General features: G+C 42.4%; 4 protein-coding genes and 1 long non-coding RNA gene across 5 annotated transcripts; 4 read left to right on the plus strand and 1 right to left on the minus strand.

The window, feature by feature from the left end:
- Positions 1-4299: 4299 nt before the first annotated feature.
- On the plus strand, positions 4300-9682 carry LOC309686894 (carboxymethylenebutenolidase homolog; the record flags this gene model as incomplete). The annotated part of the gene is made up of 5 exons (XM_082499689.1): positions 4300-4514; positions 5311-5418; positions 6521-6663; positions 8141-8232; positions 9257-9682. 5 exons carry the CDS (start codon positions 4300-4302, stop codon positions 9434-9436), a joined length of 738 nt encoding a protein of 245 aa, XP_082355815.1. The 3' UTR covers positions 9437-9682.
- A 4872-nt stretch (positions 9683-14554) lies between these two features.
- Positions 14555-17243, plus strand: LOC309669255. Its single transcript, XR_014268894.1, has 3 exons — positions 14555-14630; positions 15258-15356; positions 17208-17243. It is a non-coding gene; the product is annotated as an uncharacterized lncRNA (long non-coding RNA).
- A 10359-nt stretch (positions 17244-27602) lies between these two features.
- Positions 27603-37921, plus strand: LOC309686492 (serine/threonine-protein kinase SBK2-like; the record flags this gene model as incomplete). The annotated part of the gene is given in 6 exon segments (XM_082499200.1): positions 27603-27650; positions 27652-27734; positions 27736-27751; positions 35391-35598; positions 36354-36556; positions 36816-37921. Coding segments are annotated over 6 exon segments (1128 nt in total). The 3' UTR covers positions 37386-37921.
- Positions 37922-58436: 20515 nt separating this feature from the next.
- Positions 58437-66553, minus strand: CCT5 (chaperonin containing TCP1 subunit 5). The gene is made up of 11 exons (XM_082479435.1): positions 66395-66553; positions 65470-65530; positions 65213-65377; positions 64510-64708; positions 63538-63730; positions 62444-62593; positions 62003-62122; positions 61417-61602; positions 60282-60419; positions 59706-59886; positions 58437-58723 (listed from the first exon to the last, which is right to left on the minus strand). The coding sequence occupies exons 1-11, from the start codon at positions 66497-66499 to the stop codon at positions 58596-58598; spliced, it is 1626 nt and encodes a 541-aa protein (XP_082335561.1). The 5' UTR covers positions 66500-66553; the 3' UTR covers positions 58437-58595.
- Positions 66554-67328: 775 nt separating this feature from the next.
- Positions 67329-76426, plus strand: ATPSCKMT (ATP synthase c subunit lysine N-methyltransferase). The gene is made up of 4 exons (XM_082499701.1): positions 67329-67705; positions 69953-70090; positions 71191-71241; positions 75740-76426. Exons 1-4 carry the CDS (start codon positions 67334-67336, stop codon positions 75935-75937), a joined length of 759 nt encoding a protein of 252 aa, XP_082355827.1. The 5' UTR covers positions 67329-67333; the 3' UTR covers positions 75938-76426.
- The last annotated feature ends 53053 nt before the right edge of the window (positions 76427-129479 follow it).

The raw sequence follows: 129479 nt of genomic DNA on the forward strand, positions 1-129479 counted from the left end.
AAAAATCTACGTCTTGCATCAGCTCAAGATTGCGTCAGTGGCCAGCAGGGGCTTTGTAGGGAATTTCCTCTCTCCGCATCCTGCCAGCCAGCTGTTCAGGGAGTTCCTGAGCTGGATGTTGCCACTGGAGCAGTGTGTCGTATGGCCGCTGATGGACCTACACCCCGTGGATTTGCCAGTTCCTTTTTGAACCTGCTTGTAATGCTCACCTCGAGTGCACCCTATGACAGCGACTTCCACGGTTTAATTACGCCTCATGGTGAGAAAGGCTGGTTGTGTTTGTTAGTTTGAAACCAGCTGCCTAGTATCTTCACTGGGTGCTGGTACTTCTAAAGTTATAGGAAAAAGGAAAAAATGTGTGTCCCTTTTCACCTTCTCCGTGCTACTGATAAAGACTGCTATATGATGTGATGAGAATAAAATGTAATTTGGGAAAGTTTTAATTTTACTAATGACAGTATCTCAAATTAAACTGATAGACTATCGGAGAAATACACATTATGGTGTGCCATCTGAAAACAGTCAACAGTATGTATTAACCATCTCTCAATGGGATTTTAATTTCTTTTGCTTTTTCCCATCCATGTTTTCTTCCTTTACATACTGCTAATGGCCCTCCATTTTTCCCATGGCGGGGTTGTCAGAGCATTCTGGCCTGCGACTGCTGATTAACTGTTGATTTTCATATGATGCCACCTATATGTAATGTATTAATCCAGCTGTTACCTGGGTGATACAGGTCATTAACACATTTTTCCAGGAGAAGAAGGTAGAGGTCTGGAAGTTTATTGTACCTTAATTACCCCAGTGTAAAACCCAGATGACTCCACATTAATGGAGTTCCATTAGCATTAGAAGGGTAGCTAATGTGCAAGAGGACGATCAGGTCATGCATTTAGAGAACAGCAGTCATTCATAAATACTGAAATGGCATGAGTGCTGTGACAATAACACCATGACTAAGCAAAAAGAAAAAACCAAACCGAGATGCAGCATTTGTTTGAAGTGAAAGGGCAGCTACGAGTTTCTACAAGTACAGCCAAATCTTCGTGATAAAACTGTTGGTCACTGGGTAAGAGCTGGAAATGTGAGATCCGAAATAGCTATGTGTCCACCGTACAAAGTGCGACCACCTGCACGTACAGAGATCATGAATGTGTTGAATTAAGTTTTGACTTCTAAGTAAAAAAACTGCATGGATTGCCTAGCAAGGAACATGGAAACAACAGGAAATCAAATTATAAGATATTTAATTTCTAAAGTTTAATGTTAATATTAAGGTAAGTGGGAATAGCCTTATGTATAAAGAAGAATTTCTGGAGCCACATTACAGTAACTGAGGGAGTGGGAGTGTGGTTAAGCAGCTCCGGTGGAGAGAAGGTTCTGCAGGCGTTGCTGTCATTTCTCTTTTCTAGGAATGATTTGAGTTGCCAACTTTTCTTGCAGTTATTTCACTCCTGTTCTTTGAAGTTGCTATGGAGTAGCTAAGCTCCCCATGTGCTATAATTTGTTGTTTGTAGTATACAAGTGTGAAAAGCCAAAAAAACCAAACCAAAACAAGAGGGTTGGGTTTTGAACCTTATGACTTCACTCTGGAATCCTTTGGTAGGTTTTCTTTCGTTTGACTTAATTTTAGGAACTGTAAATAAATAACATTTACAAAGTTATATAGAATATGGGAAAACAGCTTATATATGAGGACTAAATTGTAAGGCTGGTTGCTTTCCCACGGCAAAAACATGGTAGACTGACACGTACATTTAGTGCTACTTTTTAGATGTGCCTCTGAGGAAACAGTGAATTTCAGATTGCTTATATCCCTAGATAAAGTTCCTTAAAGAATAATCCAAATAATCCAATAGAAAGAAGATCAGGACAATGGGAGGGATACAAGGATCAGGCAGTCACTTTAATTCTAAAGGAAAAAAAAAGTATACAGTGTCCTGTGATAGCATAAAAATGTATCAGCATTTTAAACACTTATAATGATATGTACAGCCATCTACAAAACTGTTACCTTTTTACACGTTACTTATTTTCACTCTGAAAGAGGAAATATTTTTCCTACGCTATATAAGCTTTGCTGTACATAGAGCTTCGAAACGATGTCTCTACTTCACTGCCTCACCCTGCTGATGACTTTAGATATGTCTTTTACCAATGGATGAATAGTCTAAGGAAATAATAATGCCGATGTACTGTTTAAAAGTGATACAACCCCCACCTTTAAAAACAAACACCCTTAAAAAAAAAAAACCCACGTTTTGCCTAAATGAATTGCTCTGCTAAGTCAACATGTTTCCCAAGCTGAAAGGAAAAGACCTCCAATGCTTAATACCATTTTGTGTGATTTAAGAAGGTTTGGTGCTCCGCTGTAGCAGGAAGCAGGACTCCTCGCGGTAGCACACCCTGCTGACACAAGCAATAAAAAAACCAGAGGCTTTAAAAAGAGGCTTTTGAAATTTTGTGACTCTGCGATACGCAAAGATAAAGGCAGCTACTTATGTAACTCTTATTTGAAGAAACCTGATCCCTGCACTCACTCACCCCTCTCGTTTTATGAGTTAGCACTTTCTTTTGGGATCACGTTCGGTGGTAACCGTCCACGCTGAGCTCTTGTGACTTGCCTCTGCGGTCTTGCTGTGCTACGGGTATGTCTGAGTTTTGATGTTTTTTTTGTGTGTTTGTTTGTTTTCTTTTTTTAAACTTCTACGGCTTTTCCTGGGAGACTTATTTTAAATTAGAAGTCCTATATGTGAGAGTAGATATGGGGAAAAAAACACCTATGGGTGGGTGTGGCTTATTTAAAAAAAAAAAAAAAAAAAGCAGAGGATTAGTATAAATGTGTGCCCAGAGTTAACACAGCTTTCAATTAAGATACAGCATGTCTTGAATTGACCTGTGAAAATGAAATCTCCCAAGATCTGCAACCATAGCGCTGCTAATACTGCTTGGGATATTCTCAGTTTTAAAGTCTGCAAATCCAGAACACCTCAGTCCCTGGTAATCTGTGCAAATCTCCTGGCTGTAGGGCTGGTTGATTGTTTTGGTTTTTTTTTGTTTTGTTTTGCTTTTTTTTCCTAAGGCTGTCCCTTTAGTGCCACAACTATGTAACTCACACTAATTCAGGGACTGTTCAGTAATCTGCTTTTTCCCATTTCTCTCTGTGAGTATATTTGGCACAGCCAAGTTTGAACATCCTTGTTTCTGTACTAGCAAAATTTTCCCAGTACACACAATTTATCTGTAGAGAATTTAGCTTTATCTAAATTCTCTCCACGTTCTTTAACAATTTGGAGGTAGTCTGTGCATATTCAAATATGTTCTTCGAGTCATTTTGCAGCAATACGCAGTCAGTTCACCCAGCTGGTTAACCTAAGGTCAGTGGCATAAAATCATTAACTTGAGAGCAAGGAGCTACATAAATCTGTGTTACATTTAGTTGGCATTTTTTGACCTTTGTGCATTAATTGGTAATTTTCATTTAAGCAATAGTTTGTAAAAAATTAACCATGCCCTACTGTTACCTTGTTCATAAAACATTTGGCTCAACTTAAGGATTTTTTCCTTATGTTCAGTTTTCTTTTTTCCTGTCTCGGTGTTTGAATGCATTCCTTATTTAATATTAGATAACTACAATTTTCTGCTCTGCCTTTCACTAGTGTATTTTTATTGGCACCTTCATTAAGTATCCTTCTTCAAAAGTCTGCAGTATCTGATGCTAAAGCTGGTTTAGAAAAATAATTTCTTGACACTGAAAAGGTCAGCTATGAAATATTTTAAGTCTTTGGAGAAAAATATCACATTTAATCTAAGTATAATTTTATCTTTCTACACAGTAGCTGTTTCCTTTTTTTTTCCCCTTCAAAATCCTAAGTCCTGTATTAAGCCTTCACAGTCTATACTAAAGTTAGTTATGCATTGCTAACAAGGATGTACACACAAAGAAAAGTGAAAGAATGGGCTTCATCACTATTTAAATAATTTGTGATGGGTGCCTGGCTGGTTGGACTTTATTTTTACTATATTACTGTAGGGCACAGAAGCCCTAGTTATGTACCAGGTCCACGCTGAAGAGTTTGTAACATATGTAACTCTAAAAAGATTATTATTTATAAAAAAACAACCCAATGGGTTTATTGGGTTGCATTTTAGATCTGACAGTAATCAGTATGTTCACAATGCTGCTGTGATGATTCAAAAATTCAATAATCTAAGATACCGTTGTATTTTGATCTTTTTCAGTGTGGTATGCTGGCATGTTCACAACTGAATATTTTTTGTTCTTTAGTGTCGCACATGGCTAACGAATCGAGGCCCTGCCCATGTGATATTGGAGACAGGTTTGACTATGGAGGCCGTGGGCAGGAAGTACAAGTTGAGCACATCAAAGCGTACATTTGCAAACCACCTGCCAGCACAGACAAAGCTGTGATCGTGATTCATGATATATTTGGATGGCAACTCCCAAACACCAGATACATGGCTGATATGCTTGCAGCTAATGGATACATGTAAGAAATACTACTGTTTTCAAAGTGTCCTTTTAATAAGAAAGGTTGTTGAACCAACTATTTCCTTTTTTTTTTTTTTATATAAGCCATACAAACAAATAATTTCATAGCCTTCACTTATATGTTTCTCTAAAGAGTTTTCTGTTTGTTAAAACTCTGTAAGAGTCTAACATGTCGAGTAGTCCTACCGTAATGAGACAGTAGGCAAGGACAGAAGAAGAGAGAGGAAATAGAGACAAATCTCGTTCTGCATCTGTCATCATCCGTGAGCCCGAAGCAGCCTACTTCCCCCCTCCCGACGCAGCTTCTGTGCAACTTTGCTGTTATGGTAAAAATTCCAGAGAAGCTGAAAGTCATTCCGTGAAGGTAAAGTGTAGCAGCTTGTGCCAAAGAAAGAAACAAGTTCTCAAATATATGAAAAGCATATTGGGTCCCATCTTTCCTGTGTTATGGGGTTAGCGTTACTTCTACCCCAAATGTACGTACCATGGAAATTGTAGGGCTTTTCTTTTTTTTTTTTAATTTGGTAGGAAACCAGTAAGGATTTTCAATTGCAGTTAAAAATTTATGAAATTAATTAATGAATTTTAACAGGACAAAATTTGTCTGAAAGTTATGCTAAGTGTCCTTATTAGACATAAAAAAATAATGAGGGTTGCCTGTATGGTGCTTTGATGTAGATTAAATTCTGTGCACGTTCAACAAAATGAATTTGTTGTAAAGTACACATGAACTTCCTTTTAATCTTTTCTCAATATTATTTCATGGGCATAAAATGTTTTCATTTTTCTTGCAGAGCCATCTGCCCAGATTTTTTTGTTGGACAAGAAGCTTGGAAACCTTCTAATGACTGGGCGTCCTTCAATGACTGGCTGAAAACCCGAAATGCCGGCAAAATAGACAAGTACAACCCTTGTTCCTTGTCCGACGAGTGGACATCCTTCTTTTATAGGAATTTTTGCCTCAGTGAAGATGCAGGATTAGATCCTAAATCATTAATTGGTCAAATACAGCTGGATGTCCACTAACAGAAATTTCATGCAGCTTGTAGGTCAAACTTATAGTTATGTGAGGGGTGCTTTTTGAAGAACTGTAGAACTTTGATCAAGAATAAAAGCGCCCACTGTTTACCTGTGCAGAGAGTAGAAATGAGATGAATGACTCAAAAAAAAAGAATGGGCGAAGGCTAGAAAATGCAGCTTCCTCCTTCTGCTGCAGTTTGATTCAGTTCCTGCAGGCAGGCACAACTTCCATGATTTCAGATAGGGTGCAGATGTAGTCACCAAACACTTTTTAACTCGGGAACATTGGTCCTGGTCCCCATCAGATCCCAGCTAGTTCAAAGCATACTACTTTCCCATCCTTCTGCCGATCTTTTTCTCATTTTTATCTGACAGGTAGCTTGATTGCATAATGTTACTGCTGATTTTGAAGCAACAATTTCAAATTTGCTTCCACAATTTAATAAAATATTTGCCTCCCCAATGAGAGATAGTTTACCTATCTTCATCTTTGTGATAATGGGATGCTCTTGACTGTGTCTCTTAACCTTTTGTTGTGTTAGCCTATGAGACAACTATTGCCATTTGTGAAGTTAATTGGGCTGCTTAGTCACCTTAGGTTCTAGTAACAGTGATCTAGAAAGACTGATTTTCTCCTTTCTTTCTCTCCCCTGAAGTTTCTCTTGTATTTTAGAAATGAATAATAGTAAACTAGTGTTGTGGGCTGAGCCCAGCCAACAGCCAAGCACCTATACCGCTGCTCACTCATTCCCCCCAAGAGGGACAGAGGAGAGAATAGAAGGAACAAAAGCCAGAAAATTCATGGGTTGAGATAAAGACAGTTTGATAAGCGAAGGAAAGAGAAAAAACAGGAGTGATGCAAAGACATTCACTCACCATGTTCCACAAGCAGACTGATAGCCAGCCAGTCTGTGAGCGGCAGCCACCTCGGAGGCCAGGGGAACAGAGCTAGAGTCTTAATTCACTTTCATTTACATGTCTCAGAGAAGTTGATGTCATCCTGAAGTTTCTAAGCGAGCAATGTGGTGCAAAGAAGATTGGTGTCATTGGGTTTTGCTGGGGTGGAGCAGCAGTGCAACATCTGATGCTGAAAAATCCTCATTTAAAGACAGGGGTGTCCCTCTACGGTAAGTCTCAAAATACCTATTACATTCTGAATAGACATGACTGGTGCAGGAACTTATTTTGTAGGAGTATTACTGTAACAAAATTCAGTGTGACATCTTATGGAAGAAGATGATTTTATTATACAAAATCTTTAAGCAATTTGATTTTGCACACTCGCATTTTTGCAGTTAAACATAACCAGCAAGATCTGTGCACTCATGTGGCACGGCCGGGATCACTTCTCGACATAGCGTACAAGGGGCACCAAATGCTGAGGCCTCACTATGGCTCAGGTTCCTCTCGTCTGGCGATGACAAAATGGTTTCTGGGCGCATCTTTTATATCTTTGAGGAGTCAGCAGTTACTGTGAGGTGGATCTTCGCCACAGTATCTTGCTTACCTCAGTCTGCGTAAGTCTTAGGACGGGTTGCTGCCCACTGTCTGGTTTTCATTGTTTGGAAAACCTGTTTGACTCACACGTCTGTGCTCTGTTCCCCTGTTGGGCTAACAGGGAAAGACATGGCAGTAGTGATACGCTGCAACCCTTTTGCTGTCCTTCTGTTAGAGTGCAGGGTCTTCTGCCAATGAGTCATCTGGGCTGGGGGCTGCACAGGCTGCAGACCTTCAGGTCGTGACGTGAACGCATTATTCCTCAGTGTTACTCCTGACAGTGGCCCCTTGTTACTAATATGAACCATTTTTTAACTCTCTGTTTTAACCCTTGCGCTCTCGCACTTCCGTTCTTAATGCATTTATGCTGCCTTTAATATTTTTGTTATAAGCCTCTGTACTTCCATATAACCCAGAGCAATTTATATTCATTTTAGGTGAAAGGAAGTTGAAGGTATTTTTCCAGAAAGTTTATGGGGATTATTTTGCTGCACTGATTTGCTGATCAGCGGAGTCAATTCAACAATGCTACTTGCTATTTTTTTGTTTTTCTGTTGTAAAAATTTCAATAATGAAAAGAGTGGCCAAGGTGGTAACTAGTTAGCTTTGCTATGACCAGAATTCAAAGATACTTGAACAGTGAAAATTACAGTATCGATTTATTATGAATTTATGTCAGTATAAATATGTGTACACTGAAATCCTAACCACATACCTGGAATGGTGAATATTTATAATTGTCTTAGAAATGGCCATGCCAAGCTAGAGGCCAGGAACTCTGAAGTGTTAATCTTTCACAGGACCTGACAGTGTCTCTGATAGTGGTCAGATGCAGATGCTCAAAGAAAACCACAAGAATGGGGCTAACGTAACAATTCTTCCCTGACTTTTTCAGACAGAGCTGATCTTTCTGTCTTCAATGCCATCCCAAATCACAGCAAGTTCTCAAAACAAAAGGGACTTTTGAGCAAAGCGTGTTTAATTCCATTACAAGCTGATCAGCTCTAGCTGATCAGAATGTCTTTTATTTTGGTGGTGTGGCTTTGGTAGCGATTTAACCACTTTAAGTAGCATGACTCATTGTATGTGGCTCTTCTTCTTCCCTAGGAGTGATCAGGTTCTTTGAGGACAGGTCCAACTTGCTTCATCCCACCTTCTTCATTTTTGCTGAAAAGGATGACCACATCCCATTGGAGCAGGTGAGTTTCCCATCAGAGATATTTGTCTTTTTAATGCTTTTCATGCTTGATTTGTAATTTGATATTTAATTAAAAGAAAGTAGAAAACTAATTTCCACTTTTCTTCTTCTTTCACTAACTCTTACAGTAGTTCAACACAAACTTAGGTTGTTTATACCCAAATCAAAAAGTTTTACAGTGACACTAAAAACTGTGTTCTGTTTTTGTTGCAAAGTATAGCTCATTTATATATGAGAGTTCCTAGGAGGAAAAGGACAAGAATCCAAAGGAAGACTTCTGTCAAGTTTAAGATAGGAGACCCTCTTTAATCATACTGATGTTGCATAAGCAGAAAATCCCCAGCTGTACCGGTGGAACCACTAGTTACAGGAAAATTAAAAAATCCTGTGACTATCCTTTTCCTTCCCCCACTGTCCTGCAGAGCTTCTCCTTTCTGGTACTCTGTCAACAGCCTTCCTGAGGAGCATGGGTGGAGAATGACTGGAGAAAGATGATTATCTACTAAGGGGATCAAAGAGGAAGAGATGCTTTCATTGAGTGGTGTTGGCTTTAATTTTCCTGACAAAAGTGTCAGTAGCTTTGAACTGCCGATTTTCTATCTGTGCATCTCCTTCCTCAATTTCAAGTTAATTCAAAATCTTGTTGTACCCCCCCCGCCTTATTTTTCTTTTGTGAGGTCTATCAGCAGTAACTTGTACAGTGATCACTACATGCTAACCTTCTCATGACATTGAGCAATAGGTGTTTTTACCTCTACAGGTATTATTACAGTAACCCATATTCTTGTTTTGCAGTTTTATACAGTCACATGCTGTTATTTTACTGGAGAAAAAAAGCCTAGCTAAATAAAGAAAATGTAGTAACAGAAAGGCCTTTGGGTCCAAAATTAGTTGAAGAGAAAATAAAGGCAAGGACACACCGTGTCTGTCTCCCAGAAAAGTGAAAAAACAGGACAATTTGAGGACTGTTAATACATAACATGTTAACTCCATACTCAACCAACATGGGACGTTCTGTGTTACAGGTCACCCTACTGGAGCAGAAGCTTAAACAAAACTGTAAAGTTGATTATGAAGTTAAAATTTACCCTGGACAGACGCATGGGTTTGTACATCGCAAAAGAGAAGATATCAATCCTCAAGATAAACCTTTTATTGAGGAAGGAAGAAGGGATATGATCAACTGGCTGAATAAATATCTTTAGCATAAATAAATGCCCATAAGATAAATCAATTGTTGTAGGAAATCAGAAAACAATACAGTCTATATTGATTAAAATGTTCTTAAACCCATGAAAATATTTTTTAAAACTCTTTTGCAATGACACTACTTATTTGCACTTATTTTCTAAGTAGTTGTTTAGAGATGGCTTTTCAAATGCTGAAAGGTATAAATGTAAAAAAGATTTTTAAATTTGATCTTGTGTATCTTAAAATTATTAGAATCTCATGTCAGATATTTTCTAGAATCTCAAAGTTTCACTTTTTTATATTAATGTAATATAATAAAAAATCATTGAAACTCTGCCCATGCTTGAGAAATGCTCTCCTAAAAGCCATGCTTAGACTTATTGAGCTGTGGGATTTTCAGCTCTGAGATTTTCAGCTTTGAGGTAATCATAGTTCTGGTTTGGAAGGCTGGGACGTTTTCTTGGAAACAGAATATCCTATTCAGAATTCATAAAAACAGAGCTAGAAAGAGGGAAGGGGAAGGACTATGGGAAGGAATGTATGCAGACTGAGAGGGGGCTGCAAAAAGTTGGGAACTATAACTGAAGTGAGGAGACTAGAGGAACACGCAGGAGCAGAGAAGAAGGACCTGAACAAGTCGGAAGAGGGTAGGACACAAAAAGACTGTGAAGTGCAGGAAAACTCAGAAGAGAAAGAACAAAGCAGGAACAGGAGACTACCATCAGACATACACAGAGCATAGGAAGAAAATACTAGTGAAGACTTCCAATCCCTCTTCTTCCATTTCCAGACTGCCTCACACAATCGCCTTCCCTCTGCCCTCCCACAGCTGGTGGCACACGCCAGGCCAGCCCAAAGTGGTCTGTGATGGAGCTGCAGCTGCATGCGTGTCTTTGAACTCCCTAATGCCTCTGCTTCGGAGTCTCCCACCAAGTGGGTCCCACCTCAGGTCCCACACCCTCAGCAGCTCTTCAGCCATCCCTCCATCTCGAGCCTCTTCTTCATGCCACTCCTTCACCTTCCTCCTGCAAGGCACCACGTATCTCCCATGAGAAAATTGTTCTCCCTGCACCACACTGGGTTGATATTAAAGAAACTCTCCTGTCTTTCAAAAAGATTTCATGTGGACCTCTGAGATAAAAGTGAAAAAGTTTCCCTTGCTCCTTGGCTTACGCCCTTGGTCAGCAATTACTGCTGTTCTCGGGTTTGGGCACTGAACATCGTGTTTCCACCTCCTTGCTGTTTAATTTCAGGAGAGATGAGCCTGTTCCTGATGGGTCTAGCCAGCACAGGGAAAACCTCTTCAGGTCTGCAAGGCGTTGTTGCCATGAGTCATGCTGGTGAAAACAGTCTCTCCACATCGGGTGTGAGAAGTTCCATGATGCCCTCCCTGATCCTACCCTTGGGCTGGATCTGCGGGGCTTCCCGGTGACATACAGATGGAGGGAAGGACTGAATGATGACTTCTGAGCTTCCTGCCAGTCCTGACATGGCTCTGGACTCAACATCTTGAGGAGAAACAGTTTCTCATGGGAGAATTGCAGACACCTCTGTTCAGTGACACGTGTGCCTGTGCAGCTCTGGGGTAACGGGAGGAGAGCAACGCACAAACCCTCCTGGAAGAAGGCAACGTGGGTATGTGCTTCAGATAAAGAGTCTGTAAAGTGTGAATTCAATTCCCAGCTATGGATTCATGCCCAGTTTATCAGGGTTGCTATAAGAACAGACAGAGATGATGAAATCGAGCTCCCTACAACTATTGTCTCACATGAATTTTAAATAAAAGAGTCTTGGTTTCTCGGAAGGTAATATCTTGGCTGGCAAACCATTCCAGTTTGTTTTTTTATGTGAATGAACAGATGTCTCGGGCAATCGGGCTAAGCTTTGCCAAATTGCTCCTGAGACAGGGGAAGACTGTGAAACCGAGGAGTATTTTTTCAAAATTCATTGTCCTTGGAGAATTCAGAGTGGTTTGCTACAGGACAGGTATTGCATTTCATTGTGTTGTTTGTTTTTTTTTTTTTTTTTTTTTTGTAAAAGAACGGCATCTAAGATGGAAAACTCAGATTTTCACCAGTGTTAACATTTACTTTACTAGAAACCACACAAACATTCTCAAAACTCGCGTTTGAGAATATCCATTGTGTCTGGAGAGCACTGACATATCGGTGTATGGGTTAGACATTACAAACTTAGGTTTGTAATGTTCGGTTCTACCAAACTTAGCAGCCTTGATATAAGGTAAATTAGCTGCAGAAAAAACACCAGGGTAGGCACAGTAGCCATGTAAGGCCTGATCAGGGGACCTCATGCAGGTGCTTTTGTTCCCCTGGGCGTTGTGCTTTCTTGTCATTTCCTTTCTGGTAACTTTAGAGCTCTTTGATAAGTTCCAAACAAATTTGACAGAACAGTGAAGTCCTCAGTGCTATTTCATTCTTCTGCATTTCTGGAAAATCTGGACGGCACAGAGGAGATGGACTCGCTGCACTGAGCAAAACAGTGTGTGTGGTGTGGATTCATCGGTTCTTTGTATTATTGAGGCCGCTGGCTGGTCAGTCAGCACACAGACAGCCTGAACCGCTTGCGTAGGGGTTGTCGAAGGATACAGAAGGGATGTGGATTAAGGAAATGTCAGGGGCAACTGAGATGCAGGGGAGCAGGAGAGCAGAGGGAATGGGCTGAGGGTAACCCTGGGCATGTGGGGGACTGAGACCCTATTGGGGACGATCACACAGTATGTGGACAAAATGGAAGGGAGAACCTAGAAGAGCCCTAATCTCACCTTTTGTAGGCTGAGTGGGATTTTGATCACTGAGAAACTGCTACACTGAGGAAGGCTTATGGCCTGCACATAAGGAAACCTTGATGGCTAAGTGAAGAAAATTGTATGGACTAAAGTGAAAGAGGTCTCCCAGAGGAAAACCTCAGGGACTGGAGATAGATCGGACAGCAGAACATGGTGAAGATTGGAGTCCTGAAGAACAAGAGCACTTATCCTGTCCACCGCTGTATATGAACCACTGGATCCTCTGCCTTCTTGGAAGCTGAATTCCAGGTTCTGATTTCTGCTCTCTGGCACAAGTATTTTGGTAGCATCTGATACCATTAATTGGTTTAATAATATACAGATTTAACTTCTAGTTCTTCATTTGCTTACTTTTTTACACACTGAGTGGGAGCTTTTTTATGGGTTTCCAGTTTAATCTTTATTTTTAATCAACAAGATGACTCTTCAACTCTGCTTCATTTTCTGCATTCCTCTCTTGTCAAGTTAGCGTTTATTGTTTATTTGATGGTGTTGGGTTTTTTTTACTATGATGTCTAAAATGGATTGTCACTATTTTATCTTAATCATTTTTTCTCAGCTGTTTTGACTCCTAAACTCCAAACAGGAATGGGCTTTCAGTGTACAGGCCATAGTCAGCAAGGACAAAGAAAGCACTGCCCCACCACCCACCCATGCACATGTGCGTGCATACACAGCAGCGTCAATATTCCCATAACATAATGTGCATTCAGTCAGTATAAAAAATACCTAATACCTTCTAGCCTGCAGGCACGATGGCATCTGTGCTTTATGGCAGGTTATAAAAGGCGGTGCACTTGCTTTAGAAATGTGTCCCTCTGCACAGCGCCAGCTGTACTAGTGTGAGGAGCAGTTCTCCTTCCTCAGCTGCAATCTCTGGCTCTGAGGAACTCTGCTGCTAGGACTTGGAGGGGTTTTTTGTCTTTGCCTTCTTCAGAGCAGACCCTAGGGAAGAAGCTGAATGATTGCTGTGTTGGATTAGTGAGGCTTCAGGGCCAGAGGACTGACTAGAAGTTGAACTTGATGGAACTTGGGGAACTTGGGGAAGATGTGGTAGAGGTGACTACACCCATAGATTCAGCTCCAGCCTACCTGAGGGCCCTGCTGTAATTAATTTTGGCCACGTCCACAGGGATGCCAAGCTTGTTATTTAGATCTGTAGTTGCCTACCTAGCATAGGTTTTAATCAAACTGGACATTTTTCCTTTAACTAATGACACTTCAATGTGTTTCACCACAGGCAATGAGTGGTAGCTTAGCCTCTAGAAAGGTGTAGTGAGGGCACCATTTTTCAGCTAGGTAGTTTTGTCACAGGGACACAAAACAGTCTAGCTTCATTTCATTTAAGGTAAAAAAAAAATAAAGGTAGACCCACAAAGAGTCCTTTGCTGCAGGGCTCCCGTGGGAAGAGTGATAGGAGTTTGGTGCCTGCCTCCTCTTTATGCCTTCAGAAACCTCCCTCAGCACATTTTAGTTATTTGCCTGTTTCTCATCTTTGGCACTGAAGTATATCAAAGTCCAGCAAACAACAGAATGCTGAATTTCAGAAAGTGGGGAGTGGAATGGGCTAATAAAGCTCCAAAACAAAGTTCCCCTTTCAGACCGTGGAGCAGATGGTGGCACCTGTGGCAATACATTTCCTTCCCTTCCCGCCACTGCTATATTAAGAGCTGGTGAGGAAATTTTGCATCTGGGCTGGTAGTTTGCCATGAACTTCAGCAAAGCTATGATAATGTTATTTGCTAAGGGGATTGCAAATTACTCCAACCGCACTATTAAACTGTTCTTTAGTTTTCCTTCCAGGTGTTGAACTTACAGATTGTTTAAGATTTCTTTAAGGTTCTTTCTTTTTTTTCCAGAATCCTTAGACAATTAACAAAGTTGCCGAGATGCCTCGGAGGGGTGGCTAACCACAAGTGAAAACCTCACGTCTTTCAGTAAAGACAAAATATTATTGCTTCCTCTGACTCCTTTGAGCAAAAAGCGGAAGGTAATTTTTAGGCACTGGTGTTTGCAAGGGGAAAGAAATGCAGGGAGAAGGGGTGGTTTGCATGTTGCTGTATATCTTTTCAAACACTGTACTTCGTAGTGCTCTGTGACGTTGCTTTAGAGAGCAGTGAGCTGTGAAAAGTCCCCTTCTGAGGGGGACTGTCACTGCGAGTGGCTGTGGGCAGCAGGGCCGGTTAGCAGTGCAAGGTAAGGGGATCCCATCAGATGGTTTGAATAGAATGAGCGCTTGTTATTGCCCCAGGTTTTCCCTGTTTTGCTCACCCAGCTGGTTTAACTCTGACCTCACTCAGATTTTTTTTTCTTTCTGAGAGACACGGAGATAACCTGGGGCAGGCTCACTCGTGTCCGTTATCCACTACAGGGGAAATCAACTTCTGGCTCCACAGGGCAAGGTAAAGCAGAGCTCACCTCCTGCTCAGGTGTATTCCTGATGTATACAGGATATATTTTCAGATGTGATAACCAGAGATACGTTCTCTCTTTATAGTGGGATATAATAAACAGTGGAAGAGAAATTAAATAAATAAAACGGTGGAACCCATTTTGCTAACGCCACTATAAAAACACATCATTAAAATCTCTCGAAGCCAGAAAAATGGAAGTAACAATGCCCTGCAGCAATGTTATTTCTTGCTGCTCATTTCCAGCCCCCGCTCTGCTGATGTCGCTTTGCTAGGGAACAGCAAGGCAGGGAGCAACGCTGTTGTGTTTGGCTTTGTCACGGCTGCTGCAAGCAGCCATCGACTTGTTCCACTCGCAGCCTGAGCCAGGCTGGAGCTGCGTAGCCCCGCCAGCAGGGCGCTTCGCTTAAACAATCTCAGCAGCTTTTGTCAGTTTGAAATCATTATTCACAGCCAAAGGGCTTCCAGGTGGGACTGGACTTGTACTGCAGTGGCTGGCAACGTGGCTGGAGTGCACATAATCCTGTTTTTTTTTCCTCTGCAAAATACTGCTGAGGTCCAGCCCTAATTATCTGTCTTTGTAGCACCTCACTCTTGCACTTTTCTCTCTTTTTGCAGGCTAAATATCTGCGAGCAGCTACCTATGGCAGGTGGTTACAGGCGGAGCAGCAGAGACCACAGAATAGGAAGAGATGGCACAGCTTTAGGGTGTTTCTGGTAGGGCAGGGAAGAAGGAGGCAGAAGGGGTGAAACTGGAACAGGCAAAGAGTGAAGAGTTCCCAGGTGGGAGGAAGAGGGAAAAGACGGTTGCCTGTGAAAGGAAAAGGTGTGAGAGTCAGGCGCTGAAGGGGGCAGAGAGTGCTGCTGGGTGCTGAAAATGAGAGAGTTGTGGGAAGATTAGAGGATTGAAGGACCTCAGAGAGAAGGAAAAGAAACACTGTAAACAAAAGGAAAAGAGACCTGGGGCTGACCCTTGAAGGCCACCTTCACTAGTCCACATATATCTTACCCATGCAGACTGGTTTACCTTGCCAAGGATCTGCTGAGTAAGTCATGTCTGTCCATGAGGACAGAGGGGTGAAAAAACAAATAGGCAAGTGAAAGGTGTAGGAGGCAGATGGTAAGGCAGGATAGCCAGAAGTGGGGTGTCCGGATGGGGAAAAATACTAGCAATGATGGTACTTCCTGAAAGTCACAGATATCTGTTATGGTTTGAGAAACCTGTAACAATTTGTTGTTGTTTAGACAATCATTCTATCACCTGATGACCCCTCCCCACCAGGGAAAGGGAATTGGGATAAAACAAGGAAACCTAGGGGTTGAAATATAAACAGATTTAATAGAGTAACACAAGATAATTAACATTAATAACACTAAAGAACCAATATTGATCCCAATACCAATACAGAATATGTAAAGATTATAAGCCAATTCTATCAGTAGGAAGCTGTGCACTCCCAGCAGGGGACAGCAAACGTAGGACACTGTGAGTGCTGCGGCTTCGGGAGGAAGGGAAAGTCTCAGGGGTCTGGCATTGGGGCAAGAAGTTCTCAGGAAGCAGTCATCAAGGGAGAGAGAGAACTTTGCAGCAAACTTCTTAATTTATGTTGAATGTGATGTTCATGGTATGAAATGAGGCTGTTTGCCACCTTGGGTCAAGTGCCCGGGTCTTGCTTCTTCTCATCCCTGCACCTGGCAAGCTCGAAGTCGCTGAGACCTTGAAACCCACATACCATATCTGGCTATAAAGTAAATATTTTCACAAATTCAGACACTAGAGTCTTCTAAAAGTGCAGTCTTCCCAAGTATTAGAAGAGAAATTAGTCCTGTGTCACTCAAACCAGGACAGTATCCCATGCCTCTCCTCCATCTCCCTGACTTAATCAGCTCTGGCTGAGCACTAGATATCATTAGCAGAGGTACATCAGTTGGAGAGGGGCAAAAAGCCAGTGGTACTAAGTGGAGGTAGAGCCCCTCTGTGGAGAGAGCTAAAGGTAGATCTGCTTCAGAGGAGAGGCAGCACCGGAGAGGCAAGGCAGGGGACATTTCTATTTCCAGGTGCCCTAGAGATTTGAGGAGACTCCTTGCTACCACTAAGCTGTTCTCCATCACACTGCAGGCAACGGCACTGTAAGAGACAAACAGCCTTGTGTTGCTTCGTGGCTGTTGCTGGGTGATTTGTAGATCTTATGCCAAAGTGCAAAGTTAAATTCCTAGGGACTGCTGAACCCAGCAATAATGGCAGGAGGTAGACAGTGAAGTTGGTGGGATGATGGAAGTTAATCCTCAGTAAAACAAAAGCAACTTGGGGAAAAATGGACATCTGGGATTTTTCTGAGCTCCCACCCACCCCCTTCTCTTGCTGAGCCCTAATTTCACTGCCTCCCCAAATGTACTTGTTCTGCTGGGCTGATGCCAAGTGGTACATGCAAAGGGGGTTGAAGGGGAACATGTCAGGATGTCTTGCCAGAAAGACAAGGAGCTAGAAAGCAATTCAAAGGAAAAGGAAATAAACCAAGAATTAATAAAGTGGAACAAGTTTTAAATATTAATTCCTTCTTCTTGCAGGCAAAATGGGAAATGGTGGGTCTGAAGGAAGGAAAAGAGCTGGAAGAGAAGGAAAAGAAAGATGTCTGCACTGTATCATGCTAAAACAGTTGGAGGGAGGCGGGGAGGTGTCAGGAAAGACCTCTGCAGGCTGATGAGGTGGAGAGGGGACCATCCCAAGTCTTGTTGTTTTCCAGCTGGCTCACTGCGAATTGCTGGTGTTTGCTATTCCCATGATATCTCTAATAGCATCTGTCTGATGTACTAAGGACAAGATGCTCCATTCACCACTCAAGAGAAGGATTAGGAATCAAATTGCCATTCCAGCTTGTCACTCACCAAGGAATTAAAATCTTCTTTGAATGTGGAATTTACTGACCCCACGGGAGAGCCTAAGACTAAGGAAATGATGCTTTAAACATGAGATCACTGAAATAAAATAATGCATTAGCTGGAGAGCTTTCAGCTTTCCAAGCTGTGGCTGAGTGCCACTGGGCAACGTTACACAGAGGCACCTAATTCTTGCTCCAGCCAGATCATCACAAATACCCTAGCTGTTTCCTCCTCTGAAGGAATAGCAGAGGAATAGTGCAGGGACCCCAAGAGATGGATAGTTTTTAAAGAGTTTGCGTGGCCTACAGGGAAGAGGTTTTGATCTGTGTCTTTCCTAAGGGAGGAAAATATCTGCTTGATGTCATGTTTTTATCACTGACAGCTGGCCGTGTTCACAAGTCTGGGTCAGTGGCTGTGGAGAAAAGCACTTTGAATTTCATCTGAGCAAAAGACTGATGCTCATAGCGACGACTTAAGTGAACCTATATAGATGTGCCCACACGAGAAGACCATCTTCCTGTAGTGCAAGCCCATGATCTCTGCTAGTTTACCTGTGCTGCGAGGATTTCAGCAGACGTGAGCTGGTACTGAACTAAACGTGCTCAATGGTAAAGAGCAGCAATGTCACTGCTCCAGGAAACTAGATGGTTGGGCAATGACACACAGTCACTTTGGGTACTCTGAGTTCCTCCAGGCATTACTGGCATTTGTGTTTTTAGAAAGCCTGTGGACAATCCCCCCCCCCCCCCCATTTTTTTTAAAAATTACTTTAGAAGTTTCCAGGAAATAAAATATTTTAAAAATTGAACTGTGGATTCAAGTTCTTACTATTTTGTGTGTTGGTTGTGGTTTTTTTTTTGTTTATTTGGTTGTGCTTTTTTTTTTTTAATTATTCTAAGTCTAGTTTCTGTTCATACTACACATAATTCTGTTGGAATAACTCTGAACTTATCTCCTCTGGCATATAAGTGCAATTTGAGCCAAAATGTGCTGCAAATTGAAGCAATTCAGTTGTAGTTGGTGGAGTTACTATGGACTGATGGAGGTACAAAAGACTGAGATGAGACTCAAGGCCGAAACCTCTTTTTCTGTTCCCTGTTTTGCATGGGTTGGATAATACATTTTGGTTTAGCATCTTGGTATGTCCACTCGTATTGGCCAAGCCTACTCAGGATTTTTCCAAACCTGTTCAGTACATCCTTTCACAGCTTTCTGTGTGCACTGCCGTATGTCATAATAATAATATGTTACTGCCTCACATGACATCTCTGGTGTTTAGACCTCTAACTATGAGCACAGTTTTGGGGTCCAGCCAGGAACAAGAAGATCATGAATTTGAGAAGTGCTGAGCACTATTTGCTGTCTTCACCTCTAGTGTGGACTGTGACTTGCTGGCAGCTTTGATGCTTAGGCTTGGGCTGTCCAACTCAAAGACTCAAAACTACAGACTTCTCTGAAAAGATACTCTTAATATCTGAGTTTTCTGGTAAGGAAAAAACATTGCAGAAGAACCTTCCATTGCATGATAACACGAACAAGATGACAACCTGAATGTTTCAGGACACAATAGATGGACATGCTTATGCTGGACATATCCTTTCTGCCTGGTTCTGTGATTAGAAACTGAGAATTAGAAGAGAAAAGCCTCTCCACAAAGTGTGGTAATGTTTTACTATGTATGTGAGGTTGCTGAGAACTGGTGGAGCCAGCAGTTATGACAGGATATAAAAGGGAGGTAGATCAGGGCTCATCTGGAGGATCAGTTCCTTTCATCTCTGGAACAATCCCTGCTAATATCTCAGCACCAGCAGCTCTCTCTGACTCTCTGGTGGGGGAGGACTCTGAACGTCTCACAAGCGAAGCCTCTGTTTTCAGGTGGTCACAGAGGCTGATGAAATCTCCTCTCTGGAAGACTTAAACTGTATCTGAGCTCATCTAGGGATGAAGCACAGCTGGGTATCCTATAGCTTGTGACATGTCTGCAGATCATCCCTCAGAGGGCAATTCCCTGGATGGCCTATGCAAACCGAAAAATCTCCAAGGACCAGAGCAGTAGGCAGGTCCTGCAGGTCCTACAGCTTCTACAGGGCAGGACAGCATGAAGGTAAACCCAGGCTAGCAGGGACCAGGGCCTGCCTGAAGATGGCAAACTGTCCTGCCTCCTTTTTCTGTGGAGACAGAGGAATTGTGGTAGCAGGGCTGTCCGTGGTGAAATCCATATCCTACCCCACGTGTCCATCCAATAATGTCTCACCAGGGTAAGGAGGTTGTTCTGCCTGTTTTGATTCTGTCTCTATATTTGCATGTCTGTTCCCTATTCACTTTTGTCCCAAGTCCTCAGCCATCCACGTATGTAGTTAGTGTCATCTAATACTGGAGATGGATCATTGGACCACAGTAACAAGGAAAGTAGAAGCTCAGGCCCCGAGAGTCCCCAGCTGAGAAGAGCTTAGATTTAACAGATCACTTCTGTGGAACTGAATTACAAATCAGCTAAATGAATCTATACAATTAATGCACTTTCTCTTAGTTTAATATCACCCTCTAGTGTCCCTTGAGTCCAGTTTCCACATATTATATTTTTCCAGACAAGTCTTGATTATCTTTCCTCTGCCCCCCAATAGTATCACCTTGCAGGTGCAGCAACAGCCACACCAGCAGCCATGCTTCTGGGAAAGAGACACGAGAATTCAGCTTTTGAGAGCTGGATTTGAGAAGACATCAGACTTCAGATGTTTCTCCCAGGGGGCTTAGGAAACTTTAAAGCTCCTTTCATTTATGTCTGTCTGGGAGAGAAGCCTTGGGGTACAGATGCTTCTTCCATGTAATATATTTAGACTTCCAAAAAGGCATTGACAGATTCTTCACCAGAAGTTACTACAGGAGCTAATTTGCTACAGGGCCGGAGGAAAGCTTCTTTTATGGAATTAAAGCTGAGTAAAGTACAAGAGGCAAAGGGTAGGGTGCACAGAACACTTCTCAGGGTGAAGAAGAATAAGCTGTGAGGATAGTCCAGGTATTGCTCCTGAGATTATTTTTATTCAGTGTCTTTATGGATGACCTGGAGAAGTGACTAAACTGTGAAATTTCCAAGTTTGAGGATGATACCGACTTGCCTTGGATGGTCAAATACTGTTCTGATGGCAAGGAACTTCAGAAGGATCCCACAAAACTAAGTGGTTGGGCAGAAAAGTTTCAGATGAGCTTCAACATAGATACATGTAAGGTAATACATTTCAGGAAAATAATCTAGCACATTCCTACATGATGCTGAACTCAGACCTCAGATCAGGAAGGAGATCCTGGAGTTGTAATTTATTACCCTATACAATGGGCTTATGCAGCAGCAGCCAAACTAAATCTTGGGAGCCATTGGCAAACGTATTTAGAGTTAGATAGAGGGTGTCATTTTAGCACTATATAAAACCTCCATGCATACTCATCTTCAGCAGTGGAGGCTGTTCTGGTCTCAAGAAAGACATGGTGGAGTTTGAGAAGGCACAGGAAAGGGCAACTACAGCAATCAAAGAGATGAAATAGTTGCTCTATGAGGAACTACGAAAAAGGCTGCAGCTCTTCAGTTTGGAGACAGGAAAGCTGAGAGAAGTTATGAGTGAAGTTTATAAAATCTTGAAGGTGGTGGATAAGGTGAACGCAGATCTGTCTTTCATCAAATTCTGCAACATGAAGCTGAGAGCTTTCCTCAGTTACCAGAGTTATTTTCTAAAAGGCTAGGTTGCTCCCCACTCCTCTGATACCATCCCATGGACAATGCACTTGCAGGTGGCCCTTGAAGAGAAAGGATAAATCATCCAGCATGCTGCTGCTTAGGGCTGGCATCCACTCCTCCTCTCGGAACCCTCTGTCCTGTGAGGTCTCTGTTCCACCCACAAGGCAAACTCCCTCCCATATTACCTCCTCAACCCATATGAAATCTGTCACCCGAGCAGGGAGAGGCTGCAGAGGTGACAGGCTAGCCCAGGACAGACAATCACTCGCCAGCTATTTAAATAGCAGCTACGGGGCTGGTTTGGGAGAAGTGGTTGTAGAGCAGAGCCATGGAGCTTATTGCCTTGCCAGCTTTGCCCAAGGGGTGCTGCAGCATACTCGTGCCACCACAGCATTTCATTAGTGGAATGAATGAGAACAGCTGAACTAGATCAGAATAAAACACCATTTAATGCTATATCCCGGATGTGGGACTGTCCAGTGGCAATTTCCTTGTGGAAGATATAAGAGCAAGGAAGTATGTAATAAATCCCCCAAATATTCTCCTAGCCTCCAGCAGTCTGAGACAGATGTTGAATCTTTGTATTTAATTGCTTTTCCTCTGTAGTGTCTCCATCCAGTTATTTTATGAAACCACATAAACATTTATTACCCACGCTCTCCTGAGGCAAGGTGTCCATGGCTGAAGGCTTGCTGCGTAAGGAAGCCTTATGCTTGTTTGGGACCTCCCTCTAGTTCTTGTGTTTTCTCTTTGGAAGAGACAGTGAGCAGTAACTTATTTTCATCTTATTTATTCCCCTCAAGGTTTTATTATACCTATTTATTATAGCTATTACAGCTTTTCTCCTCTGTCATCTTTTCTTTAGAGAAGAAGGTAGTGTTACAGGCAGCGAGGAGCCCATCTCACTGGATGTCTTTCAGAGAAAATCAGACAAACCTTGTTTCCAGGAATGACCTTGGCTGAAGCAGCCCTGGTGGGGGCATGGGGAAGCATGATCTGGCCTCAAGAGGAGCCTCCAGGCACCATCATGATGCAATGCCCCTGACCAGCGCCAGAGCCCAGCTGACTTGTGTGCCCTAAATGTGCACCCACGAGCACTCCCAGCTCCCTGGCCACCCAGACCTGTCAGAAAGCAGGTGCTTGCTGCTGACAGCCCATGGGGGGCATCTCCCTCCCAGTTTTGTGTACGGCCCCAGCAGAAGCCTGTACGCAGTGAGACACTGACACTGGGGACAATGTCCCAGCAGCAGTGGTCCCTGGGGGTGGGTTGTGAAAGATGCTTTGCAGGGTGCTGGCCTGCTACCCCATGCGGATGAAGCTGTAGAAATGAGGTGAGGTAGCACAAGAGGGTTCAGCCTTCCTCAGGGAGCAGGAGCATCTTTTGCTTTCCAGCCCATTGCTAGAGGCAGACATGAAGCTGATGAAAAATTGAGAGGTAGGCAGGAGCCATCATTTTGCTTTGCCCCAAGGGCACTTGGTGGCCCTGACCAGCCTCACTTGGGCCTCCACCTCCAACCTTTGCCCATGGGACCAGGACCAGCTCAGTCCTGGGCTTTTAGTCCCTGCCTGAGCTGTATTGTGGTCTGTCTCCACATTTTTCACGGCTCTTTCTGGCCGTAGATGCTGTTTGTCTGGACCCTGCCACATGGACTGACTTCCTGGCTTGACCTCAGACCTGCCTGGCAATCACCGGACTGCATCCGGCACTGGCTACCACCACTGGCATTGACCCTGACCTGCAGATCAACTTCTCAGGTGGGCCTTGGTCCTGCTTTGTCACTACGAACTCGCCTGATGATCTGGACTCTCAGCTGAACCCGACTACCATCCCTGGGCCTGCCCTGCTCCCACTTTGTGCTCTCACGTTGTGGCACACTATGGGATAAGCCCTGGCTGGTGAGCCCATGCCCTCCCAGCCTTGTTATCTCCCTTGTCTCCTGCCTCCCTGTCACTTCGGAGCAGCTGGCCCCTCTTGTCTCCCTTGACAGAAGAAAGCTTTCCCAACAAAATATGTTGACCCTGCCCCACCACCTAAGTCCCATTCTTCCTTGCAAGTCCAGCCTTTTCTTCTGCGAAGCTCCACTGCAAACCTTCCCCCCTCAAGATCTGTCTCCAAGCCATCCAGATCCCCAGCCAATTCAGCCTGCTGTGATGGCACCATTTCACCAGGCTAGGGTGGGTGCTGCAAGGTGAGCTGTCACCCGGACAGTCCCTAGTTGTACCTGTGGCGACAAATAAGTCATTGAGCTTCAGGGATAAGGCTGCTTGGCACCTTGGATACTGGATCTTGCATATTGTTTTAAGCCCTGAAGGACAGACTGGGAGAGATCACAACAGAAAAGATTAAAAATACAGCTATTGTGAGTCCCTGCCCCTGTGCTGGGGTTGAAGGGCACCATCCCAGTGTTGCTCCAAGGCATTGGGATCAGTGCTTATAGATACCGATGTATTAGCACCATCTCTTGCAACCTCTCTGCACCCAATGTGCCCAACAACAACATGAAGAGAGGCGGCTGAAATGGGACTGGGCAGGGTGTTTTGAAGCAGGTATGGTGGTCAGCGGGTGACCAGAGGTCTCAGATGTGAGGGGCTCTGCTGAAGCTGGGGAGTGTGCTCGAGAAGCACCTCGGGGGAGCAGGCCCTGGGCTCAGCATGAGTGTGTTGTGTTAGCTGGCAAGTGAGGTGGGACATTGTACAGCGCTGTCAGGAAGACGGCCAGCAGATTCCTCAGCGATGGGGTAGCGCTGAATGACCTCAGAGCACAAATGGTCTGCGCAGCTGGTCAAGTCCTCTGAGCACCCTGCCTGTGCTGAGGAGAGCTCAAGGCCCCAGCTCTCCATCCAGGAGGCAGCCCCCACCCTGTAGCACCCTGCAGATTGGCTTGCTTGCCTGCCTGCTGGGGCTGGAGGGGAGGAAAGTGTTGGCAGAATTACTAATAGCAGAAAAAGTAGGAAAGCAATGGGGAAAGTCAAAGAGCTATTCCCATGCCAGCATGAGGCACAAAGCCGCTTCTGAAAAGGGCTGAGCAAAATTGAACACTGGAAATGAAGGGATTATGACTGCTCTGAAAAGCTGCTTGTGGTCAGTTTGAATATATATAGACAACCTCAGTATTGCCATACACTACAATATTAAAAGAGGAGTGCCATTTTAGGTCCTGGTAAAGGAGCTTGATGTTCCTATTTCAGCAGCTTTCTCTCACATATGTCCCTGCTGACAAGCCTCCACACCAGGGCAGTGTCAAAGAGTGCTTTCTTGGGTCCAAATGGGCATCAAATCTTCCATCACCCCAGATGCTGTTGGCGCCTTTGATAGTACAGAGTGAAAACTAAAGAGCCATGTGAGGTTGGGTAACTCTGAAATAGGACACAGAACTATCCACCCAACTCACCTTCTGTGGAAATCATCAGCATCATTAGCCAGGGATATGGCAGAGAAAGGGTTCACACTAAGGCCAACACTTGCGAAACTGAGTGTCCTGCTAGTGGTATGTTGGAGTAGCCAGAACCCTCAGTGGCTCTTTGGGTACTTGCTGGAGCCTGGTGGATTTCTCTTTGAAGGGGCAGTGTTCCAGTTGCAACCACACATCTGGCGTTGTCTGATTTTGAGCACTCACTAATAAGAATTCAACCCTGATCCTGTAGAGAGTGTACTTGAAGAACCACTGCTATTCTGATGGGAGTGAAATGGGCTGTTGTGTGTATGCCAAGGAAGACGGATAAGGGAAGAGAAGGAAGGACCGAAGAAGTGTGGTAGATGCCTTCTTGACGAAGTCCCTTCACTATAGCTGCTTTAGTCCAGTTGTTCCTCATGCAATTGTCACTGCTATGACTTTGTGACACTGGCTGCCATGTCTGGTTCTTGGGCATGTTCATGTTCCATTATTTTTCTGTGTGCTGCCTATTCTGGGCCAGGCATGCAAAGGACGGGATATTTATCATGCTAAACCCAACCATAATTCAGAGGAGGAAAAGGATGCATTTTCATAAAGTATTTTTTGTTAGATATCATAGGCCACACCCAATGCTTGTGTCTCAAAGCATAAACATACATCTGAAAGGAGTCTTTGCAGTGGACAATATTAGGCAATCTGAACAGAAGTGCCATTAATACCCACTTGAAATTCCTCCCCTCTTCTACTTTTCCTCTTTCGTTCACCTCCAATGGTTGCCGACAGAGTTTGCCTGAAGGATGTGTAATGGTCCACAGCCGACCTTGACTTACTACTTTTTGCAAGATTCTTTGTGGGTCTGCTTATGGCACTGAAGGCAAATTGTTCTGCATGGCTGGAGACAGCGTATCCTCAAGTCCACAGCCTGGGACCAACTTTCCAAAAGACAAAGGCGGTCTAGGTTACATCATATTTCCAGCTCTGCCAGTGTTGACTTTGACCAATATCTTGGTTGCCAGCAGGACAAAATGTGTGCAGCATGGGTGAGATAGGTGTACGTGTTAAATTACAGAGGTCCTGAAGTGCACAAATGCTGACTTCATTAGTTGTACAGCAGGCCCTAGGACCTCCAACAGCTGCTCTGTGCCAAGTCCTCAGGGAACAGAGAGCAGGGAGTCTCACACACATGTGATACGCAGCATGTGACATTTTCCCTGTGTTGTGGGAATGCATTACAAGCCCTGCAGTTGTAGCATCAGATGAAGTGCAGGTAGGGGGCAAGCTCTCAGCCAAATTGCTACTTGTTGGTGCACTGCAGGCAAGGCTGTGAAAGAGGCCTCTTCTCTGAGCCAAACCACTCAGCCAGTCCCACTCTCAGTAGGAAAGGAAAACAAAAGATATCTGCCAGCTAAAAAATTAGCTGGAAAATCAGGAAGACCACTGTGTTTTGTTCATAGATCTGGAAGCAAGTTTGAGTTATTGGAATGGAGGAGAAAGGGACTGGGGACTCAGGGCACCTGGGCTCCTTTCCCAGCGTTGTCTTGTAACTGTGACTTCAAGCAAATCCCCAGAGATACATCTTAGTCCAATTTCTGACTTGTGTCTCAAGTAGGGGCAGCAGTCTCACCCATTCTGTCCCCCAGAAGACCAGATAATACAGGGTCCATGTTCCTGGGAAGCAGTGGTTACACTACACCATTTATCCCAGTGCTGAGTCCTTGGATGTTGGGTAGGTTTTCTCATACTCACACTGCCCCCAGCTGGACTGTTCCTGACTGTAGGGACTTCGCATACTGAAGGGCTTTTCCAAACACTGGAGCATCCTTAAAGACTGAGTGTGAAGGGTCAGCCTTGGATGGCACGAGACCTTTAGGCCATCAGCACCACAACCTCACTCCTCACCTCTTAACCAGAAGCACAGGGGCAGCTGGGAGCCTTACTGTGCTACTCCTCTTGTCCTCTGATGTGCACCACCTCTGAGTGGCAGCAGACTTGCTCTTCACAGGTCTGTGATGGCAGTACTTATGGTTACAGAGGCAGCTCTGCTCTCCTCTACCAGAGTGCCTTTCACCTCTGTTCTCTCTCAGTCTTCCTCACCATACTGTGCCCCCAGAGGGAGCATAAAGGCTCATCAGGTGCTTAAGCCTTGCAGGTCACCTGCACGGCTCCAGCTCTTGGGAACAGGGAGGCCAGTGACATGGGAGTGTCACAGCTGCACACATCACTGCTTCCAATGTACAAAGTGATCCATGTCCTTGTAAGCAAACCCCTGTCCTTTGTAGCCAAGGTCTAGGACCTGCATGGTGCCAGTGTCCTCAGGGGCTGCTTTCCTCTCCAAGCTCAAGTGTAAGAGAAGACTCTGGTGCAGGAATATAGTCTGGGTGGGGATACTGAGAACAGGTGAAATGCCTGCAAGTCATTGTATTTACCATTAATAATTTCACCTTCTCGGCAATGCTCTGCAGTACTGCTGCGCATGAGGAGCCTGACCCACTGGGCCCCATGAAGGGACCTTGAACCAGTTATGGTTTGTGCCTGGTCTCTGATGCTCACTGACACAGGCAATTGTGACTGACATGTCTTTGGCCCCTTTGGTGGCCAAGAGCAAGCGCTGGCAGCCCACGTTCGTTCTGAGCCCTGCCATCATGGCTGTACTCTTACTTGGCATGGCTCCAGATCAAGGACCATGCACCAGCCCAGGGACCTGCTTTGCTCCCTCAGCTGTAATGAGAGCCCAAGCTGGAGGGAATGGCTGAAAAGGGCGGGTCTGCCAAAGGGTCCCTGGGGCTTATGATGGTATGAGTAGAGCAGAAACAACCACCCCACCCTGATCCCTGCAACACCTCCCCCTCTGTAAACACAGCAGATGAATATCCCTCTACTTCCCTCTGTTCCCCCTCTTTTCTACCCTCCCAGAGGTCACCTTCAGCAGGGAGGGAGTGTGCCCCCAAGGACCAAGGACATGGGGAAGGGGCGGAGCGTCACGCTTAGCCCCGTAATGCCTGGCAGCCCCCTCCGGCTGCTCGGCGCAGGCTGAACCCAGCCCAGAGGCTGCAGCAGGAGAAGCGAGGCAGTCCACGGCCGGCCGGCAGTGCTGCACTGCTGGAGAAGGTGAGAGGCTTGGTACGGGCAGGGAGGGAGCGTGGGAAGAGAAGTTAGAGCCACGGCAGGACGAAGGAGACTGGACAGGCACGTAAAAGGGCACCCACCCCTCGCAAACTGTTTTTTGGAGGCTCCGGCATAGTGTGCCAGCACAACATGGAGTGCACCCATTTCCCACACCTGGTTGATGGTGGGCTTGTTAGGGGTCTTTGCCCTGGAAGTTTGCTTTGTGTCCAGTTGTGCCCTATGGGATGGCGCTGGGCTGGTTGGCTGGGAGGAATGCGTGATGTGGCTTGGTCCCTGCGAGACTGCGGCTGATTTTTGCCCAAGGAGGCTGCTGTGCGGAGATTGTGGTATACTGCTTGCTGGGGAGAGGCTTACAGGGCTTTCTCCGGGGAGGCTGCTGGGTGTTTCTGCCCAAGAAGAGCAATACGCAGTTCTGCTAAGGGAACTGTCATGTGGTTCTCCACAGTGAGAATAAGCAGTAGCCTGCTGACTGGTTTTAGAAAGAAGCTCATAAATCTATCAGCAATAAGGCCAGAAACAACCACTGGGGTAATCTGTTCTGATCCCTTGCCTGTATTAAACGTGGTTTCCACTAGAGTGGACCTTTTAGGGGAAAAAAAGCTCCGTCCTTGAGTTAAAAGTTCCAGAGATGTGAGGATATTCTTCCATAGTGTTTGTTAAGAATTTTAGGGGCAAATATCCTTCTTCACAAAATCTGTATTGCAGTTGGGGTCTGCAACTACCTCATTTCAGCTTCAGCTATTGGTTTTATTATAATGCTTTTACTTAATTGGGAGAGCCCTCTCTAGTGAAATTCTAGTATGCACAAAGGTACATACAGATGATAGAGTAATTTCTTTGCTCTCTGTTTGATAAGCTAAAAAGACTTCTCCCCTGGAAGTTTTCCCTGTAATTGTCAGCCCTGTTGTCATTCTCATGCTTCTTTGCCGGTCCTTTTTCAGTTAAACTGCGGACACCAGCACTAGCTTGCTGAACTGTGGTCTCAGCGATACCATTAAAAAGATGTTAAATGTCCAATAACTAATTCTGTTGACTCACCAGAGTGTGGGAAATTTACCCTAGAGAAACCAGTCTTTCATATCAGTATATTTTTTAACATTCAAAAAACCGTGATAAAAAGTAGATAAAGAAGAACACAAAGCAAAGCAAACGGAAGGAATAAATTTCTAATAAAAATACAAAATCCACTAGTGCATGATATTCTCAATTGTATTGCAGAAGTCATTAGCAGGTGGCCAGCTCTTCAGAAATACAGTTTTCCTAACTCAGCTGATTTTCAGAGATTAAATTTCAGACTGTCTCAGGGCATCTGTGCATAGGAACCTCTGCAGAAACTAGAGTTCACTGTAAGAGGCACATCGTCTCAGAAGAGATCTCTTCTTTTGGTATAATCTATCTTAGTCTATGTAAAGCTGAACAGCTGTATCTATTTTTTTATTTACAGTGAAGCTTATTTTCTTAATTTAGCATCTGGAAAATGCTAGTTTGCCTCTCGATGCTGATGTTTCCTGCGTCTGATGCTTTTTGGGCATTCTCTTCAGCAGAGTGAGTGCAAAAGTGGAATCGGCAACATCAGTAAACCGTGTACCATTATTCTCTGAGACTCATATCTGTATCATTAAGAAGTGTATCTATATCGCTGTAGATTTTTTCTAGTGCAATTCTGTATCATCCTACATACTAAGGCCTGCAAAGGATCAGATCTACATTTCTGGGTTCACACAGTGCCCATTTTATCTACAAAGCAGCATGAAGAACTTAAATTTGTCTGATTAATATGACATTTCTTTTTTTTTTTTTTTTTTTTTTCTGTCACTCAATGCCAGACTAAACTCCTAACTTCTTTGGTCATTTGAAACACCTTTGCACGTGTGTATGTGCCTGCACTAGTTTTATCGAGCAACGCATTACCTACCCAAACCCATTTTGTGTCATTTGTGAGCATTTTCTGGATGATTTCAGTGCTTTCTTCTAGACCATGGACAAAGGTAAAAGTATAATAACAGAGTCAGGATTTAACAAAATTAGTTGTGTAGGGTGAGGACACCAATAAAATACAATAATTTTCACTATACTGGGCTCATTTATAAATCCATTAAAAATGTGTGGATTATTGATTTTGACCCATGCCAGGATGAATTTGTACAGATAACTTTCAGGGAATGCCCAGTGAATGGGATGTTTCTGGCAGGTGCTGTACGAACCAGTACCAGGGTGAGAACTGCTCTGAACTTCCACCAACAATTTAGAGGTTGATGGGAACCCCCCACAGGTAGGGTCCTTACACAGCCCCTAGGCAGTAAGAAACGCAGTGGTTTGATAACAACGAAGACACCAAGTAATCTGAATTACTTGATACAGTAAGTCAATTTGAGCAAAATGTGCTTTATTAAAGGTGGGGCAAAAGCATTTAGGTAGAAACAAGGCAGGCAACACCCAGAAAGGGATATGAAGAGGAAGTGGAGTTTCCCCCCCCGAAAACCCCAGTAATTTGGAAGAACTCTGGAGTCATAATGGGTGCATAAGGTAGTGCAACTTCTCGGTGTGGTGTTCCAGCAAAAAGAGATCTTGGGGCCACAGCGTGAGGCAGAGGGTAATTCTAGCTGAATGCATCACAGGAGGCATTCCCCCAGGGCCAGCCAGTGGTTTAACATGGGGGGCAGAAAAAATGGTGAGGCTTCAGAAAAGAGACATAAAATGGATCTGAGAGCTGGGAAATGGGCCTTGGTTTGAGAATCGGACAGAAGGTTGTTTGAAGGCATTTAACCAATATGAAGACTTAGAAGTGTCTGGATCAGAGAGCATGGAGACATTTACTCAAAACTCAAAACGTGACTACAATTTCTGGAAGCATCCTATCTGTTTTTAAACTAACTGATGTGGGCACTGCAGAAGCACAGTGTGCCAAACTGTTCGTGAAGCCTAAGTAAAACATTGGTTAAATACATAGCCTGAGTTTTAGGCTGTACTCTGCTAGTTTTTCTCAATCTAAGTAGTTTAAAATATGTTCTCATAGACTGTGGTTGTAGCCCAGACTATAGTGCATATAAACCCTGTAAGAGTCATATAACTGGCACTAAAAACCTTTTTTCTCTAGCTGAGAAACTTCAGCAGCAGGTTAGGTACATTTGTATTAGGATACCATATAAATACATAGCAGCAAGAATGCTAACACTGGCTTGAATAGTTGACCAAAGTTTGTCTTTGGATCAAGCCTGCATGGCTTTTTGTAAGAGGTGCCCCAAACGTTGGTTATTTGGTTTGGGTTAAAGCTCTGTAGAAAGTCAGAGAAGACAATGGACCCTACATACCATATGCTTAAGGCCATTTTCAATGGAGTATCTTTGATATGAGGAGAGGCTGAGACAGCTGAAATTCTTCAGCTTGGGAAAGAGAAGGCTCAGATGGGATCTTACCAGTGTGTATAAATGCTTGTTGAGAAGGAATGAAGAAGAGGGAGCCAGACTCTTGTCAGTAGTGCTCATTGACAGGACAAGAGGCAATGTGCACAAATTAAAACACAGGGAATTCCATCTAAACACAAGAAAGCACCTTATTGGGGGTTGTTTTGTTTTGTTTTGTTTTGTTTTTTCACTGTGAGGATGGTCAAACAGCATGATAGGTTTCCCAGAGAGGTTGTGGAGTCTCCATCTGTGTATTAAAAACCTGACTGGACACCTTCCTAGATAACCTGCTTCAGCTGCTGCTGCTTGAGCAGAGAAACTGTATTAGACGATCTCAAGAGGTCCCTTCCAGCCTGAACATCTCTGGGATTCTCTCATCACAGCACCGCCTCTGTTATACAGAGATTATACTGTCTTTGGCTCTTGACATGTATGAAGGGCTTTTCTGGACCAAATATATTAAGCATTTGGGTTGAAGAACCAGAATAATGCTACCTAGACTAAGACACCGTGTCTTCACAGGCTAGCTCCTCCTCAGGTCCTTAGGATGTTGGGAAGCATCTCCTGATGGTGGAAAAGATGTGAATTTCTTGCTGCTGTAATTAGAGACTCATTTGGGGAATTAGGGTTTCTTACACGTTGACAGTCTGGAAACAGGACCTCTAGCAGGGATGAAGTGCAGGAAGGATAGTGGAGGAAAGAACAGTTTTGAAAAGGACCCTGCCTGCTGCCTTCAATACAGCACAGCCAAATGGTGAGTGCACCCTGGCCAGGGCCCTGGTGGTCTTGTCTCCAGTGCTTGTCATTCTGCAAAGGCCAAATGGCACTACAGAAGGTAAAAGAGGTAGGTGCAGAGCACCCAGGCACACTCTGCTCAGTGGTGACCCAAATTTGGCCCTCACTTAGCTTCCTAGGTAATAGCAGTGGTATCTCAGCAGAAGACCTGACAACCTTGGATATTTCCTGAAGTATGGACTGTCCTGTAATCAGTTTCGTCAAGGACAGCAAGGGCCAAACCCTGCAAACAGTTCTGAAGTGACTGCCACTGGGCCTTCCTTCATATGGAGCCCTGACCAGACCCACAGGATTGCCACTGTCCCTCAAGACACTCTACCCACACCCTCTGGATGATCTGTTTTTCCAAGCTGGCTATTTCACTTTGATGGTCTACTCTGTACCCAGACAATCTACCCTCCCATGCCAGTGGGGCCATGCATGGAATTAAGGATCCTTAGGATCATTGCCACCTATATTGCAGTTCACTTGAAATGAGGAGTGGAAGGACACAAGTTTTCTGGATTTTTTTAATTGCAAAAGCTTATTGACTGAAATGTTTTGATTCATAAAGCTGGAGCGAGAGCCAAGAATATACGAAGCGTATTCTCCCATTCACAAAAACAAGTTTTCACAGTTAATAAGAGAGAAGTAACAAATCATATAAAAAATAGATGAATCATATAATAAATATTTCAACACAAATAAAAACAGATTAATGAATAGATATTTGAAAATAATATAATTATTGAATAATACATTAAGTGGATGCAGCAAGAAGATTCTAACCTTTGGGTTAGATAGCACTAACAGGTGGCCAGCCTACAAGGGAAGAAATTTTATCTAACTCAGCTTTGAGAAATTAAGTTATCTGAGAAGATGATGAACCATTTGCTGACAAGAACTTGTATATGACCATGAATTTGATATAGGAGAAACACTGTCTTACAGATGAGATCTTTTGATTTATTTTTTTTTTTTTCACAAATATAAATCTAATGTGTTCTGCATAAGACAAGCAGACATCTCTCCTGTTGCTCCACTCCCTGTTTAGCGTGGTTTTAGCCTATCTAAAAGCAAGGGAAGGTCTATGTCTTTCAAAGGTCAATTACATTTAAAGTATTTTCTCTATATTCCTAGCTAGGACTCTATAAAAGGCTTTTTCAGCTATTTGTTTTAACACCTAAATGTGGCAATACCAGTTTGGAAATGCCAGTGGCAGAGTGGATCCATTTGTGGGTTCTGTGATGCCTTTGCTGTGTGGGATTTCATAAGCTGTGCCGGCTGGGCAGCAAACAGGAGGACATCAAAGCAAAATCTCTAAAATACTTTCCAGGCCATCTTTCCCTGCGAGTTTCTCCCCAGCCTCCCATTCATCCCCTCCTATGCACACACTTGTTCATTGTTGAACTCCCTACGGACTGTACTAACTTTGACTGCTGTTGTCTCTCACACCAAGCCAAAGCCTTTGCAGAAAAGTAGAGCCGATTACTCGATACTTCTGAATTGAGTAAGATTTAGCAATGCAGTCTAGGAGAGAAGGGAAAGGAAAAGAATGGGAACTCTCCCACGAGTAGTTCCAGCCTCCTGTACAAATCCAGCCTCTTTGTAGTTTTCCTAGGTTTAAATAATTCTGTTGCTAAATTACTGGATTCTTAAGAATGACCAGATTTAGCAGCAGTGGGGGCTGGAAGTTGAAGGAACTGTAGAAAGCTGTGGTCACAGATAGAGCGATATAAAAACTAAGGGAAAAGGCTTCATTCTTTCTGCTGCCACTCATATTCCCTGGATGCCATCTTCCTTTTTAGCAATGTGAGGTCCTATTCCCTCCCCAAAAAGGCACCAGGTGAGTCAAAATGTTTCATGAGAAAACATCCTGAGTTTGTAGTTGCAGAAGTAAGCCACTGGTTTTACACTGGAACTCTGTCTTGCTGCACACTGTTTAAGACACGTCCAAGAATGCTGCAACCCTCAGGCTCTTGGGTTGCATCCTGGGCTGCATTAGGCAAAGTGTTACCAGCAGGTCAAGGGAGGTGATCCTTCCTCTCTACTCAGCAGTAGTGAGGCCACATCTGGAGTAATGGGTCCAGTTCTGGGCTCCTCAGCAGAAGAGAGATGTGGACATACTGGAATGAATCCAGACCGTTAAGATGATTGAGATATTGGAGCATCTCTCATACGAGGAGAGGCAAAGAGAGCTGGGGCTTGTTTAGCCTCAGGAGGAGAATGCTCCAGGGGATCATCTTATTGATGTGTATAAATACCTGTAAAAAAACTCCACAGCCAGAGTCGTCTTAGTGATATTGAGTGACAAGGCAAGGCAGTGGGCCTGAAACACAGAATTTCTATTTAGGCATAAGAAAAAACTTTTTTACCATAAAGGTGATCAAACACTGGAATGAGTTGCCCAGAGCATTTGTGGAGTCTCCATCCTTGGAGATATTCAAAACTGAACTGGACACAGTCCTGAGCAACATGGTCTAGTTAACCTTCCTCTGAGCAGGAGGTTGCACTAGGTGATCTCCACAGGTACTTCTGACCTCGACCATCCTGTGACTCATTCTGGGAGCTTGGTCCAAAGCCAGGAGGGGCTTCCAAGCCTGGGGTGCCTGTGTTCGGAGCACAGGGGGGTAGTCAGGGGGAAAATGCTGCCACAGGTGCCTTAAAATGCTGCCTTGTAGCTGGCTGGGGGGACTGAAAAAGTATTTCTCTGAAATGGGTCTGAAGCAGCTGGCTGTGGCTCAAAATGCCATTGATGTCCAAGCTTCCTTCCTGCCTAAGTTTTTTGGCTGCACGGATGAGTGACTTTGGGTCAGAAAAGTCAGCAGACGTGAGAGGTACTGAGCTCCCTTTGGATTGATCAGAGCACACTACCTCTGACTAGTAATCCCTTTTTTATCATGGGCTAGCTGTGCCTCTGCCTAAGGGGCAAGTCTGTCTCTGCTGCTGCCTCAAGGACTTTCTTCAATATGCAGTAGGGGTAGGTTTCTGAGTAGAGAGACACGGTCTTGCTGCAGTAGACTAAGGAGAGCAAGAGAACTGGGTCACACTTGATAATCTGGGACTCCGTTAATGTTTTGCTCATTGCATAACACCTGGAAGATTAGAATAAGAGGAGGCTTGGAAGGCCAGACTTTAGTACAGCTGACACAGAACAGTGATGCAAGTCTTTGAAATGATAGGCCCCAGGTCTACAGTTAGAGAGAGTCCAGCATCTGTCTGGAGGCCAGAAAGGCTGAAGGAAGTTCTTTTCAATCCAGGGAACTTTCATATGATTAGGGCCTTTGCCCAGAGGTATACTGTATAAAATCACAAGCTCAACGCCAGCACAGCTGCGAGAGTGCTCAGGCTCCAAGTGGCAGAATATATCCATGCCATGGCATGGTTTGTGTGGTGTGTCCAATCTAGTTTTCTCTGTGCATGTTGTGATGTTCCTGACTCAGGCTGTGGTGTTTCTACAGCACTCAGCAATGGCCGAGAGCTCAGCTGCAGCGGCAGCAAGGACAGTGGCACCAACCAAGCTAGATGAGCTCCTGGAGATCACAGCTCAGAGCCTGGTACGCACCGAGGTGGCCGAGCACTATGAGGTTATTCGGGAGCTGGGCAGGGGCAAGTATGGCCATGTGATGCTCGTGACCCACAGACAGAGAGGTAAGGAACCGACTGCGCCCTATGAGCTACTGTATGTTGCCTCCTCTCCTCTCGCCAGGGCACTGGGTGGGCTGGTGCCTCCGTGGGGCCAGGCACCAGGCATGGTGGGGTGACCAGCAAGACAGGGACCTCCCCAGCCAGGGACCATCCTGTTGCACCCAGCCAGGGAGCAGGTGATGCCAGGAGGCAGGCCAGAACGTCAGGCATGATTATAGCGATGAGGCAGGTCCAAGGTCAAACCAGGAAGTCAGTCCACAAGTCAGGATCAATAGGGTTCATGGCTAGGCACTGGCATGGATGTGATACAGCTGGAAACCAGTGCTCCCACTGCACAGCTCAGGCAGGGAGTGAAGCCCCAAGCCTGAGCTTAAACAGTGCCCTAAGGCCCTTGGACAGAGGGTGTGAGTGGAGGTCCTAGGTGGGGTTGGCCAAGGACGCTAAGGCCAATGAGTGCCCACAGGGTCCTGACACTAGTCTTCCCCAGTAGTCCCAGCTCAGACTGATGGGCCCACATAGCCTGAATTTCCCTTGCTCCACCCAGTGCTCCTGTGCATGTACAAACTGGCTCAAAACTCACACCAGTGGCAGTGCCTGCTCCCAGATCTGGTGTCTGCAGGATATATCCACATAAAGCTTTGAGCCAGAGATGTCCCTGTGGCTATGAGTGTCCAAACCCGTGGCTGCTGCCTGCCCTCTCTGTTTGGCCTTGGTGTGAGAGACTCTCAGGGGACTCTAACCCACTCTCCCATCCCCAGGGACTCCTATGGCTCTCAAGCTGCTACCCAAAGCCAGTACCAAGCTGCACACCTTCCTGTATGAGTATTGCGTGGCGCTCTCCCTCGCCACCCACCCTGCCATCATCGGCATGTTTGGAATTGCCATTGAGTCCAGCCAGTACTATGGCTTCCTCTATGAACCAGCACTGCACAAAGACCTCATCTCTATCATCAAACCCCGGGTGAGTGCTGCTACAAGGCTATGGGGACTGGGACTGTAGCCTGTGGCCCTTGGGCAGGCTGGCTGGGTCAGAGGGAGGGAGATAAAGGCAATGGGTTGTGGGTTTCTCTGGGGTCTACAGCACTGAAGCAGCTTCAGGCTTGCAAGACCAGAAATGCAAAGGTCTTTCCTGGTGCAGAACGCGCAGGTGAGAGCCCCACTGGCAGGGCTGCCAAGGTGCCATGCGTGTGCCATAACCACCTGTCCCTCTCCCTGTGCAGGACGGGATCCCCGAGCCCGCCGCTAAGCAGTGTGCCACGCAGCTTGTGAGTGCCCTGGAGTTCATCCACAGCCGAGGGCTGGTGTACCGTGATGTCAAACCTGAGAACATACTGCTTTTCGATCCCGAGTGTCGGCGCATCAAGCTGACTGACTTCGGGCTTACGAGGCCCAAGGGTACCAAACTCAAGCTGGTGGCCGGGGTAATCCCCTACACCGCCCCGGAGCTGAGCAACACCACTGATGCCCAGGGGGTGCCCATTGACACCAGCTTGGACGCCTGGGCCTTCGGCGTGCTGCTTTTCTGCCTGCTGACTGGCTACTTCCCCTGGGAGCAGAGCCTGCCAGATGACCCTTTCTTTGAGGACTTCATGCTGTGGCAGGAGACGGGCCTGGAGGAAAACCTGCCCCGCCACTGGAAACGCCTGACAGCCGAGGCTGCCCTGATGCTGCGGAGCCTGCTAGCTCTAGATCCCGCCAAGCGTGGCCCTGTCAGCGGGGCACTGCGCTATGTCGATTGCCCTTGGCGGCTGGAGGACAGGTGCAGTGAGGAAGCTGCAGTGAAGCCCTAGAGCCCGCTCCCCATGGTGGGGAGGGAAGGGAGGTCTCACCCTGCAAGGGGCTTTGGGGCCTGGGGCACCACGGTGGCCCAAGTGTGAGAGGTCACGGTGACCTGGAGGGCAACTTCTCTGCAGCACTGTCCCTGCCACCACGGAGCCAGGCTCCTTCCCCAGCTGATGGTCTTCACCCCATGGCTCAGTGCTGCCCAGTGCCACCTCTGTGTGCTTTCCTGGGGCTTGAAAACATCTCCTTTCTCTTGGAAATGACTGTGCGTGTGTTATGCACCCACTCCCTTCCTGGCTACAGGGACTCCAGGGTGTTTTCTAGGGGCTGCAGCACCTGCCTTGTCTCAAAATAGAGCAAAATATGTCTTTTTGTGTTTCTGTATGTGGCTCTTTTTCCCTCATAATAAAATGCCTGTGGGAACCTGCTTGCTGTGGGAGAGCAGGGGCGTGACAGAGCCTGCGGCCATCTCATGCCAACACGTGCAAGGCAGGGGCCACCCCTGGAAGCAGCCTGGGCCTCCACAAGGACCCTTGAAGAGTGGCTTCAGGCTGGTGGGGTGGAGGTGCTGAGGAGACCCCAGTGTGTGGCTGCATATGGTACCTGGGAACTGATGATGGCAGTGAGAAGGTGGTGGGACCAATGGAGGTGGGGTGTTGGAGGAAGCCACAGGGAATCACAGTTTGTAACCTGCCCACTGCCATGCATTTCTTCCCATTTCCTTGTGTTCAGGACCAGGTGATAGACGGGCTTTTCTGTGCCGAGGCTTGTTAGCAGCAGGAGCCTCAGTGTCAGTTTGCACAAGTGTCCCCTTCTAGTTCCTGTCACTCAGAAAAATGGCTTTCTGCAAACACTGACAGCACTGCTGAAGCACAATTCACCTCTCCCTCCTTGAGTGGCTTAAGTGCAAGTGGAAAGGTGAGCTCACTGCCACGAATGTCCACATGTAAGATTCAGCTGAGAAGACAGTAGCAGTGTGAGGGTGGTTGGCCTGGGTGTCACTGGGAAAGGCTGACAGAGGAGCTATAACCACAGGTTACATAAATTTATCAATACGAATAACTCCGGCAAAATTCCCCTAGTGATATCTCCCAGCAGTCCTACACCATTGCCTTGCTCTCACTCCTCATCCTCTTCCAGACTGACTGCGCCCTCCTCATAGGGTCAACCACTCTCTGTATGAGCTGCCACCACCATTTCTTCTCTGCTCCTGTTCTCCTGAATCCTTCAGTCCCAAGGAACTGTTTCCAAGACTATCCAACAGCAGCCCAAGCACACCTCCTCCCTTGTATTGCCTTCAGGTCCTAAGAGAATGTCCTTCACGCTTTTTTAGACGCTTGGTTACCCCTCTAGAAGACGTTCCTTCTCCCATTTCCTATTACCACTTTAAACACTTCCCCAAAAATACACCTCTCCTAATCCCCCAGTGTACTTCTAGGTGCACATTTTAATCCTGGAAAGAGGTGGCAAGGAGAGAATTAGGGGTTAGAAGCTCTTCTTACTTTGCTACCTCTTTCCAGTCCCAGGATTATGCTGTTGGCAATCCCTTCCAGCTCTTAGCCTGATCCTATTGCTGGAAACATCCCCAGCTGAGTTTCCGTTCTCAGTGGCTTTGTAACTTCCAAAAATACACAGTTGCAGCACCGCACTTTCTAGCATCCCAGCTTTTCTTTCACCTCAGATGCTTTCCTGCACACACTCTTCTGTAGCTTCTCAACCTCCTGCTTTCTTGTTCCAGCTTCTTCTCACCCACCAACATTTTACCATTACTTACCTTCCCCACTAGCATTCCCTTTTTACTACCCATCACCTGGTAAACACGTTTCGCTCATTCCTTTCTCAGCAACATCACCTTCATACTACTCTGTTGTACTTTTCCTGCTCCTTATATCCCTTATCCCTTGTGTCTTCCTTCCAACTCCCCATCCTACCTTATCAACAGTATCATTCCCACCCTCTTCAAGGTACAGTTTTCTTCTGTCCACTTCCATCTCTTAGAATCTTTCAATACCCAAAAATGTAATAAATGCTGCTCAACTCTGACCAACTGAGATTTGGCTTTAATTACTCTTTGTTTACTGTAGAAATAGCAGAGGAGTGTTAAGGTACCAACACAGTTCCTGTATTTAAAGTGGAGAAGCCTGAAGACCAGTGGATCTGTAGGCCAGGTATCTGACAACTATCCAGTGAAAAATAATGGAAAATCTGATACAGGTGCTTGCTAATAGAGAATTATAGAACTGGAATGTGGCATTTTGGAATGCGGCACTCAGCATTCTATTTGATAATAAGGTTGTGTTTGATAAAGTAAATTCATAGTGTTATGGTACACTATTTTTGTGAGGCACGGCCTATTGATATCAAGGAGATTACAGTATGCTGTATTGATTAAGGAGAGGTACTATGCAAAGTCAATAAAGCATACATTAAGTGAATTGAGAACTTTCAATGGTCAGAAGAAATAATTGTCAATTGGGAATGCTCTTTGATTATTTTGGTTGGTTTTTGCAGGGATCAGTAGTTGAATGAAAACTGGTCAACTTTTCCATCCATGGTTTGAAGGTTAATACAAAATCACTGCAGGTAAAACCCTGCAGATGACGCAAACATGAATAGGGTGATAACCAGCAAGAGGAACATACCACTCAAAGAGATCTGGATAACTCTGTAAGTTGGGTGTATTCAAACAAAACACATTTTCTTACAGGCAGGAGAAATGTATTCAGGCAGGAGCACGTAGGAATAAAAGTCATCCTTACAGAAGGACCCCTGATAAAACTTTGCAAGTCATAGATGATATACAAGATTGCGTGAGTTCTCATTGTGTTAGTCTCTCAAAAAAGGCTAATGGACTCCTCACATGGCTAAAGAAGGGCACACACTCAAGGTGATCAAACCTCCAGCAAAGGCAGCTAACAAGATTCCGGCTGGCCTAAATAGGAGTGTGGGAAACAAGAGTGAGTGATCGGTGTTTGATGCCTCACAGGGCAATCCTGGGGACAGTGCCACATTTACAGGCAAGATGGAAACCTGGAGACAGCTCAGAAAAGAACCATGGTGGGGCTGTGGTTTAAGACTGTAAGAAAGTTTTCTTAAAGAAAGTAATGAGCTAAACCATCTAAAAGAGGAAGACTGAATGGTGATTCGGTTATGGTATAGAATACTGGGAAGAAAATACCTACTACTAATGAACTATTTTAATCTGAGAAAGGTCTAAGAGCAACCATGAGAGAACGGAGCCAAACACATCCAAGTAAGCCACAACGTTGCAGCAGTGAGGGTTCTTGCCTACTGAAAAGAAACCGCCATATGAGGAGAGGCTGAGAGAACTGGGACTGTTCAGCCTGGAGAAGAGAAGGGTCAGGGTGGATCTAATACTTCTTTATACTTCTAAGCACAAGCATAAACTGGGAGAGGAGTGTCTGGAGAGCAGCCCTGCAGAAAGGGATTTGGGGGTGCTGGTTGGCAGCAGGGTCAATGTGAGTCAGCAGTGTCCCCTGGCAGCCAAGAGGGCAAACCGCATCCTGGGGTGCATCACACACAGAATAACCAGCCGATCAAAAGAGGAGGTTATCCTGCTGTATTTGGTGTTGGTGCGGCCTCACCTCAAGTACTGTGTGCAGGTCTGGGCCCCACAATTTAAAAAGGATGTGAAGGTCCCTGAATGCATCCAGAGGAGGGCAACAAAGCTGGTGAAAGGGCTGGAAGGGATGTCCTGTGAGGAGTGGCTGAGAACTTTGGCCTAGTCTAGTTTGGAGAAAATGAGGCAACCTCATTGCTCTCTACAGCTTCCTCAGGAGGGGAAGTGGAGAGGGAGGTGCTGATCTCTTCTCCCTGGTACCCAGCGATAGGACACGTGGGAATGGTTCAAAGCTGTGCCAGGGGAGGTTCAGACTTGACATTAGGAAGCTTTTCTTTACCAAGAGGGTGGTCACACCCTGCAACAGGCTTCCTAGAGAGGAGGCCAATGCCCCAAGCCTGTCAGTGTTTAAGAGGCATTTGGACAGAGCCCTTAACAACATGCTTTAACTTAACTTTTGGTCAGTCCTGAAGTGGTCAAGCAATTGGACTAGATGATCATTGTAGGTCCCTTCCAACAGAAATATGCTATGCTATTCTATTCTACTCTATTCTGTTCTGTTCTGTTCTAATCAATGTGTATAAATTACCAATGGGAGGGTATAAAAAAGACGCAGCCAGAGTCTTCGCAGTGGTACTGGGAAGCAGGAAAAGAGGCAATGTGTACAAATTGAAATGCAGGAAATTCCACTTAAACATAAGAAAAATGGCTTTATTGTGATGGTGGCCAAACATTGGAACATTGGTTCTGGTGTCTCTGTCTTTGGAGATAGTCAAAAGCTGACTGGACAATGCCCTGGTCAACCTGCTCTAGCTGTCTCTGGAGCCGGAGGTTGGACTAGGCAATCTCCAGAGGTCCTGTCCAGCATCAACTATGCTGTGATTCTGCGACATTTTTCCTTTTGAGGACACTCTGTGTTGCAGCTGGAGATGTGTGGGGCTCCCAGTGTCCCTGCTTTGAAACTGCTCAGCATGGCAGTCAGTGGTCTCAGCAGAGCTGAACACAAGATGCAAAACTGGCTTGACAAGAAAGGATTAACAAGATTTTAGGGTTTATTCCAAATTAAAGCAAACCTGAACTGGTGGAACACTGACATCGCTGGAGAAACGGATCAAACTGTCCAATTCCATCAGGAGCAAGGCTGTTATTTTGCAGGAGCCAATCATGCCGAAATGGATCAGGGATTCGGTGCTGCCTGACAAAGACGATGTGACAGAGGCTATTGGCAGTGAGCAGTGGCGATGACCAGGATTGTTTCTCAGTCTTCTTTACCACAGAGCCTTTAGACTTTGGCAGAAGGGGTTTCTGCTGCCAGAAAGTTGTGCGATATGTTTCTGAGGAATGAAATCAGCACTGTGACTGCATCATGCGCGTGATGGTGGTGCAGACAGGGTTACAATGAAGCAAGAACAGCAGCGAGCACAGTGGCAAAAGCCCTGTCCTGAGCCAAGTCTCCAGCCTGGGCTCCTTTTCTCAGTGGCTTAACGATAATTACAGCTGGATTTCTTAAATCAATGAATAAACAGACTAGTTGAAGTCTATCCCCAGGGGGTCTGAAAAAAGATCTGCTTGTCCCCATCACCCCCGCAGCAGCTGCTGGGAGAGGCTGCATGGAACGGAGCTGCGTGCAAACATGCTGGCCCTTTGCACGCCCAGCCGCTGGCCGTGGGAGGGCTGGCCAGGCGCCCGGCGCCGTAAAGGGCAACGTTTCAGCTAATGTAAGCGCAAGGTATGGGGTGGATCTGATGTCATCCCCAAAGAGGTATCAGGTGGCTCCAAAGGGGAGGGAAAGACATTGTTCTTCACTCCTCTCCGGGATGGAACAAAGAGATAAATTGGGCAATTAGAGAGCTCACCACACTATGTGAGTTCTGGCTGCAGTGACTGAGGTCCAAGAAGTGTGAGTCCAGGCCCTAGCGCCCTGGTGCCTGCAGCACACTGCATACGCAGGCTGGGAGCATGGATCCCATGGCTTCTGGTAGGATGCATGGTCTATGTTTCTGGATACCCTTGTGCACCTCACTACGGATTCTGCTCCCTCTTCTGCACCGCATGCTCCACATGGCTCCTGAATAGTCACCCTCAGCTGCAGCCTGGGAACTGCGATGCAGAACAGAACCTGCGGGGTGTAGGGAAGACATGGGCCAACACTTTGGTATTGCAGGGGCAAGGTCATCGGTTGAGCCTGGATCCGTTAATTGGACAGATCCCTTGATCATAACACTCCTTCCAGCTAGGAAGTGTTGGTAGGAAGCAATGGAAGTGGAAGCTGTTTGCTAAGCAGAGATGTGAAAATGCAGGCAGATATGAAAGTGATTGCCCCAGGTCATGATTATGGTCAAACAGTGCCACAGATGAGTCATCTCAGAATTAAAATGTTGATTGTTGAAGAGAGCACTTAGGCAAATTTTTTGGGCTAACTACAGGTCAGCAATGTCCCCAACATATAGACCGTGTTGTGATGCTGGCTGGACTCAGGACATAAAAGGGAGGGTAGGACCAGGTTGTATAGTGGGGTCAATGTCATCTCCTCCGGTATGACTAATGAAAGTTGCTGAATTGGACTGGGTCACCCAGTGACCAAAGGCAGGGCAGAGGTCCATCCTTCAGAACCTCACCAGTTAGGCTTCTGGCATCATATCTAGAAGATTGCAGCATATAATATTCCTTCTGCCTTGCTGACTCTGACACTATGTTACTTCCACTCTTTCCCACTTACACCCTGTTAAGTATCATTACTAGGCCTGTGACTGAAGTTTCTTAGGAAGGGTAACAAAGGAGTAATTCTCCATATTCCACAGAGTTCCTTCATAGCCTTGTCTCCTGAACAAGATCGCATGCTGATCATCCTGTGTGACCCTTCCCACTCTGCACGCAGATGTCAGGTCTTGAGACTGCAGAGGAACTGAGCACCAGATCCTGAAAAATGAGTGAGGGAAAGAATCTCAGGCCAGGAAATATGATAGGGCAGATGCAAGAGTGCATAGTGCCTGTGACCGCCTCCTCCCACACTGTTTGTTCCTGAGTTTTGACTTTCACTTCAAAGACAAAGCAGGCCGGAGCTTAGATAAAAAACACAAAATACGACCCTGTTCTGAACAACTATCCTTCTGAGCACAGGGATGGAAAGAGGCAATAGCTGGGGGATAAAGATGGTGGGAATTTGTTACCTTTCTTTCTTACTCACATAGGGGCATGTTGGCAATGACTGCAACCCAGCTGATGTCTTCTAGAGCTGACTGTAAGTGAGAAGCCATAAGAAGTCATAAAGCCCTGTTGTCATTCCAAAGGACAAAAAGCTGCAGGATTGAAAGTGGCTGGATCAGAAGATGCCTGATCCCTGACTGGGAAACATGCAATGGCTTATGGAGTTTCAGTCATTAGCCTTTTTTTCCTCTATCCTGCATTCCTGAGTGGAGATGCATGAACCAGAGGAATATTCCTTTGACAGAGAGATCAAAGGAACTGCCTTGGTTGTTTTCCACATCCTGTGGCTTGGGTTGCATGGTACCTTGCTACACATACTATAATTTTAATTCTCCTTGTGCTGTGTTGGGCTATCTGTGTCAGTGCTGACCACAAGAAGAGGACTGACCGCTACTAAATCCCATAACAATTCTCCAGTATCCTAGACTTCCCTACTTACAACCCATCCAAGGTCTGACAGCCAGCCATGCCAGCCAATAGTCCGGGCTTGCCCATATACAGGCCTGCCTGTTGCTGTGGGAGTGTTTGTTTATTTTTCCCCTGGGCTGACAGGCAGCTGGGCATGTTTTTAAGCCCTATGCCTTGGCCCAGCTTTGTGCTAGAGAGGGAGGAAGGGGAATTTGGCCTGACCCAGAGTGGTGACAGAAGATGGTCACAGTTGTCACACGGACTAATTGCACTTCTAACCCTCCTTTGCTGTTTACAAGCTGCCCCCCTCGCCCCGGCAGGGACTCATGTCTCTGGCTGGCTCCTGTGTCTCAGGGTGGAATCACACAAGGCTCCTGCTCCCACTCTGGGCCCTGGTAGCCACCTTCTGTGTGCTAACTCTGACTGAGTGCAGCTTCCACCTGAGCTGTGCTGACAGATTTCTTAGGCCATAGTGAGAAAGACAATCCCTGACCGAACAGATTTATTTAAGTGAGGTGCTTAGGAGAAAATTTATCTTAAGTGACAAAACAGTCTGTTTTTTAGTTTGTATCTGACATCTAGCCGTATAGAGCTGGCTTCAGGCAAAGCAGGTCTGTTACCGTGATTAGAGGCTGCTGAGAAATCTGCAAACAACTGCTTGAGCAGGCAGCTCTGAGTCCCCTGTCCTTGTCCCCAGTGCTGCTCTGCACCTGACTCAGATGGTTATCTTCCTTTCCACTGGCCGAGTAGGAGGTGGAAGCAGAGCAAGGACAGCAACATACAAACATGGGCTAACATGTGATGAATCTGCTCTCTCCAAAGCCAGGTAGGGAAAAAATGACAGCTTTTGCATCCCCTTGTTCTGCCATTAACAGTTGTTGCAGCTGACACTCTGCCTTGAGAAATTATTTCATCTTCCTCTTCAGGACAGTAAATCTTGCAGAGACTGCCAAACACAGAGTGAACTCATAATCTTCTTCCCCAGGGGCATCTTGGGCAGGCTTAACTCATTTAATTGCTTGTACCTTTATGATATGCTAAACCCTGTGTCACCTATGGGTCAACTCCCTGAGGCTCATGGGTGTGGATATGCTGACATGCCCAAACCCTTGAAACTGAGCAAGATGAGCAGATGGTAAACCTCCGTACCTTTGGACTGGTCAATACAGACTGAGTGCAGGAATTCCACTATACACCAGATTTATGTGATGGATCTGACCACAGACAGACACAAGACTGCCCTAGCCCAGGACTCATAGTGTTATTGCGTAGAGCCACATGTGTATCATGGAGGCATGGGAGTCACAGCTGTGCTATGCTCAAGGGTGTAGAATACCCTAGCTGGGTGGTGAGACCTGTTCCATGTACATGAGGCTTTGGTAACATTACAGTGCTTATGCTGCTATGGACTAACATCCCTCACGCTGAAGAAAGACACTGGGGACTTCTTTCCTCTTTCCACTCCTGAGGAGCTTTTTGAGATCTTCCTTGTGTGGTACTGTTTCTTTTCTATCCCTTTCTTGCTCTTTGCTCCATCTTTCACACTCCTTCAGCGCTGTTTCTGTATCGCTTGCCCATCCACTATTTCACCTTCAGGGGAGCCATCCTGCTGCAAAAGAAGTACCCCTTGATACAAAACCCTGGAAGACTTTATGCTGGTAAGAAGCAATACAGGGTTCTCAGTGTACAACTTAACAGCTCCTTTCACCCAGCTGGGAGAGGTGCTACTCTCTTTCACTCACGACTCATTTGAATCAGTTCATTTCCTTGCACCACTGACCTGGGGAGCCGTAGCAAGAAGAGGCATGCACTTACGTCCTCAGGCTCCCCTCCCTCATACTGATACTGCTCATAGTACTTCAAGGAAGTCTGCTGCACCTTTATGCCGCCAGGACTGCTTATCACTCAACTAGAAATGTAAGAAAACACTTGCACAAAGAGCAGCTGCTTGGTTGGGTACTGCTGGTAGCAGGGTAGGAGTGGACTTCAGCAGGCAGGTTGGGCAGCTTCTATTCCCAGTGCCGGAGGAGGTTAGGGAAGAGGGAAGCTGGACCTCCTGGTGACTCACTGTGTGTCTTTGAAGGTAGCCATTGCCAATATCTGTTTGAGTTTACTGTTGCTGGGCTACCCCAGGATCTGCTGAACTGGTCGGTCCCTTCTGTACTGCTCCATAATGGAAATTTGGGGATTAAGGAGGAGCCACGATAGGCAGCGATTCTGCCCTGCCCCTGAGCAGCCTGCCACCCTCCCGCTGGTTTCTGGCTGCACAAAGGCATGTCAGGAATTGGATAGGGCTGGCAGAGACTTGGCTGTAACAGGATGCCCCTGTACTTTCCTTTCCTTCCGTCACTGCGGGAGAGAGATGAGTTTATGGCACGTGGTATGTGAGGACTGCCAGGTGGCACTGGCCAAAGGAAGGATGGGACCTCAAGAGGAGAACGTAACTGGCTACTCACCACCAAGAATCAGTTTGGTTTAATAGGTGGAAACCTCACTGATGGGAAATTTGGACACAGAGCAAAGTCCTGAGCTGCAACTCAGGTCACCCAGCAGACAGGAATTGGGAACAGTATTCCATAACCCTGACCTCAGGTGTCCTTATTTAGCAGACATATAGAATCATAGAATCATAGAATTGTCTAGGTTGGAAGAGACCCTTGGGATCATCGAGTCCAACCATCTACCCTATTCTACAAAGTTCTCCCCTACACCATATCCCCCAACACCACATCTAAATGTCTCTTAAACACATCCAGGGATGGTGACTCTCTACAGTGTCCTTTCAAATAGTTGTAGACAGTGATGAGGTCTCCCCTCAGCCTCCTCCTCCTCAAACTAAACAGTCCCAGCTCCTTCAACCGTTCTTCATATGATTTGTTTGCTAGGCCCTTCACCAGTTTCGTTGCCCTCCTCTGCACTCGCTCCAGCACCTCGATATCTCTCTTGTATTGAGGTGCCCAAAACTGGACACAATACTCAAGGTGTGGCCTCACCAGTGCTGAGTACAGGGGCACAATCACCTCCCTACTTCTGCTGGCCACGCTATTTCTAATACAAGCCAGGATGCCGTTGGCTTTCTTGGCCACCTGGGCACACTGCCGGCTCATATTCAGCCGCTTGTCAATTAGAACCCCCAGGTCTCTTTCTGCCAGGCAGCTTTCCAGCCACACCTCCCCAAGCCTGTAGCGCTGCATGGGGTTATTGTGGCCCAAGTGCAGGACCTGGCACTTGCCCTTATTGAAACTCATACCATTGATGTTGGCCCAGTGATCCAATCCATCTAAGTCTCTCTCTAGAGCTTCCCTGTCCTCCTGGGAACCAACACTCCTGCTTAACTTGGTGCCATCTGTAAACTTGCTGATGATACACCCTATGTCCTTATCGAGATCATCAATAAAGACGCTGAACAGAAATGGTCCCAACACTGAGCCCTGAGGCACACCACTTATGACCGGCTGCCAGCTGGATTTAAATCCATTGAGCACCACTCTTTGGGACCTTCCAGTCAGCCAGTGCTTGATCCAGCGGATATCACTGCTCTCCCACAGTTCGGCAAAGAATCAGAAGTCCTGATGCTGAGTTCTCATTTTCCTTTTCACCCCTTCCCTTCTCACCACTAGCTCCCACCCCTTGGACTTCAGCTTGGGCCTGTATTCCTTGAAACAAAAGCCTTGACTTCCTCCTGCTTTGTCTTCAGTTTACAATTCTCTGGACTCCTTGCTGTGCCTGCATTGCATTTGTCATTGCTTTCCCATTGTTTATGCCAACACCCCACTGCCTCCAGAGCTCAGAACCAATATTTCTTGTTTGCTCTCACTACTACGTGATTTCAGCCAACACACAAAGAATTTCAGTAGGGCTTTGTGTGTTTCACCACCTCAGTCCAGCAGCAGACTCTAGCCCTCCTCAGAGCTCATCTGTAAGAGATCCGGCATTAGTCTCTTCCCATAGAGGGCTGTAGTGAGTCTCACAGCTCTGGAAGACAATTACTTTAGTCCCTAAGTAGGACTTACGTATGGTTTGATCAATGCTATATCAGAATCCCCCTGGAAGTCTCTGGGATGTCCATATTCTCCACCCAGGATGTTAATCTAGACACTGAAACATTATCAATCAGTCCGGGCACAGCAGGAGCTGCCTGGCAGGATCTCCAGGGCAGTCCAAAATTCCCATCTGGAGACTCCTGCAGCAATTAGTCAAACACTTAACGGTGAAGGTTTCTAGTAGTTCAGTCAATTGCTTGGTCTCAGGTCAGTCTACTATCTCAGATCAGTCCATTGCCTCATCTATGCAGCTGAATAGCCGGGAGTTCCTGGATCACCAGAGGAATGAATGGTTTAAGTAAGCTCAGTGTGGGTACAGACAGAGCCCTGCCACCCACCTACACAACAGTTATAACTCTAGGACAAACCTGAGCTTCATACTTGCAACTTAAATTCCATATCTCTTGCCACAGACCAAATCACTATAGAAAGAATACCATGGAAGTTTAAGTCGGTCTCATTCAAAGACATTAGCATTTTGCTGTAGCTGCAATCATTTTTGCTGGTCTGGTTGGCTGATAACTCATGAAGTCTAACAAAGATATCTATCTGCACAACCCTACAGAGTATTTCCACATAAGCAAAATATTTGGGCCATTTCTCTTGCTGGAGTTGCATTCCCAATGCAAGAAAGGCACCAAAACCAATACCTCTCTGTTCAGTCAAAACAATTTCCTCTGAACAGCTCTGGTAGTTCCTTTCCAAGTCACTTAATGAATCATTTCTCTTGTCTTCATTAAAATAGACCAGTCTATAGTCATGCAGTTTGGATCTTGTATCAGCAATGTTAAGGGCATACCTCACCACAATCCATATAGGCTCTAAATTCGTAATGCTGGGGAAAGCAGGGGCAATAATACCTGTACGGATTCAGGTCCTGCTTCCTGTGTTCCCAGTTTTTGGCACAGCTACTCATTTTGCCAAGCTCTGATACAGATTTTGTTGTTTTTCAGTGGCCCTTGGGACCGTTTTGGGCTTGCTAGTGGAGGATGGCTGGGTAGCATCCACATGTTAGAATTATGTAGGGGAGAGTAGCAGGTCAGGAGTGGCTGGATTAGGTTGGATTTCACATCTCTGCTTCTAAACTTTCAGCTTGTTCTTAAGGTCTGAGGACGATGGCATGGGGAAATTGCTATTTTCCCATAGGTAATCCCAACCAGATGATGGTAAAGAAAGAGAAATGGGAAACTCTTTGCTAGAGGTGAGGAACCTTTCCTTAACAAGAGCAAAACCAGACCTTTTGCAAGGCAGGCTCACTTCAGTATTCCATTCCCTTTTCTGGCTCTTCCCTTTATTCTAGAACCTCATGGGATGCTGGCAGAAATTTCCATGGTTATTCAGAAAGCTGTTGATTTGTGAATCTCCCTGATTAGCCTTGGCTTCATTGTCTTTGTGATTTGAACATGTATTTACTTCAGTGATAAATCTGCTCATCGTTTCATTGCCAGATCATTTTGCTGCAATTGGGAACCAAGAGCTACTACCTGTCAGCCTGCAGAAGAGGGAAGGGTTTACATAGACACATATTGCTGAGATTAAAAGCCTAAAACTCACCCTTTGGTATAGCTTTTCAGGCAAGAACTAACACACCAGTCATGTCTGGGCAGTCACTAAAGAAGGTAATTTCTTGCCTGTGTCCTGGGGCTGAAAAGAAGCATTTAAGAACAGAAAATCAGCCAATACATGTCTTGAGACAGATTTCTCAGCCTCAGAGCTGAGCAATCAGTTGGATTGTCTTCACACCCCCACAATTTCTTTCCTTATACTGCTATTAAGAAGTCTAATGATTAGGGAATGGCTATAAATAGTTCCTGAGAAAGGGTTTTATAGCCTTCTCAAACCCACTTTTTTAGGCCTATGGCTTTGCCCTGAGATTCAGTTACGTTAGTACTCAGAGAGGATAAATGTCCACATTTTCTGTAAGTGAGTAAACTGTACACAAGAGAAATTCAACATGCTTGGATTAGGGGTTGGTAAACTTTGGCAGCACATAAACTGAGATATGTGTGAACGATTTCCTTCAGACCCTTTCTGTACCCCCGCTCCAGGATGGAGCACAGCCTGGGCATGCACTGCTACTGGTCACTCAGGTCCTGTTTTCCACCGAAATCCTGGCACATAAACCAGAAGCCAGCAGGACCAGGTCTCTGATTTGGACAATCAGGATACCCGAGCAGCTGAATTAGCTTCTCTGTGTGCTCAACAAGACCTCTGCTATCTCATCTGTGGCACTACTTAAACCCTCATAGGAGTTAGCCTGTCTTAATGACCTGGAGCAGAGCCTACAGCTCAGGCTTGGAGGTAAGGATTATAACCCCACACTGCACTACTGCTGCTGTGCAAAGGTCCTGTCCTCATTCTGCCTCATCCACAGAGCAATTTCTTGAAGCGAAGTGGGATCTGGTTGTTGCAATACCTTAAAGGGACTGTTTCACTGCAGGGATTCTCGTTACCACACCTCAGTCCCTCGGATGCTCGCACTGCTGTGTTGCAGTAGCTGAAGCTTCCAGTGCTGGGAGCGCGCCAAGGATTCAAACACCCATACCCACTAACCCCTGCCTCAGGAATCCAAATTTGCCTGGGACTTAGTAACATGACCTGTTTTCCACCAGCTCTAAACTGCTCCCTCCAGAACCGAGTTTCATCTCTCATGCTTAGTTTGAGCCAAGAAATGAAATCACTACTGAACATCCACTGAACTTTGTTGGCCCTGTTAGCTTCTGCACTTCTACTCAAAAGCAATTAATACTCAATGCTCAGTTTTGAAAAAGACACATCTCTGCTTATGTGCTTTGCTCTTCCTAAACAAGCAGGAGCTGGAGGGTACATGCTTTTCGTATTAGCAAAAGAGAAGAAATTGCTGCAAACTTTTTTTGCTAAGGAGGAAAAGACAAGGCTGTGCTGATCTGTCCATCTCCTGGGCACTCACATGGTCCCAGCATGAATAGAGAGCCTGACCCAGGTCCTGGAGTCAGAAATGGAGCTCCCACGGGATTTGTGGCAGTAGCTTTTCTTAGGGAGTGAATCAACATAACTGAAAAGCGAGGCAGTACAAGTATTAAGAGGATGTGCCATCGTAGCCTTGTGCCGAAGTTACTCAGCAAAGGATCTTTCCTAAGTGGGTTTTCAGTCATTTCAGTCACTCCCGCTTCCCCAGTGCTCACCACACATCACCTTCTGTCCCTCCGAGCTCATTCCCAGTCACCAGCACTCACTTAACCGTAACTGTTAGTGCTGCCCTTAAATCAAAGGCAGTGCTGGAAACTTGCCTTTCCCAGCCTTTGGCCTTCTTCCAATTACAAGAGACGTGTTAATGAGAAGACCTCATATCTAACTGTCTGGTCAAGACACTCACAAAATGCCAGCCAGCACGGTAGCTGGATGTGAAACACAGGAAACCAGCTAACGTCAGCTCAGATCAAGACTCAAATTCAAACAGCAGCAGAGAGCAGGGAGAACCGGCGACCATCTGGAGCGAGCACAACAAGGGGTGGTTCAAGAGTCGTTGGAGAAGCGTTATGTTCACTGCAAAACCCAGGTGAGTGTGAGGACCACCAGCTCCTGCCAGTGGGTTACGGGGACACATACCCGGCAGCAGGCAGCAGAGGAGTCAGTGGTGTACGCGTGGGAGAAAGGTCAGGAGATTGCAGAGAGCTTTTCACTTGCGAGCTGGGTGATGGGAACGGTCAGTGAGTGATGAATATGAGCAGCTGGCAGAGAAGTTCACCACGAGACAGTCCAGTTAGAGAGTGGGAACTCAGCAATTTTAATGCTGGACAGGTTTTTTACGATACTTTGAGAACCAGGTGCCATGAGGCACATAAATCAAAGCAGCTTCTTGAAACCGAGGCAGTCTGAGGCCCTGATGCACTGAGATCAGAGCAGCTGAGGTGACACTAGATAGTCCCCTGTGTACATGGGCTCTGTTTGTGCCAGCAGGGAAACCACTCCTCCTAATCTGGAGTGAAAAAATAAATTACGTTTTTGAGGAATCAGCTTGGCCCTTAGGAGTTTTAGAGAAACGTGGTTTTCTTTGCATGGTGTGAAAAGGAGCTATGCTGTATCAGAAATTACAAAATCTTTAAATTCAAACCAGACTTTTAAATATGTGGGTTATATTTATTTTTCTTTTAAAAACAAACCGTTTCAAATTAAATGTGAATTCAAGAAAATCTTTTCAAGACTGTTCATTTACTATCCAACTAATAAAAAGATTTAAATAGGGAAAGCAATGCTGCTTCAGTGGCACCCCCACAAATTTTAATGACTTAAAGCTTTTTTGCTTATTCAAGTGGTACAATACTGACCCAAATATAAAACAATTTTGTTTGTTTTCTGCCAGAAATTAGGGTATGGGACGAATGTACTCTTCCTGTAACTTCAGACTATGTTCCAGGAAAAGAGGTACATTTAAAGGCCTCTTTAAAAGTCTTGGGCAACTACATAATATTGAAAATTGCCTTATGAGAATCAGAACCAATCTGTCGGTTCACCAGTGTTAGCCAGTTATTCCTTGTTCTTTAAATCAGCTAGTTTTATCTATAATACAAAGTTTGAAAAGCTTGCCTCAACATAGTTGTACTTAAATAATAAGAATGCCTGTACCACATCAGACCAAATGTCTCATATAATCCGATATCCTCTCTCTTAAAAAAATAAAGGTAAGAACTGGGCAAGTATATGGTGAGAACTCCTCAGAGGCAATTTCCAGCTTTCAGCAGATTTTGACTTAAGGGGAGCCTACAGATAGTTGGAAAGTTTACATTTCCTGAGGTTCCCTAACTTTCCTCTGCTCACTCTACCTTTGCTTGCACAGCCCTTCTTGCTTGTGTGCTGCAGGAGAGCTGTCTTCCCACTGCCCATCCTGAAGAGTAAGGACTCCTTCAATGGCCTTCTGAGGTGCTCCTTCCAGACAACTTCTGGCCACTGTTCCCCTCCAGAGCTCCTTGACATCACTGTACCTGAGCAAGAAAAGCAGAGCAGGTCCAGCCACGGTGACCAGGGTCAGTGAAGAGTCAAGATCACCAAGCAAGTCCAACTTGACAAGGACTTGGCAAGGCCAAGGACAGGCCAGGAAGTTAAACCAGCATCAGTATCAGAATGGCACGGCTGTAGCTGAACCATAGCTCAGGCAAGGAGCAAGGGCATGGGCCAGAGCTTAAATGCAGCTCTGGAGCAAAAGTGGGAGGGCTTCTTCCAGCTCCTTGTCACCCCCAGCATTTTCCCCAGCAGTCTGGTTCAAGGCGACACAGGTGTGCCATGCCAGAGCTGGCCTTGATCACAAGCAGCCAGACCCTGGGAGGGGAACAAGGGGAGCACACGGGGGGCCCTGACAGCAGTGTCCCATGTCCGATGAGCACCCAGAGACCAGAGAGCTGGTGGAGACCTGTTTCTGCCAGTGCCTGTGCTGCTGCCGTTCGGCACTGCGGGGCAGGAGCCTTTCCATAGCACACTTACTGGTCCCAAGTAGCTCAGGGAGGAATCTCATGGGGATGCGGATTCTAGTGCATGTACACCAGGCAGCTACCGCAGGGTCCACGTCTTACAGAGAACTTACTAAAGCTTTACCACCCCCTACCCCACCCCAGTCATTTGAGTTTAGCAAACCGTCTCTCTTGTATCACAGAGATGAGTTGTTTACAAAGCAAACGCTGTCAGTCCATTTAATTGGCTCTTTAACAAGGCGAGAAATGTTCCCTGGCAGAGAGTTCCTGGGAAACCCTCCAAGATGTGAAATGGAGAGGTACTTCCATGCAAGGAGGACAAACAAGGCTAGTGTCCCAGCCCCCGACCTCACAGCCGAATCATCCCTCCTTGGATGATGGTAAAGAGTTCGGGGAGGGCGTAGTAACCATCCCCATGGCCAATATAACAGTAATTCTTAACAGCACGAGGGACAGTCATGCCATTGGGCCGCAGAGGAGAGCAGCTTCCATGGTGCCCTCTTTTCCATACAGCCTTAGCACGAAGACATACAGCCCGGGCAGGTTCTGGAGCTAGTCAGCCCCATTTAGGTAGGTCTGGGTGTAGGTATCCTGATATCCAGGTGTCTTGATATCACAGAGGGAGTTAGCAGACTTGCACGGTAGCAAGGCGGCTTGACTCGCTCCACTGAAGACCCTGTCTGCGGTTGCCTGTAAGCTTGTCAGATGGGATCGTTCGGACACATTATGAGGCATCATGCAGAACATAGTCAGAAATGATCAAACAGCAGTTTTTGTGTTTTTTTTTTTTTTTTCCTAAGCAAAGGAAAAAGACATTTGTATTAAAAAGTGTCAGTTTGTAGAGAAACTAGAATGTTGTCTCACAGCTCTGCTTAACCCTATTACTGAAAAAATACATACTCAGACCTGATATTTCTGAATCACCATGGTGTGCCCAAAGGGAGAAGCCCAGCCCTGGGTGCATGGCACCCCGCAGCTGCTGCGGGCCGGGTGTGCTCGGGGGGGACAGAGGGGACCCTGCCTACCCTGTGTGCTCCTGGCAGCCTCGCCTCCTGCGGCTGCAAGGACGAGCCCATGTTGTGTCAGCATGGAGATGCAGGAGATTGGAGAAGGAAAGGAGCCCAGGCCCGGGGATGCAGCAGGAGAGACTAAGAAATGAGGCTGGGAAAAGCCGGTGGGTTAGAGAGGAACGAGAACGAGCGGGATGAAGAGGCACAACCAGGGTGAGGGTCTTAAGATGATGTGAAAACTTGGATTTAAGAGGGCACATGGATGGGGCCAGTCATGAAAGTAGCTCAAGTGATGGAGCCCTTGAGGGGAATTCGGAAAGATTCAGGTCTTGCTGATGACATACGTGTGCCATGTCAGTCATGCTGGGAAAGACCCACCAGGCTGCTGCAGCTCGCCTTTAAAAAATCTGGACACAGCCTGTGACGGCAGTGACACGCCTGTGTTGCCCTCCAGTGGCGCACCTCGCACGTTCCTCGGAGTAAGGGACTACTGCTGGAAGGGATGGTGGCCCTCAGCCCCAATACACGACTAGGCAGGGCTTTTGTTTCCCGATGGTTACAAAACCACCAGGAGTAATCTGAATATCATTATTCAGTTACGTTTGCTCTGTTTTATTTGACCAGCGTTGGGCCGCAGCACAAAATCACAATACTGCTATTCCCGCTGTTCTGCCAAAGCACAAATTCAGTTGCTCCTGCTGTGAAAGTGTACCAGTTTGAGTTGCACGGGTTTCATTACTTTGGTTTAATACTTTCAGTTGCGTGTTACATGCTGTGATGAAAGTCGTTTGTTCTCCAGTTGCCTCTAAGCAACAATTATTGACAATGCTAACGCTATACATTTGTTATGTTGAAGAGCAGAAGTACAAGCCTCTGAAAAAAAACTTCTTTTTCTTACAATTTTATCAAAGTTCCATTACCAAGCTTTAGAATTTCCATACTAAGATCTGGTTGAACATTAAAAAATATTTATACACAGAGCACAAAACCTTTATTTCTGTTAGTCAGATCAGCAAAACCACATGATTTCACAACTTTTAAAATAAATTGTCCCATGTTCCTAGAGGCTTCTGAATTAGGCAGCAGTTTACAGTCACTACTTGCCCTTGGAAGAAAAAAAACAACCCAAACCCAACACACCATCACCTAATTCTGACCAGGTCTCTGCTCACACATCCTTAGAAACTACCAGACCGTCATGCCGAAAGCTCCGTCCGACGTTACTGACTGTAAGCTCCAAGTTGCTGTGAACCAACACCATATACTGCTTGCGGACCACAACCACAGCCTTTCTTCTCTCCAGTTGCAGCGCTGCCGGCACAGAGCCCTCACTCCTCTGCCTCCTCCACATCTCCTGGTCAGGACATCCGAAAGCAGAGCCGTGGAAGTGGTGTGCGGTACTGATCGTTTCTCCTTTGCATCTCACATTTTAAAGGAGACACCATGTCTAAGCCGTGCTAAAAGACAATGTAACTGAACGAGAGTCGATAGGCGAAGCTTTGAAACTATTTGGTAATGGGATTCACCAGCGTGGACAGGTGTATTGGCTCAAGGTGGGACAGAGTTAATTTTCTTCATAGTAGCTGGTACGGTGCTGTGCTTTAGATTTGTGACCAAAACACACAATGTATTAGCTGTCGCTGAACAGCACTTGCACAGCATCAAGGCCGCCTCTGCTTCTCACTCTGTCCCCATCCCCAGTCAGCAGGCCGGCGACATGCAGGAGGTTGGGAGGGGGCACAACCAGGCAGATGACTTTAACTGAGCGAAGCCATAGCCCATGCCGTGTAATGCCACACTCAGCAATAAAAGGTTGGGGGAAAGGAGGAGCGGGAAAAAGTTCCGTTTTGGTATTTGTCTTTCCAAGTAACTGTTGTGTGTGATGGAGCCCTGCTTTCCTGGAGATGGCAGAACCCCTGCCTGCCCATGGGAAGCAGTGAGTGAATTCCTTGTTTTCCTTTGCTTGCATGCACAGCTTTTGCTTTACCTATTGAACTGTCTTTATCTCAACCCATGAGGTCTCACTTGTTACTGTTAAAATTCTCTCTCTCATTCCCTGCAGAAGCGTGAGCTAGCAGCCCTGTGCCACTTCGCTGCCTACTGGGGTTAACCCGCAAGGGACAGGAGTTGGAGGGAAAAACTAATAAAATATGAATAACTGTATTCTCACTTCCTATCACGTGTACAACTTCACCATGAGGTGGAAGGGGTACATTAGTACAACTAAATTCATCCCTTTATAGTTCTAGCTACACCCATATTCTTTTTGTGTTACTGGACAAAGTAAGAGATGGCTCAACGTGAACCAATGTATTTATGGGATTTCAGATTCACAATTACAACCATGAATCGATTCAGAATGCCAGACTTCAGCAGCAGTAAAACTGCTTAACTGTTGTTGTCCACTGAACTGCATGTAAATGAAGTTAATTTGGGAAAAGGCAAAAGAATAACTAAGAAACACTCAGTACTCACTTTCTAACAGTGAAAATAAAGCTTCGCAGGTTTCTTCCTCAAACAGTTCTGGAAATACACTTTATTCTAACCAGTTTGGGAACTCTGCCACCGTAAAAGTCAAACTTATTTCTACCCTTCTTCCTCTAATTGACACTCACTGAAGGATTTTGTTTGATTCAAGTGATGTATAATCATAGAAAATAATTAGAACATGATCTCCTAGCCAACAGTGGTCAGTAAAAGAGAAAGTTTCCTCTGTACAACTATACTCTTAAGCTTTTAAAACTATGTATGTGAAATGTAGCGCAAGTAATGTTCATATTTTCAAGACCTCCCTATCTATTGAAAACTGTAAAAAAAACCCCACACATTAGTTCTGGTCTACCACTTGTTTCTTGCTAATAATTTCCTAAGCGAGGCACCTTACTCTACCATTCTTGGGACTCAGAAAGCAAGGACACTCTGGTGGTGGCATTAACAAAACTTCTGGGAAAAAACGGCACTTGGCTGATTGTGTATACCCCAGAAAAAAATCCTCCTCGCACATAAATCAGAAACACAGTTAAAGGGTACCACGAGAGAAAAAATGGAAGCAACTGAAAGTATGAAACATGGGTCCTTTAAATCTTCAGATTGAAACTTCATACCCAATATATTTAACATATGAGAATTACTGGAGGCTACAATAATTTTGTGCCTGCTTCACCAAAGAGCAACAGACATCTTCAAATGAGAATCTGTGTGCTTTCCTCACAAGCAGCTAAGAGTTAGCTGCAGCAGCAGTGGAAAAGGACCAATGGAATTTTATTACTGCATTATCAATGTTTTTTTCCTAGACGTTCAAGAAGTGTTTTCTATGAACAGTCACACTTGTCTAAGAAAAGATGCAACGATACTTCTGAAACAAGTCTTGAAACCACCAGTGCTAAATTGTGTTTTATTTCCAACAATTAGCCATTACAGTATCTGAAACAAAAAGTGTCCCAAATAAATAGCTGAAGATGAAGCATCAGAATACTACTGTCTTCGCTACTGCTGTGGCCCCTTAATGTTTCTTGCTTTTCAACTTTCACTCTTCAGATTCTCCAGGCCTACGGATATCATCAATCTTCAGAATCATTCTAACAACCTGAGTCGCCAGAGAAATCTGCTGCTTCTTACCAATCAAGGTTTCTATAACATGCTGCTGCTTCATATCTGCCAAAAAGAAGCAGAAGAATTAGATACCTGCCTCAAATCTAGATGTGACATTTAACCCGAGATAGTAATTTATATGTAATTTTAAAGAACATTTTAAAATTATTAGTCTTGACCACCGTAGTTGACAATTTGTACAAACTAGTTTTATGTCTGGGTTCTTACCAAAGATCTTAGAACATTAAGATCCAAACTCTTTTCCCAACTAAGTCTTCCCCAGTTGTAGCTTTTCACCTTTCTGCATTACTTTTTGAAGAGTACATTTTCCATATACAAATATTAGAAGCATCTTAAGGGCATAGCAACCACTAAAGAGGTGAAAGTTCAAATGCCATAAAGCAGAAAGACCTTGTCAAAGAAAGGTAATGAATTTACATAAACACAATGCCTTACATTGTGTTCCAAAATTTACCACCTTCTCTTCTGAAAAAACCAACAGAACAGCAGTGTGAAAAGCGTATGTCCACATGAAAGTAAGTTTTCATACATCGGTCTCTTCGTCTTCACATGCTTATTATGGTCTGTATTAGCATACATACCGGTGTGAACAACACTACTCAAAGACATTTCCAAACTTTTGTTTACTTCTTTCACAAGCTGTTACTCAAAACAAGTGTTTGTAGGGCTGCAGTCTAAACTGGATCACTAAACCTGCAGTACTGAAAACACAGCCTGCTCTTGCTTCATACTGAGTAGCTTTCATTCCCGTACCACAAGGTCAGTCAACCTCTTCAACTGATCTTGCCACCAAATAAAGGTTTTCAAGCAATTATACATTTTTCTGCCTGGTAGACATGCATGTATCTCTCCACCTGCATTCCCATTTATTACGAAAAGGGACAAGAGCTCATAACTGAAGTGATGCACAGGTTTCAAAAAAAAAAAAAAAAAAAAAAAAAAAGACCAAGAAGCAAAAAAATAGTAAGGCTTTTGAGAAGGAAAACCCTGTTATACTCCTCCTTCTCCACACTGCAGTTCTTACCATTTGTTCCTTTCTGCAAGCAATCAATGCCGAGGGCAGGATTATTTTCCTTCACTTGCCTAGCCCGCACTTCGGTCATAGTCTGAATTGGATTCATACCACTGTTCTCCGAAAGTGCCATTGGAATTACCTCCAGGGCATCTGCAAAAGCTCTCATAGCATATTGTTCCAGAGATGGGCACTACGGGAAAAGAAATTTAAATTCATACCGTTATTAACTCCAGTGTTAACAAAAGCAGATTTTCACACTAGCTATAAAATCTATACATGATATGCAGATTTGCTTGGGAATATGTATCTCAATAACTGAACTAATGCCTTTGGATGGTAACTACTTTCAAATTAAAACAATTTTAAATTTCTCTTATCATAAAAGGAAAAAGGTCCTGGTAATGACTTTTTACAGAGAGGGGAAGGAAACTTTTTAACACTTGTTATCAGCGAATGCCAGTAAGTTCTGTAACAGGCACTTTCTGGAAGGTCTCTGAAGTTTGTTTTTTTTTAATCTCTTAAATTGGACTTAATCCTTTTTTTCCCTTCATAAATTAAAGAAAGTTGTAACTGTTCCTTTCTTACCTTATCTGCTGCTTCACTAACTGCCAAGGCACAAGAAATTTCAGCTGCACCACCACCATATACAATACGATTATCACGAACAAGATTCCGGATTACACACAACGCATCATGAAGAGATCGCTTTGCTTCTTCAATAATCTGGAATTATAAAACAACATATGTTTTACAATATACACAACTGAAGGCTATGAAGATGTATTTCTTAATACAAAAATGGAAACTGCAAATAAGCTGTAGGATCTTTTCATGGGTCTAATGCAGCTCTACTGCTGCTATGTTATACTATTTCAAAATATAAAGTGTTAGACAACCACTGGCAGAGAAGGAATAAAAAAAAATGCACACCTTTTCAAAGTTATTTGTTAAATCTATAAATTGATAAAAACCCTTACATGATAAGGCTTTCAATCTTGCATATTTCCAAGACACAAAACACTTAAATTTAAATGCCAACATTATTTTCAGACTGCAATTTGTGTCAAGTCCCAACTTCAACAGATGTAGAAGGACTTTAACAAGTTATGCTAACCTTTAAAGCAGCATTTTTGCTTTCTTAAAGAACTCTTCAGACTAGGGGTTGTGTTCTTTTCTTCCTAAGGTTTTTCCCTCAGAGTAGGACTTGACCTATACTAAATATAATTTAACAGTAACAGTACAACCAAGAATCAGTTTAAGTACATAAGCATTTAAAATGGTCTCATTCAGTGGTTTTGGGGTGCTTTTGTTTTTTATTTTATTTTAATCGGACTAAATCTGAAGTCACATACTTAGGTCTATAATAAAACTACATCTTTCAGAAATGGTAATATGTCTTTACTCATAGAAATGACCCTCCCATGAGGAAAAAAACAAATTAGAGCATCCACAGATAAAACTGTTTCTGTATTTTCAAATATATGGTCTAATAGTGAAAAAACGAAGTTTTCACCCAAAAACACAGGATGCGAAACAAATGACTTCTAACAAAATGACTTCTAACACACAGTCACCACTGCCTACAACCCTCCCCTCCCACTATTTGTCCACACTGCAAGGAAAATTTAGACAAACCCAGTAAGAGTTAATATGCTTTTGGAAGAAACTAGACATTCAGCAACGCATGCATCAAACATTAGTAACAAACTAAGCATCTCACCATTTTATTTCCTCCTCTAATGAAAATGGTCACAGCTCTGGAATTCTGACACTGTTCAATGACAAGCATCCTGTCCTTTGTCGTTCCAAAGGAGATCTCTCGGACAATGCCCGCAAAACCCAGCTTCTCTGCCGTGAGTTCACAGAAGCGAGGAACAATGCGGCCTCCAGTTGCAATGGCGATTAACTGAAATTAAACAACCATCAGTAATTTTGAGAAGACTTTTCCATTATGTGTTTCATAACATAAAATCAGTGGAAAAGAATCTGTCAAATGCCCACTCCAAAAGGTTATCTTCCCATCACCTCAAAGTATTTCAGGTGATGCCTTCTTTCTGCAAACAGCAAGACTAAAGCAGAAACATTCCTAGCCACATAAAACCTTTAACGAGTAACATGCATATGCTCCAAATATAAAACATAATCCCATTCATTGTAGGTTCTTCCCACATATCCCCAATGATTTTTCTCCAACACCGACCCATACGCACAACTATGCAGTTCTACCCAGAAAGCCTGAACTTTTAATTGGTGCAGCATATTACTTAACACTGGTATAAACCCCAATTTTAGAAGATTTTACTCACTTCTATTTCAGGTCCACCAACCCAACGAACAGCAGGCAGCTCATTCTGGAGCAGTAAGTGATTTGCCTCATCATCAAAACCCCACTGGCAAATAGCAAGATTTGCACCAGTGTCTTTTATCTGAAAGCAACACACAACATCAATCTTCTGAGCAGAACTAACCCAGGAATGAAAAACAATTTCTTCATGGCTTTAATTCTCCTAATTTTCTCAAAACACAAGTCTGAAAAAGAACCATCTGCCACAGATGGAGACGAAAGTACATTTCAAACCAGGGTGTATATCTTACATAAACTTAACTTTTATTCATAGCCTTACAACTGCTTGTATGTTGCTCTTATCAGGATCATTAGCTCTTTTCCAGAAATAAATCAATGCACTATGCTATTTTGTGTAAAGGCTATGAAAAACATCAAAACCAGAAATAATCCTAAAGACTACCTGTTTCACCATCTCTTCAAACTTCTCCTTTTCATATTTCTGCAGTGCCTTGTAATCTTCCACAGATGTGACATCAAGCTTATGCTTGGTTTTAGGCTTAGGTGGTTCGAACGGACAAGTAAGGATTGCAATTTTAGCATCTTTAAGCTCCTGTACAATTAAAATAAATAAAAAAATAATCAAGTTTTGACCTCAGTAACACCTTCTTCTCATATTTGCACAACATACAGACATATCCTCCTATCTCTGGGTTTTTAAAGAAATTTGAAGATAATTTGATGGATTCTGAAGTGAAACTAACCATACCCAAACAATTCCATCGAGTCTCTCTAACCCACTTAGAAGAAATATCACAGCTTCAAGACTGTTTAACCACTTAACAATCTTTACCAGTGATGTCTTTTTATAGTTTAGATGTTAAAAAAAACCCACAAAACAACAAACTTTAACGAAAGCATTATTTGCTTTCCTATCCACTGCAACCACTGAGAACACTACACACTCATCTTCACAGCCGTGTCTTCTGTATTACAATCCTGATATTTTCCACCAGTCTTCCTTTTTATAGAATTGTCACCTACTAGAAAGATACTTTAGAATAGCAGAAATTCTAAATTGCCTCCATCTTTCCTTAAGTACGCTGCACAAAAACTTGCAGACCTTACCTACACCAAAGATAACAAAAGGTCAGCTTCTGAAGTGCTCCCAACAGGACAACACAATAACTCATAAAGCTTAAGAACAGTAGAAGCATCTCTTGATACTGAGTTGCATTAAGCATCTTAAACATATTACACACTATGGCTATTTCTCCTTCAACATAGAAGTGTGCACTTGTCCTCACTTACTTGTACAGCAACCCCCCCACTACTTCTCAATTTTTTTAAGATTGTTGTAAATTCTAACTTGGTCTCTTCCAACATGAAGAATTTAATGCTCCTCTCCCATTTCTCAGTTGATACATGGGTGAAAAACTAAGCCAAACCACAACACTGTTTAAATACTTAAGAAATGCTAGGACAGCATTTGAAGTGGGCTAGACAATCTTATTTAAGCCATTACAGATGAGAGACACACACAGTGACATCACTTACTTTAGGCATCTGTGGATGACTGAAATCTTTATCCACAATCACTCCTTTAACCAACTGTGTATCTTCCAGTCTACCTCCCACTTTGCCTTGTACTTTGATCAGCTCAAAATCAACATCTTTACGTTCCATATCTGCTACTGTCAGTACAGCATTTACAGCAATTTCTGCCATTTGTCTGTGACAACGGTTAACTCTATGTTTTAAAAAAAACAACAATAAAGCTGCGTTATATTTCCACAGTTTGGAAGAAAAAAGTGATTCTATCAATCTTGAACAGAAAAGGATCACTATAGCTAACAACTTTTGTATGCTGCATTAAGAGGGGGTCTTGCTCGTTTGTTCACAAAAATAAAAGATGCTAAAAGTGGTAGAAAATAGAACATGCAATATGGTTTGTCAAAGTAGTCTTTGTGGTAGCGGTCTCAAGATACAGATTTGAAATAAGCAAAGAGAATTAACTACTAAGAAACATTCAGGTCACAGAAACCACTTTTAAGACAGCTTTGCAACTGAAGCCCTTACAGTGCCTGAATTTATATAATACACAAAGAACATATATTGAAAAATGCACTTATGGAACTATCCTACAACTTTTTTTTTTAGGAAAAAGAACCCACCAACACAAACCTTTGAAATATAACACTTCATTAGTTTTAAAAGGTTCGAATTAGTCTTGGAATTTACTATGGTGCAGAAATCTGGAACTAACAGAACAGGTTAGAATGAAATTGATTTTGCAGCTGTTTAACCTCATAGAGTTGACCCTTGAGAGAAAAAGGATTTGGAATTTCTTATCCTGAGACTTGGGTCCATTGAAAAATTAGCGAAAAAAAAGTGCCTTTGACAGCTACTCCAATAATACAAATAATTTAATAATCTATCGAAACACAAGTAAACACCAGGATTTCTCCTTTCAACTCAAAGTGTTTTTAAGGGAAAGGTAAATATTCTTATGAAGTTTTTGTGACTTACACTTTAGAGCCTAGCGTTGTCTTTGCTGTCTGAATCAGAGGTTCAATGTTCTGGGGATCAACTGGAAAGCTGTCACTGATTTTGTCTAGATGCTCAATAGCAATGCGGGCTGCCTGCTCATAACCGTCTGCTATTCTGATAGGGTGAATACCACGATCTAGTAATTGCTCAGCCTGTTCCAATAACGCTCCAGCCAGAACTATAAAACAAAATTTTAAAATAATGTTTACTCTTCCAGAGAGTGAAGCATCATTTTAATACATTATCAAAAGATTTAAAATACACCTTTTTTTTTTTTCTGTAATATTTAAATGGTTCGAGATTTCTTAAATGACAAAGTAACGCTAAACAACCCCCTACTTGCTATGCTTAGAAAGAAAACTGCATTATGTTAGACCAAAAGGAAGCATGGGCACCAAGGCGGGACAGAGAGATGATTATGGAAGAAAATTATGCAAAAAAAAAAATGTAAAGCACAAAGAGGACTCCCAACACTAACTTCAAATGTAACCATACTTAGAAAAGATACAAAAGCATCTTTGTGATTAAAAGACTTCTATTACAAAACCTCACAAAAATACTGAAGCAGTAAATATTCTAAAAATGTGCTACAGAGAAACTATCACTTCACACAAAATTTCTTAAAATAGGTGAAGCAGCTTGATTTTAAAGCTCCAAAAGCTAAGTTAAAATCTTTTCTTACCAACGACTCCAGTAGTTCCATCCCCAATCTCATCATCTTGAGATTTAGACAGCTCCACCATAAGTTTGGCTATCTGGTGATCCACATCCATCATATTCAGGATGGTAGCACCATCATTTGTCACAGTCACCTCGCCATCTTTGTCCACCATCATTTTATCCAAGCCTAAAAAATATATTCAAAGCATGAAGGCAAATCTAGAAAATTCCCCAAAAACAATTACTGAGGAAGAACCATTAAAATTATTTCATTATTACCATTGGGCCCAAGGGATGTTCTCAGAGTACTTGCTACGGCCTTTGCTGCCATTATGTGAGACTATAAAACAAAGGAGAAATAAGTTAAATCATTATCATGCATCCCAAAATCATAATATTAAGGTAAGAAAACTACAGGGAAAAAACCTAACGTAAATACTGTAATTTAACTGACAACAGCCGATCATGACTGAAAAAAAAAAAAAAAATCAATATATGCGTAGTGTTTTTATGCCAGAAACATTTCCAGTGCCTCTTCTTGCACGGCTTGCATTTGCACCTCTAAGGCATCCAAAAGAGGAGCAGCGACGACGACAGCCCCGAGATTTAAAGCTGGGAAGCAACTGAAGCAAGCAACGCTAAAAGGAGAAGCCAGTACAATTTTACTCCACTCTTCCATCAGTATTTAAAGCACACGCATTCATACAAGGCTGCCTGCTCGCTCAGCCACGGCCCTTCTTGGGAACAACGATAGAGCTTCACATGGGAGGGGAGGGGGGCTAAGGGGAGAGGGATGGGAACGAGACACGGGCTAAAGCGGGGGGGGAACTGCGAGGAGGCTCCCTTCCCACGGCGACCAGGAGCCATCGGGAAAGCACCACATCTAAAGGAAAGATCACCCCGAGGCCACACGACCCACGGCACGGAGACCCCACCGCGCGGGTGGCGGATTACCAGCCCCGGAGGAGATGCCTTCCCTCCCCGCCTCCGGGCCTAGACCAGACTTCAGGCGCCCTGCAGCTGCCACAGGGCAGAAAACAAGCGCGGGGCCACTCCGTCTCAACAGGCTCCATCCTCCCGCCGAGGCCTAACGGCGCCCGCTCCCCTCACGACAGCATGGCGCGGCGCGGCGCGGCGCGGCGCGGCCCGCCCAGCGAGCGAGAGCCCGCGGACGGATCGGCGGCCCCAGCGGCCGCCCGCTCACCTTGAGCGCCTCGAGCCCCATGAGGCGCGTCTTGCGCTCCTGATCCTTGAGGATGAGGAAGGGGCGCCCATACTCGTCAAACGCCAGAGTCCCCATGGCCGACATGGCTGCCGCCGCTCCCGCACACCGGGCAAGCACGAGCCGGATGCCGCCGCGCCCGCCGCGCCGTGACGCAGCACGCCCACTGGCGCGCGGCTCCGCGCCTGCGCAGCCGGCAGCCCCGCGACACATTTCGCGGCCGGGACCTATGTGGCGCCTCCAGAGGACCTTTCTGGAAGCATCCGGCACGGGGGATGTTGCGCGGCGGCGCCGTCCCACAGCTCGGGGGGGGAGGAGCGGTAACAGAGGATACTATATTAGATAGAATACGGGCACCAGGCGCGGCAGTAGAGGGTTGTACCGGGCGACGTAACACGAAGAAGTAGGGACGGAGATACGGCGGAAGGGTGCGCGCCGTCTCTCTCCGAAGCGCCTTCAGGAAGTTTTCACCCTCCCCCGCATGACAAAGTGGTATTGCCCTCCCTGATAAATACCGCCGGCGGAGAGGGGGCTGCTTGTTGGTACTGAGGGAGGGCGGGTGGGGGAGGCTCGGTGGCGGAGGCGGCGGGCGGGCGGCCGGCCGGCCTTGCGCCTTCGGGGGCGTTGTGCTCTGGAGGAAAGCTTCTCCCGAAGGGAAGAACGATAACTGCTGAGGGGCGGACGTTTGTTTCCCTGAGCGTAGGCTGCGGGCGGTCCCTGGCGGGGAGGGCTCTGCCTGCGCCGCCCGCCAGCTGTTCCGGTGCGGTGCTGCCCGGCCGGCGGTGGGGGAGGAGGGGCAGAACTACGGCCTTGAAAGGAAACTGCTCTCCTTAACCTGGAGCTTCAGCTTCTCAAGAGCAGTGGTAGTCACGTCTCCCTAGCGTCTAGGAATCAGCTAGAGGGGTATAAGGCTATTTCCTGATGTTTCTTTGCTACAATATAGTGCTTTGTCTCAAACGAGCGCACAATAAAGCTATTGGAGAAAATGCTCTTTTTAACATCCGTCTAGGTGTGATGTCGAAGGCGCTGGTGAAGGAGAGCCAGGCAGCAGGCCCGCAGGAAGCGTGCGAGGGTGACTCCCGAAAGAGGGTCTGGGGGCTGGTGGTCACTGCTGGTGTCGGTGGGACCTTGGTGGCCCTGTATGCTGCGGTCATCCCCTTCGTGACCCCAGCACTGAGGAGAGTGTGCCTGCCCTTTGTTCCTGCAACTTCCACCCAGATCCAGAATGTGCTGAAAATGTTAGAAAACAGAAGTGGCACCCTAGTTGACATTGGTAGCGGGGATGGCCGTATTGTAAGTTACAGATGTTGCCTTCCTTTTATATCATCTCTCAAAAAAGTGCCAAATGCTTTAGCTGTGGCTGCTGTCGTTTTCTCGTGTTTATGAATGTCTTATCTTTGGCATCCAGTGTTTTGGTTTGAGTCTTGGGTAAAGGCTTAAAGCTCAGAAAGGTTTACATTCAGTTTAGGTGAGTAATCAATATTTTTGTGGCAGTCTTACCTGCAGCTTGACAAGGTGGTGTACAAAGTGATAACCTCATCCTGTTGGCTGGACAGAGTTGCACCGCATTCATGTGAAAAAATGCGATCTTGGTGGTGTGATCGCCAGAGGACTGTGATTCCACGTAGGTGTATAGCTGTAGCACGTGAAGATGTGAGATTAAATAGCACTGCTTTTGGAGCTGCAGCTCTATGCTCATTGTCTGAAGGTTATAGAGGAACAAAAGAGAATGAGAAATGAGTGATGGATTACAAGAATAAAAATCCTGGTATTGTTAGAACTGAAGTCTTCACACCTTTGTGCAGTGCTGGCTGGCCTGCTTCAAAATGAATGTGGTGAAACTAGAATAATTACCAAGAGAAATGGTGAGAATCACCAAAGCCAAAGTGATACTGTGCTTCCAGGACACTGTCTGAACCCCTACTTGTGAAATGTGGCAGTGAGGGTATAGTAGAGAACGGTCTTGTTTTTTTTTTTGTAGTTGTGGTGTTTTGTGTATCACTTCCTAAATGTCTGCTGCAAGTCAGTTTTAGTAACAGGATGGTGCACTAAGTGGGTTTTTGATGGAAACAAGAAAGTTCTTGAATGCTACTTTTGTCCATATTTCATGCGAATGAGCCAACCATTTGTCCACATTAAAAAATTTGACTTGGAAATCCAAATCTGTGAAGGTGGCTTAGAAGATATTGTGCCCAAGTAGGGAATAGAGGAAAGCATGTAGGTAAAAGGGAACTGCAGTTTCTGATGCCCTCTCTGGTCAGCATTCTGGCTCTTGACCCTCATCTGAGGCACCTAATTTGATTAGGTACTGTGTGTTTAATTCTGATTTTGTGTGTGTGTGCCTTAATGGAGGCTGAAGCTAATTGGAGAGCCAGGTGCCTGAAACTGAATGTTTGGTGTTGCATGTGTCCTGAAAAAAGATGAGCTTCTGTTCAGATGCTTTTAAATATTTAGCACTTACTCAGGTGTAATTGGTGGATAAATATTTTTATTTCCAAGCATGGTAAAAATGTCATATTATTTTAGTATATTTGCAAATGCTGGGTGCATGATGGAAGATGCATTATATTGATAGTGTGAAACACACTGCCCAAATAATGCTGTTTGAGAAGTTCTGTTGAGAAATGTATATTTCTTCCTGATTTCACCTTGCCTGTTCTGTAATTCATACTTCATCAGGCTTTTCCTGATTAAAATTTGACAGTAACCTTTTAAATTATCACTTAAACTTCAATTCTGGAAACTAGTGCCTTTTTGTATTTTCCTTAGTGGTTTTTTTTTCTTTTTCTAAAAAATTAGTAGGTTTTGATCTTGTTCGAAGACACTTGCAATACAGTTTAACAATTCTAAATCTTGAGGTCTAATTTAGAGGAATGTCTTTGAAAATCTATTTGTTACCTGAATTACCTTTTGCCTTTTAAAATGATAAATGAAGCTTAGCGTTGGATGAAAGCTGTGCTGCGAGATTTATGTGTGGTTTTTTTTTTTTTTCAAATTTTTAACTGACATTTAAATTTTTGACTTAATTTTTTTTTAATATAGGTCAACAAATTACTTTCATACTCTTTCTGTCAGCAGGTCATTTTGGCTCTGATTCAGGGGTCTCTCGAGTGCCTACCCATCACTGCTTATCAAATAAATGCTCTAATTTTGAGCATATCTGCTTGTGTATTTCACTGTTCTCTCTATGGTCGATTTTGGTACTCTTTAATTCCAAGATAGTGTCACGAATATGTTAAATTAAACTTTTATGTAAATCATAGATGTACTACAAGCTTACAGCTTTGCCCTGTGAATGTTTAAGTGGTTCATTTTGTTCATCTGAATATATCTATTAATTTCAATGGGACTAGTCATAATATTAAAATGTAGTTTGAGTTTTTGTTCACTATACTACTAATCTGTTGGGGTTTAAAAGCTGTGTGATTTACTTTTATTTACAATATAAATCCCAGGAATGCACTTTCGTAACTGTGTGCTCCTCTTTAGATGAATATGCTTTCTCTGTTTCGAAGTGAAGATTTATTTTCTTCCTTGTAGGTGATAGCAGCTGCAAAAAGGGGCTTCAAAGCTGTTGGTTATGAATTAAATCCCTGGCTAGTCTGGTACTCCAGATACCGTGCATGGAGAGATGGAGTACATCAGAACACCAAATTTTATATTTCGGACTTATGGAAGGTAGGTGATGAAGTATGTGAGAAAATCTGGGATGTTTGAGAGATTTCCAAAATTTGGACATGCTTTCTTGAAAGAACCAGAATGCTGTCTGGCCGCAGGGTGCTGTATTGGGCTTTGAGAAAAGTACTGGAGCCCATAGAAGCTCGACTCAGCACAATACACTGCTCTGCTTGTTTTGTGCTTCAGTGAAGTGCTGTCCTTTTTCAGTACAGGGTCCTTGAGCATAGTATGTCATGCTTGTGCCTGATGGATGATGTGGGCTGCTGTAATGTCAGGCTTCAGTGAGAGCTGGTTCTGTGGAGTCAGTTACAAGACTCTTACCTGCTGCACAAGATCACAATCTCATTTGACATTTCATCAGATGTGTTCTGTTCTAGCTGTGCCATGTGTTACCTGGTTTTCAGTGTTGCTTTAAGGTAACTTACACGTGACAGAATTTTTTGCAATTTTCAGTCACTTGAGTCATGATTGCTTCTTTAATGAGGTGGATTTTTTGGGGTCATATTTATGTGGGCCCCTCCCCTGCTATTCCTGTCAAAGTTATGTGTGTTTTTTTTTTTTTTTTTTTTTTTCCTGGCTTGTTTGTTTAAGAATGGCATTTTTTTAATGGATAAAGTGGATATCGAGAATTTTGGAGGACAGTGTGAATGTACTGTTTTTATCTTTGTTCACAGAGGAGCATCAGAAAACTTCAAGGTGCTAACTGGAAGAACCCTGTAATTGGAATGCCTGGAAAGCTTTTATAGATAGCTAACATTTAACACAAGTGGGAGGAAACTGAAAATATACCTCATTTCAACATATATAGGAGTTGTGGAAAAACTTAGTCACGAGTAAAATCACATAGGTATTTTCTAAATCAATACTTTCTGTGCTACTAGAATTGATGCCATGTTCTTGGCCAGGCACTAAAGTTTTGTGCTGTTCAGCAACATAAAGTTGTCCTTATGTGGAAATTTGTGTGGGATCTTCTTTCTTGTTTTGGTCCAAGTCCCTGTTGAAAAGAGTGCAGCTAGAGGGATTAGGGGAAGAGAATGGTGAGAAATTCTCCAAATATAAATGCCATTTTCATTAAGACTTGTTCTCAAATTTTATTTTAGGTTTCTTTTTCCCATTATACAAACATTGTTGTTTTTGGTGTACCTCAAATGGTAAGTTTTACTTTTTGTATTTTTTGATGATTTTAATACTGAGGCAGTACAGTGTTAGTACATTATCTGCAAAATGATCCAACCTGCAGAATGTTAAATGTAGTTGGTACTAATATTTTGATATTTCATTGTTGCTTATTAATGTCCATGATAAAACTTGGTAACACTTGTGACAGTATGCAGACTGGAGCTCTGAAAAGATACGTATTTTTCTGAGAAGTATTTTCTGTCCATTAGTTTAGAATCAAAATGAAAGCTGCTGTGCTCAAGTTGCTTGGGGGGATGGTTGTAGATTGGTTCTTGAAAATTTCATATTTTCATACTAAAAAAATGAGGAGTTTGCAGGGAGAGGATGGAGTAGGAAATTTGCTACAGTTGATTTTTGGGAACCTTCTTAGAGGATTGAACCTTGCTTATCTTCTTCTCCAAAAGCCAGGTCACCCCAAATAGTCCAGCAGCTAGTATATTAAAATAATCCCTTGCCCGTGTTAGACTGTAAGGGTTTAGGAAGGGAGACAAATACTTCAAGTATAATTGCTAGAGTACAAGTCTACAAATTCTTTGCCTTTTAGGAAGGCTTTGTAGCCTGTGTTCGTTGTGTGCCTGGGGAAAATCCGTTCTTCAAAACCAGTGTAGAAATTGAGTTGCGTTGTGACTGCTTTAGTGATATATTTGATAAATTCAGTCAGACTTTACGGTCGCTTTGGCTTTCAGCTTGATCTAGTTTTCTTTTTCTCTTTTTACTTGAATAGGGAAAAAAAATCTCATCTATTTAAATGTTCTTGATATTTTGATCTATTAGTAGAATCTTCTATATAGGTTGAATGCATGTGGAGGATTGAAAGAGAAATAACCTTTAACTGCTTCTGTATTGTTTCTTCCTCTGCTAAGGCAGATGTGGGATGAAATGAGTGAGGAGCTTTATGTGCTGCTATACCATACAACATAGACCAATGATATTTCGGTAATAGCAGACAGAAGATGTAACGAAGCATAATAGTGCTTCCTTATTCTCTGGTTTTTCTTTAACAGCATTGGAATTGAATAGCTACTTCAGGTTCAAATAGTAACTCATATTGGAAACTGAAGTGAAAATGCATTCCTCGCCCCCACCCCACCCAACCTTTTGTGGGTGGTGTATTAGTGATAACATGATGTTACTTGTGCTACAGATGTTGCCAGGTTTGGATGTTATGTGCTTTGTAGTTTGAGTTCCAGGAGGGGGCAGTATAAATATTTGAATTTGCGGCCAGAAATTCTGCAATTACTCTGAGGGGCAGTTGAAGAAAGATATTCCAGTAAACTAGAAATTAAAAAATGCCCTGGGAAAAAGTGAGTACACCTAGCAGAAATATTGGTTTAACTTTAAATGTAACAGTATAAAGTGTGATAAATTAGTAACAGCTATGATACAAAGAGTAGCTATAGGACTCAGAATAACTTCAGTAAACTCAGTAAATACTAGACTAAATTATTCCAATAAAAATGCTGTCATAAATGTAACAGATCCTATGATGTTCTATATGAAGTACTGTGTCTCCTGAGCATTCATTTGGTCATGGTCCCCTTTAAATTTACTTAGGAAGTTGTGAATGCTTAAATTTACTTAGGAAGTTGTGAATGCTTAGCCTCCTGAATGACTAAATTGATTTTCTAGAAACTTTAATGCATTTTGTCTTTTTTACTTAGGGCAATAGATCTCTTTAGCTTTTTTTTAATAATGCTGGTCTGATTTGATACTGTCACACAATGCTTCCATTTCATAGCCAAGATTAGTTTACAGAATTTGGATTTATTGATCTTCAGGGAAGACTAAGACCTCTCTGTTCTTGCAAGTGGCTGGGGGAAGGTGTGTTTGTCTATGAGTCATTGCAGAGAGACTTTTACTTGTTCCAGGTGGGGTGACAGAATTCTTTGCAGGTGTTCATGTTCACAGCTTCTGTGTATTTTAACTGATTATATACTGTACAAAAGCTTTACTAAACTGTGTATCTATGCAGACATACAACAACTCGAACCATAGCTTGATAAAAAATACAGTATAATTATGACATATAATGCTACTGAGAGATTTAGCTTAAAAAATACTTTGACTGTTTGGTTCAAGGATATAATTCTTTTTGGCCGAACTATTAATTAAGTTTTTTAATTTGAGCTAATATAGCCAACTTTTAATGATTAATTATGACAATCAGTGACATCTCATGTCTATATCTATATTTGTGATTTCTGTAACAACTTAGTCCTTCCTTTTCTGGTGTCTGAGTTGAGTTTGAGATAACAAAATGGGCTTATTTTCCTAGTTTATTTAAGGTTCGGTAGCAAAAATGTTTAAAAGCAGTTGCTGTATGGATGAAATCAGAGCACAGAATGCTTAAAAATGTTCAGAGGTAACTCTTTGATATATTAGATCCATGACTATAATTTTCCTAAAATATTCCATTGTAAGCTTAAATGTAGCTATAATAGGATGTTACATTAGAGGCACACCCTGCCACGTATGTGATAGCAAAAGCTATCTGCAGCCTTTGGAAATGCGTTTTCTTCAGTTAGTCTTGTTTTCTAATAATGTTCTGTTGTGGTTTGGTTTTTGTGAATTTCTTATTTATTTTGTGTCCTTTGTGACTTAAATTGAGCTGTATTTGTTTAACCTTTTAATATTTAAATTCTATGTCACAATATCAAAGTAAATAATTTTTTTTTACACGTAACAAGTAAACCATGGAGCTTGCTGTTATAATTACTACTGAAGATAGATACAATATGTAAGAATAAAAGGAATTCCAAATGGATGTGCACTGATCTACTTAAGCGTAACATCAGACTCTTTCAAAGGACAAAAATGGCTGAATCTAACAAGTTTCTTTTTTTTTTTTTTTTTCCCCCAAAACTTAATCACTATTTGGGTTGGGAAAGAAATTACTTTGAAGTCTGTATGTGTTAATTCATTTCTCACTTAATCCATAGCAGAATTTGAAAGTATATAGTTGGAGATACTCTATCTGACTGGGCAGGGTGTTGCTGTATTCTGCAGGAATAGTTATATTTTCCCTTGGCTTTCATATCTGCTCAATTTTTGCAAATGGAGGAAAGCTAGAGTGTAGGTCTTCAACCAAGGAGAGTTGTACTGTGGTATTTGACATGGTCCCCCACAACATCGTTATCTCTAAATTGGAGAGATATGGATTTGATGGGTGAACTGTTCGGTGGATGAGGAATTGACTGGATGGTCCCATGGAGAGAGTAATAGCCAACAGTTTAATGTTCAGATGTGGATCAGTGGTGGTGTCCCTCAGGGGTCTGTACTGGGACTAGTGCTGTTCAGTCTCTTCATCAGTGACATAGACAGGGGGATCAAGTGCACTTTCAGCAGATTTGCAGATGACACCATGCTCAGTGGTGCGGTTGACATGCCTGAGGGATGGGATGCCATCCAGAGGGACCTGGACAGTCTCAAGTGGGCCTGTGTGAACATCATGAGGTTCAACAAAGCCAAGTGCAAGGTTCTGCACCTGGGTCGGGGCAACCCCTGGTATCAATGCAGGCTGGGGGATGAAGGGATTGAAAGCAGCACTGTAAGAAGGACTTGGGGGTACTGGTGGATAAAAAGCTGGACATAAGCCAACAATGTGTGCTCACAGACCTGAAAGCCAACTGTATCCTGCTCTGCATCAAAGGAATCATGGCCAGCAGGTTGAGGGAGGTGATTCTGTCCCTCTACTCTGGTGAGACCCCACCTGGAGTACTGCATCTAGCTCTGGAGCCCTCAGTACTGGAAAGCCATGGACCTGTTGGAGTGGGTCCAGAGGAGGGCCACAGAAATGATCAGAGGGCAGGAGCACCTCTGAGGACAGGCTGAGAAAGTTAGGGTTGTTCAGCCTGGAGAAGAGAAGACTCCGGGGAGACCTTTCAGTATTTAAATACCTTTCAGTATTTAAAGGGGGCCTACAGGACAGACGGGGACAAACTTTTTAGCAGGGACTGGTGCAATAGGACAAGGGGTAATGGTTTTCAACTAAAAGAGCATAGATTCAGACTAGACATAAGGAAGAAATTTTTTTATGATGTGGGTGGTGAAACACTGGAACAGGTTGCCCAGAGAGCTTGGTAGATGCCCCATCCCTGGAAACATTCAAGGTCAGGTTGGATAGGGCTCTGAGCAAACTGATGTAGTTGAAGATGTCCCTGTTTGTTGCAGGGGAGGTTGGACTGGATGACCTTTTAAGATCCTTTCCAACCCAAACCATTCTATGATTCTATATGCTGTTTCATACAGCACTGCTGCAGGGACTGACATATATATGTTAACAAGCTGGAACCAACAAAGCTCAATTTCAATAGTATTTAATATACAAGAACTTAACCATAGAGTGACAGCAGAATGTTTGCTTTGAGTTGTTGGCCGCGTGGTGTTTAGAGTGTCCCACTTGAATTAGATTCTAAAGAGAATGCTTCTGTTTTTTACTGCTTCTGAAAGCTTTTTATTGTTGCTTAACAGATGCTGCAGTTGGAGAAGAAGCTAGAAGAAGAACTTGAATGTAATGCCAGAATCATTGCCTGTCGTTTTCCTTTCCCTTGCTGGATCCCAGATCATACTACTGGAGAGGGAATAGACACTGTGTGGGCCTATGATTTGAAACATTCTAGAGGAAGTGAAACAAAAATCTTGGAAATTACACCAGAGACAGAATTCTAAACATCTAGTTTGTTTTTGTACTGAAATTTTCGGCTTTGACTTCACCTCTTAAAGATAAGATTAACATGAATAGAGCCCCAGGATATGGAGATACATATTCAGTAAAATAGCTGAACTACACTGGTTATCTGAAAGCACAAAAAGGTTAGTGAAAGGTGTAGTTAAATGTCTTAATGTAGTTAGTAAGAATTATGAGAAAGTTTTATAGAAGTGGCAAACTTTAATATGGAAAACTGTATAAAACACGGTTCACTACTGTTAAGGAGAGTATATGTATAAGTTAAAATGCTCAAATTGGTGAACTTAATATGTGCGTTCTTTCTGATACTACATAGCATTTACTATTGGTGTTGGAGGTGGTGTGCAAGTGGCTTCTCAAATGAGCTGTGGTGCCCAAATGTCTTCATTATGTATGCCACGTAGGCATAATGCTGCATACATCAAACTGATGTAGTTTGAGTATGGTGATAATACCAGTTTTACACGTCAGCCTTGAATGTGTTTTTTCTAAAGTTGAATGTGACAAAACAAGCAAATACAATAAGTTGTTTATTCATGAACACAAGTGCAGCCTTTGATTGTATGAATGAATCTTTATTTAACTTGTTATCTGAAGAAAAAACTGCAGAAAATGAGCTCTTACTGAACAGTTACTGGTATAAGCCTTTGCAAATGACCATGATTTTTCCCAACCTCTCTGTTTTAGGAAGGGTCACCTACTTGGCAGTGACACATCACCACTTCTGTGTGCTCAAACCTTGGATAAGGTGTGGATGAGGGTTGCTTACTTGAATGTGTCATGAAGACTGTCTCTTGATTCCAGAGCTAGTTGGTCTGGCTAGCTTAGCTAAACCCTATTAGATCTCATTTAATTTATAGTTAGAGTGGAAGGAAGGTTTTCAATCAGGCTTCTTTTTCCCCCTCTACTTTGCTGAGCTATGCCATCTGATGAGATCTCAAACTCATGGTATTGCTGCATGGCTTTTCCTTGGAAGTGAAGCAAGTTCTCCCTGTCTTTTTGCTGATGCTGGTTTGCTGTGGTGTACTGGCACTGTAATGTCATTTTCGTTTTCTAACACGGTTACAGCACTCTTCTAGTTTGTAACAGTCTGCTTACTTGGTCTTTCTTTTGGTTCCCAGGTAAGGATTGACTGTTTTCACCCATTAACAGTCAAAGTTCATAGTTAGCCTCCCTTGGCCCCAGTTAACATATAGACTGTTAAGCAGTGACTACATAAGTTTGTCAGACCTGACTTTGAGGCAATCGTTACCACAACTGAAGTTAGCTCAGGCTAAGGGAAGTGCTGAGACCCTACAATTTCAGGTAAATACAAAGCCTGTGACATTCTATTAGGCATTGGAAAAGCACATTTGCTGGACTATAGTATGTGACGTGAAGAGAAGTGAGATGTTACTTGGGATGTACAGTCTTTGGTTACACATGTATCCAGGCTTTTTTTTTTTTATTTTTTTGGTGGGAGGGAAGGGGGAAGGAGAATGTAAAACATAAATCTACACTGAGGAATTGAAATGGAGCAGTTGAATAGTTGTGTCCTGATAATGTATGCAATGCAGGACAAGAAAGGGGCAAACGTATCTGCTCTGGAGTCTGCAAAGGAGAGATGATTTCAGCCTTGCATGGCAAGGCACAGCTGTAAATGTGGAGACTATGTATTGAAGAACACTGATTTCTGGTAAGCTGTCTCTTACAGCCTTTCTCTGCAGTGTAACAGTGCGTCTTGTAAAACTACACTAAACTTTTTCTACCATGATTTAAGCATTATAATTACATGGTGACAGGACTACAGTGGCTTATTTAAAATGTTTGAATTTAATATCCTGAGGCCATAAAACTGGAACCTCAGACAAAGGAAATCTGAAATGATTTCTATTGAAAAAGATCATACAAAGGGAAAACTAGCTAATTAAGCTGAGTCCTTCTCTGAATGATTATAAAGAAGAGGAGGCAAAAGATTTTGAACAAGTGAATTGTGACTTACCTGCAGTGCAGTGCTTTGACCCAAGTTTCTACTGCCTACTTACACTAAAGTTAGTTTGCAGGGAATTAAGCTGATAGTGTTTCTGCTTTGTTTGACTATATATTTGTCTGTTGCATTATTAGTTGCCTGTTAATTGGTAAAACTGAGTTTCTCAATTCTGCCTGTGGTAAAGGCTTTGGAGCCTGAACTTCTTCGTTACCACCATTGCTCCAGAAATATTTGTGGAGGAGGGTGAGATCGAGTTAATGACATGACGGTCTGAGCTTCAGGAGCACCAAATGCTGTCCTTAAGGCAAGGAGAGATTTTTTGAACGCTTTTAAAGTAAAGCAGAGGTCTGTTTCTTGCTCTGGTCATTTACTTTTGGGAGCCTAAACTGGGATAGACAGTGGTCTGAAAGTTTGGTATTCTTTATTACATAAGGAAATGTGCTTATTTCCTGTTTCCATGGCTGAAGTGTGAAATGGAAAGCAAATTACAGAATCACAGAATGGTAGGGGTTGGAAGGGACCTTTGGAGATCAGCTAGTCTACCCCCCCTGCTAAAGCAGATTCACCTGGAGCAGGTTGCACAGGATCAGGTCCAGGTTTTTAATATCTCCAGAGAAGGAAACTCCACAAACCTCTCTGGGCAGCCTGTTCCAGTGCTCTGTCATCCTCAAAGTAAAGAAGTTTTTCCTCGTGTTGAGATGGAATTTCCTGTGTTCCAATTTGTGCCCGTATCCCTTTTCCTGTCGCTGGGCACCACTGAAAAGAGTCTGGCCCCATCCTCTTGACACCCTCCCTTTAGATATTTATAAGCATTGATGAGATCCCTTCTCAATCCTGTCTTCTCCAGGCTAAACAGAACCAGGTCTCTCAGACTTTCCTCATAAGAGATGCTCCCAGTCCACAGATCATCTTTGTAGCCCTCCACTGGACTCTCTCTACTAGTTCCTTTTCTTTCTTGAACTATGGAGCCCAGAACTGGACACAGTACTCCAGATGTTGCCTCACCAGAGCAGAGTAGAGGGGGAGGATAACCTCCCTCGACCTGCTGGCCACACTGTTTTTAACGTGCCCCAGGATAGAATTGGCTGCCTTGGCCACAAGGGCCCATTGCTGGATCATGGTGAACTTGTTGTCCTCCTGGACTCACAAGTCATTCTCTGCAGAGCTGCTTTCCAGCAGGGCAACCCCTAACCTGTACTGGTGCATGGGGGTTTTCCTCCCTAGGTGCAGGACCCTACACTTGCCTTTGAACTTCATTAGGTTCCTCTCCGCCCGACTCTCTAGCCTGTCCAGGTCTCACTGTATGGTGGCACAGCCTTCTGGTGTGATACACCACTCCTCCCAGTTTTGTGTCATCAGCAAACTTCCTGAGTGTACAGTCTGTCCCCTCATCCAGAGGATGGACCCAGTACTGACCCCTGGGGAACACCACTAGCTATAGACCTCCCTCTAGAGTCTGCACTGCTGATTGCACCCTCTGAGCTCTGCCATTCAGCCAGTTCTGAGTCCACCTCACTATTCACTTATCTAACCCACACTTGCTAATCTTACCTGTGAGGATATTATAGAAGACAATATCAAAAATGTTGCTGAAGTTGAGGTAGCCAACATCCACTGCTCTCACCTCATCTACCCAGCCAGTCAAGGCATCACAGAAGGCTATTAGATTGGTGAAGGATGTTCTTTCCCTTGGTGAATCCATGTTGACCACTCCTGATAACCTTCTTTTCCTTCACATGCTTAGAGATGACATCCAGAATGAGCTGTTCCATCACCTTTCCAGGGATGGAGGTGAGGCTGACTGGCCTGTAGTTTCCCAGGTCCTCTTTCCTGCCCTTTTTGAAGACTGGCATGACATTAGCATTCCTCCAGTCCTCAGGCACTTCTGTTCTCCATGACCTTTCAAAGATGATGGAGAGTGCTTTCACGATAACATCTGTCAGCTCCCTCAGCAGTCGGGGGTACATCCCATCAGGGCCCATGGATTTGTGGGTGTTGAGTTTGCCTAAATGATTGCTAACTCGATACTCCTCAACCAAGGGAAAGTCTTCCTTTCTTCAGACTCTTTCTCTTACCTCCATGGTCTGGGATTCCTGAGGGCCAGCCTTAGCGGTAAAGACTGAAGCAAAGAAGGCAGTCAGTAACTCTGCCTCTCTGCATCCTATGTTACCAGGGTACCCACCACATTCAGCAGCAGGCTCACATTTTCCCTAGTTTTCCTTGAAGAAACCCTTCTTGTTGTCCTTGACATCCCTTGCCAGATTTAATTCCAAGTGGGCCTTAGCCTTCCTTGTTGCATCCCTGCATACTCTGGCAACATTACTATATTCCTCCCAAATGGCCATTCCCTTTTTCCACATTCTGTAAACTTCTTTTTTCTGTTTGAGTTTTTCCAGAAGCTCCTTACTCATCCATGTAGGTCTCCTGCCTCCTTTGCTTGATTTCTTACTCCTAGGGATGCACTGATCTTGAGCTTGGAGGAAGTGGTGCTTGAATATTAACTATCTTTCTTGGCCCCCCTCTACCTTCTAGACCCCTAACCCATGGGATTCCTCCAAGTAGATCTTCAGAGAGGCCAAAGTTAGCTCCCTGGAAGTCCAGGGTTGTAATCCTACTTTTTGCCCTGCTTCTTCCATGCAGGATCCTGAACTCCACCATCTCATGGTCACTGCAGCCAAGGCTGCCCCCAACCTTCACATCCCCAACCAGTCCTTATTTGTTTGTTAGTACAAAGTCCAGCAGCATAGCTCTCTTTGTTGGCTCCTCCACCACCTCTGTCAAAAAGTTATCATTAATGCTCTGCAGAAACTTCCTGGACTATGTGTGCCTGGCTGTGTTGCCTTTCAGCAAGTATTAGGGTGGTTGAAATCCCCCCTGAAAACCAGGGCCTGTGATTGTGAGGCTACTTTCAGCTGTCTGTAGAAGGCCTCATTACCTTCCTCTTCCTGATCAGGTAGCCTGCAGTAAACATCCACAGTGGTGTCACCCACATTAGCCTGCCACTTAATTCTTACCCATAAGCTCTTGACTGTTCTTCATCGACCCCTAGGCAAAGCTCAATAGATTCCAGTTGCTCCCTCACATAAAGAGCAACTCCATCACCTCACCTTGCTGGCCTGTCTTTTGCTCTAATTTACAAAGAGGGACTGGGAAAGCATTTTCTTATCATGTTGTCCTCAATTTTTGTATCACTTGCTATGTTCATTTGGTAGTTTACAAGATTAAATACTTAACTGTGACTTCAGTTATCACTGTATGGATTATTATGTTGATACACTTCCAATTGCTAGGATAATGTATTATGATTTGTACTCTGAAGTAGCATATAAATGAAATTTGTTTCTTCTGAAAACCAGGAAAGCCTTAGAGAACTGGCTTAATCAAATTATAGTATAGGTCTGAACCCAAAAGAAAGAAACCTTCAGGCTACATATGCTGTTCAATATCAAAGTAATTCAGATACACAGAAAAAACCTGTAGTTTATCTTTGTTTACGTCTTCTAGTAGAATCACTTGCCTTTTGGGAGTCACTTGTTTCATTCCTTCCTTGCCCTGCCAAATCTTAGCAAAAAATGTTGCTACGATGCTGAATGAGTAATGCTTTCCTGAAGTATTGTAGAATTTGATCTGTTTGAAAATAATACAGGTCAGAGTCCTTGAGGAGTCAGACTTTCAAAATTTTTCTTTTACTTTTTTTGCATTTGAGACACATAAAGTCCCCATAGGCTTTGTGGTGCAAGATCAATTGTACTAATGCAGCGCTTGAGAGCTACAATTCTAATTTTGTAGTTTTCTACAAATTGGCCTTCTAGGGAGAAGGAGAGAGGTATGGCTACAAGAGAGCTATCTGATACGCAGGTTGCTCAGTGTAGTATACTGCACAGTCACAACAGCTATACAGCAATGTCAAGGAAGCTTGTCCAGATTTGTTTGTGAAATGTGTGTATATTTTGTGAGCTTTAGGTATTTCTGTGTTTACTGGGTGTATTGAAGTTCTTGATTTGTGCTCTGGAGTCTGATTATGTGCTATCACTTAATCTAATATTGCTCCAAAGAAGTTAATCCTCTGTCTCTGAACTGCTGTTTATTTCTGACTCATGAGTTGTAGCCAGGTAAGAACGTACAGAATCAAGTTTAAAATAAAGTACCACGTTTCACAAGCCAGTTGACTGAGTGTGGTCTGTGGGGAAAAAAAGTTCCACAACCCAGGCTTTGGGAAAGTCCTTCACTTTTAATGAAGGACACAGCTCAGGAGGCAACAGAGATCTCCTGAATTCTGCATAATTTTTTTAAGAATGACTAGAGCTTTGCTTTTCTCGTGTGTGATGTTTAAAAAATTATTACCACCATAATGCCATTCTAAGATCTAAAGGGGAAGTAAGCAGAGGTAGCATTTTGTTTATCTTTCGTATTTTGAACTATGGGAGGGAAGGAGGAAGGGAATCTTATGGCCCAAGTATGGGAGTTCGAACTATTTAAAAAGCCGTTTGACAGGCTTGCACATCAGCTGTGCTTAGTTCTTATTGGATAGGAGCATCCATACTAAGAATGGGCTGTGATGAGCTTTCACTCAGAAATGGGTTCAAGTCTGATACCGTTATACTTGAATGAACACTAATTCTTGATAGACCTCAGACTTCTGTAGTTTCACTTTTCATGATGGTTTACAAATACTGAAGCATTTATTCAAGAAAGGACATGAATCCTTCAAGTTCATGGTTGAAGAGGGCAGCCTAACATCAGATTTAATGCCAGTAAATTCTGCTTTGAGTGAGTTATTTTTCTTTTACATCTGCCAAGTTTGCAGTTCTCTAGTTTTACAATTCAGCCCCAGCTTGTTTTCCAGAAGTAATGTTTCTTCTAGAAGACTTCTTGAGTTCTTAAGACAGCGTGGCGTCTATGTTTAACTTAAAAATCACCCTTGAGTGAGCTGCAGAATTAATATGTTCAGTATTTTTCTTTGTGTGATCTTTCTTTTCATCCTTGTGTGCTTTACTGAGGGAGACTTATACATGGATAGTTACCATTTTTGTTCTTCATGCTTTTTCTGAATTATCCCTCTTATCTCAGTGTTTTCTTTTAGCTTTCATATTGTCTTCTTACAATTTGACTGTTTGACTTCATAAATTCATCAGATCTTCTAATTTCCTTTAATTTTTTTTTTTTTCTGTAAACTAGTTGCCTTTTTTCAGCAACTTTACAGGAAGACTAAATATGTTAAGGAATGTCCTTTTTCTCTCCAACACTTTAACATGCATTTACCTAACCTCCTTGATTTATTTAGCAGCCTGTATGCTGACATAGCATGACTTTTGTTTCCAGTAAATGAAAGAAAAACACATCCACCCATATGGTATTTAGACTGAAAAATAGCCTTGGTCTACAACAATTCTGACTATTTAGTAGTTTTAAGTACTTAATTTAACATTTTTATTATATTTCACCACTTGGTAAGTGGATACAGACCTTTTATCCGTTCAGTAGTTTTTTGGATTTGAGTTATTTGTTCAGGTGGGACTTGTGTTGATTTCTTTGTCTTAGTATAATGTTGGGGTTTCTATTGGAGGCTTTGGTTGAAATGTTGGACTGATGTTTTTCCTGCAAATTGCTGTGTAGTCTGAAAAATTGCTGTAATGCAATCCAGTGGACTGCTAGCATTGGTAAAAATTAAGTAAAACCTGCTTACCACTAAATGTGCAGGGATATTTTTCAGCTTACTGTATATGTTGTGGGTTTTAAAAATAAAGTAGGTTTTTGAAGACCCATATAAATCTTGTGGCATAAAGTTTTGAGGTGAGCAGAGGTCTTCACAAGGTCAGAAGCAGTAAATTAATGCCTTTCAACCAGAGGTTTGTGGGTACCTTCTGAGGAATCCGCAAAAGGTAATTTAAAAAGCACATCTACTATCAGTAGGCTTATATTTGCTACCCGTGGTTGTGTCCTTCTACTGGAAAATTTTAATGTGTCTGAAATGAACATTAGAGAGTCCCTGAACTAAAAATACGGGTTTACCTCATATTTCACTACGTGAGAGCAGCTGTGTGCTTTTGCACATTCCCATTGTGTTCTAATAATTCTGGGTTTTTAGTTAATTTTGGATAGATCTGGTTTAAGGCTCTAATTGCCTTTTTGATTTTTTAAGGAACTGCTTAAATATGAAATTTGCATTTTCAAAACACTGGATCAGCTGCCAATGAAACCCGTCTTAAAAGCCTGTAGCCCTCATGAAACTCCTTAATGCTGTAATGTCTGCAGCTGTCCATTCCAGAACTCTGGTTCAGATGAGCAGAAATGTGCCTAGCTCTTGGATAAGCTCTCTTGATTGAAAATGGAAATGTGAGGAGAGCACACAAAATGAACAGTAAAACTTGAGGATCGGTGTAAGTTTCTGGTAGAGAAAAATGTGAGTGCTGTGGGTCATAGCCAAAACCTGAGGGGTCTTCTCTGTCACTATCACTCTAGCCCCCTAAGGTTTGATGCTGTCTTTCCCCCCCCTCCCTCCCAGGATAATGTAGATCTTCTTGAAAACATACTACTTTTTCTGTCGTTCACATTGTTTTTTCAGGCTTTTCAGATTGTACACACAAATCAAAATTACTTATATGTTCAAATGTACCATTCTCTAAACTGTCTACAGGGACCCTCATCGTCTGTGTTCATGTCTATTTTATTGTTTCTTCCTTTTTTTTTCAGTACATGTAGAAGCCAAATTTATATTCTGACTACCTTTATGTTCAATGCATAAATAAGCTTTGTGGGTGTGATCAATACCAATTAAGATTATTTGTAAACACAGATCTCGCACTGAAGCAATTCTAAAAAGATTTTGAGCAGGAACAGAACAAGTAATGGTCCTGATGTGAAAAAATTAATGTTACTTAGTGACAGGGATTCCTACCTGTCACTAGGGTAGGGTTTCCTGCCATTCAGGTACTTTTAATTTCAGTTGTCAGTCTGACGTGTCAAGCAAAGCCAGGAAGTGAAAGACTAGTAGCAAAGCAGCACTGTTGTGTGGCATTTTAAAATAAGCTTATTTCCTAACACTATTGTCAGAGGCTGGCTTCTGGTTTCATTTCATTGTTAAGTACTGTTATTGTTGTGATAAATAACATGCTGGTGCAAGAATACGAATGGCTGAGCTAATACAACTAGTGAGCATCTTGAAGTGCTTTTCTATAGTACTTTCAGATAATTTCTTTATTTACCCTTTCCTCTTTCCCAACAAAATACCTTCAGAGTGACAACATTACAGATTAAAAATGGAAACTACATTTATCGCCCTTAGAAGCTAAAGATTAGGAAGCAGCTTCTAATATGAAAAAGTTGCTGGCTTCAGTAACTGGGTCTTATTTACCAAAGCGTGTTATGTATAACGTAGGTTGCATCTAGATTGACTTAACAAATGGTTTAAGTTTCTTAGAAGTTAGCACTTTTTGTAGGCTTCCTGGACATGCAATCTGAATTAGGTTGTTTGCTTATTCTAATGAAAATGCTGATCAAACGGCACTTTTCTTGGGATTATTTGTCTACTGCATGAAAACTAGGTAGTCCAAGCACTTTCCAGGAAAAAGGAAACCTGGCTGCTGGATCTTTCATGAAGCTTTGCCTATCGCTGTTTTTTTTAATGTTTGTCTGTACTTTGGGTGGCTGTGAACATCAGATGATTGGAGTGGCGTCGTTTGCTACTTGGGTGATACTTGCACTGTGTTTCTACTAAGGACAAATTAGAGGTTGAAGCATACCTTTAATCCCTTTCAGCCTAACTAATCAAAAGTGATTCTTTCTCTGGTATTGTTTTAATCTGACTGGTAAAATTTTCTTTTCCACAGGCATAAAACTAGATGTTGCTTATGATTCATTTATCTTTCTATTGTGTTTTATGCCCGAAGAATTTGTGTTGGGAATACAAGTCTCTCTCCATTTCTGTGCAAAATACACAGGGGATGTTTTATTGGCCTTGGGTGCCTTTATTGCCGTGGTGTGAGAGTGTTTCCTCCTGGTGTTGGATATGCAGGTCATTCGCTGTCTGAGCTTGTAAGTACTCAGATTGTGAATGATGCCGCTTTCTTGTTAGGGTGCTCCAAGCGGTGCTGAATCCAAAGATACTGGAGCTCAAGCTCCACAGCAGATAACCCCATCAAAAGTACTGAGTTTCACTTTGCATTTATTTTTGTTAGCAACCTCCTCCACCCCAGTCACTGCCTCCCACCCCTCCAAATGAATATAGCCTTCCCTGAACCTCGTTCATCAGAATGTGTTTTTTGGCTTTCAGCTGCTGAGGCAAATGACTGCGTTACTTTCCAGCTTTGTCTAGAGCATGCTTATGTTTCCCAGCTTATGTTTCAGTGTAAGCAGGCTTAATTTTAGCTTGTGCTGTCTCAGTCAAGGCTCTGCCTAAAAAATCTTCATGGTCTTTGAAGACATTGAAACAAGCAGGTCTGGGTGCTGAAGACTTCCGGAAGCTTGCTGTCTTAGCATGATGGGGACACAGCATCAATGTTTTTAAAGACTGCTTTAGTGCTGCTGAATTTTACCTCTGCCCCAATTTAGGAACACTGCGAAGCAAAGGATAAATTGACTCCAATTTTCCCTCTGCCTAATAGTAGTAGCACATTGTTCTTTAGTTTTACACTGGTGTGTTTTTCTGGTACAGCTTAATCATAAACTTTACTTCACTGGAGGGAAAGGCCCAACACCAGATTCCTCCCTCTCCAGCATGAACTTGAGAGCAAGGCTCTTTAACTAAGGGGCTTCCCCTTTGGAAAGTCTCTCAGCAGCACAAAGATCTTGTACCAATAGAGATGGGAAGGCTTTCTCTCAAATTCCTGTTGCTGATACAGATGCTATTTGTCAGGGCCACTACTAGGAACGTCTTGGTTTTCCACCAAGACCTGTGGCTTAAGGTTAGTTCAAAGGGGTTGATACTGAGTCTGGTATGGAGGCTTGGAGTGGCAGGACTCTGTTTGCCCTTTTTTGGGAAAGTAAAAAATCAAGGTTTGCTGTTTAGAGTAGCATAATTTCTTTTATATGTCAGTAAAAATATCATAATTCTTTATATAATGGAAATATTAGAATAATCTCCTGATAGTAATACTCTGGCAAGAGACTAAGCTGAATGTTACTGAATGGAGATTTCTAGGTTGGAGAAAGACACGAGTCTGTTCTCCCTTCGTTAAGCACATGTTATTCTTATTGAGGGAATTTGTTTGCATGGGTTTAATAAAAGAAAAAGTAGATGTAGAAGATGGCAGTTGGAATGCTATTTATTAGTTTGCATTCAGCCCTGCAGTAAATGCAATGTTTATATAGCATTATTCATTTTCAAACTGCTACTGAATAGTAAATCTAGCAATACTTTTGTAGGGTTGACTGGTATTATCTTCACCATTTACAGCTGCAAAAACTCAAACAAAGAGAGAATTTGTTCAAGACCACAGATGTAAGCGGTGGCAATGCTGTGATTAAAATGATTAAGTCTGCAACTGCATGTCTGCGTCTACAGCTGGAAGAGTGTATTTTTTAATTTGGCTGCTCCTGAGGGTGGCAGTACCTGTGCACTTTCACAACAGATGGAGCCAGAGATATAAAGGTCAGATGCTCACACATGACATTTAGTGCCATCTTACTGCTTATGACTCTAAGACATAGCACCTACAGTGGTTGTGTCTGTCAGGTTCATGATCTTGGTTTAGTTTTATCTTTATCTTTTTATTAGATATTAACTACATTTGATGTCTCATGGTTACTGCTTTCAATTGCATTTGGATCCTTCTGTCACTGTTTCTGCGTGCTACTTTAGAGTAAAACTTGTTTTTTATTGAAGTATATGCCTTCGCATCATGTACTACATCTTGGTCTAATTTTGTGTGAGAGTCAGCCTGGTTCTCCTCTGTTTAGATGATTTCCTTTTTTTATGACAGAAGTTCAAATCTTTGGACAACTTAAATCTGTATTTAATGAGGATATTAAACATATATTGGCTGCAATCCAGCATAGGTATTGTGACTTTTGTATCTTATTGTTTTACTTGCCTTAAAAATTTTTTTTAACCTTTGTGTGTAGTTTGTGTCTTAATTCCCTGAGGACAATTCACTAAACATAAATGAAACTTCATTTTTCTCTTTGAAGTCATCAGGTTGGTCTGTCACGGCCTATGTTAGTAAGCCTGTGTGTTATACATGTTATCATTTCTCACTTTTATTTCTATATTGGTAATTGTGGGTACAAATAAGATGAACTGAGAGAAGAACTATTTTCTGTAGGCCTTAATAACTTTATCGTGCATCAAAATAGCATGTAAAATTGAATGAAAAAGTTTTCTGTTGGTGTGACTCATCAACAGCTCTTGCTGTTATAACTTTCTGTTCTGACAAGCCCAAACTCATTTTGTTCTGACATAACCATCAGTTTTAAGTACGGTTACTGTCTTTATCTTCTGGTTCAGAATCTGTTTGATAGTGATCAGCTTAACCAGCTGAAAACCATCACTGAAGCATGTTTATATCTGCTGTTTATGTCTGCTTGGAAAGCAGGCAGCTGAAATCACCTGTGGAATCTTCCTGGATTAGTTGCTTTGACTATTTTTTTCTAAAATAAGAGGCAACAACTTGACACCATCTTTAAATATGAACAAACCCAAGACAAAATACTTTCTTTACCACATGCAGGAAAATGCATATTGAGCAATCTATGAACAAATATAGTACCTCCACCATGGCAATCAAATTACTTCTCTACCTGTTAAGTAAATATAGTCAAAGTTTGTTTGTGAAGGAACAAAGCAGTAAACAGCATTGCTGGTTTCTGTCTCTTATTATGAAGTCATGAAAAGCGATTGCAAAATCAGACTAGTCTTGCCAAATAAAAAAAGCAATTCAGAATAGGTATACAGAAAAGGCTACTTGAGACAGTTTTCTACACAGCAACGTGACTGACTTGTTTGGGTTTTTTTTTTTCCTCCCTAGTTGAAAGATTCCCCAGCCCTGAGACTGAAAGACTTTCCTCTGCCTTGGCTCATGCAGAATACTACTTTGCTTCAATATGTTGATACATGCTATTCATGTCACTAGAATTAACATAAAACAGAAAAAGGCGCTAGGGAGAACAGTAGTTGCTACCAATTAGGTAGTGTTATCCAGCCATAGTAACGCCTGGATATTTGGCCTGTGCTACTTCTGTCATGCCACATTGATGGTACAGCAAGAGCTATAAGATTAGGTAAAAATCAATACACTTTTTCAGCTAGGGCCAAGAAGGGAATGAACAATGTGAAAAAGCCAACTGAGTTGGAAAAGATTAAATCTGCTTCTGAGAAGCAAGAAGCCTATATGCTACCTGCTTTCAAAATGTTTACTGAAAAGTGATAGAGAGGAAATGTGTATCTTTTGATTTAAATTGTTTTCCTTATTACAAAGTTGTTACACCATCTCTTTATATCCATATGCTTTAGGGGGTATCTGTCCTGTAGACTGCTTTAATATTTTACAGATTATGCTGATAAAAACTACTTGAAAAAAACATTTTTCCTGCAGTTTGTATTAAAAAGAAAAAAATGACCTGTTCATTACAAGTTAAAAGAATGTAGGAAACTGACAAAAACTCTGCCCACCTGTAGTGTAGTTTTGCCATAAAGAAAGCTGGTGTGTGTCTGTGTTGTGTCCGTCCCCATTCCCCCCCCCCCCCCTTCCCCCCAAGCAATTGTACAACAGAACTATAGTTTTCAAGGATCAAATATCTGTACTGCAAATGTTTAGATGGATAATCTGCTGGAATAGATTACAATCCTTATCTTTTACATTTGTTTACTGCCCAGAGAACTCTGAATTTATACTATATGCTAGTCAGTCTCAATAAAAATGTATTTTATTCTGTGTTGTGGGCTAGGCATGTTATTGGTATATGGTACCAATAGGCACTGAAGATTTCAGAAACAGATTTCGGCTCTTAAATTTCATAACATCAAAGGCACTAAGATTTCAGAAACTATGGCATTAATGCACCTCTTCATTAAGAATAACTTGATATCATCTCATTTTAAAATAAAATGTTTCAAAACCTTGGCATGTTCCATGAATGATCTATTTATAATTGATTGGTATGTTATAATTACAAGGGAGCTGTAAATTGCTGGACCTGCAAAGACTCTAATCCTTGTTCTGTTACTTCTAAATTGTTTTTGCTGCTTTCTGTTGCCTTTCAATTTCTGGGTCAAATTCTGTTGGTCTCTAGACAGAGGTCAGACTTTTTACCTGTATATCAGCAGCGCCCTATTTGCCATTTGCACACACCACCCCGTTTTCCTTCCTAGGTGCTATGTTTCTGGAGTTCTTGCTAAATTAAACAGGTTTTATTTCTACATTAGGTACAATTTCTTGGTTTAGAAAATACCAATAGGAAGATTTAAGTCAGTGCCTTCAGCAGAGAGGTTAAAGTGTATTTTAAAGCAGCCTTAATCCTGGATAGAAAAGCCTTTTCTGGCAAATCTTTTTCAAGGTGCCAGACTGAAAAAGCAGTAAAGTAGATGGTATTTTCTAGAGAACAGAGTTTATAAAGAACTGCCTTAGTGCCTGACCAAAATGAATCTTCACAATACACTCCAGGCTGCAGTTGCTGATTGCCTCAATTAAAGAAAGTGGGGGGAAAGCAGAGACTGAAAAATCAGATGATGGCTCTCCTGAATATTGCTAGACCCAGACGTCCATCAAAAATACACGTAGAAGAAAGAAATGTTGAATATACAAGCTTTAGTGAATGGTCTTCATGTTATTGCTGCTCTTTCTTAAACAGTCTTGCCCTCAAGAATATGAGGATGAGACCGTCTACCAAACAGACTGAAGAGGTGGTGTTTGTCCCGTTGCCAGAGGACAGAGTTGTACTGGTGTGTTGGCAGAGCCACAGCTAGAGCAGCTGAAAGCCACAGTTCAGTCCATGTCCAGCAAGCGAGGAGAACATGGATGTTCACCCAGGGGAGTTTTCACATGGGCTTCTGCCTCTTCTGGAAGGATCCGATTCTTTTAATCACTGTTTACTGGTATTTTCTGATACAGACTGGGTAAGTGCATGTCAGCAGGCCAAATGCCATACATGAGACTTAATTACAGGATTGAAATACTACTAGACATGAAAAGAAGGTGCAGCCTTCTCTGAAGTACATGCTGCGGGGGTGGCTAGCAATGGCACATTACAGTGAGAAGCTGAGCCTTTTTCGTGCTGTTGGCAAGATGCTAATAGTTGGTAGTGTTCTTGTGACTTACGAAGTAGAATTAACTTTGTCTCCTAAAAATAAATTTAGATGGAGGGAGTAAAGAAATTAATTAGCCCTTTTTAGTGATAAATCCCTCTGAAGTGTAATTGGTCTGGACCTACTACACTTTTATATTTGCTGGCTCTCAGCTGATTGAACAGTTCCTTATCCTTTGGCCTATGGAAAATGAAGCTGATCTCAACACCAAGGTTGCAGGCAACTTTTGCAGGTGGGGATTTATATGATCATGTGCAGTTATGCTGAATGCTACTGAGCTACTCTGAATTCCTCAAGTTACTCTGACAGAATTTAATGAAACTGTAACAAAACCAAAACCTGAATTAATTTTACCACAGTCGGTATTCTGTGTCTACTTTTTACGTGCATTTAGATCATTTAGAAGCCTCGTTTTGGTTATTCTGCTTATCTGGTTCCTGACATTACTTACACATTCTCCTCTACTAGTATTCATTCAGTATGGATAATATAAAAATACAGGAAATAAATGACCTCTTTCAGTGGGCAGCAGCAGTCATTTTGTATGTGAATCTTAGTGGAGGTTGCTTAGAAACAGTAACATTTGAACCTGTTGGAAAAAAAATTGAAACAATAATTGGGATACACACTTTTAAATCAATAGTAAACGTTGTACCTAGAGGACTATCTTTTTATTGATATTCAATTAAACAGCAGCAAAGCAATCCTTAGCCTTTTACTGGTCGGTATTGCATGTCACAATATTTGTAATGCAACATATGTTTACACTATAATCCTTATGGAGCACGTTCAGTTTGTTTCTTTTAAGCCATTCTAGATGTAGTTGAATTTCACTTCCTAGGCAAATTGTTAATGATAAGGCAGCCAAATAGTAATTTTCTTATAGTATGTAATTCTGCCTCCTTAAATGGGAGACTGAGATATTGAAATAAATTGAATACAGGGCAGATGTAAGACTTCTGTCATGGAACTCTCTAGATACGTGCCCACACTTAAATTATTTTATCCAGTATAACTTGTATTTCAGTAACAATTGGAAGACTGAACCATGACTGAAGCCTGTTGTACTCTTTAATCTTTACCCATAACTGTATGTGAAGAAACTTTGTTGGGTGCGACTGTTTGCCAGCTGTAGTAAGCACAGAGGCCCTCAGGGTCCACTTTGGCTATTTTCAGTGAAAAGTCATGATTTGGTCAGTGAACTTCCCTGGGCAGACAGAAAATGCATCATCTTTTATAGTGTAGTAGGCTTCAAATCATATCTCCAAATGGTTGAAGAAAACTTCATTAACCAACTACTGCTGGCAGGGCAGGGACTCAGCAGTCATGGGAGTATCAGCTATTTCCCATCTCGACCTGCATCTGAAGGCCCAAGCATGACTAGCTGGAAATGGGGCTGTGGGCCTGACGAGTAGTTTTACTTTATCCTTTCTGTAGGTAAGAGGTTCCTGCTTCTTGATGGTCACTGCACTGGACTGTGGACATGCTCCATGGGGGCTCCCACGTTCTGATTGTCTGCTCCTCACGACCTGACTTCTGGTGGTGTCTCATGTAGGTTCTGGTGCTCAGTCCTGATACCTTTGTGTTATCAGCCTGCATCTGCCTTGTCTGCTTCACCTCTGGCCCTGGACTTTCATCTGTCCTGTGAGCTCCTGGCCAGACTGACCTCTGTCAGCACTGGCTGGTTAATGAGGAGTTGGAAGTTTATTCTGTTTCTTAAGAATTGGTGTTTCAGCATTGTTTTTACAAAGCCATCAGTTTCTCAGGTGTAACCAGCACTAATGGTAAAGCACAGCCCTGTGTTTGCTTTGAGTAAGATTTTAAGCTTTTCATTAGTTTGAACCATTTAGGGTGTTACTATTCTCTCTGGGAGAAAAAAAAAAAAGGATGTAAGTTTTTCTTATCTAAACTATGTTCTCCAAAAGATTTAAATTCCAAAGCTCTTTTGTTCGGCTGTTTCTTTGTGTGTCTGTATGTTTGTCCATGTTTTCAAACTTTGGGGTACATTTCCTACTGTTTTTGTAAAGATAACCAGATAGGTTGAGGCTTTTGTGCCTGAAACCCTGACCCTAATTGCACTGCTTAATGAATCAAAAATGGTTTTATATAGCAAAATGAACAAAGTGTAGATATTCTGAGAATAGCACAAAATACTTAGCTTGCCTGCAAACAAAATGTTCTTGGATTTTAACTTTTTGAAGGAAAATATTGAAGGAAAACATTCTGACTGCTGTGGGGTTTTTTCTTGGTTAAAGCTATTCACTGAATTGTGACTTAATTCACAAATAGCTTTGACCCTGGAACTGTATCTTCTGTAAGTAAATGAGCTTTGATAAATATTGCACAGGTTTCTGTGCAGCATCCCATACAAAGCTGTATATAGATAATTCGACTCTGGCTGTGTTCTTTTAATTTCTAAAATATGTGGATGATACTGCTAGTTTTACAAACCTGAGAAGGAAAATTCATGTATTATGGCAATTCTCGTCCAGGTAATATATTATTTGGGAGAGTACTATTTGATGTAATGGGAATAATCATGTCTAATTTATGTAAATATCAGGTCTTTTTTATTGCGTTGCATAATTTTCCAAATTTTTGGCCTAAATGCTGTTTGGATTTATATTGGATATAACTGAATTTAACTGAATTGAAATATTTTTCCATGCTGAAATTAAACATAAAAGTGTCTTCTGTTTTTCAGTGGAAAATACTCCGGTTGCCTGGATTGTAATCCTTTCTCTGCCTGAAGGAATTTGAAGTCTGTGCCCCTTAGTGTGAGGGCACAGAACTCTCTCATTCTGTATGAATAATTAAGCAACTCCTGCTGCAGGGGCTGCAAGTTGGGAGTCCCACATCTCAGTAACCAGTACTGAAGGTTAGCCTTGGCATTAAGATTCTAACCAATGACGAAGCAATTTCGCTGCCACCAGAGGAAAAGACCAAGCAGCAACCCCTTTAAACTTCTCTTACCTCTCGTGCCCACTGTGTTCCCCGTCTGTTCAACAAATCAGTGCTGTCCATGCATTATCATGGTGTGGAAGTGACATGGAAACTTCTCTGTCCTAGGGAGGCTTTTTCCCAAGGTTTTCCCAGCGAGGAGCTGCTGTTTACTCCACTGTCTCCTCCTTCACCCGAGTGAGGGGTAGAGGAAAAGGTAGCTACCAGCATTGGGCATGGTTCTCCTGGCTTCCCCCAGCCCCCAGGTTTCGACGATGCTGTTGGCGATGAGGACAAACCTGTTCGTTTTCTGTCTGTAGACATTTCAGGCGACACTTTTCTGTCATCATAAATCTTTTTTTGGACATAAATGTCAAATAAGAGATAGATACCCATGTTGCTATCCAGTAAAGTGTCAATTTGGATTATGCCCTAAATCCCTAGCTCAGACTATCAATTATGGGGTATGTGTAAGCTGGAAAGGCTGTCTTGATTTCCTCATCTTATGTTATGCATAAAGTAATTGATATAAAAACTTAAATATGGAGTATAATTAACAGCTTCTTAATATGAAGTCCTTTATGGTGTGTTTTATTTATAGTTTCTTACAATGCATAATGCAGTAAAGCATTCTGTTGCAGCACAGTGAAAACATGTACAGTACCATGTTAATATAGTTGTTGTAGTCCACTATATTGTACATATGTGAAGTTTTTTCTTTCCCTTTTGAAATACTTAATTTTTTTTAATGTGCTTTGTGATGATAGAAACTAAAAACCTGACAAAGCTTTAACTCCTACAGTGTTGCAACTGAAAACATTATAATTTGTGTTAATGGAAAAGCTTTTGTTTGTTTATCTTCAAAAGTATTTGAAATATTAACAAATTTCCAGCCGGCCTTTTTTTAAGACAAGAGTGTGATATATTTTACTTAAGAATATTTGGTCAGTAGATGGAACTAGGGTGCCTGTTTTGTTATTTACATAAGTTTGCATCTTGCATTCACACCAAGAATGTAAATAAGGTTTTTCATATTTAATGTAATTCACTTGAAAACTTTCAACAGTCAGTCATCAATTCCTTTCCACAAATGGAATTCAAAATCTGTGATTGAATGATGCTCAAAAGTACGATGTTACTTTGTGAAGATGGATGTTATTCGGAAATTAGTAAACCCAGATGCTAAAAAGAGGAAAGAATTTGAGGTAAAAATTGAAAGAAAACCAGCCATGGAAAGTATGTTAAGATTTCAAGTTACAATTCTTGTAGCCGTGAAGTGACTTTGTAAAGCAAACAGAATTTCAGAGTGCAGTATATTTGCTAGTCAGATCAAGCTAAATGATAAGAAACTGAGAATGGAATAATACCAAGAATGTTATAATTTCAAAGTAAATCTTGCCGCTCAGTTCCTGTGTGTTGTACTGCTTGCTTTTGGTTATGAAGGGTTCCTATACAAATCTGTTTGTAGTGTACCTATTTTTGTATAATTTGGTCATCCTGACAAAGACTTTCTCATTGAAGTCTTTGTGCATCATGAAAAAGAAATCATGGTTTGCTTACAGTGTCATAATTTTCCTGTAATTGTTGATGAAAGACTGTAGTTGGAAAGTTTTCAAGCAGTTACTGTTCCCGGATTGTTGTTCTTGGAATAGGAAATCAGTAAGTGTGAAGGTGTTTCTAAAATCAGAAGTTTCCATGCAGTATATCACCTCATGTTTTAGTCTTATGGTAAATAGCTTTTTTGAAAAATGAACTGTTTAGGAAACCTTTGCCTTAACAACAACGATTTGAGATCATGCATGGATATACTTGCAAAAATTCGATTTCAGGCGTTTCCTAACTACTTGCCTGCTTATCTATGCTGTTACTAGTTGATTTCTTATGAAAGAATGAAACCACGTTGGACATGGAACAAAATCATTAGTTATCAACTGTGATCAAGTCTGTTGCAAAACGAAAAGTCTCTGTTTTGATATTGGTACAGGGAAACAAACAAAGGATTTTTATTACTGAAGAGCAATCTCAGCAAGGTGATTTTGCTGGCTAGAGTTAAGTTGTCATGTAAGCACTAGAGTTGGAAGAGAGCTGTTGATTTCCTTACTGCAGAAATAATGATGGATGCATCTTAAAAAGAGGTGAAGTTTAAATATTAGCTTCCACATTAGATTTCTTTGAATTTTTGACAGGTAGAATTTTGTACTTTTCCAAAATGTAAGTTCAGTCCTAAAAAAAAAAAGAATGGACAGTAATTGTGCAAAATATGGATGACATTATTATGAGAGAAAACCCCAGAACTTTAAGCTTTTTTTCCCCCTGACGTGATGGAAGCTTATCACAATATCTTCTAAATAAAGCAAATTATACACAAGCTGTTTTTTTTCTTAATATGTTTGAGGATAACATTTGTAAGAGATGTCATTTGTTTTTGGAAAACTGAATGTCAGAAGACAGTTATCTGCATTTATATTCTATATTTTCATGCAGTTGTCAGAAGATTTGAAGCATGTTTAATCTTTGAACGGAAAAATGCATATAGGTAAATAAAGAGATAACTGCATGAGGTTATTGGAAAAGTGAATAGATGTTGTTATCTGAACTCGGTAATCTGCCAATAATGTGTGTGTATTGAATTTGTGTTCAGTTTATTTTAAAAGTTGAAGATAAAAGATTACTTTATGTTACTTCAGGCAGGTGAATGCACTTCAAAATAGCCATTAAAAGTATTCAAAAGATTGCTGAGATAATGCTATATCTGGCAATTTGTAGTCTGAGGGAAGAGTCAAGGGTTATTAATTTAAAAAATATAATTACTATTAATGTATCTTGAATTTAACTATGTAAGTATGGATAAAAGTATACTGAAGTTCTTAAGTTGATTATTTTTTAAAGGCTGAAATTTCAGCTATAGGAAGGGCAAATACTTAACTACTTGCATCTTTTTTTTTTTTTTTCCAAAATTTGTCTTAGAAATAGTTCTATAAAAATCCCAGGTATTTCTTATGCATTGAAATGTTAAGTTAGGTTTTCATTTTAAACCTAAAATGTTCTAGTTGTGTTTTCTTTATTAAAGGTCTGCAGAAAGATTTACCAGTGGTGGTTAGCATGAGACAAAGCAGATGTGCTCAGCTCTTTGAATCACAGTTAACTGCTTAGGACTGGAGAATGACAGGATCTTGCTGGCATCGTTGACTCCCTGAGCTTATCTATTTCATGGTAATTAATACAACACTTTCCATTTAGTTTCCTGTCAGTGCAGTTCCATTGCCTCAGGCTTTATTTGCCCTGCTGCTCAGTGTTGAGAGCAGCTGCAGCCCAGCCCACAGCTTTCTTGCTAGACTTTTTCCTAATCACTCTGAGTTTGTGGGACAGGAAAGGGATCGCAGAACCTCAATATTTCTGAGCTGATGAGAATAGGTAAATTTGTAGGGGGGGGGGAATAATTTGCCTGACTTAGTTTCCTTATTTCCCATATTCTTGTTTTGCTTGCATCCAGCATTCAGACTGAAAGAAAAGGGCCCTGTCCCTTTCTTCATGCTTTGTTCTTCCTAGAGCCCTTTTTAATCCTGCTGATTCTTTACAGTATATTTCTATGTCCCTGTAATTTCTGTTACTACTTATTTTTGTGTTTGCTTAGATTCTAAGTCTTGGTTTCTCCGAAACACCTGTATCTTCATCTAAAAATATTTTCCAGTCTTCCACTTTCTCTTACACCTACTATGTGTCTGTGGAGACCATTAAATGGTTCCCTCAGGTGTTTGTAGAGCTCGTATTTCATGGTCAGCTTTGTTTGCTTTGAGGAAGATTATGAAACTAGTAGGAATTTGGCTCCTAAGTTCCTGTATACTTCAGAATCGCATCTGTGACACCCACTCTTGCAAGCCAAATCAGGAGCTGCCCTTGTCTCTGACACCACAAACTAGATTCTGAGAAGCATAATATGTTGGCCCTGCTGGTGTAAATTATAATGTTAGGTGAACAGAAAGTGCTTTTATAACTTATAATCTCTTGTGAAATTGGGAAGTTTTAGTTTGGTCTGAGATTCATCATATGCGGTTTCAGACTGCTGTTATGTTTCTTTTCAAGTTTCACAAAAATTTGTTCATCTTTCTTTAAATAGTTGCATGAATATGGATATACGGGAAGAGCTAGACAAAACGCATCTGAAGTATTTATGCTCAGGTAATTTAAAAACAGACTTGTTTGAAAAGATTAAAAGTTTTATGAATTGAGCAGAGAAAGACTGGATCATTGTATCACCACATTGTATATTGTGAAAACAAGATCTTTCAGTAATAGCTAATAGCTTTTAGTCAATAATATATTGGTAGCATAATACAAAGACAGCATGCATAGCTTTCCATTTAGATTAACACATAGAAACATTATTGTAGCACATTTTTGCATTATTTTTGAAAAATCGATTATTTGAACACTGCACTATCTTCCAGATTTCCCATAATTCTTCCATTTCTGAAGAGACAGCTCTAAACTAGGTCATATACTGATTGTGTACTGAGTAATTGCTCTGCCTACTTGAATACGATGCTGCTTTGAGCTATCTTTCTGTTGTATGTCTCTGTATTGGATTGAACTTGATGCGTAGTGGGTCAAGCCAAATAAATGGATTTGTGAAAAGCATACAATTAATTGTTTGCCACAACAGTCTTGATGTGGAACATAGCCTTTGTGTTGTGCCAGCTGATGGATCAGAAGAATAAATATCAAACCATCATGCAGGTATCAAAATACAAACCAGTAGCTGTGATGAATGTTTTCTGGCGTCTGATGATTATTTTAGCTTGCAGTAGTAGATCTGATTGGATTGTAGTTTTACAACAGTAGTTAACTTTATAAAAAGAAAATTCTTATGTAAGACAGTCTGAAAGTTCTGAAAACACAAAAATGTGACTTCCAAAAAATCCCCACAAACATTTTCTGAATTACAGTTAAGTCCTGTGAGAAACATGCTCACTGTATTGAATTTTAGTCCGAGGCAAATTTGGTGGAGCAAAGAATATTTATTACAGCGCTGGGAGTTACACAGGGGATTTCTCCTCCTTTTTTTCCTTCTCAAACACTTGTTTTTATTTTGTATTCCTTATACTTATTCATGTTTCTTCTTGGAACATAATTTGCATAGTCAATGAGTTTTTGGAACACAACCCACCCTCAATTACATAATCAATGAGTTCTTGGAATGCAACCCACCCCCGAGCACGCCCCCTCTCTTCTAGCGGCCCACGCGCTATGCTTCCTCAGGGGTCTTCCTGGTAGTCGTTGGAGGGAGGTTCAAAGTCTTTATCACCATGTCCTTCTTGTGGCTTCTTTGTTCTTTACACTCCTGTGGTTATCTTAGCTAACTACACCACCCTTTGTTCTGCGAGTTTCAGTACTTCCAAATGTTGCTTTCGTTTGATGTCCTATCTAACACTATCCCTTTTCCAAACGCATAGCAAGTACACACCCATCTTAGCTGAAGCCATAGCAAGCACATATTCATTTTAGCTGAAGCAAAATTCTTTTGCTAAATTACTTACTACAGTCCCATGGGCAGATATTGAACTTTTGTTACTGTCCCTATGGGGAGAATGTGATGAATGTGGTTGTAACTTACGCTACTTCACCTTAGACTCCTTAGAAACCTCTGTTGCCTCAGCCATTGAAATCCACCAACAGCCCTGAGATGGTGAAAGTGCTTTCTGTAATAAATACAGTAAAATAAGCAAAGCTTTGACGTCTGTATTTAAGTAGCATATTTCCAAACTAAAGTTTGCGTCAATTAAAACTAAATTACAAGTCAAACCTTAAAGTTAGTTATTAAACATAAGTAATGGAACTAGTACCAATATTAGTGGTAGTTACCTAGCTTTGTCATGGGTTTTTTGCTTATTTGTCTAAAATGTTCAGGTTTCATCTTGTTATGGATATTTGTGTTTACAGCACATAGCAACATTGTAGGAGCGAGTGTGGGGAAAACCTGCAGGCTTCTGTAATTGTGTAGGGAACAGTAGGAGTGATCACTGGGACCAGTTTGGGATCTTGTATTCTCAAGTTCAGTTAAGGCTTTTGGTACGTGCAGTGCCCTTTTCCTTTTCCCTTGGGAATGAACATAGAGGTGTATTATGACATCAGGGGACTCTGAACTCAATTTCACATTCTGTAAAGTTTTAAGTGTACCCTCTTACCTGTTCTGCTGTTGGCTAACAAAACAAATGGATGTGTTAGTTGTTTGCACTGAATTATCAGCCATAAATTTAATAGCACTGGATAGCACTGTTGGTGCTGTAAAATTAGCAGTGGTATACAAAATTAATGTTAAAGTCTGTATTGAGAAGATCATGGCTATTCAGATCTTGCACCACTATCACTCCCCAATCTATTTGCAGGTTGAAGAAGTTACCATTTTGTTTTATGTTCTGTGCTGCATTTGCAAGGTTATGTGTGCAATCATTAAGCTGAAACCTTTAACTCAGCATCCTTTATAGAGTGCCACTTATAATGGGCCAAACACATGACCACACTAATGCTGGTTGGCATTGATGGTGATTCTACATGCCGGCTGATTTACTTTTCTGAAAGCTGTTGCATTGCTTCATGGAGACCAGTATATTATTGTTGATGACTACTCAACTTTGTTGAATTTTTAAAAATCTGATACGCAGATAAATATTCTCACAGCACAAATAGTATTGCACTCTAGTTATTGTCTTGACTACAAATACTAGAGAGAAATCTCAATTTATGCAGTAAGGGAACAGAAAATGAGATATGTTAGATGTGAACCTTAACGTGGCATGATGATACCTGTGAAGCAGAGATCTTGGGTATTGTTAGTTTATTCAATAAAATGCTTCCTTTGCTTTTGAGCTATCTGAAGAGACCATTACACTGATGAGCAATCCAGGGCACTTAGTGACATGCGGATATGAAAGGTGGAGAATATGGTGGAAAGGGAAGATAAAGGTCTATGTAAAACCCCATGAGCTTTACTTCATGAGCTGCTTCAATTTTTTTCTAGTTGAAACAAGGAAGCAAAAATCCCACTGGCAGCTGGATGTCTTTTATTGCAGCATTAGCTTTACCTTCCAGCTATGGGGAGATAAATACAACTCCATGTTGAAGGTGGAATACTAACCCATGCATTAAGGTAGACATGACCAATTTTCCTGAGCCTGTACACTGTAAAAGAAAATCTGTGTGTATCTGAGAAAGCTAAGGAGAACTTTAGGACATGGTCCATGGGTAGGAAATAGGAATGACTTCCCCACTTCACTGTAAAGGTAGGGCTGGACATGGACATACATGTTGCAGCCAAGCAGTTTATTTGTGTTTGATCATTGGTTTCTTGTATGATGGGAAATCATACAAGAAGAATCATACACTAGAAATTTCCTTTATTCCTTTTTCTTTTAAAATTTCCTCTTCTCCATTCATACAAGCAGATGGCAACAGTTCTGGATCAAAGTATTTTCAACTGCATAATTCTTTCTCTTGAGGTATGAGTAGAAAATGGATATAAAGTAAAGTTTAATTCTTTATCTTTCTGTGCTGAAGTTGGCACAGAACATTCATTTAATCAGGTATTAAAATGCTATGGTATAGTATAAGACTTATATTGGTCCAGGTCTGTATTAACCCTGTCACATGTTCTTAAACAAATTTGAGTGGCTGACATTTGATTTCAGTGGGTGCTAGAAATCTAAGGCACTGAGATCCAAGTCCTGTTAAGCATCTGACTTGTTCTACTGATACTCCTCTTGAACGGGCACAAACTTGAGTATAGGAAGTTCCACTTAAACATGAGGAGGAACTTCTTTACCTTGAGGGTGGTAGAGCACTGGAACAGGTTGCCCAGGGAGGTGGTGGAGTCCCCTTCCTCTGGAGACATTCAAAACCCGCCTGGACGTGTTCCTGTGCAGCCTGCTCTAAGGTGGCCCTGCTCTGGCAGGAGGGTTGGACTAGATGATCTCCAGAGGTCCCTTCCAACCCTATGATTCTATGATTCTGCCATTAACAGTGACTTTCCTTTATCTGCATTTGTCTGTAAAAACAGAGAGATAGAAGAAGAGATATTTGATAAATGCTAAAGCACAAATGGTAATAATGAGGAAAGCTATTTTGAGATGTTAGCCACTTGTATTCTGGTAAATCTCATTTTTTGACTTTTTTCAAAAGTGTGATCTTTTATTTGGATAACATATGAAAGGTATTTGGGATTGGTTTTTGTTTTGTTGTGTTTTTTTTTTGTTTGTTTGTTTGTTTTTTAAGCTGAGAACAATAAGCATACTTGTATGATATGTAATCTTTTTCCTTAAAGGACTGAGAAAATGCATTTATAATTATTACAACATGATAGTGCATTTTGACCTTTCCTGGAGTATTAATTCTCCAGGAGAAAGTGTCAGATTTATTTTGATGAATTTCTTCAAAATATGTAGGACATAATACTCTTTAAATTATTGTTCTTATTATTTCTATATACTCACTTTTTGTATGTCTATATTTACATGCAATGACATATTTTTGAATATCCAGAGATACTGTTGGTAGGGAATAAGTTAAAAGGAGTTTGTTCATCCATCTGTAGTTGAAGAACTTCTAGAAATAACAAGAGGGGTTTTTGTGCTATTTCAGGAGAGAAAACAGTCCACATGGTCTTTAAAAGGCTTGACTGACTCAAGGGACAGATGATTCATTTTTGTATGGAGAGTTTGGAAATGGCATGGATTTATTGATCTGTGGATGAAACCACCACTTCTCAAACAGGAAAGCAACTGTGTTTTTGTTACTCTAGGATTAAGGTCTCACTATTTTCTGAGTTCAAAAACCTTAACCAAACCATACCCACATGAATGTGATTCATTTGCTTGTTGCTTGCTGCCAGTGGTTTTCATAGTACCAGGAAGATCTTTTTGTTGACTGGGAAACACAGCAATATCATATAGTTTCAAGAAGGACAATGAGTTAGGAGGAACCTTTTTCTCTCCAAAGCCAACATCAAAATCTTGAAGAAACTTTGAATGGGGAAAAGACATAGTGTTATGTTTCATTTTTATTTGCTTACTGCATTGAGTATTTGGAGAAGGAACAATTCACAGTAGGAATTGTCTTTGGACACCACACTTCCAGCTTGGGGTTTGAATTCCAGCTACTATTTCAAACTGCAGTTTTACTTTTCCTATGACTGCCTGTTTCTCCTTTGCTCAAAAATGTTACAGTTTGGTTAATTTGTGAATTGTTGCTGAGATGGAATTTTGGTTTGAAATGTATTAATCAAACTACATGGGAGAAAAATTTTCGCTCCTCCTCTCTCCTTCCTGGTTTTGCATAAAGTGTTTAAAAGTTGACTAAACTCCTCTGAGGCTGCAGGAATTCCCAGAGGATTCCTTTGCAAAAAGGAGGTCCAAGACAAGCCTACATCTTTTCTATCAGGCTGCTCAGTCCAACTTTTAAGAGGTGGTTTGGCATCTGAATAATGTATAAGAATCAGCTGGAGACTGCAGGATAAAGATAAGAGGAGACTGGTATAGAAAGAGATATTTAGATCTAATCTTTGCTGGCTTTTCCAGCAAAGTAGCAAAGTCTGCTGGCTGTAGATGCAGTTCATTCTTGCCAAAAGATACTTTTTCCACATTGCTCAATTTACGAAGTTACTTGTCCAAATACACCAGTAAAAAGTGTCTGTCTGGACTGAAAAGCATGGGAACTTTGCGGTGCTCCTCTTCCTTTCAAGCTTCCTTGGGTCCAGGTGCTTGGTTTCCTTCACTTACAACTTGGAGGGGAGAGGAGGGAAGGGCCAGATAATTGTAGTTGGGTCTCAGCTTGACATAGAGTTAAGGACATGGTGACTGCATCCACAGTATAGTCATAGTCAGTGTTCACCCCCAGGACTTTTACTGGTGCATATATATGTATTTGAGTACTTTCACACTGATGTTATGCTGAAACTTTCACCAGTATAGCAGACATATTTTTAAGTCCTGAGCCTGAAGGTGGATAACTAATGCTTTATGAGTAGATGAAAAAAGAGCAAGACTGGAAAAGTATAATTGAACCAATGGCTAAATAGTCTAACATTGCCATGTGTTATTTAACAAACAAACAAAAAAATCCTTTCACCAGAAATAAATCCCTAAAAATCATGATAAACGAGCATTTGATTTTTTTCACAGTTTGTTACTGAGCCAGGGCTATAGTGTCTGTATAGTAACTGAAGGTGGTAACAAAGCGCAACTATCAAATTATGCATTTTCCTAACCAATTGCAGGATCTAAAATAGTTTTTTTGGGGAAAAAATCCCCAGAAAAACAAACAATCAAGCACAAAGAAAAGCTTCCATGCGAGAATACCTTTCTTACTGTAGTTTCAGTACTACCTCCTTTAAACAGTCTGTGATCATAAGCTGATTACCAAAATGTCATAAGCCTTATTTAAAAGTCTGGAATTTTTAAGTGGATGGCTTTGAGCTATATTCCATAGCTGTTATTGCCATGTAACTCTCCCAGTGTGCTATTTCCACATGCTTACTTATGTAGGCAGAAGCTTTAGCGAAGCCATGAGCAGCTTTGCTAAGTGTAGGAAACTGAGGGTGTAGGTCAGAAAATGTCGATTTGGAATAATAAAATAAAAACATGACTGAGATCTGCACTTTCTTGGATAAGTGTATTTTCTTCTCTCCTGGTACCTCTACAGTGTGTGTGGCAGGGGGTGGGTGGGGGGGGAGTGGGTGGGAAGAACAAAATAAAGCATTGTTTATTCAGGACATTCATTTACAAATATCTTGAGAGGTTACCCTGACCAGGTTGTGTGAATGCTCCTAATCTTTTAGGGCTTCATTTTATCCTGGAGACTATCCTGGAGGGTGAGATGCAATTCTTTGATTTTCATGACACTGGATCCAATTCTTCCTCCTTTTAAATGAAAAGCACTTTTATCATGATTGTTGCTGGCAACAGAAGCCATAGTCTTTAATCAGTCCTTCTAACGCTGTTGTGTGCTAAGTAGCATATGATTTAGAAATGAGTAACTCAAGCAAACATGATAAATGAACTGTTGATCTCTAAATCTTTATTGACATATAAACAAGTTTAGTTGAGAAGGGATGAGATGGAGCACATAAAATGTGAATTACTGTGAAAGCTCAATCTGAACTTGAAACTGAACTCAGTAGCTTTTAATATTGCAAAAATATTTCTCATGTATATGTTTGGTTTTGTTTTTGTTTTTTTCCTGTGATATAAAGCTTGCTAAGCTTTGGGACAGCGGAGAGACAGTGTAAGTACCCAGAAACCAGGAAATATAGAAATGCATTAAGGCAGTGTTCAGCATTAAGATAGTGTTTAAGTACAAATCTTAGTGTTCAGCAAACATAAGTGCAATTTCCACACTGAGAGGTAGATTTGAATGGCCAGACTTAAAAAAACAGTGTAACACTCCCTCCATACCTCACTTGATGCCTTATTTAATGAATGATTGAAATTTTCTCCTGAAAAGACAATTTCTAAACGAAAGTTTCCTATTGTAATATGAGATTTTCACAAGTATCAGAGATGCTGTAAAGAATAAGCTAAGAGAGGAAATAATTTGTCTTCATTTTACAGAGAATAAAATGAGGTACAGAGATTTAAAGCTGAAATTGTCACATTCTCTAATTTTGTATGCTTTTTTAAATGCCCAGCGTATACTTTGAATGACTTATTATTTTTTTTTTTTATTGTGAAAATAGACTTTCCAGTGTCTTCAGATGTGCCTTTTTGCAAGATCAGCATTTCTGCAAGTCTGAGGTCTCAGCAGATGGACACCGAATCTTCAGTGATCAGCTGTGAGAAGCTTAGTTTGCCAAAGCCTGAGAGCTCCAGGACTGAGGAGGTAAAGACCAAACCAGTCAGGTCTCCCAGGAAGGCATTGAGGTGCTTTAGCCACATGACCATCCTTCTCTTTCCTACAGTCCTGGGACTCATTTGGTACAGACCTTTCCAAGTCCTGTAACTAAGGATGCAAGCATCCCGCAGGCAGAAGAGTACTTTGGAGGGTGACTCCCAGGAGAGGAATCTTTCTATCTTGTGCATGGAAAAAGTCAGGCTTCATCTGGAATGAGAGAGGGTGCAGAAAAACTGAATGATACAGCATTAGAGTTGCATGCAAGAGTGGGGAGAGTAGGAATTGCAAGAGACTGAAGCAGAGACGCAGCATGCAAATAGATTGTTTAAAGTTTGGCAAAATTTTATATTGAAGGGAAAAGGGGTGTTTCAGCTAGCAAAGTGACACAACCTTCTTGCTGTTTATCCTGTCTTCTTCTAATCTTTGCTCTCAGAAGGCGGCAAGTATTTATCTACATAAACACGATGTGTGTTGTCAAAGGTCATGAGGTGAGCCCAGGTGTCCCGAGTTTTAGTCCGGAGTTCTGTCTGATGCATCACAATTGGGAACTACATACAGAAGATTAGTTGCATGTCTACTAAACAGTATTTGGGCTGGTTTCGGAACTTTTTGATGAAGCTTACTTGTAAAAGCCTTACTGCAGCCCAGTAATGCTATGCTGTTATTCCAGGCTTAATTATCAATTTGATATAGTGCTAGTAAATGACTGGAAACTTTTAAAAAATTAGATTTTTTGCTGCATAATGCACTCTGCTTTCTCTGTGAGCTAATTAAGAGTTAATTATAAAACAGGCGCTTATTTGGTGTACATGAACAGTTCCAGATCACAATTAATGTACTGTCTCACACATTCTTTTTGAGTAACAATCGAGTTGGGAGCCTGAAATCATTGAGGATGCATAATCTGTTCAAAACTCAGATGAAGAGATAGATTAGCGCTGTCAGTTGCTTGATTAGTGCTCGCATTTGTTTGACTTTCAACACTGAAATGCAATAAATGAGGTGATGCGAAGAGAATAGTGCATTGTAGTTGCTGCCTATGCAGTGTCTGTGCAGTCATACAGCAGTGCTCTGATAGCCAAGGAATTCTGCAGTGTAACTCAAACATTATAAATTGGTAGGTGTTCATTGTTTCTTCCTATTGCCAGGACTTTCACCCTTAATGGCAAAATGTTTTGGCAAGAATTTCCGCAGTACTGTGGAAATTGTGGATGTATTGTGTTTCTGTTAAAGTGTAGTTTAGTAAAGTATTCCTCCAAAGAAAACACCTTCAGTCCATTCTGATGCGTACATGAGTTTATTCAAGTGTATGTTAGGAAAAAAATCCTGTGAGCCAGCTTTATCTGAGTGTAATGGTATGCTTTGAGTTTGCAGTATATATATCTGGAAAAAAAATCCTGCTTCATTTTGCATTTTTGCTGTGCTTAATTCCACGTTTAGCACTTCCATAAACAGCCTTGAAAATAATGCCTGAACTCTCCATGACAAAGTCATTGGGAACATAATCTTGACCTCTCTAGCAGCTTGTTTGTCCAAATGAAGTAAAAATAATGAGCGGATCCCATCCCCTGGAACTGGCTCATCTGGCAGGCTCTGTGGGCATTTCCAGCCAACTGTGATTCCCAGCTATCTGGTGAGGAAAAATGAAAGGATATGGCTGCTTGCAGTATCTTGTTTTACACCATGCATGTTTGGACACCTTCCAGATCTGTTGGATTTAATTGCTGTCAATACTGACGCAACCAAGAATTTTACTCCTGCCCAGGCATCAGGTTCAAACCAAGGGGCTGCAATGTCTGATGTGCCCAACAACAAGGGTGTGCAGTGAAAGTGTTGGCAGAAGCCTTCTTGCCAGGCTTTATTTTTCAGAGAATAGCCTCAAATATTTTTACATTAGTGAAATATCTTAGTACATTTTGTTAGTAGTTGTTTAGTACATATTTGTTGGAGTCTTCAGCCCGGCTCTGTTCCAGAGAAGAGGCTTACGGGACCAGGTTTCTGCGCTGGATGTCTGAGGGAAGCAGCACCTGGCAGCCGGGGTAGCTGGGGTGGCCACAGAGAAGTCTGCTGGAGGTCTGTTCTGACCTGTGCTCTGCTGGAGGATGGCAACCTGGCTTCTCTGCTTCTGCTGCTGAGCTGCCACCTGGTCCGCTCCTGTTGTGGCTGCTTGCTCATGAGGTGCGGAAAGACTTAATGTTTCATTCCTTTCCAGGCTCTGCTAGTTTGTGTTTTCATACAAGGAGATCCATATGATGCCATGTATGTGTGTATGTAAGCAAGTACGTACCAACATAGAGTGGATAGTTAGAAATGGTTCATTTTTTTTTTCTCTTCCTTGAGAAATAACTTAAAGCAACAGAAATATTGGTGTCAATTTTCTCTTCAAGTCTAGGTCTTCCGAGCGTGCAGGAACTCACTGCATAAATTTCTTGAGTTCGCTGGTTGGAAACAGTAGACCTAGTTTTGGCGCCACAGTAAAAGTTTTTTCATTCCAGTGTGAGACTCGAATGCTTGACAGGGTGTTATTTCAGCAGAATGGTGTTACTGAAAGTGTAAGGATCTCCCATGCTTTATAATTATCTTTTCACTAGGCCTTCATCAGCAAGGTCTTTTGATTTTGTTTCTGTGAGGGGGAATTCGTATCTTCCCACTATTTTGCAGCTCTTAACATTGCAGCTGATAGATTTATCTTATATCAGGATATCACCCAGGACGTGGTTACTTTTAACTCCAGTCCCAGTTCACAGAATCACAGAATCATAGAATCATCAGAGTTGGAAGGGACCTCTAGAGATCATCTAGTCCAACTCCCCTGCCAAAGCAGGATTGCCCAGAGCACATTACTCAGGACTGCATCCAGGCGGGTCTTGAAAATCTCCAGGGAAGGGGACTCCACAACCTCCCTGGGCAGCCTGTTCCAGTGCTCTGTCACCCTCACCGTAAAGAACTGTTTCCGTGTATTTGAACGGAACTTCCTGTGTTCTAACTTGTGCCCATTGCCCCTCGTCCTGTTACTTGGAACCATTGAAAAGAGCCTGGCTCCATCCTCCTTCAACCCACCCTTTAGATACTTGTACGCCATAATAAGGTCTCCCCTCAGCCTTCTCTTCTCCAGGCTAAAGAGTCCCAGCTCTCTCAGCCTTTCCTCATAAGGCAGATGCTCCAAGCCCTTAATCATCTTAGTTGCTCTTCGCTGGACTCGCTCCAGCAGTTCCCTGTCCCTCTTGAACTGGGGAGCCCAAAATTGGACACAGTATTCCAGTTGTGGCCTCACCAGTGCAGAGTAGAGGGGGAGAATGACCTCCCTCGACCTACTGGCCACGCTCTTCCCTATGCAGCCCAGGATTCCATTGGCCTTTTTGGCGACAAGGGCACATTGCTGGGCCATGGATAATTTACTGTCTACCAGGACCCCCAGATCCTTCTCCTCCAAGCTACTTCCCAGCAGGTCCGTCCCTAACCTATACTGGTGCCTAGCATTCTTCCTCCCCAGGTGCAGGACCTTGCACTTGCTTTTGTTGAACCTCATTAGGTTCTTCTCTGCCCAGCTCTCCAGTCTGTCCAGGTCACGCTGGATGGCAGCACAGCCCTCTGGGGTGTCAGCCACCCCACCCAGTTTGGTATCATCAGCAAACTTGCTGAGGATACACTCTGTCCCCTCATCCAGGTCATTAATGAATATATTAAACAAAATTGGACCAAGTATTGACCCCTGGGGGACACCACTGGTTACAGGCCTCCAACTAGACTCTGTGCCGCTGATCACAACCCTTTGAGTTCTGTCCCGCAGCCAACTCTCGATCCACCTCACTGTCACCTCATCTAGCCCATACTTCCTCAGCTTCCTAATGAGGATGTCATGGGACACAGTGTCAAAAGCCTTGCTAAAGTCAAGGTAGATGACATCCACGACTTTCCCCTCATCCAGCCAACCAGTTATAACATCATAGAAAGCTATCAGATTGGTCAAGCATGATTTACCCTTGGTAAATCCATGTTGACCACTTCCAATAACTTCCTGTTCCTCAACGTGTTTGGAGATGACATCCAGTTGTTCTAGCGTGGATCTCTTGTCTTCTTGACAGGAACACTACTTTTGTACTGACTTAGCGTAATAGATTGGTTCCTTCTGCCCTTTTTTTTTTTGTTTTGCTTTCCCCCCTGCCTTGGTTTCTTGTATCTGTTCTCATTTAGCTGGATAGCTGTCCCTCTCCTCTCAATTTTTAATAGCAAGAAGGGCTGTTATTAAAGCTAATTCATAACATGCAGAAACAATTGCCTGCAATTTGTAATTTAAGCAGAATTTGTTCCATTCCTCCATGTCAGCTATGAATGGGACTAACTTGCATCATAGAACCATCGTGCATGTGTAGTTGAAATGTAACTTGATCAGAAGGGCAATATTGTTTTGCATTCCACTTAGGTTTTGAAAAGAGATCGCAGCAGTAGTTAAATTGCAGTTTCAAAAGCTAAAGAGAATAATTATTAATCCATTTTGTATATTTCAGTATAGAGACGAAGTAAACATCCGTGGTTACAGTTCTGCTTTCATTTTCATTAGCTGTCATATGAGATCTCTTTCACGTAAGCCAAATGTAATTCTATTCTGTCCTACCTGAAACAGCTCCTTGTAAGTCTTCTGTATTTGAGGCAGAGATTATTTCTTACCACTCTAATTTACAGCTTTTTAAAAGAATTCATCTGCAACGGATGCTACGTTGTTGGTTCTTCAGGTAGCATGATAAACTGAATTTTGTGACTAAAATAGTCATATATCTATTTCTAAAATTCATGCCATTTCCCAGACATTTGTAAAGTACAGTTTATTCGGAATGGTCTTTTAATAAAATCTAAATATTCATCCCTATGCACCCCCATTTGCACACTTGTCTGTTAGTAGGACAGATTAAAAAATTGAAATGTTCATAGCATAATGTGAAATCCTTTTGGTATTTTCATTTTTGTTATTCATATACTGTGGTTTCATTCCTTCCTGAACAAATCTTACTTTTCCAGAAGTACTTATACTACTTGTATAATGACAAGAGGGCCATTCAGTTAGAAAATGTGATCTTTCTGTAGTTTCAGTAAAGGAATTAATTTGACTGGCTACCCAAATGTCAGACTTCTGTTGTAGGTTGTCTGTATTTTATTTATCAGAAAGTATTGGAATGGTACAGCATTTAGCTCCAGGGTTTTTAGCCTCAAAACAATTTGTATATGTGCGCACAGTGATTAAGTCTAAGAGAGCAACTGAAGAGCATATTGAACGCTGTAATCACTTAAGCTTCAGCAGTGGTTGTATTTTAGCAGGAAAAAAAGATGTCATACTTAATTCAGAATAGTGTTGATTTTACAACAGCTGATTAAGAATTTCATCCTAGATTGACACACTGCGGTTGTAACTCAAATATGCTGCTGCCCATGAGTTAGATCTAAAATATGGAGGTGTTTACCATTCTTAGAAGCTGCTGATTGTATTCCTCCACATGTTTCTACCAAGAAATTATCTCAAATTTATTCTGAGCATTCCTGTGTAATTCCATGTTCTTTATTTCTGAATTACAAGAGTAAACACCAGTACATTAAAAAGTGAAATAAAGCACATACTTTTGAAAATGGTCTGAGTACTAGTATTTTTTAGCAAAACATCACAGTACAGCAGTGCAGCATTGTGACTAAAATGTAATTCTGCCAATTCCAGTTTTTTCTCAAATGAATGTCTACTTCACATTTCAGCTGCCCAACTTTCTCATTGACTGAAATGAACGATGTATACAGCGTATTGATGTGCACTATGTTTTAGAAAAGTGCTATTAGGTCTGTTACGTGGCTGATGTTTAATTAGAACACTAGAACTGGCATTTTAGAAATTGCAAAATAATGTTCTTAAAGATGTCCACAAATGCAAAGCTACAGGATATAGATATTGAACCAAAGATGACTTAGAAAAGTTTCAGTGGTGTATTTTGTACAAAAAAAGGCATTAAATGCTGAACATTTTGCAGGGAAAGTTAAGTAATTTCCTTTGTGTTTTGTTTTTTAGTTTAAATTCTGTAAACTCTATACCAGTTGCCCTGTCATTGATTTATTGGACTTCATTGTTGCTATAATTAACAAAGGACTTTGTTTTCTACACAGGCATTGGCAAGTCCAAGTTTTGTACAAAAATTTAACCCTTTTGTTCTTTGTCCTTCTTAGATTTCCTCTTTCCTCAGTCATTCCTTCCCTACAGCTTTTAGATGCCCTATTGAAATGTAATGTACACATCATCTTCACAAACTCAGTGAGACAGAAATATTTGGTATGATGGAACTCCACGTCCTTCCCCCTTCCCTTTTTTCTTTTTTTTTTTTCTTTCTTTTTTTTTTTTTCTTTTTGGTGTTTTGATGCCACATCTGACCTAGCAGTACCTTACTATTGAAAAGTCCTATCTGCAGCAACCACTGTGTGCATGCTGTTAAAGATGCTGGATAGCTGCTTTTCAGCACATGGTGGAAGAAGCTGTCTTAAGCAGTTTTCAGAGCAGTGCTTCTACAGAATTCCTTACCAGCTATCTTAGTTTGGCGCTAAGTGGGTCGTTTTTTTGTGTTTTTTTTTTTTTTTTTTCTCCTGTCTTCTTCAATGTTGGTGGTATTTTCTCATCCTTTTCTGCCAGAGGCAGTGGGGCCACTGAACAGCACCGCTCTCTGGATGAAAGCAGATCTGTGTGGAAAGTCCTTCATGAAGTATTGCTTCTGGCTATGTTTTTACATCCTGCCATTTGCTGCTCCCGAGAAGAACTAAATTTGACCCTTGCTCCTGAATATCTGATTAAGGTGGGTAGCTTGTCAGCGGTTTGAATTTTTTTAACTGTTTTGAGTTTTCTTAAGTGTTTGGGATTTTGATTGGAACTGGGACCTTCAGCTTGTCTCTCCATTTTTGGATTCTGTCTAGTTTGTTTTTTTTTTTTTTAAAAAAAAAAAAGTAAAGTGCCTTCTGCCACCTTACGTGCTCACTTTCAGAGACAGAAACATCCAATTAAGTCTGCCAGAGGGATATGCTGAACTCATCCCTCCTCCCTCCTCCCCCATGCTGTACTCTCATCTGGAGCACAAGAGAAAAGAGCAGAAAGGCATCTAGGGAGTCCGTGTAGCTGGCAAGTATCACACACAATTTCCCTGCTCTTTTCTTCTTTTACATTTAGTGTAGACAGGGAACTGGGGGCTCTGCTTAAGGCCTGTCATGACCTGGGAGAGCAGAGTGAAGAGTACTTGGAGAAGAAATGAGGCTGAAGTTCAGTCAGAACTGATGGGTGGAAGTCTGGGGTCAAAAACCTCAGAGAAGTTTGGAGTAGGCACCAGGCAGGTGTGCAAACTGGACTTTCGAAAGGACTTCTAAAAGGACTTGTATTGTGGTTATATCAGAAAGCATTTATATTACTTATATATGGAAGAAAGGCCTGATTTGAGGCTGAGCAGTAAAATAAAGGGGTTAGCAGGGAGCTGAGAGTATTTTGACATTATTGGAAGTACGGAAATGGTGTCAGGTAGGCACTGTTCTTTCTGCTTCACCTCTATAGTACCTCTCTGTTTAGTCAGCTTGGGACTGCTTTTCTTTACAGGCACCACTGCCACTGGCCAAGTAGCAACATTGGGATGCCTCAGTGTTTTACAAATTCTGCTCGTGTTCCCTGCTCCACTACGTTGAAACTTTCATAGACATCAGGGGAGTTGTTATCCAGGAATAATTTGATGCTACCTCTCTGTTTCCTCCCTCTCCTGAAAAAAGTTTGGATTTACTGACATTACTCTTCAACACCATTCTCTGGTCTCAGCTGAGCATTCAAAAGGATTTTTCTTAGAGGTAAGTGAAGGCAAAGACACCCAAGAGAAAAGGATCCCCCTCAGTATTTTCTCAGCATGGTTTTTACCATCTGCTTTACCTGGATGTTCTGGGTGACGTATAAATTAAGTAAGGAAGAAGGCTGAATGGTTTGAAGGGCCTGGCAATGGGACTCGGAGATTTCGTTCCTTGTAGTTTCATTTAGTCTTCCCTAATACTTTTACATCAGTGAGATGTTCCAGCAACCAAGATGATAGTTTATATTTCTTTGTGAGGCATGCATTTACATGACAATACATGAGTCAGCAGACATAATTTCTCCTGACCCTCCAGGACAGGAGGAAAGAGTACTGTGGAATACTGCCATACAACCAATAAAGGAAGAGCAGGATAACTGACCTTGCAGTGATGAGCATGAGACCGAATGAGTCCCTCCTCTTTCTAATGAGAGTGTGGGTGAAGCCAACAATTTCTCATCTATCCAATTTCCAAAAAAGCTTTGGAAAATGGTGTAAAGCAACCAGTTTATGTCCATTTGGTGGAGTGAGGATGGAAAATCCATTGCTGTCAACAAAGACCTCTTCGAACAGGAAGTGCTGGCCAGGGCAGGATCTCTGCGTGCTTTTTCAACTGGGAGCATGAGGAGTTTCATTTGACAGCTCAACCTTTATGGATTCATCAAAATTTAACAGGATTTCCAAAGACTGGCCTAACTTCCTGAATTCTTGGCAGAAAAAGCAGCAGTTTATGCTCACAGCAAGGTACAGCAGTTGCTGTGCACATCAACCAACTGACATTCATATAAGATGAGGTCTTGCAATATATGACATGAGGATGGTAGTGATGTGGTTTTAATTTACTTCTCAGCTTGGTTTCAGGAAGTTTTGAGTTAGTCTTTCTGACTAGTAGAAATGTGTATAAGATGCATTTCAGTTATATCTGCTTAGATTGAACCTGTTCAGTGGAAAGATAGACTCAGCATAACCTGATTTCTTTGAATGTATTTGCTATGTATCTTGCTGTACTAAATCTGAAATATTCCTGTGGCACCTGCTGAATGCTAAGAAGATACATCTAAGGATCATAGTATTACATGTGTGCTCCTTCCACACTCAAGTGGCTGAAAAGTAGTGTTATTTGGCTTTTGAAGGCAGTTCTTATGCTTTTGAAAATCCTACACTACTCTGTTCCTGGATGGCAAAAGCTCAGGGGTGTCGATAACTTAACAGAACTGTTGCATAATGTGTTAGCCTAAGCTTTGGTTTTCTAAAACCCCTGAGAGTCCTTTTCAATCTCTTTTGCAATTCAAAGTCTTAGTTCTCATAGCTTGGGGTTTCCAGTGTCTTAGTTCTCATAGCTTGGGGTTTCCAGTCTTTACATGGTGGCAACTAACTCTTCTTTCCTTTTTTTAGTTGCTGTACTACTATAACAACTTTAACAGAGAGCGTACACCTGCTGGAGAGGTGTAAGAGAAGAGCTGTCCTCCAGCGGAAAGCCCCAGCTGCATCAGTACAGGTTAGGGGCACCAGGTTGGCACCAGTACAGGTTAGGGGCTGACCTGCTGGGAGATAGCTTGGAGGAGAAGGATCTGGGGGTTGTGGTAGACAGTAAATTATCCATGGCCCAGCAATGTGCCCTTGTCGCCAAAAAGGCCAATGGAATCCTGGGCTGCATAGGGAAGAGCGTGGCCAGTAGGTCGAGGGAGGTCATTCTCCCCCTCTACTCTGCACTGGTGAGGCCACAACTGGAATACTGTGTCTAGTTTTGGGCTCCCCAGTTCAAGAGGGACAGGGAACTGCTGGAGCGAGTCCAGCGAAGGGCAACTAAGATGATTAAGGGCTTGGAGCACCTCCCTTATGAGGAAAGGCTGAGAGAGCTGGGACTCTTTAGCCTGGAGAAGTGAAGGCTGAGGGGAGACCTTATTATGGCGTACAAGTATCTGAAGGGTGGGTTGAAGGAGGATGGAGCCAGGCTCTTTTCAATGGTTCCAAGTGACAGGACGAGGGGCAATGGGCACAAGTTAGGACACAGGAAGTTCCGTTCAAATACACGGAAACACTTCTTTACAGTGAGGGTGACAGAGCACTGGCACAGGCTGCCCAGGGAGGTTGTGGAGTCCCCTTCCCTGGAGATTTTCAAGACCCGCCTGGATGCAGTCCTGAGTAATGTGCTCTGGGCAATCCTGCTTTAGCAGGGGAGTTGGACTAGATGATCTCTAGAGGTCCTTTCCAACTCTGAAAATTCTGTGATTCTGTGATTCTGTGATCAGGGTAGGATGTGGAGATGAATGGCAGCCCTTCCAAAGTCCAGATGGTCAACCTGCAGGGGGCACGTAGGCATCTTCACCCGTGACAACTGCATCCACCTGGCCTCAGCAGCACCCATACATCTCCACAAGCAGCTGAGCCCACACTTCCAGGGCCTGCTGGAGTAGCAGGCAGTGAGAGGTTCATCCTCTGGCCCTCTTCTTTCTACCAGTACATGGCCAAACTCTGGGTGGCCTCCAGCATGCTCCTTATGCTTCTCCACCGTGTTTTGCAACTTTTCCATGTAGGCTGTAACGTCCCACCTTTGGACCCATAAAGCCAGAAGACCTTGGGGCTGTCCTGCCTCCCTGCTGTCAGCCATGGTTTGCAATGCCCGTGCTGGTAGTAGACTCAGCTCTGCCTCTGACAAGCTCACCCCAATGCCAAAGCTCAACATTCCCCCACTTACCCAACCTGTACCTGCATCCCTAACTGCAGATGCAGGTGATGTTGTTGGACCTCAGAGCAGCACATGCTAGAGAGAGTCCACAAAACCGGTCGCAAGTCAGTAGTGTTTAATAGTGTTGCTAATAACACACAGTGCAAGAGCTCTCAATCCCCACATATAAGAAATCGGGAAAGGAGGGCAAGAGACTGGCGTGGCTGAGTTAATACATGCTGGTGTTGCCCTGCTGGGCAAGAAGGAGATGCACAGGCAGCAGAAGTAGGGACAAGTATCCTGGGAAGAGTATGGGATGCTGCCCAGTTGTGTAGGGATGGGGTCAGGAAGGCCAAGGCGCAGCTGGAGGTGAACTTGGTAACAGAATAATAAGAAGGGCTTCTACAGGTATGTCAGCCAGAAAAGGAAGGTAAAAGAAACCATATCCCCCCACCACCACCCCCGACAATCAAGACTTCAAATTGTTAATAACAGATGAGGAGAAGGCTGAGGTACTTAACAACCTTTCTGCCTCAATCTTCACTGGCAACCTCTCTCTCCACACCTTTCAAGTGGATGTGCCACAAGGCAGGGAGTGGGGGAGCAAAGTACCTCCCCACTGTAAAAAAAGATAAGGTTCGTGACCACCTGAGGAACCTGAATGTACAGAATTCTATGGGACCTGATGGGATGCGTCCCAGAGTCCTGAGGAAATTGGCTGATGTAGTTATCAAGCCACTCTTCATGATGTTTGAAAAGTCACGGCAGTCAGGTGAAGTCCCTGATGACTGGAAAAAGGGAAACATTTCACTCATTTTAAAAAGGGTTAGAAAGGAGGTCCTTGGGAAATACTGACCTGTCAGCTTCACCTCTGTGCCTGGAAGATCGTGGACCAGATCCGCCTTGAAGCTATGCTAAGGCACATGGAGGACAGAGAGGTGATTTGAGACAGCCAGCATGGCTTCACCGAGGGCAAATCCTGCCACCAACCTCGTGGCTTTCTAAGATGGAGTGACTACACCAGCGGACAAGGGCAGAGCTATGGATAACATCTGTCTGGAGTTCTGTAAGGCCTTTGACATGGTCCCCCACAACATCCTTCTGTCTAAATTAGAGATATATGGATTTGATGGGTGGACTGTTCAGTGGATGAGGAATTGGCTGTATGGTTGCATCCAGAGGGTAGTGGTCAACGGCTCAATGTCCAAATGGAGATCAGTGATGAGTGGTGTCCCTCAGGGGTCTGTATTGGGGCCAGCACTGTTTGGTCTCTTCATCAATGGCATAGACAGTGGGATTGCAGATGACACCAAGCTGAGTGGTACAGTTGACATGCCTGAGGGATGGGATGCTGTCCAGATGGACCTGGACAAGCTCAAGAAGGGGGCCTGGGTGAACATCATGAGGTTCATCAAGGCCAAGTGCAAGGTCCTGCACCTGGGTCAGGGCAACCCCTGGTATCAATACAGGCTGGGGGATGAAGCAGCCCAGAAGACCACTTGTATCCTGGGCTGTATCAAAAGAAATGTGGCCAGTGGGTCGAGGGAGGTGATTCTGCCCCTCTGCTCTGGTGAGACCCCACCTGGAGTACTGCGTCCAGCTCTGGAATCTTCAGTACTGGAAAGCCGTGGACCTGTAAGTGGGTCCAGAGGAGGGCCACAGAAATGATCAGAGGGCTGGAGCACCTCTGCTATGAGGACAGGCTGAGAAAGTTGGGGTTGTTCAGCCTGGAGAAGAGAAGGTTCTGGGGAGATCTTCTTGCAGCCTTTTAGTCCTTAAAGGGGGCCTACAGGAAAGATGGGGACAAACTTTTTGGCAGGGCCTCTTGTGATAAGACAAGGGGTAATGGTTTTGAACTAAAAGAGGGTAGATTTAGACTAGATGTGGGGAAAAAATTTTTTACAATGTGGGTGGTGAAATACTGGCACAGGTTGCCCAGAGAGGTGGTAGCTGCCCCATTCCTGGAAACATTCAAGGTCAGGTTGGATAGGGCTCCGAGCAACCTGATGTAGTTGAAGATGTCCCTGTTTGTTGCAGGGGAGGTTGGACTAGATGGCGTTTTAAGATCCCTTCCAACCCAAACCATTCTGTGATTCTATCATTCTATGATAAGTAGAGCTTAGTAGAATTGGTTAGAAGTAGAGCCTAATTAGACTTGCTAATAAACTGTTTGAACAATAAGGCTTTTTCAGTTGCTCTGTCCTGTTTGTACAGCATAAGCCCAGAGGGAGATTGTATTTCATCCATCCAAGTAGATGCAGCTGGTCCACAACACTTCAGTCATTTCACGCAGGGAGCTGCTGCTAGGATGGAAAAGAGGAGGTGTTCGCACCAGTTCCACCCGAAGACATGCAAGCGTCTGCTCGCAGAAGTCCATCTTTTCCAAGCTGAAGCAACTAATCACTAAAGCACATCCCCACATCCACAGATCCCATAGATCTCTCCAGGCAGCTGCTCCCCCACTTCCTTGGAGCAGCAGGCAGGGAGAACCTCTGTCTGGTGCTCTGATTTGAAATAGTGGTGTGATTACAAAGAGAAGGGAAGAGGAAAATCAGGCTCCGTGGTTTTGCACCATTTTTATGGGAATATTTACATTAGGTGGTCATGTGATTAAGAGCCTGATCCACAGTCCACTGAAGTGAACATATCAGGTATATCTGTATCTATATCAGGTAGTATGGGGAAAGCTCCTAGGAGAGGTGAAGAGATGAAAAAAAAAAAAATAAAAGTAGGAATAAGAAGATTTGCAAACTCTGTTACTTAACAGAATCTTCTGTGTCTTAAGTAAAAATGTTCTTTCAGATTGTCAGAAAGTGGTACCCAAATAAATTGTCTTGATTGCCTCTCAGGCATTTAGTGTTCTTTACCCTGCAAGAGATTAATAGACTGAAAGATTTTTTTCCGAGCTTCCTCAGAGCTAAGAAATCCTTTGGGCCTGTACATATTGGAAGATTCATATCATAATTATTTTTAGATGCATCTGGGGCTTTAATTTATTGCAAACGTGTTTTTTCTTTGTGTCTTTACTCTTTTGTAGGGGGGAAAGGGAGATACATTTACAGCAAAAACTGTATATTTTTTTCCCCAGTAGTGGTATCCATTTAATAATATTTCTGTTCATATGGAATATTGCTCATGTGCGTGCTGCTCTGAGGGACAGCAATGCACTCATTCATTAATGAAGGATTTGAACTTTCAAAATGTGTTTTGTTTTTTTTTTTTTTCTTAATCCTACATAAGTTTCTTCCTTTAACAGTTCTGAATCATATTCTTTTTAACCATTTGAGTGCTACAGATAATCTTGACTGTAAAATAGAGACTTTTATTTAGGGTATACCATAAGGATTTTTGTGGTTAAATTTTTAGAGCAAATCTTCATATGAATTATTCTTGTGAAACTACGTAATTCACTATTTTGCTAGATGCAAGTCTGGTGAAACACCATAAAATACAGTAATTTTTATGATTTAGATTTTAATCTTGTTTCTTTCCATTTGTATTCAAGCCTCACCTTAAGATACTTCATAATAATTGAATTGCAGCTATAAAAAGTGTGGTTTTTCGAGGTATAATTCCTGTGCTTTTGTCATAACACGTTACCTTTTTTTTTTTTATAGGTGAGGTTTTCTTAAATTGCATTTTCTCTGTATTTGCATGTTCTTTTAAGAAAAAATCTTACTCCCCTCAGTAGTACAGAGTAACCTTTCTGTGCCTTTCTGTGGTGTGAATTCCTAAATCAGTCTCTTTGAGAAGGATACCAAAAGCTTAGGCCTGGCTTAACTGATTCCAAGTCTATTTCTGAGGAGAAAAAGCCTGCTTTTGGTGTCGGTCATGTTGGTCTGAATGAGGAGCTCTTTCAGCCCATTCAGCCATAAAATTAAAGGAAAGATATGTTAAACTAAATGAAAGTACCATCAAGCCATAGGCTTTCTCTCTAGTAGTTATTTTTACTAGGTAAATCTGAGGCTATTGTCATGGGACAGTATCATTATTCATATTTTATGAATGGATTGCTTGGGTTTTGTATGAAATTTGTGGTAAAGTAAAACTAGAATTAATGAGCTGAAAAGAAAAATATAAATCCGGTTTGATTGTTTAAGGCAGACATAATTCTTTGCTCAAATTTAAATAGTATATTGTTAGAGATTACTGTTGTTTTGTGCTGATTTTGGACAGTTAAGATACAAGATATAATTTGTGTGGTTTTTTGGAAATGTTTTGTTGAGCGGCAGGATTCCTCTGCGGGGTTCTGGTGAGACTGTGTCTGAGGATTTCATGTGGTATCATCCAGCCACAGTGTTGACTCTCTCATCAGTCTCTGTGTTTCTTGTTACTGTTCAATGTGTTCCTCGTTGCAGAATCCGCAGCCATCACAGTTACTCTTCTTGAAGCATTAAATCGGAGAAGCATTTTCTGTGATGCCCTTACCCATCTTCCTTATTGATGCTTACATGAAAGTAGTTGATTAAACATATTTGGTAATTGTAAACAGTAGCATTACTGTAGCTATTAAATAGATTGAACATTGCTGTCAGTATTGAAGCCTAATTTAGACGTGTTCATTAAAGAAAGCAATAACATTTGAAAGATTTGCAGGATTCTGCAGCACCTGGTAATGAACAATGTTACATATTAACTTGTTTCTTTCTATTATCAGGAAAACAATACTTGAAGTTACGCAGCGAAACAAGAATTGCTTGTCAATAAATTTATAGGTCACAATGCTATCAGAGTAAATTAGCAGAGACAAAGTGGCTTTTTAGAAGGTGCTTATACATTTCTTAATAGCAACCTGCCACCTATGATGCAGCTTTAGTAATACTAAGTGGTGTTTATGAAGATCTGCATAGTAGGAGGACCATAGGATGGCGATTTGCTGGATTAAGCAAGGGAAATAATTCTTGTATGCAAGACAACACTGACATGACTCGCCAGACAACCTGCAGACTTAGAGGTGAATCTTGGAAGATGCTGAAGATTCTGCAGAGGTGCTGCCAAGGTCCTTTCTGTTCTATTAAGAGTCCTTAGTTTGATCCTTGGCAGTGCTTTAAGCGTAGCCAAAGCAAGTCTCAAGCTTGGTGTAAGCATTGCTTCCTGTAATGAAAACTATCTGGTTGATGTGGTTACTGTAGTAACTCTAGTGTCCTTTCCTCTAGATACCATCCAGATTAAGGGTATTCAGTGGGAACATTGATATATGAACCTTGTGCTGGCCATTTAGATGATAATGAATTACGTTGCATGAAGGTAGTTTCCTCACAGTCACAAAATCTATTTTATGATTTAATTTAAAATGGTGTGTCCATGCAGTTTCTTGTATGCACATTGCTTTGTGTGCACTCTGAGGTCACAGCGTGCATTCTAGGTAATAAATGCAGAGCAGGAAACCCAACCTTTATGCTTCTGCCCATGTACAGTGTTCTTTTCATCAGAGGCGATCTCAGTGTTTGCTTTCATGGCTGCTACTGGTTGTCATAGCGCAAAACTGAGTTGTATTATTTTCTGGCTAGTTATGGTCAGCTCCGAGTCTGTCTCTCTGTATGTCAAATCTCTTTTTTTCCCCCATATGCATAACTTTACATTTATCAACAGTGAACTTCATCTGCCACGTAACTCTTCAATCTCAGAAGACATCTGTGTGAAGACAAAAACAACACTGAAGTGTATTCCCTTTACAAGGTTTGTTTGGGGGCCTTTTTTCTTATGCTATTTCACAAAAGTTGTTTTTTAGAATCTTCCTTCCCCCTCAAGGCTCAAATGCCATTTTTTTAGGAAACCTTCTGCCCCGTCCCTCTTGAGGCTCACTCTCCAATTTCCTAACCTTAGTCTCAAAAAATTAGTTTTGGAAGGCTGAGCAGAAAATAAAACTAAATTAATAGATACGTTTGAATGGTAGCTTTGTGCAATTCCTCTTCTGTAATTAGAAAATTGTCTCAAATGCTGGTCTTCCAAAGGTAATTATGAGCAAAATGTTGAATTCTCTTTTTTAATGAGTTCTGCCTGAGCTGAGAAGAAAATCTAGTCTGGTACGGAATATATTCAATAGTGCTGATTAAACTGTTCCTCCCACTTATTGTAAGTCAAATTAGTTTGATCCAATTGAGAAGCTAATGTTTTACTAGGGCAGCTGTTTAAACCTTAACAAAATAGTTTCATGTTAGCTTAAATAAAAGGGTTCTTTTTATGAAGCAAGTACCCATCTCCACTGAGTGAAATGGAGCTTTTATTTTACGTTTTTTAATATTGTAAGTGGGACTCTTGAGTAGCCTCAGCTAGTTAAGATCCTGTTTCATAGAAGAATGATGATACCAATTATAATTCTAGGTGTGTGGCATTTTTTCCCCATTTTTGCATGGAATTACTATATTTTTGTTTTATTAGAAGGAGAATGAAAAATCCGGGCCTTCTTGCTGTTCTGTCATAATGCAGTTGCTTAACTTGTTTTTGCCTACTTACGTGAAAGTAATACAATCTTTACTATCAGAACTGTAGGAAATGGTTTATTGAAGCAAGCGCCACCCTGAAAGCTCTTGAGAGTGTTTAGAATCAGAAGTTAAAATGCTAGGAGGCTTAGATTTTTTGAGCCAGTTAAACTGAGTATTGTACCACTTACTGAATTTCACTAGGTTGATCAGACTACACAGCAGGAAGCATTTTTCTGTTATTGTTATGGAAATATTATCAGTTAGTGGAGTGTTCGTATCAATATGCTGGGCAAAACTTGCCTTTACTCTGTTGCTACTTGGACCTGCCCAGGCATATTGGATTTGGGTAGGGTGTCATGGTTTCAGTTGGGATAGAGTTAACTTTCTTACTAGCAGTTGGTATAGTGCTATATTTTGGATTTAGGATGAAAATAGTCTTGGTAAAATACTGGTGGTTTTGGTTGCTGCTAAGCTCTTGAGGCCTTTTCTACTCCGTAAGACCACCCGGCGGCTGCAGCAGCAGTACTAAGTAGCTCACTGCCTCTGTTAAAAACGAGTAGTTCAATTTTAGTGCAATGATTAAAAAAGGAGACTGTTTTGCTGATGGAGTTAAGGTGGATCCCAGCAATTAATGCAGTTTACAAATACATTTCTACGTTTCTGTTATTTGAAATCGCTAACCAGTAATAGGCAAAACCACTTAGCATTTGGCATAATACTGGAATATGCAGATATTAAATAACGTGGATGGTAGGAGACAGGCTTTTTACCAGACAGCTTGCCAGGGCAGGCATCATATCCAGGGGTTTCCTTCGTAGTCAGGAAGGAGAAGCCAAATTCAGTGGTATGTGTTTATTTCTTGACAGTGGGAATGCAACACTGTGCCATACTTGTATTGAAAAACGTGAGCAAAATTCAGTGTCTTGTTATTTTCTTAGATTTAAATTAACTTTTAAAATTTGTAGTTTATTAATTCTTAAGCCTTTTTTTTTTTTTTTTTTTTTTTAGGGGCAGACTATTTTCAGTGCCATTTAAAAGAAGTGGAAAATACTTGAATGGGAGGGCTGCCAAAAAGTTGAGGGATAATGTTCATGTTTCTTTTCTCTGGGCAAATACTAGACACTTTTGTCACTCTTGTGTTGAGGGTGCCATGTTTATTAAAATGTTTAATACATCTAAGTGTATAAAAAGGGAGCGGCATATCATGCTGTTTTCTGATGAAAGTCTAGGCCACATTCTGCCTATGAAAAATTGCCCTTCAACATTGATTTCTAATTCAGTAAATGCATGCAGTTCCTAAATAGGTGAAGTATTGTCCTAAACCATTAGCGTTGTTTCTTCATGTAGGTAATGTAAAGGGAGGTCCCGCCATTTCGGATTAGGCCTTTCTCTAATGTGGTTACATTTATCCAAGGTGCTTCATGAACAAAGGGCATATTTCATAACCCTTTTAAGTGTTACTGTAAAGAACAAGTTACATTGGCCAGTGTGATTTATTGCACAAATTTTCACAGAATCACTAAAATTTTCTTTGGAAGTGACCCCTGAAGGCTATCTAGTCCATCCTTCTGCTTGAAGCAGGTCTGTTAGCAACTCTAGATCAAGTCAGCTGTGGCTTTTTCTAGCCAATATTGGAAAACTCTTAGGATTGAGATTCCACCTGTGTGAATAATATATTCCAGTGCTAAACCATCTTTCTAGTCAAGAAATCTTTGCTAATGTACATCAGTCTTTCTAAGTGCAACTAATCCCTGTTGCCGCTTGCTCTGACATCAGCCATATCTGAAAAGAGGTTGTCTCCATTGTCATTGTAACTACCTTTCAAGTAGCTGTAGGCTGTTATTAGATCGTCCTCTTTGCCCGACTGAACAAGCGTGGCTCTCTCAATCTCTTCTAATGGGTCAAGTGCTGACCATCTTTATAGCCTTGTGCTGGACCTTCTTCAACTTCTCGGCATCCTTCATGAACTGCAGAGCCCCCAAACAAACACAACTTTCCAGATACAGCCTCTTCAATGCGGTAACTCCCTTGACTAGCTACGCTTTTCTTAATGTAGCCCAGTATTGGCTTGCCACCCTTAGAGGGAGACTGCACCATGGCTCATATTCACGTTGGCATCCACCATGGCCCTTGGTCCTTTCGGCAGGGCTGTGACTTCAGGCAGCCAGTTTCCAGCTGTACGTGTGCATGAGGTTATTCTTCCCCTGGCACAGAGCTTTGCAATTCTCCTTATTGAGCTTCAGGAAATTCCTGTTGGCCTAGTTCACAAGTTTATCAAGACTGCTATGAATTAAAACTCTACCACTCAGTGTATCAACTTTCCCTCCACTTAGTATTGTCATCACATTTTCTGGTAAGTGCATTCTTCTTCATGACCCAGGTTGCTGATGAAGGTACGGAATAATGTCAGACCCAGAAGCAATTCTGTGATTCTCGTCTTGTTATTGACTGCCAACCGGACTTTGAGCCATTGATTACTGTGAGCCCAGTGTCCAGCCAATTTTCAACATAGTTAACAATCCAGTCAGCCCATAGTTTCTCAGCTTCCGAATCGGTGTTGTGAGAGGTTGTGTCAAAAGCCTTATGAAAGCCAAAGTATCGTATCCACTGCTCTCTCCTGGTCCATACAGCTAGTCATTTTGTCATAGAAGGCCATCTGGTTGGTCAAGCATGGTTTGCAAAAAGTGAATTTCTGCTGACTATTCCTGATTAACTTTTTGTCCTTCATGTTCCTGAAAATCGATTCCCTTTTATCTTAATATGAGTTGGTGGAGAAAAGATATATTCTCTTTGAGACAAAGGCATATAAAAGCAATGTTCTACTGGCAGCAGCAGAGGTATTTCATCTCTAGAGAGAAGCAGGGATAACCTGCTTTATTGGTATAGATAAGTTCTGTTTTAATAAGGAAGAAAAATAACTCCATAAATGCTACAAATTAGTCTTTGCTTGACTAAGGTAAGATTTTTCCAGGAATATAGTGACACCTTCGGAAACTTAACTACATTGGAAGAGAGACCTAGAAGTATTATAAGGTCTATATTTGTGAGTCTCTTAGGAAAATTATATTACATGGTATATCCACCAGAATTCATTGACTTCTAAATTATAATTATAGCACCTGAGTTATGAAAGCGAACTAGTAAATCTTCAGATCTTTAATAAAAACAATGATAACTTTCTCTGTTTTGAATGAAATATTGACTAGAGATCGTGAAATTAAAAGTCAATCAGTTCCTAGGTAAATCATTAGGCACTTGAGGTGAGAAAGTGTAACCCCTTTTGAGGGAGAAATATACTGTCTGAATATCTAGCAAGTTATGATTTTATTCTTTAGTATATTTAAAATTCACCTTCCCAAATAACTTTAGGGAAACCCCTTAGTCCTGCCTCCATATTGTTTAATTAATTGCTTTCTTACTTTCTCCTATGCCTATTATAAGGTGGGCAGAAATTATCATTCAGAATATATGAAGAAAACCACACAAATGCATATCAAGTCCTAGGTAACATTTCAATTTCAACAAAATCCTGATCTACTCTACTACTACAGCATTTGACAATTCCAACTTAGGGGTGTGTGTCACTATTTCTCATTGCTCTCCGAAGGATTTGGTTCTCAACTTTAGCTGCATATGTGGCAGTTATGTTTAAATGAGTTAAAAGAAATTAAGCCCCCAAAAGTTTGCTTGAACACTTTAAATCAGAACTTTGAGAGACTAGGTCTGTTTTGTTTTTGTAGGAAATATCTATCTTTGCTTCAGCCATCTTCTGTCAGACTTGCACAGTCCTGGAACTTCACCAAGTTTGTGCTGGGAGTGCTCTAATATATTTTTGCTACTCTTCAGAGAAGAGAAGATGGATTGGTTTCTGTGTTGGTATTTGCAGGTGAGGAAGTCAATGGCTGTCATGTTTTGTTTTTTTTGGTTTTTTTTTTTTAAAGAATGGTTTCTGGAGAGAATTTTTTCCAGTGATCAAAGTGAGACTTGGAGTTCCCTGGGTTTACCTTTTGGCTTTTTCTGAAGATGGATACAACATTTGCCCTTCTCCAGTCATGTGAGACCACTTGATCTCCATGAGTTTTCAAAAATAAGAGAGAGCAGCCTTGCAAGGATGTTGGCCAGCTCTCTCTGTGCTCTTGGATACAGCCTGTTTGATCCCATGGACTTGTGTTGAATTCTCTCAAGTAATCCCTATCTGAGTCCTCATGGACTGCTGGTTGATCTCCATGGCCCCTTTCACTAATCACAGAGGTGTGGTAGACCTTGGTGAAGACTGAGGCAAAGATGACATTTAATACCTTGGCCTTATTTGTGACTGCTGTTGCTAAATCACCTACCTTGTTCAGCAGTCTATGTATTCCTTGTTCAGCCTTATATCTGGTTTTCTACTTCTAGTCTTCAATGAGACATTGCCTTTCAGTGAAATCATTGTAAATCGATAAACTTATACTGGAAGACAAATGAATGTGAGGACCTTTAACTAGATGTTACAGGGCTTACAAGTAGTAGGTGAAATTTTATTAGGTGCCTGGGAAAATTGGAAGATTTAAATGAAAAACTGTCATATGCTCCTGTTTGCAGCTCTTGCTGCAAGCTGTGATGGTCCTGGGGGTGCCACCAGCCTTGACTGTCCCTGCCCAGCCCTGTCCCAGCAATGCCACAGCAGGACAGGTCTCCAGCTCACTACAGCCCTACCTTTCCCAGCTGTGCACCCCACCGAGCTGGGCCCACACCCCAACCTGTCCTTGGCCTGTTCCCGTCCCCAGGGAGGTGCCCAATGCCCAGAGCTGGGGGTTTCCCGGTGCCCCCCAGCTGCCCTGCTCCTGGCTGGGGTGGTCGGACGGGCCCTGACTGATGGGTTCTGCTGGGTCCCCACCCTATGGGGAGCCACTTTTTTTTGCTGCTCCCTGACACAAGTCCTCTTTCCAGTAGGGTCTTTTGGGGATCTACTTTTATTTTCCTCTAAACGCAACCAATACTGACTTTTCTGAAAAAGCTGTCTTCACTCATGAATTGAGGGCAAATTTAAATACTCAATATTGAATGGTAATTGGTCAGGCGTTTCACATAGGGTCTTAATACATTACTTCAGAATACTCTGGTGTGTACTTCTAAATGCATTTTTTCTGCATATTAATCATATCTATAAATTCTGATGCAGGAAAATAGGGGACATTACTAAAATTAATCAGGGACAAAGGACCAGTGTGACAAGGATACTATGACAGCAAAGTGGTAATTAGCCACTAGGTTTAACTAGCAGGGTTTTTAATTTAAGAAATTGCTCAATACTCAATGCATGGATGGGGGGAAATTGGATGTCTTAAACAAAAAAAGAGATTGTTGATAACGTTCAATCTCTAAGGTGTTAAAATTCAAAGTGGCAAAAACTTCAAATGCACTATCCTCTGCATATAGCCTAATAATGTGTGTAAGGTTGACAGGTTCCCACACCAGGACATACTTATTTAAAATAAATAGGGAAAAAAAACACTTTTATTTTCAGAAATAGTAATCTGAAACTTTTTGTATGACCTGGGTATTTTTCTTGTCCTTCAAATGGTGCTTATCTGTATTTCTATTGTAGGCTTCCTGGGCAGCTTTTAGAAGTTTTGGGGTACATGAACAGAGTATGTTTATTTCATATATTCCATTGTGCACAGTACACATAAGGCAGATAGAGTATTGTGACAGTTCAGTTACTCTTAATTCCCTTGTTGGACATTTTTTGCAGATATGGTCTCAGTTGTCTTGCCCGTTGTTGACTTTCTTTTCAGAACTTTTTGAGCTTATTGCCAGCTTCTGCATCTTCTGTCTGAACAGAGTATCTTGAGGATGCTGCTGAAGATTACCTTTTGGTTTTGTTTGACTGCCACTTTCACCTGCCCAAGCCATGTACTAGCTGTTTGTGTTGTCTAGGGGACCTACTGCATTTTGTGTTCTTCATTAAGCCCTGTACCAGGAAAGGGATGGAACGCAAACCCAGGAGAACTTGCTGAAAAAGGTCAGGGTAATGTCTCCAGATCTTAGAGCTCCCTCAGTCTTTGATGAGGCCACATGTTTTGCAGTGCTAACTGCAGTTCTTTCACTCTAAAACAAGAACCTTTCCTTAAACAACTCAGTCATATTGCCTTTTTTTGTACTCATCTAGCTGAGAAGTCTCAACATCTAGTAGTAATGATGAGCTAGGAGACAGGGAGGGGAAGCAGAATGAGAACATCTCAATTAAAGAGGAAGAGATCAGTGACCTGCTATGCCGTTTGGATGCACACAAGTCGATGGGACCGGATGGGCTACACCCAAGAGTGCTGGAAGAGTTGGCAGACGTGCTCGCCAAACCGCTTTCCATCATTTACAGGAAGTCATGGCTAACTGGGGAGGTCCCAGTGGACTGGAGGGTGGCAAATGTAACACCCATCTACAAGAAAGGCTAAAAGGAGGATCCAGGTAACTATAGACCTATGAGTCTAACCTTGATACCAGGGAAGGTCATGGAGCAGGTCATCTTGAGTGCCATCAAAACCACATAATGGGCAACCAGGGATCAGGCCTAGTCAGCA

This window comes from Vanellus vanellus (genome assembly GCF_965231255.1).
Source record: "Vanellus vanellus genome assembly, chromosome: 2".
In the NCBI taxonomy this organism is placed as follows: domain Eukaryota; kingdom Metazoa; phylum Chordata; class Aves; order Charadriiformes; family Charadriidae; genus Vanellus; species Vanellus vanellus.

Excerpts from the sequence above, each read along its gene's own strand:
- CCT5 (XM_082479435.1), bottom strand. The coding sequence starts at position 66,499 with ATGTCGGCCATGGGGACTCTGGCGTTTGACGAGTATGGGCGCCCCTTC. Across the intron at positions 64,709-65,212 it reads TGGAACTACTGGAGTCGTTG|TTCTGGCTGGAGCGTTATTG; the intron begins GTAAGAAAAGAT and ends TTTGTTTTATAG. Across the intron at positions 59,887-60,281 it reads TTAGTGAAGCAGCAGATAAG|TGCCCATCTCTGGAACAATA; the intron begins GTAAGAAAGGAA and ends CTTTTCCCGTAG.
- ATPSCKMT (XM_082499701.1), top strand. The coding sequence starts at position 67,334 with ATGTTTCTTTGCTACAATATAGTGCTTTGTCTCAAACGAGCGCACAAT. Across the intron at positions 70,091-71,190 it reads ATATTTCGGACTTATGGAAG|GTTTCTTTTTCCCATTATAC; the intron begins GTAGGTGATGAA and ends ATTTTATTTTAG. Across the intron at positions 71,242-75,739 it reads TTTTTGGTGTACCTCAAATG|ATGCTGCAGTTGGAGAAGAA; the intron begins GTAAGTTTTACT and ends GTTGCTTAACAG.